General features: G+C 38.0%; 16 protein-coding genes and 4 long non-coding RNA genes across 23 annotated transcripts; 9 read left to right on the forward strand and 11 right to left on the reverse strand.

Annotated features, from left to right (window-relative positions):
- The first annotated feature begins 5,021 nt into the window (after positions 1–5,021).
- LOC139430851 (uncharacterized) lies at positions 5,022–5,961 on the forward strand. The gene is made up of 4 exons (XR_011641224.1): positions 5,022–5,434; positions 5,496–5,617; positions 5,673–5,763; positions 5,821–5,961. It is a non-coding gene; the product is annotated as an uncharacterized lncRNA (long non-coding RNA).
- Positions 5,962–15,442: 9,481 nt separating this feature from the next.
- Positions 15,443–15,978, reverse strand: LOC139430848 (histone H2B-like). The gene has a single exon (XM_071198253.1). It carries the CDS (start codon positions 15,898–15,900, stop codon positions 15,529–15,531), a length of 372 nt encoding a protein of 123 aa, XP_071054354.1. The 5' UTR covers positions 15,901–15,978; the 3' UTR covers positions 15,443–15,528.
- Positions 15,979–21,619: 5,641 nt separating this feature from the next.
- LOC139430846 (histone H2A-like) lies at positions 21,620–23,254 on the reverse strand. The gene has a single exon (XM_071198251.1). The coding sequence runs from the start codon at positions 23,169–23,171 to the stop codon at positions 22,797–22,799; it is 375 nt and encodes a 124-aa protein (XP_071054352.1). The 5' UTR covers positions 23,172–23,254; the 3' UTR covers positions 21,620–22,796.
- Positions 23,255–23,434: 180 nt separating this feature from the next.
- LOC139430847 (histone H2B) lies at positions 23,435–23,962 on the forward strand. The gene has a single exon (XM_071198252.1). It carries the CDS (start codon positions 23,506–23,508, stop codon positions 23,875–23,877), a length of 372 nt encoding a protein of 123 aa, XP_071054353.1. The 5' UTR covers positions 23,435–23,505; the 3' UTR covers positions 23,878–23,962.
- Positions 23,963–30,708: 6,746 nt separating this feature from the next.
- LOC139430849 (histone H4) lies at positions 30,709–33,341 on the reverse strand. Its single transcript, XM_071198254.1, has one exon. The coding sequence runs from the start codon at positions 31,920–31,922 to the stop codon at positions 31,611–31,613; it is 312 nt and encodes a 103-aa protein (XP_071054355.1). The 5' UTR covers positions 31,923–33,341; the 3' UTR covers positions 30,709–31,610.
- A 227-nt stretch (positions 33,342–33,568) lies between these two features.
- LOC139430845 (histone H3) lies at positions 33,569–34,238 on the forward strand. Its single transcript, XM_071198250.1, has one exon. It carries the CDS (start codon positions 33,627–33,629, stop codon positions 34,035–34,037), a length of 411 nt encoding a protein of 136 aa, XP_071054351.1. The 5' UTR covers positions 33,569–33,626; the 3' UTR covers positions 34,038–34,238.
- Positions 34,239–49,299: 15,061 nt separating this feature from the next.
- LOC111420995 (uncharacterized) lies at positions 49,300–55,811 on the forward strand. 4 transcript variants are annotated; one of them, XR_011641104.1, is made up of 7 exons: positions 49,301–49,700; positions 49,761–49,883; positions 49,939–50,067; positions 50,126–50,278; positions 50,766–54,678; positions 54,732–54,889; positions 54,947–55,811. It is a non-coding gene; the product is annotated as an uncharacterized lncRNA (long non-coding RNA). The 4 variants fall into 4 exon arrangements; XR_011641103.1 differs by having other exon boundaries at positions 49,300–49,700; positions 50,126–54,678; positions 54,732–54,916; positions 54,984–55,811; XR_011641102.1 differs by having other exon boundaries at positions 49,300–49,700; positions 50,126–54,678.
- Positions 55,812–57,507: 1,696 nt separating this feature from the next.
- LOC139428886 (histone H1-like) lies at positions 57,508–58,628 on the reverse strand. The gene has a single exon (XM_071197931.1). It carries the CDS (start codon positions 58,556–58,558, stop codon positions 57,776–57,778), a length of 783 nt encoding a protein of 260 aa, XP_071054032.1. The 5' UTR covers positions 58,559–58,628; the 3' UTR covers positions 57,508–57,775.
- A 4,276-nt stretch (positions 58,629–62,904) lies between these two features.
- Positions 62,905–63,457, reverse strand: LOC111429302 (histone H3). Its single transcript, XM_023065171.2, has one exon. The coding sequence runs from the start codon at positions 63,377–63,379 to the stop codon at positions 62,969–62,971; it is 411 nt and encodes a 136-aa protein (XP_022920939.1). The 5' UTR covers positions 63,380–63,457; the 3' UTR covers positions 62,905–62,968.
- Positions 63,458–63,631: 174 nt separating this feature from the next.
- On the forward strand, positions 63,632–64,069 carry LOC111429303 (histone H4). Its single transcript, XM_071197909.1, has one exon. The coding sequence runs from the start codon at positions 63,675–63,677 to the stop codon at positions 63,984–63,986; it is 312 nt and encodes a 103-aa protein (XP_071054010.1). The 5' UTR covers positions 63,632–63,674; the 3' UTR covers positions 63,987–64,069.
- Positions 64,070–68,336: 4,267 nt separating this feature from the next.
- On the reverse strand, positions 68,337–68,970 carry LOC139430728 (histone H2A-like). Its single transcript, XM_071197945.1, has one exon. It carries the CDS (start codon positions 68,885–68,887, stop codon positions 68,513–68,515), a length of 375 nt encoding a protein of 124 aa, XP_071054046.1. The 5' UTR covers positions 68,888–68,970; the 3' UTR covers positions 68,337–68,512.
- A 180-nt stretch (positions 68,971–69,150) lies between these two features.
- LOC139430729 (histone H2B) lies at positions 69,151–69,648 on the forward strand. The gene has a single exon (XM_071197946.1). It carries the CDS (start codon positions 69,222–69,224, stop codon positions 69,591–69,593), a length of 372 nt encoding a protein of 123 aa, XP_071054047.1. The 5' UTR covers positions 69,151–69,221; the 3' UTR covers positions 69,594–69,648.
- An 8,405-nt stretch (positions 69,649–78,053) lies between these two features.
- Positions 78,054–86,450, reverse strand: LOC139430346 (uncharacterized). The gene is made up of 3 exons (XR_011640831.1): positions 86,196–86,450; positions 85,970–86,135; positions 78,054–78,298 (listed from the first exon to the last, which is right to left on the reverse strand). It is a non-coding gene; the product is annotated as an uncharacterized lncRNA (long non-coding RNA).
- Positions 86,451–95,108: 8,658 nt separating this feature from the next.
- LOC139430470 (uncharacterized) lies at positions 95,109–95,543 on the reverse strand. The gene has a single exon (XM_071197522.1). The coding sequence runs from the start codon at positions 95,541–95,543 to the stop codon at positions 95,109–95,111; it is 435 nt and encodes a 144-aa protein (XP_071053623.1).
- A 3,050-nt stretch (positions 95,544–98,593) lies between these two features.
- LOC139430715 (histone H1-like) lies at positions 98,594–99,947 on the reverse strand. Its single transcript, XM_071197930.1, has one exon. The coding sequence runs from the start codon at positions 99,873–99,875 to the stop codon at positions 99,090–99,092; it is 786 nt and encodes a 261-aa protein (XP_071054031.1). The 5' UTR covers positions 99,876–99,947; the 3' UTR covers positions 98,594–99,089.
- Positions 99,948–114,806: 14,859 nt separating this feature from the next.
- On the reverse strand, positions 114,807–115,608 carry LOC139430716 (histone H3). The gene has a single exon (XM_071197934.1). The coding sequence runs from the start codon at positions 115,521–115,523 to the stop codon at positions 115,113–115,115; it is 411 nt and encodes a 136-aa protein (XP_071054035.1). The 5' UTR covers positions 115,524–115,608; the 3' UTR covers positions 114,807–115,112.
- Positions 115,609–120,739: 5,131 nt separating this feature from the next.
- LOC139430721 (histone H4) lies at positions 120,740–121,206 on the forward strand. Its single transcript, XM_071197940.1, has one exon. It carries the CDS (start codon positions 120,810–120,812, stop codon positions 121,119–121,121), a length of 312 nt encoding a protein of 103 aa, XP_071054041.1. The 5' UTR covers positions 120,740–120,809; the 3' UTR covers positions 121,122–121,206.
- A 1,362-nt stretch (positions 121,207–122,568) lies between these two features.
- LOC111413935 (histone H2A) lies at positions 122,569–123,656 on the reverse strand. The gene has a single exon (XM_023045083.2). It carries the CDS (start codon positions 123,574–123,576, stop codon positions 123,202–123,204), a length of 375 nt encoding a protein of 124 aa, XP_022900851.2. The 5' UTR covers positions 123,577–123,656; the 3' UTR covers positions 122,569–123,201.
- Positions 123,657–123,813: 157 nt separating this feature from the next.
- LOC139430719 (histone H2B) lies at positions 123,814–124,368 on the forward strand. Its single transcript, XM_071197937.1, has one exon. The coding sequence runs from the start codon at positions 123,911–123,913 to the stop codon at positions 124,280–124,282; it is 372 nt and encodes a 123-aa protein (XP_071054038.1). The 5' UTR covers positions 123,814–123,910; the 3' UTR covers positions 124,283–124,368.
- A 13,135-nt stretch (positions 124,369–137,503) lies between these two features.
- LOC139430722 (uncharacterized) lies at positions 137,504–138,245 on the forward strand. Its single transcript, XR_011641106.1, has 4 exons — positions 137,504–137,718; positions 137,780–137,901; positions 137,957–138,047; positions 138,105–138,245. It is a non-coding gene; the product is annotated as an uncharacterized lncRNA (long non-coding RNA).
- The last annotated feature ends 5,934 nt before the right edge of the window (positions 138,246–144,179 follow it).

Here is a 144,179-nt window from a genome sequence, read left to right on the forward strand (position 1 = left end):
CCAGAACAAGTTGATGAGGGAGATATACAGTATTGTTCTTTGAACGGTATCCTTGATCAGCCAGATCAACGAGCCCTTTCAAATGGTCTGTTCTTTGATCATGATTTTTATATGTCCGCAGCTTTCCAAACTGATTTTATCTTAGGACAATATTCATATAATGGACAAACGATTTCATTAAGTAGCTCTGACTTTAGAACGTTAATATCAACCGAAAACATGGGTTGCAATAATCTGCAACCCATGAACCCATGGGTTGCAGATTATTGCATAGATTCTCTGGCATTTACTTTTTTTAAAGACCGCGAAGACATTTATTACATCGACACAATATCCGTCCAAATTTTGCTTTCAGATCAGATAAAGAATCTGTCTAAATTTTTACCTCTTACAAAATCACTTAAAGGAGTCCGTTTTATTCTGTTGCCCCACAATTGTAACAACAATCACTGGATATTAATTATATTAGATTTGACTACTAACTCTATTTGTATTTTGAATCCTGGTAAATATTATCTTATATCACACGAGGAAATTGTAAAAAAGGTTAAAAGACTATTTTCCACTAGAGACCGTCTATACCTACACGAAGACAAACTAAATGCTAGGAAGTGGAAACTAACAACAATAGCATATCCTACCCAAGAGACTGAAGATTCAATCAATTGTGGAGTGTATGTTATATGGTATATGATGGTTTTGCAAAAAAATGAAACACTGCAATATTTGTCAACATCATTATTACAAAGTAATTTTACTACTGTCATCTGACGTTATGTATGATAAATGTTTTAAATGTGGTATAGGATCACAGGAAAACTATGTAGGCTGCAACTTATGTAACAGATGGTTACATATAGATCGTTGCTCGAACATATCTAATCTAATTTCTATAGATACCATTAAACTTCGCAACTTTGTTTATAGTTGCCCATTATGTCAACACTATAAACCAGGTTTATTCAACACATCAAGTACAATTAAAAATGTTGCGTTGGATAATATGTCTCTAAAATATTTTGTGATTCATTACAAAAACGAGTTACAAGAAATATACAATACGAGGGACACAAACGATTTTTGTGAGCGGTACCGTTCTGTTAATAAAGAGTACCATTTGAAATGGGATATGTCAACTCCGTTTATATCATTTAGTGCGGCAGCCTATATATGTAGAAAGATAATGTCAACAACCAATATACCAGACAAGGCATTTGTGAAATATGTTCTTCTGGGATTTCTGAATTTAAAAATTATACGTAAATATTACGGAATGAACGATGAAGCAAGCTTCTTTGAGCAATATAAAACGCTTTATGATATTACGGATAGGGATCATGTTTATCCAGATCACTACACATTAGACCAAATTCAGTTTTAAGTACAATAATTATTTATATATACAATTATTATTATACACCCTTTATCAACATAATTTCCGCGCGTCTCATAGATAATATATGTTATTGGAATTCGATCTCTGGGCTGAGTTTGGTGGTGTCACAAAATTTGTCAAGAAAGTTATGAATTTTTTACGTATTTCGGGGGTGATTTCGACCCCTTATCCCCTGAATTTCCGCGAATCTCGCGGATATGTTATTCGAAACCTTATTTTCGATCTTTGGACTGAGTTTGGTGGTGTCACAAAATTTTTCAAGAAAGTTATGAATTTTTTACGTATTTCGGGGGTGATTTCGACCCCTTATCCCCTGAATTTCCGCGAATCTCGCGGATATGTTATTCGAAACCTTATTTTCGATCTTTGGACTGAGTTTGGTGGTGTCACAAAATTTTTCAAGAAAGTTATGAATTTTTTACGTATTTCGGGGGTGATTTCGACCCCTTATCCCCTGAATTTCCGCGAATCTCGCGGATATGTTATTCGAAACCTTATTTTCGATCTTTGGACTGAGTTTGGTGGTGTCACAAAATTTTTCAAGAAAGTTATGAATTTTTTACGTATTTCGGGGGTGATTTCGACCCCTTATCCCCTGAATTTCCGCGAATCTCGTGCATATGTTTTTCGAAACCTTATTTTCGATCTTTGGACTGAGTTTGGTGGTGTCACAAAATTTGTCAAGAAAGTTATGAATTTTTTACGTATTTCGGGGGTGATTTCGACCCCTTATCCCCTGAATTTCCGCGAATCTCGCGGATATGTTATTCGAAACCTTATTTTCGATCTTTGGACTGAGTTTGGTGGTGTCACAAAATTTTTCAAGAAAGTTATGAATTTTTTACGTATTTCGGGGGTGATTTCAACCCCTTATCCCCTGAATTTCCGCGAATCTCGCGGATATGTTATTCGAAACCTTATTTTCGATCTTTGGACTGAGTTTGGTGGTGTCACAAAATTTTTCAAAAAAGTTATGAATTTTTTACGTATTTCGGGGGTGATTTCGACCCCTTATCCCCTGAATTTCCGCGAATCTCGTGGATATGTTTTTCGAAACCTTATTTTCGATCTTTGGACTGAGTTTGGTGGTGTCACAAAATTTGTCAAGAAAGTTATGAATTTTTTACGTATTTCGGGGGTGATTTCGACCCCTTATCCCCTGAATTTCCGCGAATCTCGCGGATATGTTATTCGAAACCTTATTTTCGATCTTTGGACTGAGTTTGGTGGTGTCACAAAATTTTTCAAGAAAGTTATGAATTTTTTACGTATTTCGGGGGTGATTTCAACCCCTTATCCCCTGAATTTCCGCGAATCTCGCGGATATGTTATTCGAAACCTTATTTTCGATCTTTGGACTGAGTTTGGTGGTGTCACAAAATTTTTCAAAAAAGTTATGAATTTTTTACGTATTTCGGGGGTGATTTCGACCCCTTATCCCTTGAATTTCCGCGAATCTCGTGGATATGTTTTTCGAAACCTTATTTTCGATCTTTGGACTGAGTTTGGTGGTGTCACAAAATTTTTCAAGAAAGTTATGAATTTTTTACGTATTTCGGGGGTGATTTCGACCCCTTATCCCCTGAATTTCCGCGAATCTCGCGGATATGTTATTCGAAACCTTATTTTCGATCTTTGGACTGAGTTTGGTGGTGTCACAAAATTTTTCAAGAAAGTTATGAATTTTTTACGTATTTCGGGGGTGATTTCGACCCCTTATCCCCTGAATTTCCGCGAATCTCGCGGATATGTTATTCGAAACCTTATTTTCGATCTTTGGACTGAGTTTGGTGGTGTCACAAAATTTTTCAAGAAAGTTATGAATTTTTTACGTATTTCGGGGGCGATTTCGACCCCTTATCCCCTGAATTTCCGCGAATCTCGCAGATATGTTATTCGAAACCTTATTTTCGATCTTTGGACAGAGTTTGGTGGTGTCACAAAATTTGTCAAGAAAGTTATGAATTTTTTACGTATTTCGGGGGTGATTTCGACTCCTTATCCCCTGAATTTCGGCGAATCTCGCGGATATGTTATTCGAAACCTTATTTTCGATCTTTGGACTGAGTTTGGTGGTGTCACAAAATTTGTCAAGAAAGTTATGAATTTTTTACGTATTTCGGGGGTGATTTCGACCCCTTATCCCCTGAATTTCCGCGAATCTCGCGGATATGTTATTCGAAACCTTATTTTCGATCTTTGGACAGAGTTTGGTGGTGTCACAAAATTTGTCAAGAAAGTTATGAATTTTTTACGTATTTCGGGGGTGATTTCGACTCCTTATCCCCTGAATTTCGGCGAATCTCGCGGATATGTTATTCGAAACCTTATTTTCGATCTTTGGACTGAGTTTGGTGGTGTCACAAAATTTGTCAAGAAAGTTATGAATTTTTTACGTATTTCGGGGGTGATTTCGACCCCTTATCCCCTGAATTTCCGCGAATCTCGCGGATATGTTATTCGAAACCTTATTTTCGATCTTTGGACTGAGTTTGGTGGTGTCACAAAATTTTTCAAGAAAGTTATGAATTTTTTACGTATTTCGGGGGCGATTTCGACCCCTTATCCCCTGAATTTCCGCGAATCTCGCAGATATGTTATTCGAAACCTTATTTTCGATCTTTGGACAGAGTTTGGTGGTGTCACAAAATTTGTCAAGAAAGTTATGAATTTTTTACGTATTTCGGGGGTGATTTCGACTCCTTATCCCCTGAATTTCGGCGAATCTCGCGGATATGTTATTCGAAACCTTATTTTCGATCTTTGGACTGAGTTTGGTGGTGTCACAAAATTTGTCAAGAAAGTTATGAATTTTTTACGTATTTCGGGGGTGATTTCGACCCCTTATCCCCTGAATTTCCGCGAATCTCGCGGATATGTTATTCGAAACCTTATTTTCGATCTTTGGACTAAGTTTGGTGGTGTCACAAAATTTGTCAAGAAAGTTATGAATTTTTTACGTATTTCGGGGGTGATTTCGACCCTTTATCCCCTGAATTTCCGGGTGGTGCTTAGATATGTTATTCGAAATAGTGATTTTGATATTTGGGGTTGACTTAATGGATCATCAAGCTTTTTCAATGCAAATTGGAGTTTTTCACATAATGAAAGGGTGATTTTTATGTAATAATAATGAATTTTACTTGAAAGTTTTAGAGGGGTTATCTATTTTACTCTCTTTAATGCTAATTTTGATGTTTTTTGGTTATTATCACTAATAAATACGAAATTATAGATAGAGTACACTATTTGTTTGGTCCGCTGTAAAAATGTGAATTTCGTTTCTGAATCCGTTGCTAACTTCAACGACATTTTAACAGGAACGGTTGTGGTTGGAAATGGTTTTATATTTATAAAGCGTAAATAGTTTGCGTAAATGGTTTATTTTGTTTGAATAATTTTATTTCAATAATAATATTTATTAAAGTAAATAAAGAAAAAAATATAGTTGATATAGAGCACAAGAAAATATAAATGGATGTAAATTGAAATGAATCAAAACTAATGAAAAAAGTAATGTTTTTCTTTTAAGAAAAAAAGATAATGAAAATACAAGGTTCTAAGACGATAACAAAGAAAAATAAAGTAAAATAATGTCGGGTGGCGAACAAGTGACTCACACAACAGACAAGTTTGAAATCCTTCGGAGATTTCGTGTATTTTAAATTTAAACGAAAATGGGAAGCTCGCCATTTGAAGAATTTTCGTTAGATTTGATTTTTACTAGAATTATTGCTCCACAATTAAGCGAGTATGACAGCAAGTAGGTATGATTGAAGAATTCTGTTGAGATTGGTAATTTTATTTATTTACGGTTGGTATCATTGGTTTGATTTGTGTTGTCGCAAATGGATGACAGTTTTCTTTGTACAGGCTGTTCTACATAATTCAATTTTTCAAACATTTTTTTTTAATCCTTTATTTTTTATTTAGAACCTCCAAGAGTATTTATAACTCCAAACACCGGAGAGGGAGGAATTCATTTTCTTTAAACCGCGTTTATTATTGTTTAATAAAATGGATCCAAATTGTGTTGAGGTGAGTACGCTTCTTACTGCGTAATTAATTACGTTGGATTTTATTACGTTTATTTAAAAAGAATTGGCCACTTCCATAATTGAGACGAGTGAATATGAATTGGACGAGAAAGCAGCTACTGCTGAAATGATACAGTTCTTTGCTGATGTACATACATATAATGTATGATAAAGAAATGTTGAGGTAATAATTTGTTTCTTTTAAATTATAACTCCATCTAATTATTTATTTTTAAAAGGATTCTGGTTATTTATTGATTAAGATGGATCTAGAAGGTGACCTCAACTCTCAAATATTTTCAAGCGATCATTATCCAACTCAACTGGAGAGTAAGATTGCCATATTCCAAGTTTTTATCATAAAGGTTTAATATAAATATATTTTAGGAATGTTTTTGTTGTTTTAGTAGAGTACATTATCAAGGGATGAAACCGTATTATAAGTTATATGCAACAACTGTATGTATTTTTTATGTATTTCTGGAGATGATGCAATGAAGAAAGGATTTTTATCCAGTTTTGCTTATTGTTAAGTATTTAATTATCAAGCGGTATGTATTAAATATATTTTTTTTTTAATTTTTATTTTTCAGTATTCAATTTCTATAATGTTCTTATCTAGAATTTTCGATCAAGTAATTTTTTTATATCAATCCATGATTTAAATCAAAAGAAATGAAAATCAAAATCAGGCAACTAAAAACTAAGATAAACAAAAACAATACATACCTATTATAACAAAAACAAAAAAAAACAATGCATAGGAATTGCAAAGTTTATATAAAAATTCTAATTTGCTGGCTTTTTTCATTTCCAATTTGTTGCTACTGAAGCTAAGCAGTACACAGCACATAAAAATTGTTTTAAAGTTGGGAGAAGTTTCTCCCTATCAGGCCATTGCAAAGTAGTAACATTGGATATAACTTCCTCAGAAAGCAAGATGATTCTCTTCTATCGTCAATTTATATTTTGTTATATGCTAAATTTATAAATGATGAATGTCTTTCTTCAAGTACACTTCCTAATTCCTTTCACATTTTTACAGCATCAGATAGGGAAGCACTTTTTTGCAATTTGTCAAGTCCCATGGATTTTGGCTTTAATAGTAGGTATTTTTTGGTAGGTATATCGTAGGATAAATTTCGTTTTTATTTTCTTCACTTACTTTGAACATAAATAATGCGTCGGATATGTTCAAACTACTAAATCGCATGAATTTTATACTCTAACTATAAAAGTTAACTAATTATTTCAATTTTTATGTAAAAATTGGGCTTTTTTCTAAATTGAAAATTTTTCTAGTTCAATTTATGATATGTAACCATAGAAACCATAAAAGTTACAACTTATATTGGTGTGATTAAGTCTTTTCATGCGATGTTAACCGTGAAAGAGAGAATTTATTTAGTACTGTGCTATGGTACTAGTGAATCATGTTTTCGTGTAGTTATACAAAAATGCCAGCAAAAATATCCGGACACAAAAATATCTCATGTTGAGGCTCGCAAACTTATGAAAAAATTTTTGGAAACGGGTTCTGTATTATCCATAAAGAAGCAGACAAAGAGACTAAATGAGGAAGACGCTGCTTTTCAGATAGCTTTTCAACAAATGACATTGTTTCTTCCCAGCATTGTCGTTATTGGAGCGACGTAAATCCAATTATCCTTAAATTTTATACGGTCAATGTACTTTCAGCAAGACAGTTGCCCAGCTTACCATTCACACATTGTGCCAAATGGTTAAATTTACAATTTAGTCAAAAATGGATTGAACGAAATGGTCCTATTTGATGACCAGCACGTAGTCCTGATCTTACAATTATGGATTTTTATTTTTGGGGACGATTTAAACAAATTGTTTACAGTGAACCATTACAAGATGATGTAGAACTATTAAAACTAAGAATAATTAAAGCGATAGAATCTCTACCACTGGCGGAAATTCGTACTTCTTATAAAGAATTTAGAACTCGTCTTCAAATGTGTGTCGAATTGGGAAGGAATTTGTTTGAATGAGGATTTGTTCACTTACAAATAAATAATATTTATTACTTACATAGTGTGTTATTACATTAATTTACATTTAAAATATTTTATTCAATTAGCCATATTTTAATTTGATTTGTCCGTATATTTTTCACTAACATAAGTTGTAACTTTTATTTTATTTTATTGGTTTCTATGGTTGCATATCGTAAATTGAACTTGAAAAATTTTTAATTTAGTAAAACTATAATTTTTACATAAAAATGGGAATAATTAGTTAACTTCTATAGTTAGAATATAAAGTTCGTGCGATTTAGTGGTTTGAACATATCCGACGCATTATGTATGCTGAGATAAGTTTGAAAAATCAGTAACAAATTTTTTTTTCCTCTTTGTAACTCGATCCGGGGACATACTGTATAATATGTATTTGCAGGCAATCCAGTATACTGTTAATTTTGATTAAAGAAAGGAAATTATAATTTTTTCTCGCCCTGGTTTAAAGTAACATTTAAGGTGATCCAGAATGCGTTTAAACACTTTCTGATAATAATTTTAGAATTTCATAGAAACGTCTAGGTAACTACGGAAAAGTTTTGTCTGGAGATTTTTTGACATCTGAGATCATTTCTGAGGTAAGAATTTCTTAATAATTCTTAAAAATATCTGGATATTCGAGGAAAAGCATTGATAAGTTAGTTTTCGGAGACTTCCTGACATCTATTAGTGTCGTCTGGGAATCGCTTAAAAGTATCTTCTCAGAAATCGTTTAGACACTTTTTGGCATATTTGGGTGCCTGAAAATCTACGTTAAATTCACGAAAAGTCCTTTTAATGTGACGTTTTAACGATGGGCAATGATGACGAACATTGCGTCAAATCTGGCGGTGCGGCGTCAGACTTTTGTTTTTGGGGCTTTTTGAAATCTTTTCTCGCAATAAACCTTGTCTTTCTCAAGGCCTACAACTTTTATCATTTTCATCGAGTCGCGCCGAGAACATTTTGGAGGACTATGAGGTCTCTCGGAGCGATTGACTCTCCGTCTGTCCAGATGGATCTTGATTGTGAGTCGATGGCAAACTTTTTTTGCAGAGCCTCCCCTGATCATCGATGACGTAACTAAGGCGGCAACAATTAATGAAATTTTTACCTCTCTTAAATCTTGCTCCTTATCTCTTACGCTTGTGACCGCTTATTCGAAGTCCTCTTGCGTGGGTTCTGATGGTATCGGTCCCAACCTTCTTCTTCCTATCCTGGATATAGTGCTTCCTCCCTTAACTCATATCTTCAACTTTTCTCTTGAGCGACCTTTATTTCCCTCTGTCTGGAAGGTTGCTCATGTCGTTCCCATACCCAAATCCAAGTCCTCTTTATGTAACACTGATTTCCGTCCGATTTAAATTTTATCCGTACTATCAACAGCTCTTGAGCGCTTAGTTTATTTACAGGTTCAAGGATTTCTAGAGAGGTTTAACTTACACAATGAGTTGCAATCGGGTTTTCGCAGTGGGCATAGTACAACTACTGCCCTCATTAAAGTTACTGATGATATTAGATATGTCTGCGACAACAGATGTGTTACTGTGCTGGTACTGCTCGATTTCAGCAAGGCTTTTGATTATGTCGACCACAGCCTTCTTTTGGCGTCTCTTTCTGCCTACGGATTCACTCCCTCCTGTGTTTCTTGGTTTCAATCTTACCTTTCCCATCGCTCCTTGTGCGTACGCGCTAACTCTTCAATTTCTTCTGCTTGTGCAATCAAATGTGGTGTTCCTCAGGGCAGTGTATTGGGTCCGTTACTTTTTTCTTTGTTCGTTAATAGTGTTACTAGTTATATCTCGTGTAATTATCATTTGTATGCTGACGACCTCCAGATATATACTACTACAACTGTTGCTGAATTTCCGGAAGCTATTGTGCGACTTAATAACGATCTATCTAAGGTCTTGAACTGGTCTCGGAGATACGGACTTAAGTTGAACTCAGTTAAAACGCAATCTATTGTGTTTGGAACTCGTCAATTACTTGGTAAGATTAATCTGTCTACCTGCAGTGATCTGATGCTGGATGGAAATGTCATACGGTTTTCTGACACAGTTAAAAATCTTGCAGTCCTTATGGATTCTGCATTGTCTTGGAAACCGCAAATTCAAAAATGTTATGCTTGCTCTTACTCTTTAAAAAGACTGGTCGGTTTATCCCGACCTCTCAGTGATTCTTCTGAGTAAATTCATATCCGGTTCATATTTGACCTAAATAGATTTGAGCATGTAACGCCGTATCGCAATCACATTCAGATGTTAACCTGTGAGGGACGTAGATCCTTTCGTTTATTAATCATTTTATTTAAAATCCTTCATAACTGCACCCCAAAGTACTTATCAGATAGGTTCCAGCAATTATCAACTCATGAGCTTGCTACTCGTTCACGTTCTGATACTATTCTTACATTTCCTGTTCATAGCACTGAAATTTATCACAGACCATGCCTTCTGAAATTCGTAATATTTCTAACATTGCTAATTTTAGACATGTTTTAAAGAGCCACTTGCTTGCCCTTCAACTGGCTGTTTCCTGATTCTTTGTTCTTTGGCAACTTGTTGGCAACTGATATCCGGCAGATTCTTTTGGCCTCTTTTGCCGCTCTCTCCCTCTTTTCGTGTCTTTTCTTTGTTTTTCTCTTTTTCTTGCTTAATCTTATTTGGTGATAAATGTTAATAATATCTAATTATCACTACTTGCCATATTCAGTAAATATTATTTTTGTTTGTTCTGTTGGGTCATTTGGCAAAGATCGCTTGTGCGATAAAATGATCCGTTTGCTGATACGGCTCATACTGCTTATACTGTTTAAGTTTATCCATTGCTCGACTAACCATCGACAATGGGATTTTATGTATATTTTTGTTCTTATTATTTTTTCTTCTTGTGTACCTTATGTAATTTTATATTCTTATTTGTGGCAATAAATGGTAAATAATAATAATAAAATAACATTAGGTACATATTATTAACGTTATCATTAACAAAGATGTTAAAAGATGAACGAAATACATTTAACGAAGTTGATAGTTCCGAGATAATCTTAAGATAGGGGCAAGTGCATTGAGACCTTTATGTGCAGCTACGGAACGGTAATTTTAATTTTATTTTTTTACTAACAAATCAATTTTAATTGTTTTCATAGATACTATTTCCTATTCTTTCGTTTAGAACTCGGATCCAAATTATTTCTCATAATGTACTAGGTATAACAAGAATGGTGTTCTTGCTAAAGAAGCGGGGAGATTTTTTATACTTTCCCAGAGAAAAATCAACGTTCATGTTGAAGGAATATTAATTGATATGGTAAATTATCGCATTTATTTACCATTGGTAAATGTTTAACTAATTAGTTAATTCAAGATTATTTCAAATGTTGTTTTGCCGATGCGATTATCAGTAAAATGACTGTAACATCATTAAAACCAAGAGTTGATTCCAAAGAAATCACTTATAACCCGGAAGCGGTCGTTGAAATCCTTGATGAAATGGCAGTAGCCTTCTTTACGGAGATGTGGATATATGTGAAGGTTTTGTTAGTAAAGCTAATAAAACCTAGAGAAAAGTTGGGAAAATTGGTTGGAAATTGGTTGGAAAAAGGACAAAATAATAATGTCGCGAGATGTTTTATGCGATGAAACATGTATATAACATAAAGATAATGTCGATCAACAGAAATAACGGACAAAATTGAAAGTGATAAAAATGAAGTGAAAGAGAATAAAAAATTACATGAACAGAGTGAAGAACAGATGAAAAACAGTGAAGACGAGGAACGAGAAGAACAATATAAAAACATACAAGATCTGGAACAACAAATAAACCAACTTATCAACTCACGAAGAACAAGAAACATGGACAATAGTAAATATACCGAGCGAGACCAAAGCAATAGATACAAGATGGATATTTACTACAAAGAAAGACGGTACAAAAAAGGCACGGCTAGTTGGCAATTAGGTTTTCAACTCAAAAATGAGGAATGGAATTCAATATACGCCCCAGTATCCAGGATAAGATCAACGATAAGAATGTTTATGGTTCATGCGATTAATAATAATTGGCTAATAAAACAATTAGAGCATTTTTAAATGGTAAACTAACTGACAATGTATTTATAAAGATACCAGAAGGAATAAACAAGGAAAAATGAAATGTATTGAACAAGGGTATTATATGGACTTAAAGAGGCACCAAAGTGTTGGGATGAACAATTTGATCAATGGATTCAAAAGATCAAAGTATGATTTGTGTCTATACACAAAGAAAGATGTGTACACAAAAAACAATAGAAAGGTTAAAACACGAATTTAAGGCAAAACATGTAGGAGAATTCAATAAGTTTTTGGGAATGGAAATAATAAGGGAAGAAAATACTTTGAGAAGAATATATTGATAAAATTTTGAAGAGATTTAATACAACAGACCGCAAGGTTAAGAAAACGCCAATGGAAGTAAGATATCAATTTGAGTAAGATATCACTCCACTCGTCCCAAAATATATGAAAACAAATCAAATGTTAAACCGATCATCTGCGACCTCTCATAAGGAATAGGAAAAGTAAAAGGAGTAGGAATCTCGAATTTATTCAACAGTTCATATATATATATTTATATATATATGAACATATTTTTAATTCAAATAGAAGCTGTTCTAACGTGTACCGTTTTTGATTAGTAGCGTCTACTAATTACGATGTTTTAACTCCAGGTCATTTTCTACTTGTAACTTTTACGAAGAATGGTTGAAGATTTCTGGAAAAATTGTCAGAAATTTTAAACGATTGTTCCCTTCTGCAAGTGACTGCTCTTGTTGGTTTCTTTTGTTTTATTTATGGTAATTTTGTATTTATTTTGTTCCTCCCATCTATAGATGCCGTTACCCCATTTACTTATTTTTTATTAATTAATTTAATTTTTCGTGTCGATTCAAATTTTAATGTTTAATCATAATTTTTTCTCTTCTTCAATCTTTAGTTTTGTAAAGTAAATTTATTAGAAAATAATTTAGGGAAATTGTATTAAACTATGTCATCCACGAAATTTTTTTTTAGTACCGGTTTTGGAAAGATTTTAGCGAGAGGTCTTCCTCTTTATCACCAGACTTCGTAAAGAGAAGAAGTGTGAGTGAATTTTTGCTAAGTTATTAGTTCGACATTTTGGAATTTTTGGGTTGGCTATTTTAGGATATCTATGCGACTACGATTCGTAGTGAAATTTTTTTTGTTAAGTTAAATTTAAGAAAAACACTTCTTCAGAAACATGGCATCTGAAACCTCAAACATGTTACCATGGTTACCACCCCTTCCAACACTGCGAATGGTCGGGCGCACCCCATTGGTGGGCATTCATGGAGCTGAGATAAAAAGGAAGGTCGTTCGACTCAGAGGACATTAGATGACAAATATCGTTGCTATATTAATCTTGTGTAAAAAAATATTGTAAACAAAAAACCAAGTTAAGTTATGGGACCATATAATGCTACCACTACTGGTAACCGCCACATACTGGTTATCACAGACTTGTTCAGCCGCTGGGTGGAGGCGTTCCCCATTCAAAGGACGGACACCGCAGACGTCATCCGTGTAATGGACATAGAAGTATTCCCACGATTCGGATACCCCAGGGCTATCCTTTCCGACAACGGCCTACAATTCATATCCATCGAATGGGATGCTGCACTCCGACGGTGGGGATGTCTTCAATGGACTACGCCGATATACCACCCCCAAGCCAACCCGACAAAACGACGAAAACAGGACTTAAAAAAATGCCTACGTCATATACGTAATAATTGGGGCAAACCGCTCTATTCAACATCCGTTCTCGAAGGAATGCCGCAACGAAACAAACACCGGCTCTTATGCTATTGGGTTACGAGCTCCGTAAACCTGGAGAATGGTTCGCCGAAGATACCGCACCCAACCAAGCCCCTAACGGAGAAGATAGAAGACAAGAACGAATAGCCCATATGAACGAGCATAGATACCGGCAACGGTACGCAGGAGAGGTTCCTCCACGAATTCAATTCACACCCGGTGATAAAGTCATGGAACGCAGCCATAAAATACCTCTTAAGCCCTTCTCACCACGTTGGAACGGACCTCACATCATTATCAGTACCGCCGAAACCAACACTTATTGGGTTAGATGGTTCAACACCGCGGAAGCCACCAAGGTCCACGTGAACGATGTTCGTTCGGCACCTCCCACGCCGACAACGAGTCCGACTACCCGGCGCGGCCTCTTGAGGGTAAGCGGTGAACGGTGAACATGACGGGCCTCTTGAGGTACCTGGAATTTCTTCCCTGACCCTCTTCATCGGACCTAAAACAAACGGAAAATATATTACAAAATTTTCACTAATTAATAGTGACATCGGAAGTGGAATTGGGAAGGACAGTCGGACTCCTGGATCGTCAGACGAGAAGCAGCCTTGGCCGTTTGTGGCGAAGGTGTTCAACGTCGTAATCCGTTAATCCCGCTAGGAGGGGATAGGAGGGGATTGGTGTGGTTTTCGAGCCGTGTAAACTCGGTACTGGCCTTGTCACGAATGAACTCCTCGATGGTCACCATCTGGGAATCATTGTGCAGTGTCGCATTACTGACAAACCAAGGTGCATCAAATGCCATCCTTAGGACCTTGTTCTGAACAACTTGGAGTTTTTGCACGTGCGAGTGCGCGGCGTAACCCCAGACTGAAGAAGCGTATGTCATCGCAGGTCTGATAACTGCTTTATAGAGTCGAATCTTCCGGAGAGGATCCAACTTACTTCGGCGATTTATCAGAGCGTGCAGATTGACCAGAGCTACCTTCGCCCGGTTCGCCATGGCCTCGATGTGACTTTTCCAAGTTAGTTTAGAGTCCAGAATGACACCCAAATACCTGGTTTCGGAATGCCAGGGAAGCTCGTTCCCTCGCAGTACCAACGCATCGGGGGGTCTCTGTCTACGCCGAGTAAAGAGTACTGCGGTACTTTTATCAGCGTTGATTTTGACCCGCCACTTTGCGAAGTAGTCTTGCAGCTGATCCGATGCTGTCTGCAGTCTACGAGCGGCGATCTCGGGGGACCAAGATCTGCTGTAGATGCACACATCGTCGGCGTACATCGCTAACTGAGTGCCCTCGCACCGGGGTAGGTCGCTAACAAAGCGCAATTTCAATGCGCGCCTTCCTACCGCCAAGATAGGACGCGATCAATTGAACCAACGCCAGGGGCACGCCCGCTTCTAGCATTTTGAACAAAAGTCCTTCATGCCATACTTTGTCGAACGCCTTGGCAACATCGAAAAGCGCCGCACAAGTGCTTTGCTTTCGATTGAAGCCTTCGGTTATGTATTCGACAAGTCGCAGTACCTGGTGTACGGTCGAATGTTTGGGTCGGAAACCAAACTGTTCATCCTGAATGAGGTTAGGATCTTGAACGGATCTTTGTAGCCTCGTCTGGACGACCCTCTCACATACCTTGCCGAGACAAGAAAGCAAACTGATGGGCTCTTGAGGGTTGTCGGGGGTTGTTGAGGGGATGGTTACCGTCCCTTCGAACACTGGGAAGACCGCGCCGAATGGTCGGACGCACCCCATTGGTTGGAATTCATCAAGCTGGGATAAACAGGAAGGCCGTTCGACTCAGAGGATATTATATTACAAATATCGTTACTACTAATCTTGTGAAAAAATATTCTAAATAAAAAACCCTGTTAAGTGTTGTTGAGAGTTTGACTCCATCACGTGTTTCCTGTCCCTCCCATCTCCGGTAACGAACATCTCTTCAAAAGACGCTCGGCTTTACCCGAAAGGTTCTAGTTCTAGTTTAATTAACACCGGCCGTGAAAGTCTTCGTACTTATATTATCAACCTTTATGAGGAGGATATTATCAAACAAATTAACGATCTCGACAACTTATGTATACACAACTTACAAGGATCGCACTTACATATATTACCTACTATTAACTTAAAAATATTGTAAATTGCGACAATATTCTTTATTCAGATACTAATTTTTGGTTCTGAAAAGAACCGGTCGTAGTTTGGTAGGGAGGGGGATGTTTATATCGCCATTTATTTGGAACTTGTGTACTTAGTAACGGCCTTGGTGCCTTCGCTTACAGCGTGCTTTGCCAATTCTCCAGGTAACAGAAGTCTGACGGCAGTCTGGATTTCTCGACTGGTGATCGTTGATCTTTTGTTGTAATGAGCCAAACGGGATGTTTCAGCGGCTATCCTCTCGAAGATATCGTTCACAAAACTGTTCATTATACTCATAGCTTTGCTCGAAATACCGGTATCGGGATGAACTTGTTTCAATACCTTGTAAATGTAAATAGCGTAGCTTTCCTTTCTCTTGCGTTTCTTCTTCTTATCGGTTTTCGATATATTTTTCTGCGCTTTACCCGCCTTTTTGGCTGCTTTCCCACTAGTTTTCGGTGGCATTGTTGTTGTTCGTTGATTAGTTAATAAAATTTATCGGTGATAAGACTATCGACAGTAACGACAGTACACTACAGTAAGTATGCAGTGTTATAAAAATGAACGGTGAACTTGACGGGCCTCTTGAGGTTCCTGGAATCTTCCTTAACCCTCTTCATCGGATCTAAAACAGACGGAAAATATATTAGTTAATATTCGCTAAATTAGCGATATCGGAAGTGGATTTGGAAAGGACAGTCGGGTTCCCGGATCGTCAGACGAGAAGCAGCCTTGGCCGTTTATGGCGAAGGTGTTCAACGTCGTAATCCGTTAATCCCGCTAGGAGGGGATTTGGGTGGTCTTCGAGCCGCGTAAACTCGGTACTGGCTTTGTTCCGAATGAATTCCTCGATGGTCACCATCTGGGAATCATTGTGCAGTGTCGCATTACTGACAAACCAAGGAGCATCGAATGCCATCCTTAGGACCTTGTTCTGAACCACTTGGAGTTTTTGCACGTGCGAGTGCGCGGCGTAACCCCAGACTGAAGAAGCGTATGTCATCGCAGGTCTGATAACCGCTTTGTAGAGTCGAATCTTCCGCAGAGGATCCAACTTACTTCGGCGATTTATCAGAGCGTACAGATTGACCAGAGCTACCTTCGCCCGGTTCGCCATGGCCTCGATGTGACTTTTCCAAGTTAGTTTAGAGTCCAGAATGACACCCAAATACCTGGTTTCGGAATGCCAGGGAAGCTCGTTCCCTCGCAGTACCAACGCATCGGGGGGTCTCTGTCTACGCCGAGTAAAGAGTACTGCGGTACTTTTATCAGCGTTGATTTTGACCCGCCACTTTGCGAAGTAGTCTTGCAGCTGATCCGATGCTGTCTGCAGTCTACGAGCGGCGATCTCGGGGGACCAAGATCTGCTGTAGATGCATACATCGTCGGCGTACATCGCTAACTGAGTGCCCTCGCACCGGGGTAGGTCGCTAACAAAGATACAAAAGAGTATCGGTGAAAGCAACGACCCCTGAGGGACGCCAGCAGTTAGGATTCGCTCTGTCGAACGCGTACCGTTCAATTTGATGCGCGCCTTCCTACCGCCAAGATAGGACGCGATCAATTGAACCAACGCCAGGGGCACGCCCGCTTCTAGCATTTTGAACAAAAGTCCTTCATGCCATACTTTGTCGAACGCCTTGGCAACATCGAAAAGCGCCGCACAAGTGCTTTGCTTTCGATTGAAGCCTTCGGTTATGTATTCGACAAGTCGCAGTACCTGGTGTACGGTCGAATGTTTGGGTCGGAAACCAAACTGTTCGTCCTGAATGAGCTTAAGATCTTGAACTGATCTTTGTAGCCTCGTCTGGACGATCCTCTCGCATACCTTGCCGAGACAAGAAAGCAAACTGATGGGCCTGTAGCTTTGCGGGAACGTTAGGTTCGCCCCGGGTTTCGGTAACACGACGACGTCCGCGCATTTCCACTTGGTAGGGAAATGCCGCAGCCGGAACGCCGCATTGATGATTCCCGTCAGCGAAACGACCGCTTTTAAAGGCATGGCCTTTAAAGCAGCGTTTCCTATCCCGTCCGGTCCCGATGCCTTCTTCGACTTACATCTCGCGATTGCCTCTTTCACCTCGGTCGGAGAAGCGTGCTCGATATGCCGAGGATCTTCTACGGCCAGCCGCCTACTCACTACGCGTTCGACTCGATCGATGAAATCTTCATCTTCGTCATCGTCGCATAGCGGGCTGCACTGGTTTTCGAAGTTATCGGCATGAGCCTCTGCTTTCTCTTCGAGAGTGAAAGCCATTCCGGTTTCACCGTGAATGGGCGGCATGCGCGTCGTGTTCCCCTTCAGCACCTTGACCATCTTCCAACAGGAGTGATCGTCTTCGGTGTTCAGGGCGTCGAGTTTGGCGTCGAAAGACGCGTATCGGAACTCCGCGAGCTCCCTTCTCACATCACCGCGCAGACGGTTATAGCGACGCTTGAGATCGGGATCCCAATTGCGCTGATAAGTCCGCCTGACGCGATCACGCTCCCGCATAAGTTCCCTGATGTGCGCCGGAAGCACCCATCGATGGTCCTTTACGGGAATCGTGTTGGTCGCGTATCGAAGAGAATCCTCGATTGCGACCGTGAGTCGTTCAACAGCCTCATCCAGTTCCTGAGCGTTGTGGATCGGTCGTATTTGTCCCATATTGTGGTGCAAGTGGTCGCTAAAAGCCGGCCACGATACAGTGGAACGTTCAACCGGGACGCGAACGTCCGGGACGTCTCCTAGCTGCAGCAGCACAGGGAGATGATCGGAACTAAGTTCGTTGAGCGTGGTAACTCTATGAACTAGTCGGACATCTTTAATTACAACCACGTCCAAAACGTCAGATCGTTGTCCTTCGTTCGACGGGTAATACGTGTGGTCGGCGGGGGCATCGGTGACAATGCCCGTCTCGTCGGTAAAACTCCGCAGTATTTTACCGTTCGCGTTTGCGATCCGACTGTTCCACGATGGGTGCTTAGCGTTTAGGTCGCCGGCGATAACCACGCCTTTGTCCGTATCCAAGACACCCGTTAGATCGTCTTCCAACAACCGCCGATTCGGCGGATTGTAGGCGGCGACCAAGCGGACGCACCCCGATAGTGTTCGTACCACAATCGTAGTAGCTTCGAGATGTTGAAGAGGGGGAGTCAGATCTTCGTAATGATCCAAACTGGTCCTTACAAAGATGGCTGTCCCGCCGCCTCTTGCTCCAACTCTATCGTTTCGATAGAAGCGATAATTGGGCAGCCGTGGCCTGTCGCCCGCTCGCAGATGGGTTTCGCAAATGAGTATCGCGTCAAGGTCGTACCTTTCGGCGAACTCGCGAAGTTCATTCTGTTTACAGACAAGGCCGTTGGCGTTCCAATAAGCCAACTCAAGCGATTGCGGTACTCTCGGTCTTCGATGAGTCATCATAAGAGTTTCATCATCTCGGACATGATTTGGACGCACAACTTAACTCGTGCGTCCCTATCGGATTTGTCGATTTGGATGACCTCGCTCATCATCGCCAGTATGTTGACGAGGGGGTCGGTTGGGGGTTCAACCGCCGCCTGTGCCGCAACATTGACCGGGAATGGTGTTTCAGCCACCGCGATCGACCCGCTTTTACGAAGCCTCCTATTGTGACGCCTCCTCTGCGACCTCGACAGCTTCGGGGGGTCGTCGGTCGCCTTTTGCTTCGGCTCGTTGAGCTTAGCTTTGGGCGCCGCGACCTCTTTCCGAACTACCTTGGTAGCTGGAGCGTTCGCTTTGGGGGCAACGTTAGCGTTGCCTTTCGGCTTTTTCGCCTGACTACTAACCGCTTTCACGGGTTTCGCCGCGACTACTGGAGCCTTTTTGTCCCCCTTTTGCGCTTGAATAGCTGCTTTCGGGGGAACGGTCGCTTTGACCTTTGGGGCTGCCGCCGGCGCCCTCGTTTCCGCCGCCTTCGGGTGTTTTGGGCACCCTTTGTAGTTGGCGGTATGAGGACCACCGCAAAGGACGCACTTGGCGGGCGCATCCTTTGCTTTGGCACAGGAAGCCGTCGGATGGTCACCAGCGCACTTCACGCAACGAGGTGCACCGTTGCACATTCGTTGGGAGTGGCCGTAACGCTGACAGCGATGACACTGGCCGACTTCCGTCTTCTTCTTGGCGCTCTCGACAGTTATGGTTAAAGCCATGACCGTCTTGAGGTCAAAGATCCGTTTGGCGTCCGCGGTCTTTTTCAAGACGCACAGGACTAACGAGATCGGCCTCCTTTCAGAGCCCTGGCGCATACGTTTTACCGTATCGGGCCAGAATCCCTGTTTTCTCAGGTCGGCAGCAATGCTGTCCTCCCCGATACTGGTAGGGACGCCTCGAAAAACCACCTTTAACGGCTTTTCCTCCGGTAGAGAGAATGTGTGGTACTGGTGTTTACCAGCCATCAACATCTTCACCAGGGCGCGATAGGCTTCCGCGGTGGGGAGCTCAATCTTGATTCCTTGCGGAACCGCTCTGGCTTTCGAAAAGGCGATCCGAAGTCTCGCCATCTCCGCCGAAATGGAATCCCAGTTTTCCTTCGCATGAAGGATTACCGGGGGGACCCGCTTGGAAACGTGTTCCAATCGAGGACGCACGGCCTCCGAGTACTCGTCCTCCAGGTCGCTACTGGCCTTTCTTTTCCCGTTGGATGGACCGACTGCCACGTCGACATCCATTTTACCCGCCGGGATGGAAGCCAACGCCTCGGCGAATGACCTCGGAGTGGAGGTGGTCGCCGCCTCCTCGAGGGAGGCGGTGCGCCCTGCCGCGCTGGTCGTCGCATCCGCGAGGGAAGCAGTACGGCCTGATGGTGCTATGGCTTTCGCCTCCACTGGGGAGGCAGTGCTGCCAAGGACGGGGGTTGTTTCGGTTGTCGCCTTCTCGGGGATGGCGGTACTAACCTTACGTGTGCATTTGGTCGCCACCTGCTCAGGGGAGGCGGTGCGGCCTGCCGCGCTGGTCGTCGCATCCTCTAAGGAAGCAGTACGGCCTGATATACCTGCCTTGGCTGCCGCCTCCGCTGGGGAGGCAGTTCTGCCAATAACTGGTTTCTTGGTCGCCGCCTTCACGAGGGAGGCGGTGCGGCCTGATGATTTGGCTGCCGCCGCCACAGGGGAGGCAGTCTTGCCAAGAACGCTGTCACGTACACTGAACACGCAAAAAGGAAAACCGTCACTGCTATGGACGTCGTTTACGCCCTTAAGCGGCAAGGTCGTACTCTCTACGGCTTTGGGGGTTAAGAAATTTAAATTATGTACCTATTTTAATTTTGAGGACGACTGTTCTATATTCAACATGACCACCCGGTTCTTTTCAGAACCACTATATTTATGAAAGATAAAGAATATTTTCACATACAATCCGGACAATTACGTACATACATATGTATGTGTGTATGTACATGTATTAGGTTCGTTTCAACCACACTTCAAACTACCAATTGACGGCCGCAATCCTGCTCAGTTGAAAGGTGCTGCCACGGTCCGACTGAACCGTGGACTGGTCCGCGACGTTTTGTCGCGTTCCAACCACAGAATATTATGTTATTCTGATTTATATTCCAACGACCGTCAGACAAGTTCATGTATAGTCGTCCACACCAAGATCCGGAATTACGATACGGCTGTAAAAGACCCTTAACAATAGAAAGGGCAATAGTTTTATGATGGTGCACATAAACAAGTCATAAATAAAGAGGTATCTTTTGGGTTCACACAAATCGTGCACGGCATATGCATAATTTAGAAGAATCAGATATTGATTCTGACTTAGTTCGGCCTTTAGGCTTACGTTTTCGATGTTATTAATATTATTATTATATAGTTTACTGACCAATACAGTTAAGTATAATGAACTCAAAGAAATTCATTGACTTTCCTGACTTTCTAAACTATGCAGGGTTCTCGGTCTCGTCTTAGGTAGAAATGGTTAAATACCCTTAACCGCAGAGAAGCGAAGGTATACAATTTATGGTGGTTGTAATTTCGGATCTTTTCCATTTGTGCAGCCTGTCTGTTAGTATCTGTTATGGTTATGTTTACTATGAAAGCGTATATTTGGATTATTTTCTATTCTTTTACATGTTTCGGGTATTTTGTTTAACAAATTTTTAACAACTTTTATTTCATATTATGCATGTTTTATGATAACTTTTATAGATAAATTAATCAATAAATATGTAAACACATAATAATAATAATATCTTTATTTCGCTAAAATACAAAAAAAAATACATAAAATTCTGTATTGCAAAAACGTCCAGAAAAAAAAAATATAATAAGTTTGAGTTTAAAACAGTTTATGTAGGGAGGAAGAAAAAAAAAGAAAAATAATTGCAAATAATTGTAAACACATGCATATCTTTATTTCATTTTTCTACTATTACCGCTATTACGTTTTTTTAGTTCATTATTGTTAAAAAAATAAGTAAATGAATTTCGTTTAAAATGGTAAACTGTGCTTGCAGCGCCAATTCTCGGCAGGGTTCCGTTCCAACGAACATGCGCAAAAGAAAGTCGTGAATTAGTCGTGTACGCGTACAGGAACGGGGCAAATTTGTACGGTTGTTCGGTTGGAACGAACTTATCTTAACTATTATAACTTATGAAAAAACACCATGTTGTTTGTTATATTCAAAACTCGAAGAATCTATGAGTAGGGTGTTCGTTCGTTCTTATACGTAACACGTTAACAATATATGACAGAATTAACAATTTGTTTTTGTTACAACGTATATTTTCGGGTGAAATACGCACAACGACTAGAATGTCATTATTTACCATCTACCTGAAAATGTCGGGTTGGATGGTCCGTTGAAAAAAAAAACTTTAACATGCAGATCCACACGAACAAGCAGGTAGACGGTAAATAAAGACGATTTAGTCATTGTACGTCGAAAACCCGAAAATATGCGTCATAGTATATATCAACAAGTTTCATTTTTACTTATTGGTGTTGTGTGCGTGGATGTGGAAAAAATAATTAATACGACCAGTGTTAACACATCTTGCGCGGATTTCACATCTTTAGCGCTAAGCGACTAAACTCGTTTTGCATGGTATTGATGCCCGCTACACGGTAACACTTTGGCGGCAAAGTGCCCGCGCAAGATGTGTTAACCGTGGTGCTGTGAAAATACGTCGTCAGTGTTGTTGATGACGTCACATCGAAACTTTAAAAATCGAAAGTTATTTTTCGGTAAGTTTATCACTTAAGAGTTATTTAGAATTAACAATACTGTTACATTCAAAAACTTGATACAATTACACCACCGCAGCAGGCATCGATAGTTCATTATTCGACTATATTTTTTGTGGCCCTGAGAAGGGCCGTTTTGTTAATATGGTGTGGCCAAGTTGTAACTAAATTAAGGTTTTTTCTCGGTCTTCTTAGGTAACAAAACAGCTTGAATGTTCGGAAGTACACCTCCTTGAGCAATCGTCACTCCCGATAGTAATTTATTCAATTCTTCGTCGTTACGTATGGCCAGTTGTAAATGTCTAGGGATGATACGGGTCTTTTTGTTGTCTCTCGCAGCGTTACCGGCCAACTCGAGAACTTCGGCTGCCAAATACTCCATTACGGCCGCTAAATATACGGGAGCTCCGGCCCCTACGCGTTCCGCGTAATTGCCCTTCCTCAACAATCGATGAATACGACCAACAGGAAATTGTAATCCTGCACGACTGGATCTGGACTTTGCTTTCCCTTTAACTTTTCCACCTTTTCCTCGACCCGACATGGCTTACAATTAGTTGACTTGGTAGCGTGCCGAAATCTTCAACAAAATGTTTCAATGTAAACGATATCGTTGTCGACAACGTTTCAATACAGAGCTGAGCGGAATACAGGTTTTTCAAATATATATACCCAACTGCGCCGACGATTCGACCAATAGCGGCCGTCAGCCAAGCGGTAGCAACGGGAGGCGTCACCTACTGATACGACGCTACCACTTTATAAACGGCAAAAACAGGCCATTTTTATAACACTGCATACTTACTGTAGTGTACTGTCGTTACTGTCAATAGTCTTATCGCCGATAAATTTTATTAACTAATCAACGAACAACAACAATGCCACCGAAAACTAGTGGGAAAGCAGCCAAAAAGGCGGGTAAAGCGCAGAAAAATATATCGAAAACCGATAAGAAGAAGAAACGCAAGAGAAAGGAAAGCTACGCTATTTACATTTACAAGGTATTGAAACAAGTTCATCCCGATACCGGTATTTCGAGCAAAGCTATGAGTATAATGAACAGTTTTGTGAACGATATCTTCGAGAGGATAGCCGCTGAAGCATCCCGTTTGGCTCATTACAACAAAAGATCAACGATCACCAGTCGAGAAATCCAGACTGCCGTCAGACTTCTGTTACCTGGAGAATTGGCAAAGCACGCTGTAAGCGAAGGCACCAAGGCTGTTACTAAGTACACAAGTTCCAAATAAATGGCGATATAAACATCCCCCTCCCTACCAAACAACAACCGGTTCTTTTCAGAACCAAAAATGAGTATCTGAATAAAGAATATTATTGCAATTTACAATATTTTTAAGTTAATAGTAGGTAATATATGTAAGTGCGATCCTTGTAAGTTGTACATAAGTTGTCGAGATCGTTAATTTGTTTGATAATATCCTCCTCATAAAGGTTGATAATATAAGTACGAAGGCTTTCGGGTAAAGCTATGCGTCTTTTGAAAAAATGTTTGACGTTTCGGATGCCATGTTTCTGAAGAAGTGTTTTTCTTAAATTCAACTTAACAAAAGTCGTATTCCAAAATGTCGAACTAATAACTTTCACTCACGCTTCTTCTCTTTACGAAGTCTGGTGATAAAGAGGAAGACGTCTCTTTACTAAAATTTCTCTAAATTATTTCCTAATAAATTTACAAAATTAAAGATTGAAGAAGAAAAAAAATAATAATTAACTTTTAAAATTTGAATCAACACGAAAAATTAATAAAAATAAGTAAATGGGGTAACGACATCCATAGATGGGAGGAACATAATACATACAAAATTACCCTAAATAAAACAAAAGAAACCTACAAGATCAGTCGCTTGCAGAAAGGAACAATTGTTTAAAATTTCTGCCAATTTTTCCAGAAATTTTCAACCATTCTTCGTAAAAGTTATAATTAGAAAATGACCTGGAGTTCAAACATCGTAATTAGTAGACCCTACTAATCAGAAACGGTACCTTAAGAACAGCTTCTATTTGAACTAAAACCTTTGTAAACTCTCCTTAAAATGAGTTTTTACAGATCGGACTCCAACCTCCCATTTACCACCGAAATGAATTTTTTTTTAGTCGATAGGAAATGACCTGAATACGCCGTTAGAGTAACGTTAAAAAAGTGCGCAAAAGTGAAAAACTTACGGAAAATTTAATTAAAAGTTTCGATATGACGTCACACTCACAACACCAACCAATCCGATGAGTAAAAATAAAATAATTTTCTCAAAATTGATGAAAGAATTAACAACTTGTCGATATTACAACGCATATTTTCGGGTGAAATACCCTTTCTTTGGTATTCGACGCACAACGACTAAAACGACTTTGTTTACCATTTACCTGCGTACCCCTACCTCATTCTCTTCATTCTACAAAAAATCTTATAGAGTTCAAACCGGCAATAACGTCTTAGAGTAAAGTGAATTAATGATTTATAGATTTGCTTCCTTTCATACTATTTACTTATCTACTATGGTTAGTAACGAATTTTGATGGAATCTTTCCATTGTTATTAGCTTTATTTGTTCTTACTTCTATTAAAAGTTAACCTAACTTTTATTCTAAAAGATACATTTTAGTACAAAAAAACATTAAAGAAACATTTCATTTCAAAAACCTTCACTATGATATTGTCTTCTTTTAAAATAAATAAAATATTATTGTTTTTAAACATATTTTGTAACATTGAACCGAAACGAAAATCTAATATCTACTATAAATTAAATTAAAAACAACACAACATTCTGTTACGTCTTTTTTAATCATCTTAATTTTACTAAATAATTTTAATTCAAATTTAATTATTTATATTCTTTTATTGTTTTGTATGTTTCTAGCAACGGAATTCGAGATTCCTACTCCTTTCACTTTTCCTATTCCTTATGAGAGGTCGCGGATGATCGGTTTAACTTTTGATTTTTTTTGATATATTTTGGGAAAAGTTTTGGAAACTCGCTCTCTTTAATTTCGTTCGCTCGTGGAGTGAAGACATCACGAGGGTAGTTTTGGTAAATATTACGACATTTTGGGAGTTTTTAAAGTTTTTGTGTCGGTTGTTGAAATGGTTGCTATATACTAAATAAACTTCCAATAAGTTCTCTATAAGGTTGTCCTTCCTTGTTTCCTCAAATTGATATTTTACTTCCATTGGCGTTTTCTTAACCTTGCGGTTTGTCGTATTAAATTTCTTCAAAATTTTGTCAATATATTCTTTTCTAAATTTTCCTCCTACATGTTTTGCCTTAAATTCGTGTTTTAACCTTTCTATTGTTTTTTGTGTACACATCTTTCTTTGCGTATAGACTCAAATCATACATTGATTTTTTGAATCCATTGATCAAATTGTTCATCCCAACACTTTGGTGCCTCTTTAAGTCCATATTATGCCCTTGTTCAACACATTTCCTTTTTCCTGGTTTATTCCTTCTGGTATCTTTATAAATACATTGTTAGTTAGTTTACCATTTAAAAATGCTCTAATTGTTTTATTGGCCAATTATTATTAATCGCATGTACCATAAACATTCTTATCGTTGATGTTATCCTGGATACTGGGGCGTATATTGAATTCCATTCCTCATTTTTGAGTTGAAAACCTTGTTGCCAACTAGCCGTGCCTTTTTTGTACCATCTTTCTTTGTAGTAAATATCCATGTTGTATCTATTGCTTTGGCTTCGCTCGGTATATTTACTATTGTCCATGTTCTTGTTCTTTGTGAGTTGATAAGTTGGTTTCTTTCTGAACGTCCAGATCTTGTATGTTTTTATGTTGTTCTTCTCGTTCCTCGTCTTCACTGTTTTTCATCTATTCTTCAATCTGTTCATTTGATTTTTCGTTCACTTTCACTTCATTTTTATCACTTTCAATTTTGTCCGTTATTTCTGTTGATCGACATTATCTTTATGTTATATACATGTTTCATCGCATAAAACATCTCGCGACATTATTATTTTGTCCTTTTTCGGGTCCCATATTCTATAGCCAGCTGCACTATCCAACCAATCTTCCCAACTTTTCTCTAGGTTACAATTTATTTGTTCTAGGGATAACCGCGTACCATACCTTACTTCCAAATACTCTTAATTTATTCAAATCATTTTCACCATACCAAATTTTTGCAGAAGGAATTCTATCGTTGCGCGCAGTTGGTTATCGATTCAGTTCATATATCGATGCTCTTACCAATTCTCCCCAAACATTTTTAGACAAACCTGTCTTAACAAATATTGTCCTGAATATATCCAGTATAGTCCTATGTGTACTCTCTTTCAATTCCTTTTCTTTCACATTATAATTTAAATCTTGAACTGAGAATTTCACCTCCATTATCTATTCTAACTTTCTTAGTTCTTTTTCTCTGTCCTTCAATAAGAATATCATTCCAAAATGAGAATAATCATCTGAAATTATTTGAAAATATTTACACCCGTCTTTAGTAATTGGGTTTATTGATCCATATATAGCAGGATGTCACACAAAAAACGCCCCAAGCTGTAATTCATGACGCTGTAACGTCATTTACGTTCCGATTTTAAGGTATCAAATGAAATAGTTTGATGAATACTATGATTCATGCTACTAAGCGATGATCAACTTTTGTTTGTTTTTCAAATTGCTCCGTATGCTTTTGCGTTGGAAAAAATTCATGAAAATTTTCACTCATGAAAATCGGAATGTAAATGACAGAGTTACAGCTTGGATTCAGAATAATGTATTCTTCAACCGTATAATGCTCTGAATGATCCGAAAGAATACGGGACACCTGTACATCAGAATGAATTAATTCACCAATTTCTTTTGTTGTTTTATTTTCTTTAATAAATGGTAATCAGGTTCCTTTACTCTGAATACACACACAGCAACGATTATGACTCACAGGCAATTTCAAAATTTGCAATCCCTTTTTATTTACGTGCCAAGCCCAAGCCTTTTATGCCAAATATCGTTTTGAATTGCACTCAGAACCATTTTGTCTGTTTCAAATTCTAAATTAATCATAAATAATCATCCTTTTTTGTTTCCCAATACCGTACAATCTCAACTTTTTATTTGTACTTCATTTTCATTAAAAATTACCTTAAATTTCTTTCCCACTAATTTATTGTACTCCAATACATCAACATAAGCAATTTTAATTTCTATTTTTCTGTTCAATTCTAGTTCTACAATATTTGCATCTACCTTTTCTGCAATATTTGTAAACTATGCTATATTGTGGCACGAGCTGTGTGACATGTTGCGCCGGCGCCGTCTTGTTGAAACCACAGCTCCTGCACATCATGGTTCAGTCAGTAATCATGGCTCTATAGCGGTCACCATTGACTGTAACGTTCTGACCAGCATCGTTTTTAAAGAAGACCAATGATTCCACCAGTCCATAAAGCACACCAGTCAGTTTTTCTGGATGTAAGTTTTGGTAAATTAACGTTTGAAGACAGGGTAAATTTATAACCTTTATTTAAAAAATTAATTTCTTCCTCACTGAAGGAAACATTGGAGAGATTTTTGAATTGCTGGATATTACCTTTTTGATTTGATGTATTAGGTTAATAATAACTATAAAAAAATAAATTTCAACCCCCTAGATAAAATAGTTAAAAATACTAGAAATCTTATCAATCTATGTAAGGAGACACTGATGAAGTACACACCTTTTCTGAAAGGAAAAAATATTTTTGCAGTTCATATTTTATTTCAATGAATCCTACAGTACCGAGATTGTATTCCCTCCCCAAACTCCATAAGAAAGACATTCCCATTCGTCCGATAACAGCTTTTAATTCTTCACCTACTGCTAAAATTTCGAAATTTTTATTAAATATTTTTAAATTAATTGATTTTAAACCAATTTTTACAGTAAAAAACTCTTCAGAATTTATAAATAAAACTAAAATTCTTAATTTTCATAACAAAATTTTAATTTCCTTTGATATTACTAATCTTTATTCTAATGTTTCAATAGATTTAACTCTAGAATTAACCTCAAAAATTTGTAAGGATTTTTTTAATAATGACATAACAATAGAACATTGTAATATAATACAGAAACATGTTATTACACAAAATTTCTGTACTTTTAATAATGAATTTTTAGTTAGGTCTTCTTGCTGACATTTTCTTGGATCATATAGAAAATAATTATATTATTAATAATGTCAATCCTTTTAAGAACAATATCCATTCTTGGACTCGTTATGTAGATGATGTATGTTATGTTTAGGATGGGGATGAATGAATTTTTAACTTTTTTAAATAATATACATCCTAAACTTAACTTTACAACAGAATTTGAAAGTAATAATTCTTTAAATTTCTTATACCTAACTTTAACTCGTTCATTTGATAAATTAGATTATAACATTTACAGAAAACTTACTGTTATTCCTACAATTATCCCGTTTGATTCAACACATCCCATGTCACAAAAACTTTCTAATTTTAGATTTTTAATTAATCGTATGTTTAATTATCGTTTAACTGAAAATAACAGAAAAAATGAAATTAACTATATATATTCTTTGGCTTTAGATAATAACTTTCCTACTAAATTAATTAATAACCTTTGATTATATATAATATGGATTGAGCTAACTGAATATATCTACTAACAAAAATGTGGCTCAAGGTGAATAGACGCAGATGGAAAGCGATAATGTGAAAGTGTAACAAAGATAGACATAAAACGGTAATAAACAGACGGGCGCATGCGCACAAAAGTGTCAAACCTCTTCCATTTGACGTTTATCGTTTTGTTGTGTCACAGCCAGTCACACCATTATGTTTAAAAATGTATTGTTTCGTGTGCAAAGTTTGCGATAATACAGTTTCACATCACCTGTAAGTATTATAAACAATAAGGAAATTTTATTTTATTTTATTTTTTTTTTTCTTTTTTCATTTATTAATTTTGTTTTAAATTTACCGCCAAAATTAACGCACGCCTATTATATGTCAGTACGCTTCTATGTCTATCTCGGTTCGATCACCTTGCGCAAGCTATCTCTCTCGTTGGCTCAATCCATATTATCCTTGTTTATAGATATACAGCGTGTCCCGTATCTTCCGCATCAGAGCATTATACGGTTGTAGGATACATTATTCTGAAGCGATCTTTCTAATAAAATTTTTTCGAAATGTTTATAATAACCGCACGGGAACTGTTTAAACGAACTGTTTTTCGTCCAATCAGCAGATCGCAATCAGACTCAGGTAATCGGTGCCACCCTCGGCCGGTCCGCTACGCCGATGATAACTCGTTTCCTACGTGTACTCACCAATGGATTCGTCACGCGAAGAGAAATAAACTTTTTCGGTGAATCAAACTCGTCCGCTATTGGACAAAAGCGGATAACTTTAAATTGTTCCCGTGCGGTTATTATAAACATTTCGAAAAAATTTTATTAGAAAGATCGCATCAGAATAATGTATCCTACAACCGTATAATGCTCTGATGCGGAAGATACGGGACACCCTGTATACTATGACGCATATTTTCGGGTTTTCGAAGTACAATGACTAAAGCGCCTTTATTTACCATATACCTGCTTGTTCCTGTCGATCTGAATGTTAAAGTTTTTTTTTTCGACGGACGATCCAACCCGACATTTTCAGGTAGATGGTAAATAATGACATTCTAGTCGTTGTGCGTATTTCACCAGAAAATATACGTTGTAACAAAAACAAATTGTTAATTCTGTCATATTGTTAACGTGTTACGTATAAGAACGAACGAACACCCTACTCATAGCTTCTTCGAGTTTTGAATATAACAAACAACATTGTGTTTTTTCATAAGTTATAATAGTTAAGAAAAGTTCGTTAAAACCGAACAACCGTACAAATTTGCCCCGTTCCTGTACGCGTACACGACCTATTCACGACTTTCTTTTGCGCATGTTCGTTGGAACGGAACCTTGCCGAGAATTGGCGCTGCAAGCACAGTTTATCATTTTAAACGAAATTCATTTACTAATTTTTTTAACAGTAATGAACTAAAAAAACCTAATAGCGGTAATAGTAGAAAAATGAAATAAAGATATGCATGTGTTTACATATTTATTGATTAATTTGTCTATAAAAGTTATCATAAAACATGCATAATATGAAATAAAATTTGTTAAACAAAATACCCGAAACATGTAAAAGAATAGAAAATAATCCAAATATACGCTTTCATAGTAAACATAACAGATACTAACAGACAGGCTGTACAATTGGAAAAGATCCGGAATTACAACCCCCATAAATTGTAGACCCCCGCTTCTCTGCGGTTAAGGGTACTTAACCATTTCTACCTAAGACGAGACCGAGAACCCTGCATAGTTTAGAAAGTCAGGGACGTACCAATGAATTTCTTTCAGTTCATTACACTTAATTGTATTGGTCAGTAAACTATATAATAATAATATTAATAACAGCGAAAACGTAAGCCTAAAGGCCGAACTTAGTCAGAATCACTATCTGATTCTTCTAAATTATACTTATGCCATGCCCGATTTGTGTGAACCCAAAAGATACCTCTTTATGCCCCTTCTATTGTTAAGGGTCTTTTACAGCCGTATCGTAATTCCGGATCTTGGTGTGGACGACTATACATGAACTTGTCTAACGGTCGTTGGAACATAAATCAGAATAACATAATATTCTGTGATTGGAACGCTTGACAAAACGTCGCGGACCAGTCCACGGTTCAGTCGGACCGTGGCAGCACCTTTCAACTGAGCAGGATTGCGGCCGTCAATTGGTAGTTTGAAGTGTGGTTGAAACGAACCTAACACATGTACATACACACATACATATGCATGTACGTAATTGTCCGGATTGTATGTGAAAATATTCTTTATCTTTCATAAATATAGTGGTTCTGAAAAGAACCGGGTGGTCATGTTGAATATAGAACAGTCGTCCTCAAAATTAAAATAGGTACATAATTTAAATTTCTTAACCCCCAAAGCCGTAGAGAGTACGACCTTGCCGCTTAAGGGCGTAAACGACGTCCATAGCAGTGACGGTTTTCCTTTTTGCGTGTTCAGTGTACGTGACAGCGTCGCGAATAACGTTCTCAAGGAAAACCTTTAAAACTCCTCGAGTTTCTTCGTAAATTAATCCTGAGATACGCTTCACACCGCCACGACGGGCAAGACGTCTGATGGCTGGTTTGGTGATGCCCTGGATGTTGTCACGGAGTACTTTGCGATGACGTTTGGCGCCTCCTTTCCCAAGACCTTTTCCTCCCTTTCCACGACCAGTCATTTTTCTTGGATAATTCGATTTTCTTTTTATGTAAGTACAACGACAAACTTACAAGCATCGACTAGGGACTACCGTTTCCGGTGAACGGTGAACGGTGAACTTGACGGGCCTCTTGAGGTTCCTGGAATCTTCCTTAACCCTCTTCATCGGATCTAAAACAGACGGAAAATATATTAGTTAATATTCGCTAAATTAGCGATATCGGAAGTGGATTTGGAAAGGACAGTCGGGTTCCCGGATCGTCAGACGAGAAGCAGCCTTGGCCGTTTATGGCGAAGGTGTTCAACGTCGTAATCCGTTAATCCCGCTAGGAGGGGATTTGGGTGGTCTTCGAGCCGCGTAAACTCGGTACTGGCTTTGTTCCGAATGAATTCCTCGATGGTCACCATCTGGGAATCATTGTGCAGTGTCGCATTACTGACAAACCAAGGAGCATCGAATGCCATCCTTAGGACCTTGTTTTGAACCACTTGGAGTTTTTGCACGTGCGAGTGCGCGGCGTAACCCCAGACTGAAGAAGCGTATGTCATCGCAGGTCTGATAACCGCTTTGTAGAGTCGAATCTTCCGGAGAGGATCCAACTTACTTCGGCGATTTATCAGAGCGTACAGATTGACCAGAGCTACCTTCGCCCGGTTCGCCATGGCCTCGATGTGACTTTTCCAAGTTAGTTTAGAGTCCAGAATGACACCCAAATACCTGGTTTCGGAATGCCAGGGAAGCTCGTTCCCTCGCAGTACCAACGCATCGGGGGGTCTCTGTCTACGCCGAGTAAAGAGTACTGCGGTACTTTTATCAGCGTTGATTTTGACCCGCCACTTTGCGAAGTAGTCTTGCAGCTGATCCGATGCTGTCTGCAGTCTACGAGCGGCGATCTCGGGGGACCAAGATCTGCTGTAGATGCATACATCGTCGGCGTACATCGCTAACTGAGTGCCCTCGCACCGGGGTAGGTCGCTAACAAAGATACAAAAGAGTATCGGTGAAAGCAACGACCCCTGAGGGACGCCAGCAGTTAGGATTCGCTCTGTCGAACGCGTACCGTTCAATTTGATGCGCGCCTTCCTACCGCCAAGATAGGACGCGATCAATTGAACCAACGCCAGGGGCACGCCCGCTTCTAGCATTTTGAACAAAAGTCCTTCATGCCATACTTTGTCGAATGCCTTGGCAACATCGAAAAGCGCCGCACAAGTGCTTTGCTTTCGATTGAAGCCTTCGGTTATGTATTCGACAAGTCGCAGTACCTGGTGTACGGTCGAATGTTTGGGTCGGAAACCAAACTGTTCGTCCTGAATGAGCTTAAGATCTTGAACTGATCTTTGTAGTCTCGTCTGGACGATCCTCTCGCATACCTTGCCGAGACAAGAAAGCAAACTGATGGGCCTGTAGCTTTGCGGGAACGTTAGGTTCGCCCCGGGTTTCGATTTTCCTTTTATGTAAGTACAACGACAAACTTACAAGCATCGACTAGGGACTACCGTTTCCGGGACTTTTCGCGCCCTTATATAGAAGCGCAATGGACACGCCTACCGATTCTACGACTCGACCAATCCGATACAGTCACGAACACGTTATAAAGCAGCCTTCAACCGAGCGATCTCTCAGTTTACTTTGACAAACTATACCGTTCGATTTACATTGTACGTATCTCTCTGACCTCTTTCTTTATCGTTGTACGTATCCCGTTAATAATAAAGTAAAATGGCTCGTACGAAACAAACTGCTCGGAAATCTACCGGAGGTAAAGCGCCACGTAAACAACTCGCAACTAAAGCGGCAAGGAAAAGCGCCCCCGCCACTGGTGGTGTCAAGAAACCGCATCGTTACAGACCTGGAACCGTAGCTCTTCGAGAAATTCGTCGTTACCAGAAAAGTACCGAACTTCTGATTAGAAAGTTGCCCTTCCAACGTTTGGTTAGAGAAATTGCCCAAGATTTCAAAACCGACTTGCGATTTCAAAGCAGCGCCGTTATGGCTTTGCAAGAGGCGAGCGAAGCTTACTTAGTCGGACTTTTCGAAGATACGAACTTGTGTGCAATTCATGCAAAACGAGTAACCATCATGCCGAAAGACATTCAGCTTGCTAGGCGCATTCGCGGCGAAAGAGCCTAATTTGCATCATCTACAATCAATCGACCAAACCTTCCCAACACGACCGGTTCTTTTCAGAACCAATCACTTGTTTTATGAAAAAGAATTTTCGTTTTGCTCTCTTAAGTCTGTGAATTTTATGAAAGCAAAAATGATGTTTCAGTATGGACTTCAGATAATGTAAATTTTCTAGTTTCTAAACGTAATAGCGTGTAATATTTTTATGGTGGCCGTTAAATAAGAATTCAACGTGAACTTAAGATGTGATTTAATCAAGAAAAATTAATTTCTTTTTTAATTTATATGAAATAAATTCAAATAAATAATTTAAACTTAATTTGCTTCCATATGCATTCAAATATTAATGATCACAACGAAGGTTGTAATGTTAGATATGTACATATCTGATTCGCAATTCGATTACAGTAGTACAGTTGGAAACCGACGAATTCCGAACCGAATTATCCCATAAGAATTAATGGAAAATGAAGTACATCGGAAATAGCTGACGGCAGTAGTTTCCTCTACGCAGAGTTTAAAGTTCTTCTCATGAACTCGGCCCAAGCCTTATTCTTCAGTAGAACAGCTTGATTATAGTAGCTTTTCCAGAAATCCTTTAATATTATAATCAAAATAATATACACATATCACAGAGTGTTCCGTGACTCGACCGACAAACTTATACCATACACTCCGTGGGTTATTACGATCAAAAAATGGTATATCACATATACATATGTAGGTGAATTCCTCTCTGTTTCGAAGATATCGAAATAAAAATAAAAAACATAAAAGAAAATTTATTCATTTATTTATTTATGAATGGGTAGCTAATTAACACAAAATTACAGTAGCTGTTCAAAATGAGAACCGCCATTTTCTAAACATCCTTCGCAGCTATCCTTCGTGTCATAGAATGTTGCCAGTTAATTATGACCATTTCATTCTTTAGCGAATTAGTAGCTTCAACTATTCTGACAATCAACTCTTCGCGTGTATCTGGTTTACGATTACAACTATACACACGAGATTTGAGGCAACCCTACAGAGAAAAATTTAGAGGGGACAAGTCAGGTGACCGAGTTGGCTAATGTACAGGACCACCTCGTCCTATCCATCTTTCCGGAAAATTTTCATTACGAAATACCGTCATTGATGTGGCTTATCTCCCAAAATGTAGTGGTGCCCCATCTTTCTGGAACCACATGCCACGACGAGCTTCTAGAGGAATATATTCCATGTGATTCGGAAATTCTTCTTCCAAAAAGTGAAGGTAAGGGTCTGCACTAAGACGTCCTTCAAAAAAACTGAAACGAAGAAATCCTCCTCACCTGCGAAGGCAAAAACAACGCCGGTGTCCGGTTCCCCTGTTGTTGAAAGCAAAAAGAGGGCTGCAGCAAAAGCCAAAAAGTCGCCAACGGTCGGAGAAAAGAAAGTAACCAGCTCTACTACTGCCGCAGTCAAAAAAACCACCACGGTTACAAAAGCACCATCAAAAGCTAAAAAAGTTACCAAGGGACCGACGAAAAAGCCGAAAGTGCCGAAACCCAAAACCGCCAAGAAAGTCGCTGGTGGTGCTGCACAATTGAAATCGTCGTCCACGAAAAAGAGAAGCTTACCAAAGAGAAAATGAGCTCTGCAATTTGTTAGAATTAAGGGCTTTCTCACAAGCCGCCACACAATGGCCCTTCTCAGGGCCAATAATGGTATAACGAAAAAGAATTCTAACATAATTTTAATCTATACATAATGTACTCCGGCAGTATGCATCTTAGTTCCATTCGCAGTAGTTACCACTTGTGCGGTGGTAATTGAAAATTTAAAAAATTTTATTTACCCGAAATAAAGTAGTACCAGTTCTTTTTTAATTGCCATTTTTCTCGAAGACAGCTGAATATCGTGTAACATGAAAAATACTCTGACTTTTACGTAGAATCCATAAATGCAACAAAAAAATGATGGGGTTCCTATTTAAAAATGTCAACTTAGGCATGGTATCTCAATTTTGGGATACCTGTACATTTCAATTTTATCTCAAAAAATGCGCGTTCAAAAATATAACATAGTAATTTTTATTATAATTTACATTATAATTTTTATCGAATTGAAGTAATATTGTATTTCATTTTTGGGCCTATTGCAGACTAAGCTTTTTCGGTACGATCTTTTCTAGAGTATTCTAATAAAGTATGATTGTATAAACATTGGGAATTTTCAATTAATTGAACAAATTTCACCATTAGATCACTTTTATGATCCATTTTTACTATTATTACTATTTATACGGCGCGGCGTTCCCTCTACGCCAAGCAACCGACACTGTGTTGCACTGCCTACGCCACGCCGCGGGCGAAATGCAGCTCACATGTTTAGACGAAGTTGCGACGCTGCGTCGCCATATGCAGATTTTCATTTAAAAACACGTGAGATAAAATAATTAAAAAAGTTGAGCGAACAGGTGAACAAGAAAATAAACTTTTAATAATTATGATTCTATACAAAAATATTCAAACCTTATCTGGAAATCCTGTTCCTTCTTTTTCCATTTAATTCGACTGCACGTGTTGATTAAAGCGCAACCTGGAAAGCCGGAACAAAATCTGATCACGGTAATAACAATTGACCAGAATAGTGGTGTAGAACAGATCCGAACGATTCGAGAAAAAGATCTCCAAAACCAATCACGAGAATCTTCAGTAAAAATTTCTACAACCACGCGGTTATTAATTAACACGCAAAAATTAAACAAGTGTACTACACTAAAGCTCGATAGCAAAAGAGGAAGAGGTGGGAACAGAAAACGTGGTACGGACGCAAGGTTTATATATTAAAGGTTGTCTAAGTTCCTACGCTGCAATACTTTGATTTTAGTTTGTGGGCGAGGGGCAAGAGCAGGAGTGTTTCGTGACGTAAGCGATCACGGATTGCGCACGCAACCTCATGGCCATGTGGTGCTCCATGCCTTTGTTTAATTTGAATTGCTTGGCGGTATTATTTTCCACATGTGACGTAATGCGCAGTATGGTTGTGTACGAACCTAGACAACCTCTTATATATAAACCTTGGTACGGACGAACGATATCCTCCTCCCCACCCCTAACATTAATAGATCTTAAAAATATCGATAAATTCACCAACGAACGCTCAATGACCTTTAATAATAAAAAAAAATATACCCCACGAGTGTATTAATAAAAATTGGATATCCATTAAAATCATAATAAACCAATTAAGGAAAGAAAATCAAATGAAAGTAATTACATATGAAATCACATACAGTATGTCCGTAAGTAGCGGATATAGGCGATAAAATCATTATAAACGGTTTATGGAAAAATCCTTGAAACGGGAGTTATGCAGCTGCATCCCGATAGCATACATAGAGACTCGAAATGAAACGGTATACCGAGAATTTAATGATAAACGAAAAAGTATAAAGGGACAAGAGCAGCCGATTTCCAGCCAATTCTTAGTCCATCGATCACATTTTCAGGACAGCAAGAAAAGCACGAAAAAAGAAGAACAAATGAACCTCATACAGTGAGTAATTTTAAGATTAACGTGTTAAACCTTTTCCAAAAATTATTTTAAACCATACAAACTTTGTAAACTCCGATTTATCAATTATTGGCACTTGGACAGAATTGATGGCAGTCAAAATTCAAATTAACCCGACGATCAGAATATGTTCCATTCAAGAGGTCAACTCAACTTACTAAATCATTTTTAGACACTTAGGACATTGTTTAAAATAATTGATTACCATAGTAAGTCATGGCTACCGCTATTTTTATTATGTTATCAAATTTGTAGAAGTTAAACTTTAAAGTAGATTTCGTAAGAGTACGTCATGATGAATCATATCGAATGCCTTAGAAAAATCAGTGTATACGACATCCACCTGACCGCCCCTATCCAAAGAGTCACAAATCACCACAGTAACCACCCCGAGATTGGTAATCGTTGAACGACGCTTGATATATTGATATGGTGACACAAATGATTGAATCTGCAGAGAAATCAGATCATCATGTAAATAATCCGTTGAAGTACCTTAGCGAAATTGGACAATAACGATATCGATCGATAATCAGTAATGTTGGTACGTTCGCCATGTTTGAATATAGAAACAATGCGCGAGCGCTTCCAAAGTTTAAGAAATGAGCAACTGCTTAAGGGTAGGTTAATTATTAAATGAAGCGGAACTGCAAAAACTGTACAGCAATCACGAATGAAAAATGCAGGAAGATCATCATCACCACCATATAATCACCATCAGTAAGTTTATCAGGTAACCTTTCTAGGAAATGAAGAACTTGTGCTTCGGTGACATCAGCAATAAATACTGGAGCATACGTAGAGTGTACATCAACCATGTTGTCAGCAGACACCAGTATATACTTTAGAAAATTGATCTGTAAAAGCATTAACTATTTTATCAGGATCAGTGTAGGTGGACTTATCATACATCATTTTGCCAGGAAGTCCGGAGGTCGTTGCTTTCTCTCTTATATAACTCCAAAAGTTACGAGGATTAGAACTAAGCGATTTTTCAGCATTAATAGTAAAGGAACTATACGCATCAGAGATTTTCTGTTTAGTCAAACATCTCAGTCTTTTATATTCCGCTGGTAAATAGGGTATGAGGATCTACGACACAATCTCTTAGGAACAACTAAATCCAAAATCTCATACAACTTTGTATAGAAAGCTGACAAAGGCATTAACCTGCACATTTAGAAAAGACCAATCCGTATAATGTAGTTCATCATACAAACCAGGAAAGTTGGCTCTTCGCAAATTATAGCGACCACTCAAAGACGGAAACTTCGGCAAACCATCATTTGCCATCAGTAAGTTCATTGTAATATCTAAGGCGGGATGGTACTGACCCTCGTAAACGAAGGGACAATCATCATGAACAAGATCAAACCGATGATCAGTATTTGTCAGAACCAAATCCAATAGACGATTGTCACAGTTTAATGCATGATTGAGTTGACAAAGGTCCAGAAAGTCACAAAAATTACGAAATAACTCCATTTTTTCACATATGATTGATATGCCAGGTGCCTTAATATATTCAAGCAAATTAAAATCACCAAGGCTAAGGACAAGAAAATTTAAATCTTTATGTTCTAGGGCGTCCAAGAAACATAGCAACTCAGGTTGTGGATTATCAGGAGGTATCTACAACCAGGATATATAAGATCACTGACCATAAAGAACACTTGCAAATCAACACATCGACAAGTGGTACTAAAGACTGAATATCTGTAGATTCAACCGATTCAACATCATGATGACTAGATACAGCAAGCAGAAGTCCTCCACCTCTATTATGTCCAACCAAATCAAGCTTACGATCAGCTCCCACGACGCTGTACTTATCCAAGAATAATTCATTGGATCCAAAATCCGAATTTAAATTAGTTTTTACCAAACCCTTTTCGCCAGACTCAGTTCTTGTTTTTAATTCAGTCGAGAGACATTGAGACAGAAATGTTCTTAAATTTATTATGGGATTTCAAATTCCTATTACGAAATATTACGAAAAACAGTCTTAAAAGAATTATAATCCGACAATTTTACTCGTATAGGCCTACATCTCGCGCTATTAGAAGCGTAAAATTTACCATAGCGAAAACGCTGAATAATAGGTTCAGTAACCCCAAGTGCGTAAATAGTTTGCCCAGAAAGGCAAAATGCTCATCACCTTGTTCCTTACGTGATAAGCCGTCGGATTCAGGAATATTATAAATCATCAGTTTATTCTTCCTACGCGCGCGTCCCATCACTTCGTGTATAATTTTTTCGGAATCAAAATCGTTTAAAGAATGTGAAGATGGCGAAGTAACATTTGATTTCAGAGCAGCAATATCCATCTGAAGAGAGATTATAGTGGCTTTCAGACTATTTAAGTCAAATTATAATCCACTATAATCTCTCTATAATCCCCTTACTAATTACGGCAACGCGAAGCTCCAACATAGACTCACACTTCGGTAACAAATATATATTAGAATAACTAGAATATGACACATGTCACAGAAGTGACTTAATGTTACTTTCTATTTTTAGGAACAAGAAAGAATTTTTTAATAACAAGATGTAGAAATTAGAAACATGAAACAGACATATCTGTTTGGATTGGATCTAATTAACAACAGCATCGGGTTAGAAGTTAAATTACGACAACCAGAAGACGTCGAAATCGCAGAAGCATATGCATTAGAAATTGCAAATTACAACACACAAAAGCAACGATTTCTTCAAAACATCCGACAGCCAATAACAAAAAATAGTTTCAGTCCTACTCCTATAGTAGCGCAAAAGCAGATTTCAACAGAAAGAAGACCAGTGATGTCGTCATATCAGACTCGTTTGATTACGCAAGTCAAGGTAGCTTTAGAATGTTAGATCTATTGCGTGGTGTGCGGGTCTGAACATTATTAACCTCATATGAACTTCATCACGAACCGTAACTGTCATTAAACGGTGTAGGCGTTGTAATAAACTCATCATTCAGTACTTGAACCTGACGTGAAGTACATTTCGTTAAAACACACGCTCGCGATTCAAATGGCTAATTTATCGTACGTCTACCTTTCAAAAGTTACCTCTAAGCCGCGGAGCGGGGCGTCATTCAAACTCATTCAAAAAAATTGCATTATAGAAGCAGTTGTAAACACTAAAACTTCAAATCAATGCAACACGCTGTTTTTTTTCTAACAACCTTGTCGAAACCGAGAACGAAAACAGACCGGACCACCGGCCGATTATCGCCCAGCACTCCCGAATATTGAATATTAATTTAGGTTTTAAAATTCATTATAAAGAGTAGTGAGAGTTTTTTTTTGCACCCTCATAAAACACCGTCATAAAACTAAATAAAGGAGGTGGGCGCATTTGCGTTTAAGCTTGAAATGAAATTTGCAAGCTCTTTGGATACGTCACTGGTTAAAATTTAAACAATTGACTAAGGTCAATTTTGTTTCATGACTTCTTTCAGTCGAATGGAACAAAGATTCACTAAAAATGAAAAACGTTCCTTATCATATCTCGATTTTATGCGCGAAGACGAGTCTCCCAACGCTCTATAATAGGATTACAGTTATACGGGCGTACGTAATTAATAAATATTTTGAATATTAAAGGTAAATGAACGCAATCGATGAGATGTAGGATATAATCACAAAAAGAAATTGCAGAAGACTTGCTCCTCGCGTACATAAATCAATAAAAAAGACGTGAACTGTAAAAATACTAACTTACCGTAAATAAAAACTGTCAGCAAAAGATAACACATAAACTAAAAAAATATATTTCAAGAATTAAAAAAAACCCTGTTTAAAAACACAAATACGGTCTCAAATAAGTTCACTCGGTAACTTCTGTTTAAACAACACAACACAGTTGCTAGAATAAGAATGAATATTTTAGCCTTCTCAACGGTCCAGGAAACATCTCTGCTAGGATGGAGTAGGGGTATTTACCCAACTCACATTTCTCCAAAACCGACCTCTTCTGTAAATTTTTTACATCTGTTTTAGGGTTTTACGAGTTGACCTATCCAAAACAATGATATTTTTCTTAATCTTTGTATCAATATCCTTTTTCACAACTGCTCTATTTAATGCTTCCTCTGACCGAAAATAAGAATCCCATTTAACACACAAATTTAATGGATTTGAAAAAGGGTATTTAACACTTTGCCGTCCGCACGTTTCGCAAAAATTTATTCGCTCGGCGCCGGCAGAATATTCAGATTACTTATCCGTGCAAAAAGGCAAGTCCCCTCACTTTAGAGATCGATATCTTCGCAACCGATCGATGAAAAAAATTGCGACAAAGTTTGTTGTAATCACTGAACATTCCTACGTAACCTATATTAATTTGAAAATTTTCAGATCCGCGGTTTTCTTTTTATCGCGAGTTAAATGAAAAAAGTACCCGATTTTTGAGTGTGCCGGCAACTTTGTCAACTTTGCGATTTTTTTTCTCGAAAACTATTTGACGAAAAAATTTGAAATTTGAACTGGTGGTAAACCGATGTGTTCTTAATGTGGTGCATATCTTATTTTTTCGATATTCCATATAGTTTCGCAGAAAATCGCGGTTTAGTAGGATGCGGTTATTTCGGAAACGACCTGGCGGATTTCAACGCGGTTTTTACCAAAATATGTTAAATCATGTCGGTTGTCGAATTCCGTTATCAGTTTTTCAAAATTAGGGCTCCCTAATTTTTTAAGGGCGATTTAATGGAATTACAAATTAAAGAGAAACAGAAATATGCCCTGGGGGTTCCGGCCAATCGGAACAGAGTTGAAGAGATATTGCTGGCGTGCGCTTCGGACGGGCCGTGGAGAATCATATTTAAAATTTTAGATAAAATTATTTCATTTCAAATTCAATAAGTATGTTTCATTTTTGTATATAAGACATGAATAATGCATATAAATTTAAACAAAATAGCGTGGCACCATTTTCTTCAAAATTTTTTATTTTGTTTTTCAACATATATCAAGAATATTAATAATTATTATTATTATTTTATTTTTATTATGTTATATTAATCTTATTGCTAGTTCTCCTGATTTTCAATCCTGTCTAGCTATTTTCACGAAATTTCGAATAAATGTAAATAAATGTAAAATTTGTATGTTTTATATAATAATAATAATAATGTACTTTTATTGATACCACAAAATAAATACAACAAAACAATAGTAAGAATAACAATAAACAATAAACTAATACGTAAACCACACAACAAATAAATACGTATTTTGGCATATATGTTTCTTGATTTATATTTTCTTTGGTACCTACTTAGTATTTCTCTTTTTGATGATATGAAGCAAAACGATCCCCGAGATGTAACGCAACTCCACAAGACTTGCACATTAAATTCGTTGTCTTTCTTTTTTTGTTTTTGGAACAAACACGGCATCTTCTTCGTTTACGAAGTTTAATTTTTCTGGAAATCCTCTATGTTGTCGCATCGTTCCACAGACTCGAATTTTCTTTGTAAGTAAATTCTCCGCAAGTTCTACACAATTGTAGTAATTGTCCATGTATAAGTGATATATTATGTAAAAACAAAATAAAAAATTTTGAAGAAAATAGTGCCCAAGCTATTGTTTAAATTTATATCCATTATTCATGTCTTGTATACAAAAATGAAACATACTTATTGAATTTGAAATAAAATACGGTGAACGGTGAACTTGACGGGCCTCTTGAGGTTCCTGGAATCTTCCTTAACCCTCTTCATCGGATCTAAAACAGACGGAAAATATATTAGTTAATATTCGCTAAATTAGCGATATCGGAAGTGGATTTGGAAAGGACAGTCGGGTTCCCGGATCGTCAGACGAGAAGCAGCCTTGGCCGTTTATGGCGAAGGTGTTCAACGTCGTAATCCGTTAATCCCGCTAGGAGGGGATTTGGGTGGTCTTCGAGCCGCGTAAACTCGGTACTGGCTTTGTTCCGAATGAATTCCTCGATGGTCACCATCTGGGAATCATTGTGCAGTGTCGCATTACTGACAAACCAAGGAGCATCGAATGCCATCCTTAGGACCTTGTTCTGAACCACTTGGAGTTTTTGCACGTGCGAGTGCGCGGCGTAACCCCAGACTGAAGAAGCGTATGTCATCGCAGGTCTGATAACCGCTTTGTAGAGTCGAATCTTCCGGAGAGGATCCAACTTACTTCGGCGATTTATCAGAGCGTACAGATTGACCAGAGCTACCTTCGCCCGGTTCGCCATGGCCTCGATGTGACTTTTCCAAGTTAGTTTAGAGTCCAGAATGACACCCAAATACCTGGTTTCGGAATGCCAGGGAAGCTCGTTCCCTCGCAGTACCAACGCATCGGGGGGTCTCTGTCTACGCCGAGTAAAGAGTACTGCGGTACTTTTATCAGCGTTGATTTTGACCCGCCACTTTGCGAAGTAGTCTTGCAGCTGATCCGATGCTGTCTGCAGTCTACGAGCGGCGATCTCGGGGGACCAAGATCTGCTGTAGATGCACACATCGTCGGCGTACATCGCTAACTGAGTGCCCTCGCACCGGGGTAGGTCGCTAACAAAGATACAAAAGAGTATCGGTGAAAGCAACGACCCCTGAGGGACGCCAGCAGTTAGGATTCGCTCTGTCGAACGCGTACCGTTCAATTTGATGCGCGCCTTCCTACCGCCAAGATAGGACGCGATCAATTGAACCAACGCCAGGGGCACGCCCGCTTCTAGCATTTTGAACAAAAGTCCTTCATGCCATACTTTGTCGAACGCCTTGGCAACATCGAAAAGCGCCGCACAAGTGCTTTGCTTTCGATTGAAGCCTTCGGTTATGTATTCGACAAGTCGCAGTACCTGGTGTACGGTCGAATGTTTGGGTCGGAAACCAAACTGTTCGTCCTGAATGAGCTTAAGATCTTGAACTGATCTTTGTAGCCTCGTCTGGACGATCCTCTCGCATACCTTGCCGAGACAAGAAAGCAAACTGATGGGCCTGTAGCTTTGCGGGAACGTTAGGTTCGCCCCGGGTTTCGGTAACACGACGACGTCCGCGCATTTCCACTTGGTAGGGAAATGCCGCAGCCGGAACGCCGCATTGATGATTCCCGTCAGCGAAACGACCGCTTTTAAAGGCATGGCTTTTAAAGCAGCGTTTCCTATCCCGTCCGGTCCCGATGCCTTCTTCGACTTACATCTCGCGATTGCCTCTTTCACCTCGGTCGGAGAAGCGTGCTCGATATGCCGACGATCTTCTACGGCCAGCCGCCTACTCACTACGCGTTCGACTCGATCGATGAAATCTTCATCTTCGTCATCGTCGCATAGCGGGCTGCACTGGTTTTCGAAGTTATCGGCATGAGCTTCTGCTTTCTCTTCGAGAGTGAAAGCCATTCCGGTTTCACCGTGAATGGGCGGCATGCGCGTCGTGTTCCCCTTCAGCACCTTGACCATCTTCCAACAGGCGTGATCGTCTTCGGTGTTCAGGGCGTCGAGTTTGGCGTCGAAAGACGCGTATCGGAACTCCGCGAGCTCCCTTCTCACATCACCGCGCAGACGGTTATAGCGACGCTTGAGATCGGGATCCCAATTGCGCTGATAAGTCCGCCTGACGCGATCACGCTCCCGCATAAGTTCCCTGATGTGCTCCGGAAGCACCCATCGATGGTCCTTTACGGGAATCGTGTTGGTCGCGTATCGAAGAGAATCCTCGATTGCGACCGTGAGTCGTTCAACAGCCTCATCCAGTTCCTGAGCGTTGTGGATCGGTCGTATTTGTCCCATATTGTGGTGCAAGTGGTCGCTAAAAGCCGGCCACGATACAGTGGAACGTTCAACCGGGACGCGAACGTCCGGGACGTCTCCTAGCTGCAGCAGCACAGGGAGATGATCGGAACTAAGTTCGTTGAGCGTGGTAACTCTGTGAACTAGTCGGACATCTTTAATTACAACCACGTCCAAAACGTCAGATCGTTGCCCTTCGTTCGACGGGTAATACGTGTGGTCGGCGGGGGCATCGGTGACAATGCCCGTCTCGTCGGTAAAACTCCGCAGTATTTTACCGTTCGCGTTTGCGATCCGACTGTTCCACGATGGGTGCTTAGCGTTTAGGTCGCCGGCGATAACCACGCCTTTGTCCGTATCCAAGACACCCGTTAGATCGTCTTCCAACAACCGCCGATTCGGCGGATTGTAGGCGGCGACCAAGCGGACGCACCCCGATAGTGTTCGTACCACAATCGTAGTAGCTTCGAGATGTTGAAGAGGGGGAGTCAGATCTTCGTAATGATCCAAACTGGTTCTTATAAAGATGGCTGTCCCGCCGCCTCTTGCTCCAACTCTATCGTTTCGATAGAAGCGATAATTGGGCAGCCGTGGCCTGTCGCCCGCTCGCAGATGGGTTTCGCAAATGAGTATCGCGTCAAGGTCGTACCTTTCGGCGAACTCGCGAAGTTCATTCTGTTTACAGACAAGGCCGTTGGCGTTCCAATAAGCCAACTCAAGCGATTGCGGTACTCTCGGTCTTCGATGAGTCATCATAAGAGTTTCATCATCTCGGACATGATTTGGACGCACAACTTAACTCGTGCGTCCCTATCGGATTTGTCGATTTGGATGACCTCGCTCATCATCGCCAGTATGTTGACGAGGGGGTCGGTTGGGGGTTCAACCGCCGCCTGTGCCGCAACATTGACCGGGAATGGTGTTTCAGCCACCGCGATCGACCCGCTTTTACGAAGCCTCCTATTGCGACGCCTCCTCTGCGACCTCGACAGCTTCGGGGGGTCGTCGGTCGCCTTTTGCTTCGGCTCGTTGAGCTTAGCTTTGGGCGCCGCGACCTCTTTCCGAACTACCTTGGTAGCTGGAGCGTTCGCTTTGGGGGCAACGTTAGCGTTGCCTTTCGGCTTTTTCGCCTGACTACTAACCGCTTTCACGGGTTTCGCCGCGACTACTGGAGCCTTTTTGTCCCCCTTTTGCGCCTGAATAGGTGCTTTCGGGGGAACGGTCGCTTTGACCTTTGGGGCTGCCGCCGGTGCCCTCGTTTCCGCCGCCTTCGGGTGTTTTGGGCACCCTTTGTAGTTGGCGGTATGAGGACCACCGCAAAGGACGCACTTGGCGGGCGCATCCTTTGCTTTGGCACAGGAAGCCGTCGGATGGTCACCAGCGCACTTCACGCAACGAGGTGCACCGTTGCACATTCGTTGGGAGTGGCCGTAACGCTGACAGCGATGACACTGGCCGACTTCCGTCTTCTTCTTGTCGCTCTCGACAGTTATGGTTAAAGCCATGACCGTCTTGAGGTCAAAGATCCGTTTGGCGTCCGCGGTCTTTTTCAAGACGCACAGGACTAGCGGGATCGGCCTCCTTTCAGAGCCCTGGCGCATACGTTTTACCGTATCGGGCCAGAATCCCTGTTTTCTCAGGTCGGCAGCAATGCTGTCCTCCCCGATACTGGTAGGGACGCCTCGAAAAACCACCTTTAACGGCTTTTCCTCCGGTAGAGAGAATGTGTGGTACTGGTGTTTACCAGCCATCAACATCTTCACCAGGGCGCGATAGGCTTCCGCGGTGGGGAGCTCAATCTTGATTCCTTGCGGAACCGCTCTGGCTTTCGAAAAGGCGATCCGAAGTCTCGCCATCTCCGCCGAAATGGAATCCCAGTTTTCCTTCGCATGAAGGATTACCGGGGGGACCCGCTTGGAAACGTGTTCCAATCGAGGACGCACGGCCTCCGAGTACTCGTCCTCCAGGTCGCTACTGGCCTTCCTTTTCCCGTTGGATGGACCGACTGCCACGTCGACATCCATTTTACCCGCCGGGATGGAAGCCAACGCCTCGGCGAATGACCTCGGAGTGGAGGTGGTCGCCGCCTCCTCGAGGGAGGCGGTGCGCCCTGCCGCGCTGGTCGTCGCATCCGCGAGGGAAGCAGTACGGCCTGATGGTGCTATGGCTTTCGCCTCCACTGGGGAGGCAGTGCTGCCAAGGACGGGGGTACTAACCTTACGTGTGCGTGTGGTCGCCACCTGCTCGAGGGAGGCGGTGCGGCCTGCCGCGCTGGTCGTCGCATCCTCTAAGGAAGCAGTACGGCCTGGTATACCAGCCTTGGCTGCCGCCTCCGCTGGGGAGGCAGTTCTGCCAATGACTGGTTTCTTGGTCGCCGCCTTCACGAGGGAGGCGGTGCGGCCTGATGATTTGGCTGCCGCCGCCACAGGGGAGGCAGTCTTGCCAAGAACGGGGGTAGCGTTGGTTGCCGCCTTCACGGGGATGGCGGGTCTGACCTTACGCGCAGATTTAGTCGCCGCTTTCAACGGGGAAGGCGGACGGCTTGGTGGAACGGGTGTCAATGTCCCGTTCTTATCGATAATGTGTGTGTCGACCACGCTTGCAAACAAGCGAAAGTCTACACACGATGCGGATAAAGTTTTCTTCTCCATTTTAAGAGGCATTTCTGCCACCTCAAAACGGTTTGGAAAACCCAACCCAACCCTAAAAAGGGCGCTCTTAGTTTCGAAAGAAACTTATCTGCTCCTTACGCCTTGACGAGGTCACCCAGGAAGAAAATGAACCTTCCCCCTTCCTTCGCTCACGCAGCGGGTCGGACGAATTCTTCAACTTCTCTCCAGGCGATGTTGCTCTCTTCAAGGCTCGAATCGGACTAGCTTCAGACATCGTTGAAATAAAATAATTTTATCTAAAATTTTAAATATTATTCGCCACGGCCCGTCCGAAGCGCAAGCCAGCAACATCTCTTCAACTCTGTTCCGATTGGCCGGAACCCCACCCCTCCCCGCATGGCTTACTTCTGTTTCTCTTTAATTTGTAATTCCATTAAATCATCCTTAACAAAATAGGGGGCCCTGATTTTGAAAAACTGATAACGGAATTCGACAACCGACATGATTTGACATATTTTGGTAAAAACGACGTTGAAATCCGCCAGGTCGTTTCCGAAATAACCGCATCCTACTAAACCGCGATTTTCCGCGAAACTATATGGAATATTGAAAAAATAAAATATGCCCCACATTAAGAACACATCGGTTTACCACCAGTTCAAATTTGAAATTTTTTCGTCAAATAGTTTTCGAGAAAATAAATCGCAAAGTTGACAAAGTTGCCGGCAAACTCAAAAATCGGGTACTTTTTTCATTTAACTCGCGATAAAAAAAAAACCGCGGATCCGAACATTTTCAAATTAACATATGTTACGTAGAAATGTTCAGTGATTACAACAAACTTTGTCGCAATTTTTTTCATCGATCGGTTGCGAAGATATCGATCTCTAAAGTGAGGGGCCTTGACTTTTTGCACGGATAGTAGATCCATACGTAAGCGGGCGACACCAATGTGGTGACGCCGGCCGTTGAGTGATATTTTTCGCGCGACACCACTGTGGTGTCGCCGGACGGCATAGTGTTAACAGGAACGGTTATGGTTGGAAATGGTTTTATATTTATAAAGCGTAAATAGTTTGCGTAAATGGTTTATTTTGCTTGAATAATTTTATTTCAATAATAATATTTATTAAAGTAAATAAAGAAAAAAATATAGTTGATATAGAGCACAAAAAAATATAAATGGATGTAAATTGAAATGAATCAAAACTAATGATAATAATATTGCATAAGTAAAGTAAAAAAGTAATGTTTTTCTTTTAAGAAAAAGAGATAATGGAAATACAAGGTTCTAAGAAGATAACAAAAAAAATAAAGTAAAATAATATCGGGTGGCGAACAAGTGACTCACACAACAGACAAGTTTGAAATCCTTCGGAGATTTCGTGTATTTTAAATTTAAACGAAAATGGGAAGCTCGCCATTTGAAGAATTTTCGTTAGATTTGATTTTTACTAGAATTATTGCTCCACAATTAATCGAGTATGACAGCAAATAGGTATGATTGAAGAATTCTGCTGAGGTTGGTAATTTTATTTATTTACGGTTGGTATCATTGCTTTGATTTGTGTTGTCGCAAATGGATGACAGTTTTCTTTGTACAGGCTGTTCTACATAATTCAATTTTTCAAACATTTTTTTTAATCCTTTATTTTTCATTTAGAACCTCAAAGAGTATTTATAACTCCAAACACCGGAGAGGGAGGAATTCATTTTCTTTAAACCGCGTTTATTATTGTTTAATAAAATGGATCCAAATTGTGTTGAGGTGAGTACGCTTCTTACTGCGTAATTAATTACGTTAGATTTTATTACGTTTATTTAAAAGGAATTGGCCACTTCCATAATTGAGACGAGTGAATATGGATTGGACGAGAAAGCAGCTACTGCTGAAATGATACAGTTCTTTGCTGATGTACATACATATAATGTATGATAAAGAAATGTTGAGGTAATAATTTGTTTCTTTTAAATTATAACTCCATCTAATTATTTATGTTTAAAAGGATTCTGGTTATTTATTGATTAAGATGGATCTAGAAGATGACCTCAACTTTTACATAAATCCGAACAAAAAGGAAGAAAAAAGGATTTAAAAATATCTTCAAGCGATCATTATCCAACGCAACTTGAGAGTAAGATTGCAATATTCCAAGTTTCTATCATAAAGGTTTAATTATACATATATTTTAGGAATGTTTTTGTTGTTTTAGTAGCTTGCATTATCAAGGGATGAAACCGTATTATAAGTTATATGCAACAAGTGTATGTATTTCTGGAGATAATGCAGTGAAGAAAGGATTTTTATCCAGTTTTGCTTATTGTCAAGTATTTAATTATCAAGTGGTATGTATTAAATATAATTTTTCTTTTAATTTTTAATTTTCAGTATGCAATTTCTATAATGTTCTTATCTAGAATTTTCGATCAAGTAATTTTTTTATATCAATCCATAATTTAAATCAAAAGAAAAATGAAAATCAAAATCAGGCTACTAAAAACTAAGACAAACAAAAACAATACATACTTAAACAAAAACAAGCAATGCATAGGAATTGCAAAGTTTATATAAAAATTCGAATTTGCTCCCTTTTTTCATTTCCAATTTGTTGCTACTGAAGCTAAGCAGTACACAGCACATAAAAATTGTTTTAAAGTTGGGAGAAGGTTCTCCCTATCAGGCCATTGCAAAGTAGTAACATTGGATATAACTTCCTCAGAAAGCAAGATGATTCTCTTCTATCGTCAATTTATATTTTGTTATATGCTAAATTTTTAAATGATGAATGCGTTTCTTCAAGTACACTTCCTAATTCCTTTCACATTTTTATAGCATCAGATAGGGAAGCATTTTTTTACAATTAGTCAAGTCCCATGGATTTTGGCTTTAATATTAGGTATTTTTTGGTGGGTATATTGTAGGATAAATTTCCTTTTTATTTTCTTCACTTACTTTTAACAGTTTTTCCCATTAACTTACATACAGTATGTCCCCGGATCGAGTTACAAAGAGGAAAAAAATGTTTGTTACTGATTTTTCAAACTTGTCTCAGCATAAATAATGCGTCGGATATGTTCAAACTACTAAATCGCATGAATCTTATACTCTAACTATAAAAGTTAACTAATTATTTCAATTTTTATGTAAAAATTGGACTTTTTTCTATTTATGATATGTAACCATAGAAACCATAAAAGTTACAACTTATGTTGGTGAGATTAAGTCTTTTCATGTGATGTTAACCATGAAAGAGAGAATTTATTTAGTACTGTGCTATGGTACTAGTGAATCATGTTTTCGTGTAGTTATACAAAAATTCCAGCAAAAATATCCGGACACAAAAATATCTCATGTTGGGGCTCGCAAACTTATCAAAAAATTTTTGGAAACGGGTTCTGTATTATCCATAAAGAGGCAGACAAAGAGACTAAATGAGGAAGACGCTGCTTTTCAGATAGCTTTTCAACAAATAACATTGTTTCTTCCCAGCATTGTAGTTATTGGAGCGATGTAAATCCAATTATCCTTAAATTTTATACGGTCACCAGCACATAGTCCTGATCTTACAATTATGGATTTTTATTTTTGGGGACGATTGAAACAAATTGTTTACAGTGAACCATTACAAGATGATGCAGAACTATTAAAACTAAGAATAATTAAAGCGATAGAAACTCTACCACTGGCGGAAATTCGTACTTCTTATAAAGAATTTAGAACTCGTCTTCAAATGTGTGCCAAATTGGGAGGGAATTTGTTTGAATGAGGATTTGTTCACTTACAAATAAATAATATTACTTACTATTTTATTCAATTAGCCATATTTTAATTTGATTTGTCCGTATATTTTTCACTAACATAAGTTGTAACTTTTATTTTATTTTATTGGTTTCTATTATTTTTACATAAAAATGGGAATAATTAGTTAACTTCTATAGTTAGAATATAAAGTTCGTGCGATTTAGTGGTTTGAACATATCCGACGCATTATGTATGCTGAGATAAGTTTGAAAAATCAGTAATAAATTTTTTTTTCCTCTTTGTAACTCGATCCGGGGACATACTGTATAATATGTATTTGCAGGCAATCCAGTATACTGTTAATTTTGATTAAAGAAAGGAAATTATAATTTTTTCTCGCCCTGGTTTAAAGTAACATTTAAGGTGATCCAGAATGCGTTTAAACACTTTCTGATAATTTTAGAATTTCATAGAAACGTCTAGGTAACTACGGAAAAGTTTTGTCTGGAGATTTTTTGACATCTGAGATCATTTCTGAGTATTAAGAAATTCTTAAAAATATCTGGATATTCGAGGAAAAGCATTGATAAGTTAGTTTTCGGAGACTTGTTGACATCTATTAGTGTCGTCTGGGAATCGCTAAAAGTACCTTCTCAGAAATCGTTTAGACACTTTTTGGCATATTTGGGTGCCTGAAAATCTACGTCAAATTCACGAAAAGTCCTTTTAATGTGACGTTTTAACGATGGGCAATGATGACGAACATTGCGTCAAATCTGGCGGTGCGGCGTCAGACTTTTGTTTTTGGGGCTTTTTGAAATCTTTTCCCGCAATAAACCTCGTCTTTCTCAAGGCCTACAACTTTTATCATTTTCATATAGAATTGCTGCGGATCAGTTATTAATTAAATTTCAATTTATTATTCATTCTTACATATTTCCAACAGTCTCAAAAAGTTGTACCTACTTAAAAATATTAAATTAAAGAACAAGGCTGCATGAACCACGTTGTACCACTTTTAGTTTTTTGTTTTAGTCCTTTTTGCATGAACTCTTTAAATCCCGCTCTTTACTCCCACCTCCCAACATCTCTTGACTAATAATCTTTCTTTAGTTTAATTCATTTTTTCTTTAGACCGATAAAATGTTTGTGCTCATTTTGATGATCTCTCTCCTACTTACATTTGAATCCAATATCTTTGATGTCATCAGGGTTAGCGAAACGTGGCTCAAGTCGACCTTACCTTCTACTTTATACCCTCTTCCTAATTACTATTTGTTAAGAAATGATCGTATATTCTCACGTGGTGGGGGAGTGGCTTTGTTTATTCGAAACACTTTGCATGCTACCATCGTAGAAACCTCCCATGGAACGTTGCCGAATGTGGAGTTTTTGCTTGTAGGGCTGAAAACTGATTATAATAAAGTATTACTCGGTGTTTTTACTGCCCTTCTTCTATGAATTCTTCTATTTTGATCAGTTGGGGGAGATTTTGGAAAGGCATTCACTTATCTATGGGACTATCCTGTTAATGGGGGATTTTAATACCTGTCTGTTGAGAAATGATACTCGCGGTGAGAAACTTCAGTTCGTTACTTCTTCCTTAAACTTATCTATCTTACCCTCTCTGCCTACTCATCATCTTCCTACCTCACATTCTCTTCTTGTTCTTATTATTACATCCTGTCCAGACGGCATACTTACACATGGTCAGCTACCTGCCTTCCAATTTTCCATCCATGATTGATGACTAATCTATTGTGCTCTATGGGTGCAGCATCTGAGTCGTTCTCGGCGTGTTGGGACTTACCGTGATCTAGGGCGAGTTGAAACTAATTTGCTCTTGTCAGATGCACTGATGATTGATTGGCTTCCACTGTATCGTTTAGCAGATATTGATGCTAAAGTGGACTACTTTAATTCTAAAATCATTAATCTCTATGATAAACATGCCCCACTTAGGCAACGCAGGATGAGACACCCGCCTGCACCTTGGCTGAGTGATGAGATAAGATCTCTTATGCGACTGCCTAACCGTGCAAAGTCGGTATTTAAACGTACACCCTCTAGTACTAATCGGGAAAATTATCGAATTTTACGCAACCGCTGCGCTGTAATCATAAATGCAAGTATGCTAAGAGATCTTATTTCTACCAGAGGCTGTCTGGAGTCGCGCCGAGAACATTTTGGAGGACTATGAGATCTCTCGGAGCGATTGACTCTTCGTCTGTCCAAATGTATCTTGATTGTGAGTCGATGGCAAACTTTTTTGCAGAGCCTCTCCTGAGCATCGATGACGTAACTACGGCGGCTACAATTAATGAAATTCTTACCTCTCTTAAATCTTGCTCCTTATCTCTTACGCTTGTGACCGCGACCGAAGTAGGTGATGCTTAGACTTATTCGAAGGCAGTGTATTGGGTCCGGTACTTTTTTCTTTGTTCGTTAATAGTGTTACTAATAATATCTCGTGTAATTATCATTGGTATGCTGACGACCTCCAGATATATACTACTACAACTGTTGCTGAATTTCCGGAAGCTATTGTGCGACTTAGTAACGATCTACAGTGTATGATAAATGTTAATAATATCTAATTATCACTACTTGCCATATTCAGTAAATATTATTCTTGATTGTTCTGTTGGGTCATTTGGCATTTGTGCGATAAAATGATCCGTTTGCTGATACTGCTCATACTGCTTATACTGTTTAAGTTTATCCATTGTTCGACTAACAATCGACCATGGGATTTTATGTATATATATTTGTTCTTATTTTTTTTTCTCATTGTTTTTTCTTGTTGTGTACCTTATGTAATTTTATATTCTTATTTGTGGCAATAAATGGTAAATAATAATAATAAAATAACATTAGGTATTAACGTTATCATTAACAAAGATGTTAAAAGATGAACGAAATACATATAATGAAGTTGATAGTTCCGAGATAATCTTAAGATAGGGGCAAGTGCACTGAGAGCTTTAAGTGCAGTTACGGAACGGTAATTTTAATTTTATTTCTTTACTAACAAATCAATTTTAATTGTTTTCGTAGATACCATTTCCTATTCTTTCGTTTAGAACTCGGATCCAAATTATTTCTCATAATGTACTAGGTATAACAAGAATTGGGTTCTTGCTAAAGAAGCGATGATTTTTTATGCTTTCCCAGAGAAAAATCAACGTTCATGTTAGGGAATATTAATTGATATGGTAAATTATCTCATTTATTTACCATTGGTAAATGTTTAAGTAATTAGTTAATTCAAGATTATTTCAAATGTTCTTTTGCCGATGCGATTATCAGTAAAATGACTGGAACATCATTAAAACCAAGAGTTGATTCCAAAGAAATCACTTATAACCCGGAAGCGGTCGTTGAAATCCTTGATGAAATGGCAGTAGCCTTCTTTACGGAGTTGTGGATATAATAAACATCATAATAAACAAGGAAAAAGGAAATGTATTGAACAAGGGTATTATATGGACTTAAAGAGGCACCAAAGTGTTGGGATGAACAATTTGATCAATGGATTCAAAAGATCAAAGTATGATTTGTGTCTATACCCAAAGAAAGACGTGTACACAAGAAACAATAGAAAGGTTAAAACACGAATTTAAGGCAAAACATGTAGGAGAATTAAATAAGTTTTTGGGAATGGAAATAATAAGGGAAGAAAATACTTTGAGAAGAATATATTGATAAAATTTTGAAGAGATTTAATACGACAGACCGCAATGTTAAGAAAACGCCAATGGAAGTAGTAGCAACCATTTCAACAACCGACACAAAAACTTTAAAAACTCCCAAAATGTCGTAATATTTACCAAAATTACCCTCATGATGTTTTCACTCCACTCGTCCTAAAATATATTAAAAAAAATCAAATGTTAAACCGATCATCTGCAACCTCTCGTAAGGAATAGGAAAAGTAAAAAGAGTAGGAATCTCGAATTCCGTTACTGAATTAAAATTATTTAGTAGATATTAAAGTGATTAAAAAAAAGTAATAGAATGTTCTTTTGTTTTTAATTTAGTTTATAGTAGATATTAGATTTTCGTTTATGTTCAATGTTACAAAATATGTATGTTTGAAAACAACAATATTTTATTTTAAAAGACGACAATATCAGAGTGAAAGGTTTTGAAATGAAATGTTTCTTTAATGTTGTTTTGTATTAAAATGTATCTTTTAGAGTAAAAGTTAGGTTAACTTTTATTAGAAGTAAGAACAAATAAAGCTAAGAGCAATGGGGAGGTTCCATCAAAACTCGTTACTAACCATAGTAGATAAGTAAATAGTATGAAAGGGAGCAAATCTCTAAATCATTAATTCACTTTACTCTAAAGGTGCATACACATCAAACGAACGAATGCCGAACACCGAAAGCGAATTCGACCAATGTGTAATAGTTAATAGTAATAGTTAATACACAGGCGAATCAAACGTTTGGTTCGCCTTCGCATGCGTTCGCTCCGAGAGCGGTACGGTCATTGAGGTCTTATATATAATTTATATATAATAATAATTTATATAATTATATATAAAACCTCAATGGGTACGGTACATCAAAGAAAATCGGTTTTTGGTGTGGCCGGATTTGTTATTCGTGTGCTTAGTGTGTACAAACTTCCAAATGTTGAACAAACGAACAACAAACGTTCGTTGTTCGGAGTTCGCTATTCGTTCGCTTGATATGTATGCACCTTAAACATGCGAGCTGCATTTCGCCCGCGGCATGGCGTAGGCAGTGCAACGCAGTGTCGGTTGCTTGGCGTAGAGCGTAGAGGGAACGCCGCGCCGTATCTATAGTAATAATAGTAAAAATGGATGATAAAAGTGATCTAATGGTGTAATTTGTTCAATTAATTGAAAATTACCTATGTTTATGCAATCATACTTTACTAGAATACTCTATCGATCGTAGCGAAAAAGCTTAGTCTGCAATAGGCCCAAAAATGAAATATATTACTTCAATTCGATAAAAATTCCGGGGATATTCTTCCAAAAAAAAGGCTTGGACATCATCTGTGTTATATTTTTGAACGCGCATTTTTTGAGATAAAATTGATATGTACAGGTGTCCCAAAATTGAGATACCATGCCTAAGTTGACATTTTTAAATAGGAACCCCATCATTTTTTGTTGCATTTATGGCTTCTACGTAAAATTCTGAGTAATTTTCATGTTACACGATGATGTGTGTAATGTGCCATCTTTTTGCTCATGAAATTGTGTAAAACGCATGCAAATTATCGATATAATAGTTTCATATTTTCGGACTCGTATAGGCGTTAAAAAAATCTTAAATTTTTGAGTCATCATTCTAAATGTATATTCTGTAGGTTTTCTGTGTTAACTATGTCTGTAATTGACAATTCGCCTTTTATTATTAATATTTATTTCGAAGTATGGTCTCACAATGTTTTGTCGTTTGGAAGTTCTGTTGGAGGTGGCAATGTATTATCGCTTACCAACCAGCAATCAAATGTGGAAACCAGAAAGAAGCCTCCATCACTATTTCGTCCAGCATATCCGCATTCTATTGTTGTGAACAGACCATAAACATCACAACAGCCAAACAAAATAACTGAATGATAGTTTTTATAATTAAAAAATATAATTAACGTTGGTAAAATAAATTTATAAAATTTTATATAAATTCGTTTGCAGAACTTTAGGCGTATAAGAAGCATCATGCACCGACGCGATGTTTCCATGTGCAGAAAGCCTAAGTAAATTTAATATTTTTTTAATCTATACGTATAACCCAATATAGACTTCAATTAACTGATTAGTAATTGAATTATGTAGTTACTTTGAACAATAAATAGTTTCTATTATATTTTCTAAATTTATTTTCGTTATGGCCCCTATTCTGGGTTATTCCAGAAATAAAATTATTTGAAATTTTCAATTACCACCGCACAAGTGGTAACTACTGCGAATAGAACTAATTGTAAGATGCATACTGTCGGAGTACATTATGTATAGATTAAAATTATGTTCGAATTCTTTTTCGTTATACCATTATTGGCCCTGAAAAGGGCCCTTGTGTGGCGGCTTGCGAGAAAGCCCTTAATTGTAACTGCAGAGCTCATTTTCTCTTTGGTAAGCTTCTCTTTTTCGTGGACGACGATTTCAATTGTGCAGCACCACCAGCGACTTTCTTGGCGGTTTTAGGTTTCGGCGCTTTCGGCTTTTTCGTCGGTCCCTTGGTAACTTTTTTAGCTTTTGATTGTGCTTTTCTAACCGTGGTGGTTTTTTTGACTGCGGCAGTAGTAGAGTTGGTTACTTTCTTTTCTCCGACCGTTGGCGACTTTTTGGCTTTTACCGCAGCCTTCTTTTTGCTTTCAACAACAGGGGAACCGGATACCAGCGTTGTTTTTGCCTTCGCAGCTGAGGAGGATTTCTTCGTAGAGATAGCTCGAGCTTTGACCGTTTTAGATACGGCGGCGGCAGGTTTCTTTTTAAGGGAGGAAGTCTTTGCTCTGCCTGACTTTTTTGCAGAGGCCGATGCCACTTTAAACGATCCTGACGCACCTTTACCTTTAGTTTGGACAATAGCGCCTGCAGCGATGGCGGTCTTCAGGAATTTCTTAATAAACGGAGCCATCTTCTCAGCGTCAACTTTGTAATTAGAAACCATGTACTTTTTAATAGCTTGAAGCGACGAACCGTTGCGTTCCTGAAGGGTCTTAATCGCATTATTCACCATTTCGGATGTAGGTGGATGGGTGGCTTTTGATCGCTGGCTTTTCTTTTTCTTCGTCGACGAATCGGAGGAGGAACCACCGCCGGCAGCTTCGTTTTTTACGGGTGTAGTGTTTTCCGTTTCGGAAGATACGCGGATCTGTTCCGTTTGTTGTACATCCGTCATTGTAGCGACAGTTTGTAGCAAAAATATTTCTTACAAAAGCTCACATGCACGAACGTCAACTTCGTACAAATTATTCACAGTTTCCTCAGAAAATTGAACCCAACGTTGAATGTACATACCGAAGCCGAAAACCATCAAAAGTCGATTTTCCCCCGTTCGCACCGCTGGCATCACAACGGCTGTCTCGTGTTTGCAACTTTCTAGAAAAAGAGCCCGCTTGTGTTGGCGTCGCGACGTAAATATTCCCGTTAGGTATTTCAGTATAGTGGAAGAAGTTAATTCAACGTCTACGTAAAAATTTTACTTGTGGTGGTACGATTTCGTAGTGTAGCGACGGTTGAAAGTATAAGATGTCATTGACGTGACCGTCGTCGTAAACTTTAGCGTCGCCGAATTTCGCGCTTATGTAAGAACGAACTGAATTTTCAAGGAGAATAGCTTTCTTAAACGTTTTAAAACCACCGGGCGTGTAAATTTTATCAATATGTCTAAGCTTTTATCCTTAAAACGAAGACGATGCGATCGGCAATTCCACATGGGTCACGAGTTTTCTCGTTGTTTCGAACATTATTGCCGACGTCGAGAACGCGAGAAAAGTGGTATGTTGCGTCCCTAATTTAGGGATTACGTGTTCGCCTAAACTTGGTATCATGCAAATACCTTCACGTGAGTGAAAAGTGAAATATTCGAGTGTTATTTCCACACCGCCAATATCGGTCCTTACGCATTTATTCAAGTCATTCGTTCATTGCAATTAGTTCTTAGGTTAATATGGTCAATATGATACTAATTATGAATATCAAATCTAATTTCTATTATTCTATACATAATAGTAGTAGATCACTATGATTCATATGCATATATTTTTCCTTTTACACGCTTTATCATATCTAAGTGTTGAAAACATATTTAGTAGTCCTGGTTAATGTTATTAAGTGTTGTGTTTTATATTGATTATGTTTCAGTTTATTGACGAAACTTGTTTTGACCGTTATTAAATAATATCATTTTAATTCAATGGATTATTTGGAGTTTCTCATTAGACAAGAATGTCAGAAAAGATGACGCAAATACTGCGACATGAGATTTGTCTCGCAAAAATGTGTTGAATACGTTTTAAAATCAATTAGGTAACAATATCGATTAAACATGAAGGCGACTTATCTTCATCGTTCTTCTTCATTGCGACTGGCTACTAGAATATCGTCTAGATAGAAAACTACGTTGAAATGAACGACCGTTATTACAGTCGTTACAATGTAGAAGCTTTCGGAAATAACTAGGAAATAACTTTCCACCCAACTACCGAATCCACTATCAAGGCTACATAATCGAACACAGCTCCTGCCGCCAACCAGTTCCAATCATTCATATGGAATTATGGCTGTCATCCATAATCCTATTCAACTCTCCTTTACATTCCGTCTCTCTCTTCTCCTCCCATTCGGACACTCTTGCTGCAGGGTGTTCTCACTCACCAGCTATCCATCCGTCTGTCCTTCATAAACCTATAGACCGCACTACCCTCCTATAACACCTCCCTTGACCCTTACCACCTTACCCGCTCTCCTCAATCCTGCATCATCTCGAAACTCTCATCCCATTTCCACTATCCCACCCATTTTCTTCGCCCTCTTAAATACGTTCACAACGCCATTCAACTCTACACTTCTTCTCTTACTCATTATCAACCACTCTACCGTTGTCATATTGCCGTTACACACCATTAAAGGGCAAAACCACGGAGTCGTTAACGAAAAAGGCGAAGATTCAGAAATCGAAACCACCAACTCATCCATCGACATCAGAAATGGTTAACGGCGATATTAAGAATCTTGGTGAGTGCGGCGGCTCATCATTGCAAGCAATCAAAAAGTACATAAAAGATTCTTGAAAGCCGCCACCGTTTCGGGTGCTCTTATCCAGACCAAGGGCAAGGGAGCGTGGGCGAAATCCTCCACTACAGACAACAAAGAAAAGAGGACAACAACCAAGGCGAAAAGGTCCCCGATTGACGAAAGAAACGAGATTGGTACGTCACCCAAAGCAACATCAAAAGCGAAAAAGACCCCCAAAGGTCCGACGAAAAAGCCAAAAAAAAATCCTAGGGCATTTAAACTTTTCAATGTGTGCAAAGGCAGTTTACCAGTGATGTGGCGCTCTAACGCTAAAACATGAGTAACTCGCGACGTGTTGTTGTTCTCGATAATGCACCGGCACATTCACCAGATTTAGGAGCAGAATTTGGGTGGATTGCGGTGACATAAGACTGTCACCTAAGATCACCTCCCTTATACAACCCACGGATCAATTGATGATAGCCAATTTCAAGAAAGTATATGAAACACATTTATCGAAACAATTTCAAAATTCGAACGAATTCGACCGCATCGTCAGTATTCGGTCGATATTCTAATGAATACATTATATTTTTATACACAGGTGTCCCGTGACTCGACCGACAAACATATACCATATATTCCGGAGGTTATTACGATCAAAAAATTATATATCAACTATAGGTGAATCCCTCTTTATTTCGAAGATATCGACGGTATTAAAAAAATTGACTGTTAGTCTTGACGATTTACCGTTTGACAAATTAATGATTTTTGTGCTGTCTTATTAATTTAAGCCATTATGTCGCATTTTGCTAATGCAGAATATACTGATACAGTTTTCGTATATGGTTTTTGCAATGGAAATGGACATGCTGCAGCTGCGGAGCACCTCAGGTGATACCCCGATCGCATTGTGCCTCACCACACAACATTTTCAAACGTTTTTCCTTGCTTGAGAGAGACGGGATTATTCCCACGTCGTTGTATAGAAAGAGATGGAGATTGGCACGCTGAAGCAGTTTTAAATGCAGTTGAACGAAGTCCTACCAGTATTCCTAGAATATCTCATACAACGGGAATTCCTCAAACCAGCGTATGAAGAATTCTGCACTGTGATCGACTTTATCTCAATCGAGTACGGTATTGCCAGTGGTTACAAAATAATTTAGAGGTTATTTCACACGTACTTTTTACGGATGAGGCCCAGTTACAAGGAATGGTATTAACAACACATGTAATCTTCTTAATCAATCGTTGCGGCTTGTTAAATAATCATGTTATTGGGCCGCAGTTTTTTTGAAGGACGTCTTAGTGCAGACCCTTACCTTCACTTTTTGGAAGAAGAATTTCCGAATCACATGGAAGATATTCCTCTAGAAGCTCGTCGTGGCATGTGGTTCCAGGAAAATGGGGCACCACTACATTTTGGGAGATAAGCCGCACCAGTGACGGTATTTCGTAATGAAAATTTTCCGGAAAGGTAGATAGGACGAGGTGGTCCTGTACATTGGCCAACTCGGTCACCTGACTTGTCCCCTCTAAATTTTTCTCTGTAGGGTTGCCTCAAATCTCGTGTGTATAGTTGTAATCGTAAACCAGATACACGCGAAGATTTGATTGTCAGAATAGTTGAAGCTACTAATTCGCTAAAGAATGAAATGGTCATAATTAACTGGCAACATTCTATGACACGAAGGATAGCTGCGAAGGATGTTTAGAAAATGGCGGTTCTCATTTTGAACAGCTACTGTAATTTTGTGTTAATTAGCTACCCATTCATAAATAAATAAATGAATAAATTTTCTTTTATCATTTTTATTTTTATTTCGATATCTCCGAAACAAAGAGAAATTCACCTACATATATGTGATATGCCATTTTTTGATCGTAATGACCCACGGAGTGTATGGTATAAGTTTGTCGGTCGAGTCACGGAACACTCTGTGATATGTGTATATTATTTTGATTATAATATTAAAGGACTTCTGGAAAAGCTACTATAATCAAGCTGTTCTTCTGAAGAATAAGGCTTGGGCCGAGTTCACGAGAAGAACTGTAAACTCTGCGTAGAGGAAACTACTGCCGTCAGCTATTTCCGATGTATTTCATTTTCCATTAATTCTTATGGGATAATTCGGTTCGGAGTTCGTCTGTTTCCAACTGTACCACCGTAATCGTATTGCAAATCAGATACATATCTAACATTACAACCTTCGTTGTGATCATTAATATTTGAATGCATATGGAAGCAAATTAAGTTTAAATTATTTAATTAAATTTATTTCATATAAATTAAAAAAGAAATTAATTTTTCTTGGTTAAATCACATCTGAAGTTCACATTGAATTCTTATTTAAAGGCCACCATAAAAATATTACACGCTATTACGTTTAGAAACTAGAAAATGTACATTATCCGAAGTCCATACTAAAACAGCATTTTTGCTTTCATAAAATTCACAGACTTAAGAGAGCAAAACGAAAATTCTTTTTCATAAAACAAGTGATTGGTTCTGAAAAGAACCGGTCGTGTTGGGAAGGTTTGGTTGATTGATTGTAGATGATGCAAATTAGGCTCTTTCGCCGCGAATGCGCCTAGCAAGCTGAATGTCTTTCGGCATGATGGTTACTCGTTTTGCATGAATTGCACACAAGTTCGTATCTTCGAAGAGTCCGACCAAGTAAGCTTCGCTCGCCTCTTGCAAAGCCATAACGGCGCTGCTTTGAAATCGCAAGTCGGTTTTGAAATCTTGGGCAATTTCTCTAACCAAACGTTGGAAGGGCAACTTTCTAATCAGAAGTTCGGTACTTTTCTGGTAACGACGAATTTCTCGAAGAGCTACGGTTCCAGGTCTGTAACGATGCGGTTTCTTGACACCACCAGTAGCGGGGGCGCTTTTCCTTGCCGCTTTAGTTGCGAGTTGTTTACGTGGCGCTTTACCTCCGGTAGATTTCCGAGCAGTTTGTTTCGTACGAGCCATTTTACTTTATTATTAACGGGATACGTACGACGATAAAGAAAGAGGTCAGAGAGATACGTACAATGTAAATCGAACGGTATAGTTTGTCAAAGTAAACTGAGAGTTCGCTCGGTTGAAGGCTGCTTTATAACGTGTTCGTGACTGTATCGGATTGGTCGAGTCGTAGAATCGGTAGGCGTGTCCATTGCGCTTCTATATAAGGGCGCGAAAAGTCCCGGAAACGGTAGTCCCTAGTCGATGCTTGTAAGTTTGTCGTTGTACTTACATAAAAGGAAAATCGAATTATCCAAGAAAAATGACTGGTCGTGGAAAGGGAGGAAAAGGTCTTGGGAAAGGAGGCGCCAAACGTCATCGCAAAGTACTCCGTGACAACATCCAGGGCATCACCAAACCAGCCATCAGACGTCTTGCCCGTCGTGGCGGTGTGAAGCGTATCTCAGGATTAATTTACGAAGAAACTCGAGGAGTTTTAAAGGTTTTCCTTGAGAACGTTATTCGCGATGCTGTCACGTATACTGAACACGCAAAAAGGAAAACCGTCACTGCTATGGACGTCGTTTACGCCCTTAAGCGGCAAGGTCGTACTCTCTACGGCTTTGGGGGTTAAGAAATTTAAATTATGTACCTTTTAATTTTGACGACGATTGTTCTATATACAACATGACCACCCGGTTCTTTTCAGAACCACTATATTTATGAAAGATAAAGAATATTTTCACATACAATCCGGACAATTACGTACATACATATGTATGTGTGTATGTACATGTGTTAGGTTCGTTTCAACCACACTTCAAACTACCAATTGACGGCCGCAATCCTGCGCAGTTGAAATGTGCTGCCACGGTCCGACTGAACCGTGGACTGGTCCGCGACGTTTTCTCAAGCGTTCCAACCACAGAATATTATGTTATTCTGATTTATGTTCCAACGACCGTCAGACAAGTTCATGTATAGTCGTCCACACCAAGATCCGGAATTACGATACGGCTGTAAAAGACCCTTAACAATAGAAGGGGCAATAGTTTTATGATGGTGCACATAAACAAGTCATAAATAAAGAGGTATCTTTTGAATTCACACAAATCGGGCATGGCATAAGCATAATTTAGAAGAATCAGATAGTGATTCTGACTAAGTTCGGCCTTTAGGCTTACGTTTTCGATGTTATTAATATTATTATTATATAGTTTACTGACCAATACAGTTAAGTGTAATGAACTGAAAGAAATTCATTGGTACGTCCCTGACTTTCTAAACTATGCAGGGTTCTCGGTCTCGTCTTAGGTAGAAATGGTTAAGTACCCTTAACCGCAGAGAAGCGGGGGTCTACAATTTATGGGGTTGTAATTCCGGATCTTTTCCAATTGTACAGCCTGTCTGTTAGTATCTGTTATGTTTACTATGAAAGCGTATATTTGGATTATTTTCTATTCTTTTACATGTTTCGGGTATTTTGTTTAACAAATTTTATTTCATATTAAGCATGTTTTATGATAACTTTTATAGACAAATTAATCAATAAATATGTAAACACATGCATATCTTTATTTCATTTTTCTACTATTACCGCTATTACGTTTTTTTAGTTCATTATTGTTAAAAAAATAAGTAAATGAATTTCGTTTAAAATGGTAGGTCGTGTACGCGTACAGGAACGGGGCAAATTTGTACGGTTGTTCGGTTGGAACGAACTTATTTTAACTATTATAACTTATGAAAAAACACAATGTTGTTTGTTATATTCTAAACTCGAAGAATCTATGAGTAGGGTGTTCGTTCGTTCTTATACGTAACACGTTAACAATATATGACAGAATTAACAATTTGTTTTTGTTACAACGTATATTTTCGGGTGAAATACGCACAACGACTAGAATGTCATTATTTACCATCTACCTGAAAATGTCGGGTTGAATGGTCCGACGAAAAAAAAAACTTTAACATTCAGATCGACAGGAACAAGCAGGTAGATGGTAAATAAAGGCGCTTTAGTCATTGTACTTCGAAAACCCGAAAATATGCGTCATAGTATATATCAACAAGTTTAATTTTTACTTATTGGTGTTGTGTGCGTGGATGTGGAAAAAATAATCGGGAAGTTAGCCCCCCATTTTTTGAATTGTAAATTTTTTATTGTTGTTCTAGATTGTTCTAGAGTTGTTCTACATTGTTCCAAAGCGGCAAATTGAAAAAATATAAACTCCACGAGAAAACCGAAAAACAGGGTTCTTGACTAGCCCCCCATTTTTGGAAAAATGAAATTTTCTTTGTTGTTCTGGGTTGTTCTAGTTGTTCTAGTTATTGTTCTAGAAAATCAAAATTGTGGGATACAGCATTACGAAGTTATAACTAAAAATAGGTTTGGCCGCCGAAATGTCTAGTTGATTGCTGTGACCATAGTTTTTCTATTATCAATTCCATATTACAAATATATACTTATTATAGCTAACGCAATCTGGAACAGCTATTATTTTCACTAGAACAACTTTCTAAAGGGTACTTTACTGTTTGAAAATTAAAGTTTTTGGAAGTTTCAGTCAGTAATTATTGTGTCAGCGGTTTTATATTACACAATAAGATTTAAAAAACATAGAACAATCTAAAATAACTCAATCTTTGCCGATTCAAATTGTTCTAGATGTGTTTCTCTTTAAAATTATAATAATAAAACATAAGTTGCGATGTAAAGTGTATTTTATTTTGCAAAACTAAGTAATAAATTAATAAATAAACTAAACTAACAAAAATAGGTTGGGCTGCCAAAATGTCTAGTTGATTGCTGTGACCATAGTTTTTCTATTTTTAGTTCCATATCACAAATATATACTTATTACACCTAAGCAATCTGGAACAGCTAATGTTTTCACTAGAACAACTCTATAAAGAACACTTTACTCTTTGAAAATTAAAATTTTTGGAAGTTTCAGTTAGTAATTCTTTCATAAGTTCATAAGTAAGTTTCATTAATATCTATTTCAATAAAAAATAAAAAATATATTGTTCAAAATACTTGCGGATTCGACAGCATATTTCATAGTTTAGCATTTGCCCGTACACACAATTCATTTAGAAATCATGTTGAGAATGTTTGCACAGATTGCTTTAGTTTCCTAAAATTATTTTTAAAAACCGGTTCTAATAAAGCAACATATAACAAAAGAACTGAACTATTAACAGGAATAAATTATTTTGGAAGCCAGAAAATTGCCGGCGTAATAATAATGAATGCTATTTCAAATATTGCGTTTCTTTGCACACAACTGTTTAAAGAACAATTTAGTTATTGTAGGACTAAAAACTGCAATAATAGTTTAAACGTTGCTTTCCATAAAAACATAATTTTACCAATCGATATTGACATCGTAACAATATTTTGCTATGCACAGCTAAAACAAGTAATAGAAAACTACATGCAAACTCTAAGTAACAATTGCAAAAAAATGTGGTCTGTTTATAGAAACAACGAATGGAGAGAACAATAAAACAAAATTGAGTGATTACGCACGCAATTTGTTACTCCACAACAAATTCTATACCCCTGCAGGTATCATCAGTTACGAAGGTTCTCAATCTTTGAATGATGTAGGACAGTACCCAGCATTTGTGCCCAACAATGCCAATTGGATATTATTTAATGACTTACGAAAAAAATCCATACAAGCTGAAGAAGCTACTGAAATAAATGCACATAAATGTTTATAAACTTGTGATTTTTAGAAAATTAGGATGGTCAGATTATTCCATATTTTTTTAGTTTTTTAAAACTATTATTATATTAACGGTTGGGTTCACTGATTCAACAAAACCTGTCCGATATCACAACAACTCAAATTTAAGGTTTTTCCAGTGAAAATAACAGCTGTTCTGAATTGTTTTAATTGTTGTAAGTACTAATTTTTAACATGAAACTTTAAAAGAACTAAAGCCGCAGTGATTAAATAAACATTTTAAGTACATAGAACAACAAGAACAATTTAGAGCAACAAAAAATATGTGATTTTGCAAAATTAATGTCTATGTTAAACGTAAAACACATCTAGAACAATTTGAATCGGCAAAGATTGAGTTATTTTAGATTGTTCTATGTTTTTTAATTCTTATTGTGTAATATAAAACCGCTGACACAATAATTACTGACTGAAACTTCCAAAAACTTTAATTTTCAAAGAGTAAAGTGCCCTTTAGAAAGTTGTTCTAGTGAAAATAATAGCTGTTCCAGATTGCGTTAGCTATAATAAGTAAATATTTGTAATATGGAATTGATAATAGAAAAACTATCGTCACAGCAATCAACTAGACATTTCGGCGGCCAAACCAATTTTTAGTTATAACTTCGTAATGCTGTATCCCATAATTTTGATTTTCTAGAACAATAACTAGAACAACCCAGAACAACAAAGAAAATTTGATTTTTCTAAAAATGGGGGGCTAGTCAAAAAACCTGTTTTTTCGGTTTTCTCGCGAAATTTTTATTTTTTCGATTTGCCGCTTTGGAACAATGTAGAACAACTCTAGAACAATCTAGAACAACAATAAAAAATTTAAAAATCAAAAAATGGGGGGCTAACTTCCCGCACTCTGAAAATGTCGGGTTGGATGGTCCGTCGAAAAAAAAACTAACATTCAGATCGACAGGAACAAGCAGGTAGATGGCAAATAAAGGCGCTTTAGTCATTGTACTTCGAAAACCCGAAAATATGCGTCATAGTATATATCAACAAGTTTCATTTTTACTTATTGGTGTTGTGTGCGTGGATGTGGAAAAAATAATTAATACGACCAGTGTTAACACATCTTGCGCGACTAAACTCGTTTTGCACGGTATTGATGCCCGCTACACGGTAACACTTTGGCGGCAAAGTGCCCGCGCAATATGTGTTAACCGTGGTACTGTGAAAATACGTCGTCAGCGTTGTTGATGACGTTACATCGAAACTTTAAAAATCGAAAGTTATTTTTCGGTAAGTTTATCACTTAAGAGTTATTTAGAATTAACAATACTGTTACATTCAAAAACTTGATACAATTACACCACCGCAGCAGACATCGATAGTTCATTATTCGACTATATTTTTTGTGGCCCTGAGAAGGGCCGTTTTGTTAATATGGTGTGGCCAAGTTGTAATTAAATTAAGGTTTTTTCTCGGTCTTCTTAGGTAACAAAACAGCTTGAATGTTCGGAAGTACACCTCCTTGAGCAATCGTCACTCCCGATAGTAATTTATTCAATTCTTCGTCGTTACGTATGGCCAGTTGTAAATGTCTAGGGATGATACGGGTCTTTTTGTTGTCTCTCGCAGCGTTACCGGCCAACTCGAGAACTTCGGCTGCCAAATACTCCATTACGGCCGCTAAATATACAGGAGCTCCAGCTCCTACGCGTTCCGCGTAATTGCCCTTCCTCAACAATCGATGAATACGACCAACAGGAAATTGTAATCCTGCACGACTGGATCTGGACTTTGCTTTCCCTTTAACTTTTCCACCTTTTCCTCGACCCGACATGGCTTACAATTAGTTGACTTGGTAGCGTGCCGAAATCTTCAACAAAATGTTTCAATGTAAACGATATCGTTGTCGACAACGTTTCAATACAGAGCTGAGCGGAATACAGGTTTTTCAAATATATATACCCAACTGCGCCGACGATTCGACCAATAGCGGCCGTCAGCCAAGCGGTAGCAACGGGAGGCGTCACCTACTGATACGACGCTACCACTTTATAAACGGCAAAAACAGGCCATTTTTATAACACTGCATACTTACTGTAGTGTACTGTCGTTACTGTCAATAGTCTTATCGCCGATAAATTTTATTAACTAATCAACGAACAACAACAATGCCACCGAAAACTAGTGGGAAAGCAGCCAAAAAGGCGGGTAAAGCGCAGAAAAATATATCGAAAACCGATAAGAAGAAGAAACGCAAGAGAAAGGAAAGCTACGCTATTTACATTTACAAGGTATTGAAACAAGTTCATCCCGATACCGGTATTTCGAGCAAAGCTATGAGTATAATGAACAGTTTTGTGAACGATATCTTCGAGAGGATAGCCGCTGAAGCATCCCGTTTGGCTCATTACAACAAAAGATCAACGATCACCAGTCGAGAAATCCAGACTGCCGTCAGACTTCTGTTACCTGGAGAATTGGCAAAGCACGCTGTAAGCGAAGGCACCAAGGCTGTTACTAAGTACACAAGTTCCAAATAAATGGCGATATAAACATCCCTCGCCCTACCAAACAACGACCGGTTCTTTTCAGAACCAAAAATTAGTATCTGAATAAAGAATATTATCGCAATTTACAATATTTTTAAGGGTAGGCACACACGGTCGATTTTTAATCTGCCGATAGTTTAGTCGATGGACATAAATGTATTAATTTTAATATAGGTGCACACACAACACAACTGCAGATCAACTCGATTTTTTAATCAAAAGGAGTCGATGTGCACTTATGATTAAAAAGTTGTGCAACTATCGTACAACTCATCGAGATATACTATGTTTACTGGAGTGCGTGCTTTGAGCTAGAAAACGAGCCGGCCTCCCACCCCATAACGGCAAAAAACTTCAACGTAACATATTTTTCATCATTATTGAATAACATTATTTGAATCGGTGAACTTGACGGGCCTCTTGAGGTTCCTGGAATCTTCCTTAACCCTCTTCATCGGATCTAAAACAGACGGAAAATATATTAGTTAATATTCGCTAAATTAGCGATATCGGAAGTGGATTTGGAAAGGACAGTCGGGTTCCCGGATCGTCAGACGAGAAGCAGCCTTGGCCGTTTATGGCGAAGGTGTTCAACGTCGTAATCCGTTAATCCCGCTAGGAGGGGATTTGGGTGGTCTTCGAGCCGCGTAAACTCGGTACTGGCTTTGTTCCGAATGAATTCCTCGATGGTCACCATCTGGGAATCATTGTGCAGTGTCGCATTACTGACAAACCAAGGAGCATCGAATGCCATCCTTAGGACCTTGTTCTGAACCACTTGGAGTTTTTGCACGTGCGAGTGCGCGGCGTAACCCCAGACTGAAGAAGCGTATGTCATCGCAGGTCTGATAACCGCTTTGTAGAGTCGAATCTTCCGGAGAGGATCCAACTTACTTCGGCGATTTATCAGAGCGTACAGATTGACCAGAGCTACCTTCGCCCGGTTCGCCATGGCCTCGATGTGACTTTTCCAAGTTAGTTTAGAGTCCAGAATGACACCCAAATACCTGGTTTCGGAATGCCAGGGAAGCTCGTTCCCTCGCAGTACCAACGCATCGGGGGGTCTCTGTCTACGCCGAGTAAAGAGTACTGCGGTACTTTTATCAGCGTTGATTTTGACCCGCCACTTTGCGAAGTAGTCTTGCAGCTGATCCGATGCTGTCTGCAGTCTACGAGCGGCGATCTCGGGGGACCAAGATCTGCTGTAGATGCATACATCGTCGGCGTACATCGCTAACTGAGTGCCCTCGCACCGGGGTAGGTCGCTAACAAAGATACAAAAGAGTATCGGTGAAAGCAACGACCCCTGAGGGACGCCAGCAGTTAGGATTCGCTCTGTCGAACGCGTACCGTTCAATTTGATGCGCGCCTTCCTACCGCCAAGATAGGACGCGATCAATTGAACCAACGCCAGGGGCACGCCCGCTTCTAGCATTTTGAACAAAAGTCCTTCATGCCATACTTTGTCGAATGCCTTGGCAACATCGAAAAGCGCCGCACAAGTGCTTTGCTTTCGATTGAAGCCTTCGGTTATGTATTCGACAAGTCGCAGTACCTGGTGTACGGTCGAATGTTTGGGTCGGAAACCAAACTGTTCGTCCTGAATGAGCTTAAGATCTTGAACTGATCTTTGTAGTCTCGTCTGGACGATCCTCTCGCATACCTTGCCGAGACAAGAAAGCAAACTGATGGGCCTGTAGCTTTGCGGGAACGTTAGGTTCGCCCCGGGTTTCGGTAACACGACGACGTCCGCGCATTTCCACTTGGTAGGGAAATGCCGCAGCCGGAACGCCGCATTGATGATTCCCGTCAGCGAAACGACCGCTTTTAAAGGCATGGCCTTTAAAGCAGCGTTTCCTATCCCGTCCGGTCCCGATGCCTTCTTCGACTTACATCTCGCGATTGCCTCTTTCACCTCGGTCGGAGAAGCGTGCTCGATATGCCGACGATCTTCTACGGCCAGCCGCCTACTCACTACGCGTTCGACTCGATCGATGAAATCTTCATCTTCGTCATCGTCGCATAGCGGGCTGCACTGGTTTTCGAAGTTATCGGCATGAGCCTCTGCTTTCTCTTCGAGAGTGAAAGCCATTCCGGTTTCACCGTGAATGGGCGGCATGCGCGTCGTGTTCCCCTTCAGCACCTTGACCATCTTCCAACAGGAGTGATCGTCTTCGGTGTTCAGGGCGTCGAGTTTGGCGTCGAAAGACGCGTATCGGAACTCCGCGAGCTCCCTTCTCACATCACCGTGCAGACGGTTATAGCGACGCTTGAGATCGGGATCCCAATTGCGCTGATAAGTCCGCCTGACGCGATCACGCTGCCGCATAAGTTCCCTGATGTGCGCCGGAAGCACCCATCGATGGTCCTTTACGGGAATCGTGTTGGTCGCGTATCGAAGAGAATTCTCGATTGCGACCGTGAGTCGTTCAACAGCCTCATCCAGTTCCTGAGCGTTGTGGATCGGTCGTATTTGTCCCATATTGTGGTGCAAGTGGTCGCTAAAAGCCGGCCACGATACAGTGGAACGTTCAACCAGGACGCGAACGTCCGGGACGTCTCCTAGCTGCAGCAGCACAGGGAGATGATCGGAACTAAGTTCGTTGAGCGTGGTAACTCTATGAACTAGTCGGACATCTTTGATTACAACCACGTCCAAAACGTCAGATCGTTGCCCTTGGTTCGACGGGTAATACGTGTGGTCGGCGGGGGCATCGGTGACAATGCCCGTCTCGTCGGTAAAACTCCGCAGTATTTTACCGTTCGCGTTTGCGATCCGACTGTTCCACGATGGGTGCTTAGCGTTTAGGTCGCCGGCGATAACCACGCCTTTGTCCGTATCCAAGACACCCGTTAGATCGTCTTCCAACAACCGCCGATTCGGCGGATTGTAGGCGGCGACCAAGCGGACGCACCCCGATAGTGTTCGTACCACAATCGTAGTAGCTTCGAGATGTTGAAGAGGGGGAGTCAGATCTTCGTAATGATCCAAACTGGTCCTTACAAAGATGGCTGTCCCGCCGCCTCTTGCTCCAACTCTATCGTTTCGATAGAAGCGATAATTGGGCAGCCGTGGCCTGTCGCCCGCTCGCAGATGGGTTTCGCAAATGAGTATCGCGTCAAGGTCGTACCTTTCGGCGAACTCGCGAAGTTCATTCTGTTTACAGACAAGGCCGTTGGCGTTCCAATAAGCCAACTCAAGCGATTGCGGTACTCTCGGTCTTCGATGAGTCATCATAAGAGTTTCATCATCTCGGACATGATTTGGACGCACAACTTAACTCGTGCGTCCCTATCGGATTTGTCGATTTGGATGACCTCGCTCATCATCGCCAGTATGTTGACGAGGGGGTCGGTTGGGGGTTCAACCGCCGCCTGTGCCGCAACATTGACCGGGAATGGTGTTTCAGCCACCGCGATCGACCCGCTTTTACGAAGCCTCCTATTGCGACGCCTCCTCTGCGACCTCGACAGCTTCGGGGGGTCGTCGGTCGCCTTTTGCTTCGGCTCGTTGAGCTTAGCTTTGGGCGCCGCGACCTCTTTCCGAACTACCTTGGTAGCTGGAGCGTTCGCTTTGGGGGCAACGTTAGCGTTGCCTTTCGGCTTTTTCGCCTGACTACTAACCGCTTTCACGGGTTTCGCCGCGACTACTGGAGCCTTTTTGTCCCCCTTTTGCGCCTGAATAGCTGCTTTCGGGGGAACGGTCGCTTTGACCTTTGGGGCTGCCGCCGGCGCCCTCGTTTCCGCCGCCTTCGGGTGTTTTGGGCACCCTTTGTAGTTGGCGGTATGAGGACCACCGCAAAGGACGCACTTGGCGGGCGCATCCTTTGCTTTGGCACAGGAAGCCGTCGGATGGTCACCAGCGCACTTCACGCAACGAGGTGCACCGTTGCACATTCGTTGGGAGTGGCCGTAACGCTGACAGCGATGACACTGGCCGACTTCCGTCTTCTTCTTGGCGCTCTCGACAGTTATGGTTAAAGCCATGACCGTCTTGAGGTCAAAGATCCGTTTGGCGTCCGCGGTCTTTTTCAAGACGCACAGGACTAACGGGATCGGCCTCCTTTCAGAACCCTGGCGCATACGTTTTACCGTATCGGGCCAGAATCCCTGTTTTCTCAGGTCGGCAGCAATGCTGTCCTCCCCGATACTGGTAGGAACGCCTCGAAAAACCACCTTTAACGGCTTTTCCTCCGGTAGAGAGAATGTATGGTACTGGTGTTTACCAGCCATCAACATCTTCACCAGGGCGCGATAGGCTTCCGCGGTGGGGAGCTCAATCTTGATTCCTTGCGGAACCGCTCTGGCTTTCGAAAAGGCGATCCGAAGTCTCGCCATCTCCGCCGAAATGGAATCCCAGTTTTCCTTCGCATGAAGGATTACCGGGGGGACCCACTTGGAAACGTGTTCCAATCGAGGACGCACGGCCTCCGATGGGTCAGTTCAGGGGGCTGAATTTATGCTTGAAAAGTTCCTACAACAAGTTATTACTTGGCGTTTTTTACTGTCCTCGTAAGTCTACGAGTGCGGGAGCTGATGGAGTTGGTCTCAAACTTCTTCCTATACTGGATATTGTTCTTACTCCTATTACCCACATTTTTAACTTCTCCTTTGAACGATCCTCATTCCCTTCAATCTGGAAGGTTGCTCATGTTGTCCCCATACCTAAATCCAAGAGTCCCTCAAGTTTAAATGATTTTCGCCCAATCTCCATTTTATCTGTTCTATCCAAAGCTCTCGAGCACCTTGTTTATCTACAAGTTCAAGAGTATTTACAAGAATTTAACTTGCACAACGAGTTTCAATCGGGTTTTCGTAAGGGTCATAGCACGACAACAGCGCTTATTAAGATTACAGATGACATTAGGTATGCTTGCGACAAACGTTGTGTTACAATCCTTGTACTACTTGATTTCAGCAAGGCGTTCGATTCGGTTGATCACGATCTTTTGTTAGCGTCACTAGCTGCCCTTGGATTTACCTCTTCATGTTTATCTTGGTTTCAATCTTACCTTTCCTGTCGTTCCTTGTGTGCGTGCTGATTCTGCGCTCTAGTCTGCTTGTGATATTAAATGTGGTGTACCCCAGGGTAGTGTGTTGGGTCCGTTGCTCTTTTCGATTTTTATTAATGCCGCCACCCACTACATTTCTTGTAATTATCATGTGTATGCTATTGACCTCCAAATTTACACTACGACAACTATTGATGATTTTCCTGAAGCAATTGCACGTCTTAATCATGATCATTCCAATATTTTGGATTGGTCTAAACGTTATAACCTTAAATTACATACTGCTAAAACTAAAGCAATTGCGTTTGGCAGTCGACCTTTACTGGCAAAGCTTAATGATTTTTCATCCATTCACTTAATGCTTGACGGAGACATTATTCAGCTGTCAGACACGGTTAGACACCTTGAGGTGGTTATGGATTCTACAATGTCCTGGAAACCTCAAATTCAATCGGTCTGCAGAAAGGTCTATCATTGTTTCCACTCACTGAAAAGTCTCCGTTGCTTCCTTCCTCCCATGATCCGTCGTAATCTTTGTTTTTCCCTGATTTTCCCCCATATAGATTATGCTGACACGGCATATCCTGATCTTTCGGTAACACTACGAAACAAACTGCAAAGACTTCAAAACAACTGCATACGGTATATCTTTGATCTCGAGAGATCTCAACACATAACTCCATACCGTAATTATTTGCAGATATTAAAAAACTATTTAACAATTCGTGAAATAAAGTTTACAATCTGCCAATCATAATATTATTCTCTTATTTCTAATAGTTTCTAACAGTTTCTGCTTAAATGCTGAAATAGTTGTTTGGCTTCTAATTTCGTTATCTAAATTATTAAACAAAATAAACCCCATAAAAAATAAACAATCCTGCGAGTATGAATGACTAACCTGTCTAATATACAAACTGTTGCGAGATCTTGTATTATAGGTATGTATGTCGGATACTTTTGACACTTGCAAATATCGAGGTAACAAATTATTAACCAATTTATATACAAAACACATATTTAACATATACAATCTCTCTTTCACAGAATAAAAACATAATGCGTCTAACATATCATTAATTCTAGTAAACATATTACAACCCAAAATCGCTCGCATGGCCCTATTTTGTATGATGTGTAAACTTTGCATTTCCGATTCCCCAGCATAATAAACAATTGTAGAATAACACTCAAAAATTGGGCTAATTAATGACTTATATACCACAATTCGAACGTTTACAGATAACAACCTACAAATTCTACAAAAGTAATTCACTTTATCTTTAACATTATCAATAACATTTGCGATATGGTATTTAAATTTGAGATCTTTATCAATAAATACTCCTAGGTATTTTATAATATTTACATACTCAATCACATCACTATTTAAAGAAACCTTATTAAAACAATTAATTCCGCACTGACCGAGAACCATAGCTTTAGTTTTACCCGTATTCACAATTACTTTATTAATTATTAGTCATTTTTCCAAGTTACGCAAGATCACATTCATTTTATCTGTAGCTGAATTGATGCTGCTGTCTTCAACTGCTATAAGTGTGTCGTCAGCAAAAAGATTAGGGCCTCACCATTACAGACGGATACAATGTCTTTGATGTATATGATAAACAGTAACGGACCCAGTACCGTTCCTTGTGGAACTCCAGAAGTTGTTCCTATTTCTGTAGCTAGTACATCCCCAAATTTTACCTGTTGAACTCGATCGTTAAGGTGGCTTGTAAACCACATAATTGTCCTACTTCCAACTCCAATACATCGTAGCTTATGTAGCAAACGTTCTCTATCTACCCTTTCGAAGGCTCGTTTGAAATCTAAAAAGACAGCCAATACAATCTTGTTTCGTGTATCCAATACATATTTCCATTTGGATATAATCAGTTGTAATGCAGTCTCACAAGAATGGCCGTCTCGGAACCCCGACTGATAGTCAGAGAGCACTTCATTGCGAGAAATAAAATCCTTCAACTATTTATAGACCACTTTTTCCATAATTTTAGCTGATAACAAAATTGTATTGACAGGTCTTTGATTTTCGCATTTTCTCGACTGGAATTATTGTAGTCTTCTTCCAGATCTTAGGAAAAACACAGTCTCTTATAGAAGAGTTCACGATCAGTAAAAGTTGATTTATTATCAAAACACCGATTGCTTACTTATGTCATCTTAAGAATTGCCACCCTGTTCTTCACAATCAAACACTAAGGTATCTGTATTGTATATTTCAACGCTTGCCGTCGCATGGTTTACCCACTAGATCTCAGTTAGATTCTGTACTTATGTTCCCGACCCATAGTACCGAGATTTACCATAAATCGTTTGCTGTGCAGGCGATAACCCTTCGGAATAGTCTGCCTACCGAGATCCGTAATATTCCTCACCTTGTGACATTTAAAAACCATCTAAAACGTCATTTATTTGCTCTCCAAGTATCTTCCTGAAAACTTTTTCTTCTCCCTCTTCTTCATTTTCTTCTGTTCTTCTACTTTTACTTTTCTTCTCTTCTCTTCTTCTTTTATTCCAGCAACTATCATTATGCACCGTTTTTAGTGACCATAAGTTTAGCACAGCAGCTTGCCATTTATTTATTGTTTTTCTTATATAACTTAGTATATGGCTGATTGATTGGGTTGTTTGGAAGATATCGCTTACGCGATAAATCGACCCTTTTGCCTGTATTTATGCATTAAGTTAAATGTATACATTTTCTTTAATTTGTATTTTTTGTTTCTTATTATGACAATAAATTTATTTATTATTATTATACTTTGATCTTTTGAATCCATTGATCAAATTGTTCATCCCAACACTTTGGTGCCTCTTTAAGTCCAAATAATGCCTTTGTTCAATACATTTCCTTTTTCCTGGTTTATTCTTTCTGGTATCTTTATAAATACATTGTTAGTTAGTTTACCATTTAGAAATGCTCTAATTGTTTTATTGGCTAATTATTATTAATCGCATGAACCATAAACATTCTTATCGTTGATCTTATCATGGATACTGGTGCGTATATTGAATTCCATTCCTCATTTTTGAGTTGAAAACCTAGGTGCCAACTAGTCGTCCCTGTTTCATCGCATAAAACATCTCGCGACATTATTATTTTGTAGTTTATCGGGTCCCATATTCTATAGCCAGCTGTACAATATCCAACCAATCTTCCCAACTTTTCTCTATGTTTTAGTACATTTACTAACAAAACCTTCACATATATCCAACCATTACCACTTCTTCCCTTCTATATTCCAGTCTTCCTAGCCTCCAATACATCAACATTAGCAATTTTAATTTCTATTTTTCTGTTCAATTCTAGTTCTACATCCTTTAAATATCTTTCCATTCTTCCGTTTACCATGTGTTGCACCGTTGCTTACTGAATCAATAATAAATGTAGTTCTAAATTCTTCTAATTCACAATTATAAGCAATAAAACTGACCTCTTTTTCTGCAATATTTGCTTCAAATCATGTTCCACTATTTCCTCGCATTCTCGAAACTCTATTTCCATTTTACTTTTACAATCTACCTTCTTGTTATGTCCAATCACCGGCGCAATGTATCAGACCTTTCTAAAAGTTTTAAAGATTTGGATCTCTACTCGTACTGGAATAGATGGACACCTTTGGTTTTAGTAGTTGATTTCACACCTAGAGCATATCCCTAATAAAGAGATCAGAAGATGCACAAAGATCAGACAACAGATATGGTATGGACACGTCGTGTAAGCCTGGTGAAGACTTGGATGTAAGGAATAAGAAATGAAGGACAGGGCCACTGGAGATGAAAGAAGCCAAAGGCTTTCCAGTACTACTTATGATTTTCCCGTGTCTTCTTAAGATGTACACAAAATTTAAAACCCAACACTTAAATTAACAAAATATATTTGCAATTGTAAATTCATTTGTTTTATTGACGACATTCCCGACTCGTTTTCACTACTTTTCTAATGTTTATTAATTTTTTAACACAAAAAGTTAGCCTCGTATTACAACTCGTTAACAACCACTTCTCCCTTACACTCCTTCAACTGTGGAAGAGTGAAGATGTAAAGTGGACAACACTGAACGACACTACAGGTTAAAATGAAGAAAACACATAAGAATAAAACAAGTTTCACAGATATGTTAAAAACTAGAATTTTAAATATGAGTATAAAGGTTTAATGCTGTATAATGAGTAGAGTATAATGAGGTATCAAATGAAATGGTTTGATGAATACTATAATTCAATTTACAAATAAATTTTTTCCAAGAAAATGTCCAATTTGAAGCGATTATTAGCTTTTGTTTTTCAAATTGCTCCATATATTTTTCTTCACATCATTGGATAGAGATTGTTTTTCTGAATCCATTAATGTACAATACATCCATTTTGAATGTAATTTTAGCAGCGAAAAGACACTCTGTATATACAGGTTGTCACACATGAATGCCCCAAGCTGTAACTCTGTCATTTACTTTTCGATTTTTATGAGCGAGGTATCAAATGAAATGGTTTGATGAATACTATGATTCATGCTACAAATAAACTTTTTCCAATGCCATCTTCAATTTCAAGCAATTATCAACTTTTGATTTTCAAATTCCTCGGTATGTTTTTCTTCACGTTATTGGATAGAGATTTTTTTATGAACCCATTGCTGTACAATACATTAACATTAATTGTAATTTTAGCAGAGAAAAACAATTAAAGCATTTTCCGAACATTGTCTTAGTCACTTCTGTAATACTGTAGTGTGCCATAGAAAAAAATAACGCGTAAAACTGATAACAGTCATTAAATGATATTTCAATGCCTGAAGCAGTTGTAAATGATTATTTTTTCCCATGGCATACTACAGTGTAATACAAATGACATTAAGAGAATGTTCGGAAACTATTTTTTTTGTTTTTTTCTACTACAATTACAATTAATGATGATGTATTATACATTAATGGATTCAGAAAAAAAAATCTCTATCCAACAACGTGATGAAAAACATACCGAGCAATTTGAAAATGAAAAGTTTATAATCGCCTGAAATTGAAGATGTCGTTGGAAAAGGTTTCTTTGTAGCATCTTTGTAATCACAGTATTCTTCAGACCTTTTCATTTGATACCTCGCTCATGAAAATCGGAATGTAAATGACAGAGTTAGAGCTTGCGGCATTCTTTTGTGACAACCTGTATATACAGGTGTCTTTTTTCTGCTAATATTACATTTAAAATGGATGTATTGTACATGAATGGATTCCGCAAAACAAACTCTATCCAATGACCCGAAGAAAAATATACGCAGCAATTTGAAAAACGATTATCAAAAGTTGATAATCGCCTGAAATTGAAGATGGCATTGGAAAAAAATTATTTCTAGCATAAATCATAGTATTCATCAAACCTTTTCATTTGATACTTCGCCCATGAAAATCGGAATGTAAATGACAGAGTTATAGCTCGGGGCGTTTTTTATCTGACACCCTGTATATCAAAATTTAGGTCTAGGTCGTTTCTATTTATAGTTAAGTCAAGAAAATTGATTTTTCTATCTTTTTTAATTTCTAAAGTGAATTTCAACTTCTCATGAATATTGTTTATATATTTTAACATTGCTATAAGATCTTCGTTGGTACCTTCCCATAGACAAAGAACATCATCCACATATCTAATCCATTTTTTGATGTTGTTAGAATAAGGATTAAGTTTGTTTATAATATAATTATTCTCCATATAATCTAGATACATATCGGCGATAAATCCAGATATAGATAGACCCATAGGTAAACCAATTTCAAGTTTATAAAATTTTTCGTTAAATTTGACAAGTGATGTGATATCAGAAGCTACATATATTTGTGTCTTTATAATGTTCCTCAAATAATTTATAAATAATATTAATAGTAAAATCAGTATCAACATTTGTGTAAAGATTAGTTACATCAAATGAGATCATAATATTATTGGTGGCGCGGAAGCAATTTGGGTTCAACTGCTGGTCTGCAAGCTTTCAACCCAGATTCCTTTAGTCTTAGGCGAATTGTCCGCGCACTCACATTTGTACCTCGGATCTGTGGACGTTCATTTTTCGTCTGTACTGACGTTAAATGACGATTCCGCAAAGCTATAACACGTATAAATCTGTCATCAACAGCATTGGTATTTCGTTTTCTACCGCTTCCTGCCCTTCTGTTATTTCTTCCAGTTTGTGTAAAATGTTCTACCACTCTTTTAATAGTGGAGCGATGAGCATGAAGAATTCTTGCAACATATTCATAATTACGCCCATCTTCAACAAGAGCAACAGCTTTAACGCAATTTTCAGCACTTAAAATCATGGTACTAATCTTCTGTACAAAAAATCACTGTCCAACTGTCATTACTGTCATTAGAATAACAATGAGCAAAGCCACCTTATTAAAAAGTAACGTATCTTAAGTAAATTGTTAGTGACAAATTCATTTCGCTCTTAAAAATGAACGAATGCACTTAGACACATGAAACCAAAAAAACAAAATGTAGGGAATGTGAGGGTTCTTAACAAAAATTTTGATTTTGAAACCATTTATACACTAAATTATTCCACAGAGTGTTTTAAAATTAGGATCCTAGAACGACGTTTCAATTAACCATGTATACCGACTATATGACCAGCATTTAAGAAAAGGCTGGATATTGAACATGATATTAGACATTTTTATCTACAGTTTGATGACAAATTTCAAACTTTACCAAATATTAGCTTGTTGCGTTTTTTTTGCACCTGAGTGTATTTTCAAGTTTTTGTTTTATAGATTTTATAGTCTTTATTTGTACTGAAGGATGTTTAGGATAATTATTATTTAGTTTTTCACTCTTTTTTAAAATAGGAATTATTTCATTTTTGATATCATTATAATAAGGTAATTTATTGATAATACAATCTATTTCTATGGCGTTTAGATGTAAATTCGTTAATGGTTTTAAGGCAAATTTATGACCTTTGTTTAGTAAGTTATATCCCGTTATTATTGAAATGTATATTGGTTAAATTAGTAATATATTTTAATTTTAATTCATTATCTCCATCTATCGAATTGAAATTATGATTATCAGGGTTATCCTGTCTTTTGAAAATATTATTAGAACGTTATTAGTATTAACTAACCCAAATCATAAATTCTCCGTTTTCCAATCGTACATCTACAGAATGCTAAGATATTCTATTAACCCATTAACGGCCAAAGGTGCGTAGACGCACCTTTTCGTATTTATTTTTTTTTTTTTTCAATCTAAATTAAAACAAATTTTTGCTATTTATTGCATTAAACCATTAGTATTAAGTCTAAAGAATCTTGTAAAATTGTTAGTGTTAACAAAATGCCAAGAAAGTTTCTGATTGAGAGGATGGTTTGAACTGAACACTGTGGTTGCTATGGTTAATCGTGTCAGATCCATCTCTGATGTCCGCTTTCTTGACTCTAACCTAAAAAAGCTCCGGGATATATTCGTCAACAACGGGTATCCGATAGGTCTAGTTAATAGAATTCTTTATCATAATGGTACTTACCATCGTTATATTAGTCAACCTTCTGAAGGTGACGACCAACACGACATATCTAGCCTCCCTGGCCCCCGGACCCAGTTTGTTAAGATTCCCTTCGTCCCCAGGTTGACTGATAAACTTGTTTCAGTTCTGAGGTTTGACACGGTTAGGTTTGCTAAATGTAACTCTTTGCCTTTATCCACCTGTTTTTCAAGGACTAAGGATCTGGTTCCTAAAGGTTTACAATCTAATGTTATTTATAAGATTCCTTGCAATAATTGCGAAAAAACCTACATAGGCACTACCAGTCAGTATTTTGATGCTAGGATCAAGCAACATAAACGTGATTGTCAATCTAGAGATGAAAACAAGAGTGCGTTGGTTCATCACCATATCCTCAGTGGTCACCATTTTAATTTTGAGAATTCTCAGATTGTTGATAAGGAATCAATTTATTCAAAGAGATTATTCTTAGAGATGTTTTACATCAATAAAGAGGTTAATTCCTTAAACTTCAGAACTGACACCCAGAACCTTAGTTCTATTTACAGTTACCTTGTTATGAAGGACTGGGGTAGAAGGGATCAAACATCGATGGAGAGTGATTCTCTGGTTTTCTAGTTCTTTTTCGGTTTTTGTTTCCTTTTTCATATTTTCAATTTTATTCCCCCTCTCAACGCCACCTAGTGGTTATTTTTAGTGTATTCGTGTTCTTATTGTAAGTAATACTTATTTTAATAGTTTCATAATTAACTTTGTAATGATTTTTAGTATTGTTTGATCTTTAATTACTCACCTTTAGTGAATTATGAGAAGTATAGTTTTAATAAGAGATGTCTAGTGCTCAAAGTTTGCGACCTCATGTTTAGCTTTGGTTCAGTTCCTTTATGCAATCCATTTTTGTAAGTTGTTCATATGCTTTTTTGTTAACTATTGTAACTTTTGTTGTCTCAATTTTGTAGTTACCTCTGAAGAAGGAAAAATAAAATTTCCGAAAGCTCGGTAAAGATAAAAGGAAGCCTCTTTTCAATTATCTAGCCTTTGTCGTGTTGGTCGTGTATCCCAATAAATTACTTTAGTTATTAATTGTTATGTTTTTACATTTCAAAACACTTATTCCAGATGAGTAAACACATTTTTTAGTAATTTTTAGCAGTCGTAGATAAAATGCTGTATATCACACGTGGGCTAGAGCATAATTACAGTACTCGTGTGATTACACGACTCGGTCTACGACCTCGTCGTGCAATTCTCCACACTCATACTGTAATTATGTTTCTAACCCACTTGTAATAGTATAAATAACTATTATTTTATCGTAAACGAAACAATTGTAGTAATGTTATAAACATTGAGGGTGCGTATACGCACCTTTGGCTGAAAACAAATATTATTGAAATAAAGTGAACTAATAGTTGTAGTTTTAGTTTTTCTGTGAACCTTAAAATTAATTTTCAATCAAGACTGCAACAATGAGGTAAATGGCATAAAATAAATTAACTAAATTTTACAGTTTAGCAATTTATACGCGTCACAGATGAATGTTATGGACGAAATAAATCTAAAGAGATTTATTGGTATTTGTATTCTGTCTGGATATCACACGTTGCCACATGCGGATATGTACTGGTCAAAAGATAATGAAGTAAATAAGAAATAAATTTAGAACAATAAAACAAAATATTCATTTATTGGACAATACAAAATTGAATAAAAATGATAAATTTTCCAAGTTAAGAAATATATTTGACATCATGAATTGAAAATTTATGAAGTTTGGAGTTTTTGATCATAATCTGTCAATAGATGAAGAAATGGTTCCGTATTTTGGAAGACATTCCTCTAAAATGTTCATCAGTGGTAAGCCCGTTAGATTTGGTTTCAAGTTGTGGTGCCTATATTCTTACGATGAGTATCTATATCAATTTATTCCATATGGTGGGAAAGAACAAGAAAAACTTGACAAATACCTTTCTTTGGGAACGAGAGTTGTTTTAAAATTACTATCGGTGGTATAAACTCCACATCATAGAACATTCTTCGACAACTTCTTTTCGTCATACTCTCTTTTCGGTATTTTGAAAGAAAAAGGTTTTTTTTTGTAACGGGAACAGTACGAGATAATCGGGTGGCAAACTGTCCAATCGAAACAAAAAAAGTTATGAAGAAAAAACAACGAGGTTCATATATTTGTGTATTTGATTCCAATTTGGATGTATTGATGGTACAGTGGAACGACAACTCGGTCGTCACAGTAATTACCAATGGTTGTAAAGTACTCCTGCAGTTACAGAATCAAAATAAGAGGGAAAAAATGGTAGTGGCCATTGTTTGTCAACATGATAGATAGCGCAGTAGTCAACAGCTAGTAAATTTTTAAAATGGCAAACATCTAAAATGTCGCAATTACATTTTCGCTCCTCATTGGCTATAAGTTTGATAAAATTCGAAGGCCAATCTGAATTAACAAATGTTAACTCTTCTTCTTTTCACGGTAGATCATCAAGGCAAAGTTTACCGCAAGAGATAACATAGGGCATATAATAAAAAAATCGGAAGCCAATTCGAGAAAAAAGTGTAAAGTCTGCAAAAGCCATACAATATACTTTTGCAAAAAATGTAAAGTACACCTGCGCGCTGATTGTTTTGAATATTTTCATATTAATGTATAATTTTAGTTATTAAATTGCTCTGATTTTCCAAAGTTTGAATAAATTATTTTTTTCTAAATGACACGGTTATTTGTCAAAGGTGCGTATACGCCCCCCATTTATTTGAAGCATAATTGATTTTTTTTTAGAACATACTTCAATATTATCTTATTGAAGATAGTTTATGTAATATTCAATCAATTTTTAAAAATAAAAACGGATTTTTGTGGTCGTGGCTATAAATGGGTTAATACAACTTCTATACAAAACGAATTTAATTTCATAAATAAACTTGCTATAGAAAATAACTATCCCCCAAATATAATTAACAAAATACTATATATAGTATTTTATAATAAAATCAGACCCATTGTTCACTATGGATACTAATAAACACACCACATATCTATATAATGACATAAATTATAAAATTAAACGTATTCTAAAACAAATTAAAATCAATATTGGTTTTAAAAATAACTACAAACTTATAGATATATTTTCTAACTTCAAAAGCAAAGAACATAATATATGTTAAATAAAAATGGTGTATATTCTATTAAATGTAAAGAATGTGATGCTTTATACATCAGTCAAACAGGTAGAAAACTCGCAAAAAGAATTAAGGAACATAAAAATACTTCTTCATCAAATGTTTACCAGCATAAAATGGAATTTAATCATAACATCGATAACTGTAAGAAGGGTAAAAAATTAGACTTATTAGAACAACTTGGGATAGATAAACACAAACATAAAAAACAAAAATTAATGAACGATTAGCTTTGCTCCATTTATAAACCTTTATACTCATATTTAAAATTCTAGTTTTTAACATATCTGTGAAACTTGTTTTATTCTTATGTGATTGCTCCATTTTAACCTGTGGTGTCGTTCAGTGTCCTCCACATTACATCTTTATTTTCCGTTGTTATATTTTTTAAATCATTTTATATTGTGACTTATTATTTATTTGACTGTAAGTTTATTTATTTTATTTCATTCTATATAGTTTTAACTATAATTTCGCTTGTAGATTTAGCTGATGATGATAAGTAATTATCGAAACCAGTACTAAGTACATTTATTAAAAACAAACTGAGAAAGAGCTCATTTAATTTTTACCTTATTTTAAATCATACACCTCAGTGATTATGGATTTATTAAAAGATAAATAATTACCTCATAATTTGCTGGAATGCTTAATATGCTTATAATTTCTTCATCTTTATAGGTAGGTAGGTACTTTGTATTTCAGCCACATCAGCAAAGAACTGTATAGTGTCAGCGTAGCTGCTTCTTCGTCCAATTTATATTCACTCATCTCAATTATGGAAGTAGCCAATTCCTTTTAAATAAACGTAATAAAATCTAACGTAATTAATTACGCAGTAAGAAGCGTACTCACCTCCCTCAACACAATTTGGATCCATTTTATTAAATAATAATAAACGCGGTTTAATGAAATTGAATACCTCCCTCTCCGGTGTTTGAAGTTCTAAATACTCTTTGAAGTTCTAAATGAAAAAATAAAAGATTAAAAAAAATTGTTTGAAAAATTGAATTATGTAGAACAGCCTGTACAAAGAAAACTGTCATCCATTTGCGACAACACAAATCAAAGCAATGATACCAACCGTAAATAAATAAAATCACCAACCTCAACAGAATTCTTCAATCATACTTGCTGTCATACTCGCTTAATTGTAAAGCAATAATTCTAGTAAAAATCAAATCTAACGAAAATTCTTCAAATAGCGAGCTTCCCATTTTCGTTTAAATTTAAAATACTCGAAATATCCGAAGGATTTCAAACTTGTTTGTTGTGTGAGTCACTTGTTCGCCATCCGACATTATTTTACTCTATTTTTCTTTGTTATCGTCGTAGAACCTTGCATTTCTATTATCTTTTTTTCTTAAAAGAAAATCATTACTTTTTTACTTTACTTATTCAATATTATTATCATTAATTTTGATTTTTTTGTAAGATCATCGGTTGCTCGACCACACCATTCGTCCATGAAAATTTATTTCAATTTACATCCATTTATATTTTTTTGTGCTCTACATCAACTATCATCATCAACTATATTTTTTTCTTTATTTACGTTTTATTTTTTCGTCACACCAACTGCTGCAGTTGACAATAAACATTATTATTGAAATAAAATTATTCAAGCAAAATAAACCATTTACGCAAACTATTTACGCTATAGACACGTAAAATCATTTCTCACATTTCTCCATAACCATTCCTATTCCATTACATTTGTGTGTTAAGGTCGCCGTTCAATCACGTGATGTTCGCAAAAGTGCAAAAAAAATTTGTATAGTTCCGCTGTTGGTTAAAAGAGGTCGTCCTGAGCTCAATTCAGTTATTCATAGCGACGCTTTTTTATATCAGCTTACAATTAGTCATCCTACTGTTGAATGATTTTATTCGTTGGAGAATATTCCGGTGTAGTCTTACGTGATTCCTATTCTCGATATTATTTGGTGTTTTTTTCGTGTTTTTTTGGTGTTCGAATGCCTTTTGGTTTGCGAAATGCCGCACAAATATTTGAGAGATTTATCAATGAAGTTCTTACTGGCCTAACTTTCCACCAGCGGCTTTGTTCTCTAAAAAGATGACCAATGGTCAAATGAAATATTCCACATTCGATAGAGAACTGCTAGCTATATATCTAGCAGTTAAACATTCTACCTCTAATAAACGCATTGTTTTCAAACATTGAAAAAACCCCAAAACAAACTCGATATATCAACTATATAGTTGAAATTACCTCCGAGATATTATATATCAAAGGCAAATTCAACACAGTCCCGGATGCAGAGTTGACATCAATACCTTAACTTCTGACTATCCCTAGGCACCTAGAACCCCCCTGACAATAATAGGAAACGCACAAAATTTAGATAAAGAACTAAAATTTCTACGTCAAAAACAAAATCTAAATTTAAACAAAACTTTCCATTTATCTAAGATTAGATCATAGATCATTAGATCACCTCTAACTTAGATCTTTGGTACGAGAATTCTTTTACACGTCCTAGATTATATACCTATGAAATTCCGAAATATCATTTTCGACAAATTTCATTTTCTAACACATTTAGGTTTCAAAACCAGCCTAAATAATATCAAAAATCGTTTCTTTTGGCCACATTTAACCAAGCAAGTAAAATCATGGTGTAAAACTTGCATACCTTGCCAGAAAACTAAAATCCAAGATACACCAAATTTTGAGGTTTGAAGGCCCTTTTAAAGTTATTAAACGCTTTCAAAAAAACTTTATTATTGTAACTAGTCTACAAAAAAAAACATAAAATGTACATTTGACGCCACTGTATTTTTCTTATGTAGTTTGGTTCCCTAAACCCAAAAATCACATTTAAAATTTTTTCTATGGATACGTTTTGGAGATATGATTTTTTTTAGGGGTAATTTGATTATTTGCAGCAAATCTCGAGTTAGAGATGACCGAGCTGGTCGTGCTATTCATCAAACTAAAGAGTATTGTATAGCCAATAAATGGAATTAATACTTATTCCAATCGGTTTGGTAGTTTTAAAACAATGTGAAAAGGGATTTTTTTAGATGAAATGTGAACCAAAAATTCATTCGATATCCTTGAAGACTCCGTAAAGTTTGCTCTTTTAATAAGACAACAAGGTACGCAGGATGATGGACTATGGAGAAATTACTAAAAATTATGATCTTCTATATGTAAGAGCACAGCTTTTTCCTGTACAGGGTGTCCCAATTTCGTTGTACGCATAGGCTATCTCCAAAACTAAAAGAGATAGAAAAAAAGTAGCTTACATGTCGTGATCTCGTTTTTCGAGAAAATGCTAATGCCGAAAACTAGAGATGCACCGGGTACCCGGTTAGTACCCGGTTCGCCGGGTTTTTGGGGAATTTTTAGTGACCGGGTATCAGTTACCGGGTACAGGATTTTAGTTGCCGGGTACCGGGTATTAAAATGTATACTTAAGGAAAGATAAGGAAATATATATAAATAAACAAGAGTAGGATCAGTAATACAACTGGATATTTACTTAAAAAATTAAAATAATATTCATATCTACAACGAATAAAATATACACATCAAAATTACACATTTTGCGTGTAATGCACTATCACTCACCAAAGAGAAAAAATCCCACACCTTACTTTTCTTACAAGACATGATGCTTGTAAGTTGCAACTACCCACGACATAAATAGGTTAAAGTAAGGTTATGTTATGTATGACCGGGTACCCGGTTTGTACCCGGTACCCGGCAATGTCAAGAATTGGTACCCGGTGCATCTCTACCGAAAACTGCGAACAGCTATCGTCTTTTGTTTTCGCCCTACCGGCAAAAATTAAAAATTTTGCAAAAACGACAATCACGAATATCTCACTTATTATCAAAGATGGAGTATTATAAATAAAACATTATATGGGCAACTTTTTACGAAGAATTCAGTGAACTTTCTTTTTGTAAATGGAAACCATAGTTGGGTATGAGCTAAAATAAATTGTCATTTTCCTCTGATAACAAATATATATAGTTTGTTGGGTATATTTCTTATAGCTATTGAATAATTAACAAAAATTCTTTTTGTTCTATCTGAAACTAATGTATGTATTTAAAAGTTAATGTTGCTATAGTGATAACCATACATACTATGATGGAAAATAATGTATCAGATAATTACCAAAGTTTGTATTTAAAAATTCGCTAACAAATCTGGTATTATGTGCTGGAATGTATAACAAAACTGAATAAAACTTTATAATGAATTTCGAAAATTATGAAAAATGTAACATAATGGAATGCTATATGTTATCAGATAAGAATGCGACGTTAGCTGCGGAATTATATTTCTCAAGGTATCCGAGCTGTGCTCTCACATATACAGTGCTAGCGTAAAGTAACCCCCCCCCCCTGTTTAACTTCTGAACAGATTGAGATATCAATATGAACAAAAAAACGTCAGTTTCTATATTTTATCAGCACAAATATTTTCTTATGGAAAATTTTGGTATCACTTTTAGTTTTTCCGGAAAATGGAACAGCTTTGTTTTTTTAAATGGAACACCCAGTATATTATGGTATCTTTCGAAAGAATAAAACAATACGAATTCAACGATACCTCACAATCAAATATCGGTTTATTAGTTTTTTACATAAAAATTAAACAAAATGCGGAATTTCGCCGGAAAAACCAACGTATCTTCGTTGACTACCTGTCGAGATACAATGGGCCAGATAAATGGTGGACGGTCAGTTAAAGGTCGGTCTACCCTCGGAGTAAGCAGGGTTAAAATCAGCAATTCTTTTAGAATGTTTTTATGAAACAATCAATACAAGAAAAGGATAAAAAGAAAGTTCTTTTTAAAACTTCTAAGAAAAAATTGTCATAACAACAATTTTAAAGTTTGTAGGTACTTTGAAATTTTGTATTTAAGGCAGCATGCAAATATTTTCCTTCATTTCTATCTTTGTATTCTACCCGACCAAGTATAACCAAAGAAAGGCGAGATCAAAATGGCTAGAAGGAGTTTAGAGCACAATATCGAAGCAATTTTAATATTCGCTCGTGCTGACAGAAATCTACATGAAACAGGGCGACAATTTAAGGAACGATTTCCTGAACATCCAATTAGTCGAAAATATTTAAGAGAGCTTGTGAATAAGTTTTTGGAAACTGGAAGCGTCGAAGACCGCAAAAGGACTGGTCGTCAGATATTAACAGAAGTATTTAATGTGCCCATGATGTCGTCTGCTGCTATCGCATCAACGTGTGATGTGTTAAATATTTCCGCGTCGTTGTTGGAAGACGTGGAAATACTTAAAGAAGAATAAATATCATCCATTTTAAATAAAAATGCTTCATGAATTAACAGAAGATGACCCTGATATAGAAGAACAGAATTATGTGAGCTAATGACAAATATGGTTGAACGAAATCGATTATACTTGAAACATATTTGTTTCAGTGATGAATGTACTTTCTTTTTGGGTGGAAAATTGCATCGGCGTGATGTTAATCCACACGAATATCGTGACGTTATCACTCAATTTCATTAGAAAGTAAATGTTTTTTTTTCAAGACTTTTGCAAATTGTACAACAGAATTCTGACGATTTTGAAATGGAACTAGTGTTTCATCAAGACGGAGCACCTCCACATTATGCGCCAATGGTACGAAATTATCTTGATAAAAATTTTAATGGACAACAAGATCACCAGATCTGACACCTTTAGATTTCTTTTTATGGGGTTATTTAAAATCCAAGGTATATGAAATTCCGTTGGGTAGTATTGAGGATTTAAAACAAAAAATTATTGACGTCTGCCAAAATCATCAGATCACATGTTAAGCAGTGTGAGAGAGGAAACACTACAAAGATGGTACCACTGCCTAGAAGTTCAAGGTAATCATATCGAACAATTTACTTAATATTTGATTCTTAATAAATAAAAAATTCTTTTATTATTCAATAACAACACTAAGCAAATTTTTCAACCGTTACCTATACTAGCAAAATCTTTAATAAGAAAATTTCATTTCTTATATTGACTTTTTTTCTTTATAAATATTTTTTGATAAAATATGATTAATTCATAAATTTAATATACTTCCAAACAACTTTTATTTCATTTCTAAAAAAAATAAGTAATGGAAGTTGCAATTTTAAATCCGTCTTAGGTCGAGCGTATACCGACCGTTAACCTACCGTCCACCATTTACCTGGCCGATTGCAGTTCGACAGCTAGTCGACGAAGTTACGTTGGTCTTTCCGGCAAAATTCCGCATTTTGTTTAATTTTTATGCAAAAAACTAATAAACCGATATTTGATTGTGAGGTACCGTTGGATTCGTATTGTTTTCATCTTTCGGAAGATACCATAATATACTGGGTGTTCCATTTAAAAAAACAAAGTTGATCTATTTTCCGGAAAAACTAAAAGTGATGGCAAAATTTTCCATAAGAAAATATTTGTGCTGATAAAATATAGAAACTGACGTTTTTTTGTTCATAGTGATATCTCAATTTGTTCGGAAGTTAAACAGGGGGGGGTTACTTTACGCTAGCACTGTATAAGATCATAATTTTTGGTAATTTTTCCATCGATTCTCATCCTGCGTATCTTGTTGTCTTCTAAAAAGAGCAAACTTTACGTAGAAGGTGAAAAAGAATTTTTCTGCGACTCCCCACGGATATTGAATGAATTTTTGGTTCACATTTTGTCCAAAAAATATCCCTTTTTCACATATTATGGGCCATTGTTTTAAAACTACCGAACTGATTGAAATAAGTATTAATACCATTTATTGGCTACACAATAGTCTTTAATTTGATGAATAGCACAACCTGATCTGTTATATCTAACTCGAGATATCCTGCAAATAGTTAACTAACCCCTAAAAAAATCATAGCTCCAAAACGTATCCATAGAAAAAATTTTAAATGTGATTTTTGGGTTTAGGGGACCAAACTACATAAGAAAAATACAGTGGCGTCAAATGTATATTTTATGAATTTTTTCTTGTAGACTAGTGTTATCAGTTAATATTGATCGATTACCACTAGCATTTATAGCTAACGATAAACTTGAAATTGCTTCTAATCAAAATTCAATTCCAAATAAATCTTTAAGAATACGTTTTCAAAATTGAAATATTTATAACTACTTGATTTACATTTCATTGTTAACCTTATTCCTTCTTGGAAGGGGGAGTATTTGTAGTGTCATATCTACAAAATCCATTTCCTAAATCCAAGATGCCACCATATATTTTTCCTTCGTCAAACAAAAAGATTTAGGGACCTTGTTTTTTTAAAAATATATCTTGGCAACAAAAATTTGTTATTATATAAAATTATTCGTTCCTTTCAATAAACTCATAGAAGACACACGTGTATAAAACTGCTTGACTAATTTAATAAATTTAATTTAATAAAATCTATTAACAATCCCACAACATTCAATACATCACGAAACTGTTCAAAGTTAAAATAATAAAGCAATATTTTATTCTTTATATATCGCCATCTATAAGACGGTTGCCAAAATACCAAAGTTAGGTTGTTCAGTAGATTCCCTTACATATTTCAATAATTACGTGAAAATTGCACATTTTTAGATAAAACACAATCCTGAGATAACAACAAATCTATTATACTTGTACTGTCACGGAATCTCTTCTTATATTACACATCTAGTGACTGAAGCATTGTCACCTCGTTTAAGTGCTGAATTTGTCATAAAAGTCAGTTTTTATTACACCCTTTTTATGACAAAGTTTAGTAATTTATTATTGTTAATATAACAACTATTTTATAAAATAAATTATGTCATTCACTACTACAATATGTGTACTTCAATCCTGTGTATTTACTTTTCTGTAATAATTTGGCAGAAAGTCATAAATGTGTTAGAAAGTAACCTCTATCGGCCTATATGGGCCCATATAAAAATGGCCATTGAACGGTGACCTTAAATGGAATTCTTATTTTCGGTCAGAAGAAGTATTAAATAGAGAAGTTGTGAAAAAGGATATTGATACAGAGATTAAGAAAAATATTGTTTTGGATAGGTCAAGTCGTAAAACCCTAAAACAGATGTAAAAAACTTACAGAAGAGGTCGGTTTTGGAGAAATGTGAGTTGGGTAAATACCCCTACTCCATCCTAACAGAGATCTTTCCTGGATCGTTGAGAAGGCTAAAGTATTCATTCTTATTCTAGCAACTGTGTTGTGTTGTTTAAACCACTCGGTAACGTATTTGAGACCGTATTTGTGTTTTTAAACAGTGTTTTACTTTTTTTTTTTGAATTCTTGAAATATATTTTCCTAGTTTAAAGTGTTGTCTTTTGCTGTCAGTTTTTGTTTACGGTAAGTTTGTATTTTTACAGTTCATGTCTTTTTTATTGATTTATGTACGCGAGGAGCAAGTCTTCTGTAATTTCTTTTTATGATTATATCCTACATCTCATCGATTGAGTCGAAGAAAAAGATGCCAAAGGTTCACTTACCTTTAATATTCAAAATATTTATTAATTACGTACGCACGTATAACTGTAATCCTATTATTGAGCGTTGGGAGACTCGTATTCGTGCATAAAATCGTGATATGATAAGGAACGTTTTTCATTTTTAGTGAATCTTTGTTCCATTCGACTGAAAGAAGTCGTGAAACAAAATTGACCTTGGCCAATTGTTTAAATTTTAACCAGTGACGTATCCAAAGAGCTTGCAAATTTCATTTCAAGCTTAAACGCAAATGCGCTCACCTCCTTTCTTTAGTTTTATGACGGTGTTTTATGAGGGTGCAAAAAAAAACCCCAACGACTGTTTATATACAGGTGTCCCGTTAATTGTACGGAGCGGCTGTATCTCGACAACGGTAAGGCCTATAGGTTTGGGAAAAAGATCCTTATGAGCAAAGTGGGCAAGAGAAATAGCTGGAAATTATTTTGAAGTTCGTAATTCGACCGCTAGGGGGCGTAACTACCATAGAGAAACTAAAGTCCCTAGACTTACAAAGTACCGCGGCAAGGTTTATATATTAAAGGTTGTCTAGGTACCTATGCTGCAATACTTTGATTTAGTTTGTGGGCGAGGGGCAAGAGCAGGTGTGTTTCGTGACGTAAGCGATCACGGATTACGCACGCAACCTCATGGCCATGTGGTGCTCCGTGCATTTGTTTAATTTGAATTGCTTGGCGGTATTATTTTCCACATGTGACGTAATGCGCAGTGTGATTGCGTACGAATCTAGACAACCTCTTATACCGATTGGTAACTTTAATTTTAGGAGATACACCCAACACGGACGTACGTATAAGTATACTTGTGTGTGTGCATATGCGCACGGAGTATGTTTGTGGGAGGGGAATCGCAAGAGTAGTGGATCGGAGAGCAGTCAGTCGTTTGACATCGTTCAATGATAAGAAATATTATAAAAATAATAACTAATATAATAAATGAAATTCAAATAAGACAAAGCTAATTCTTAATTCTAAAAATAAAAACAATTCGTAAGTAACTGAAATAAACTTTGTAAAACAACAAATAAAACAAGAAACTATAAAAATAAAATATTTTTTATATTAGGTGTTCAAATAAACCACCATTCTGTGCTAGACAATAGCCCAATCTATCGCAAAAAGTTCGCCTTACATTCGCTAGTATATCGGGACTAATATCCTGTACACAATTGCGAATTTTTGTTTGTAAGTCATCCAGATTGGTTGTCCTTTCTTCATCAAAACCATAAATTTTCGATTTTAAATATCCCCATAGAAAAAAATCATTGGAGGCTCAATCTGGCGATCTAAGCGGCCAAGTTAACGTTCCGCAAATAGATATTACACGATTTGGAAATTGTGCGTTAAGATACTCTTTAACTTGCCGGCTGTTGTGAGCCGGGCAACCATCTTGTTGGAACCAGATACTTCCAAATTGAACATTGTCTAATTGTTGAAGCGATGGGATTACGTCATTTTGCAAAATGTTTAAATACTTATGACCATTTAAATTTCCTTCTATGAAAAAAGGAACGATAATATGGTCACCTACTAAGCCAGCCCAAACATTTAATTTTTGGGGATATTGTGTACGAGCCGCATAAACTTTGTGTTCATTGTCACGACTCCAATATCGAGCAACGCTCGGATTATGCCGACCATGCAAAGGAAATGTAGATTCATCGGTAAATAAAATGTTTTTTATAAAATCAACATTTCCGTTGGCCATTTCCATCATAGTAAAGCAAAATACTTTTTTGTTCCTTGTACGACCTGTACCCGTGTTTCTTTAATGTTTTTAGGACGGCAACATGGCTGATAGCAAACGTCTTCGCAACTTGTCTGCTTGACTGATTTTTATTGCGTTCAAGATCACCACATATCATCGTATCACGTAACTCATCTCTTTTACCCCTTCGTAATTTGTGTTTCTGTGGAGACACACATCCATGTCGCTCAAAGTTTTTAATAATATTTGAAATTGTTCCGCGACTAGGAATTGATCTGTTTTCATAGGCCACAGGAAACAAATGAATTATTTGGGCTACAGAATTGCCACCATAAAACCATTTTATAATCTGTACCTTTTCCGCTACAGTAAACAACATCTTAGTTTTTTTTTGCTAGGGTTAACTGCAAAGCGATGCGACCAACTTCGCCTCTCAACAATCTATGAACGATTCAATTTGTGCATTACCCCTACGCTTGTTTATCCCCCACTTAACGACACCGAATATACACACACACGTATACTTATACGTACGTCTGTGTTGGGTGTATCTCCTAAAATTAAAGTTACCAATCGGTATATAAACCTTGGTACCGCGGTTTGACGCCATTTTGGCTCGAAAGTCAAGCGGGAAATTTAAAACTATGTCGTTCTATTGATAACATTACGCCAAATTTCCTTTCTTTTTTTCTCGTGGTACTCTGAAGAGTCGAAAGTCCTTCTTACTGCCATTTTTGCAACTCCAAAGGCAACAGGACGGCAATATTTTTGTAAATAAGTGGTGAGATGCAGTGACAAGCGGTCAAACCGCCACTTTGGCTCGAAAACAGGCTTCATGAACCGCGGTACTGTAAATCTAGGGACTTTAAGAGAAACATAAAATTCCCCCTATCTCAGAAAGTTAGACGATCAGCTATAACTTTGACAACATCATTTAGTAGCTTGGATAATACCGCATCGCTTTTGTTTTGCGATATTTCTCATATTTGTCATAATAAGGGAGGGGGAGGCCAAGGCGTTTTCAAATGTTTACATTTTAATATCTCGTGGACCATTCAACCGATTTGAATATTGCCAATAATTGATCAATCGGAGTTTACAAAGTTTGTATGGTTTAATATAATTTTTGAAAAAGGTTTAACACGTTAATCTTAAAATTACTCACTGTATGAGGTTCATTTGTTCTTCTTTTCTTCGTGCTTTTCTTGTTGTCCTGAAAATGTGATCGATGGACTAGGAATTGGCTGGAAATCGATTGCTCTTGTCCCTTTATACTTTTTCGTTTATCATTAAATTCTCAGTATACCGTTTCATTCCGAGTCTCACGGTTCTTCATCTTATCATATTAGTTTCTTAAATGCTATCGGGATGCAGCTGCATAACTCCCGTTTCAGGGATTTTTCCATAAACCGTATATAATGATTTTATCGCCTATATCCGTTACTTACGAACACACTGTATGTGATTTCATATGTAATTACTTTCATTTGATTTTCTTTCCTTAATCGGTTTAATTATAATTTTAATAGATATCTAATTTTTATTAATCTCTCGTTGGTGAATTTATCGATATTTTTAAGATCTAATAATGTTAGGGGTGGGGATGCGGATATCGTTCGTCCGTACCGCTTTTCCTCTTCCTCTTTCGCTATCGAGCCTTGGTGTAGTACGCTTGTTAAATTTTTGCGTGTTAATTAATAACCGCGCGTGATTGTAGAAATTTTTATTGAAGGTTCTCATGATTGGTTTTGGAGATCTTTTTCTCGAATCGTTCGGATCTGTTCTACACCACTATTCTGGTCAATTGTTATTGCCGTGATCAGATTTTGTTCCGGCTTATTAAATTAACAAAAAAAATTAAATGAAAAAAAAAGGAACAGGATTTCCAGATAAGGTTTGAATATTTTTGTATAGAATCATAATTATTAAGTTTATTTTCTTTTTCATCTGTTTGCTCGAGTTTTTTAATTATTTTATTTTTTTGAGACTAAATGTTTGTGTTAATGTTTTTCTCTTTTCAGGTTATAATTTTGTTTAAATTCATTTTTTGATGAGAATCTTTTTGGAGATTTGTTATAGTAATTTTTTTTTGTTTGTTACTATAGATAGTGATTAATTTAGGAGCTGCTCGTCATTATACACGATTGTAAGAAGACGTACGCTTCAGTGCATCTCACGTGTTTTTAAATGATAATCTGCATATGACGACGCAGCGTCGCGACTTCGTCTAAACATGTGAGCTGCATTTCGCCCGTGGCGTGGCGTAGGCAGTGCAACGCAGTGTCGGTTGCTTGGCGTAGAGGGAACGCCGCGCCGTATAAATAATAATAATAGTAAAAATGGATATTTTACTAGAATACTCTAGAAAACATCGTAGCGAAAAAGCTTAGTCTGCAATAGACCCAAAAATGAAATACAATATTACTTCAATTCGATAAAAATTCGGGGGATATTCTTCCAGAAAAAAGGCTTGGACATTATCTGTGTTATATTTTTGAACGCGCATTTTTTGTGATAAAATTGATTTGTACAGGTGTCCCAAAATTGAGATACCTTGCCTAAGTTGACATTTTTAAATAGGAACGCCATCATTTTTTGTTGCATTTATGGCTTTTACGTAAAATTCTGAGTATTTTTCATGTTACACGATAATGTGTGTAATGTGCCATCTTTTTGTTTATGAAATTGTGTAAAACGCATGCAAATTATCAATATAATAATTTCATATTTTCGGACTCGTATAGGCCGATTAAAAAAATCTTAAATTTTTGAGTCATCATTCTAAACGTATATTAGTAGGTTTTCTGTGTTGACTATGTCTGTAATTGAAAATTCGCATTTTATTATTAATATTTCTTTCGGGGTATGGTCTCACAATATTTTGTCGTTTGGAAGTTCTGTTGGAGGTGGCAAAGTATTATTGCTTACCAACCAACAACCAAATGTGGAAACCAGAAAGAAGCCTCCATCACTATTTCGTTCAGCATATCCGCATTCTATTGTTGTGAACAGATCATAAGCATCACAACAGCAAAACAAAATAACTGAATGAAAGTTTTTATAATTAAAAAATATAATTAAAGTTGTTAAAATAAATTAATAAAATTTTATATAAATTTTATATATATATTCATTTGCAGAACTTTAGCCGTATAAGAAACGTCATGCACCGACACGTCTATGATGAGTGTCCCCGTGTGCAAAAGGCCTAAGTAAATTTAATAATTTTTTAATCTATACGTATAATCCAATATAGACTTCAATCAACTGTTTAGTAATTGTATTATGTAGTTACTTTGTATTATATTTTCTAAATTTATTTTCGTTCTGGGTTATTCCAGAAATAAAATTGTTTGAAATTTTCAATTACCACCGCACAAGTGGTAACTACTGCGAATGGAACTAATTGTAAGATGCATACTGTCGGAGTACATTATGTATAGATTAAAATTATGTTCGAATTCTTTTTCGTTATACCATTATTGGCCCTGAAAAGGGCCTTTGTGTGGCAGCTTGTGTGAAAGCCCTTAATTGTAACTGCAGAGCTCATTTTCTCTTTGGTAAACTTCTCTTTTTCGTGGACGACGATTTCAATTGTGCAGCACCACCAGCGACTTTCTTGGCGATTTTAGGTTTCGGCGCTTTCGGCTTTTTCGTCGGTCCCTTGGTAACTTTTTTAGCTTTTGATGCTGCTTTTCTAACCGTGGTGGTTTTTTTGACTGCGGCAGTAGTAGAGTTGGTTACTTTCTTTTCTCCGACCGTTGGCGACTTTTTGGCTTTTACCGCAGCCTTCTTTTTGCTTTCAACAACAGGGGAACCGGATACCAGCGTTGTTTTTGCCTTCGCAGGTGAGGAGGATTTCTTCGTAGAGATAGCTCGAGCTTTGGCCGTTTTAGATACGGCGGCGGCAGGTTTCTTTTTAAGGGAGGAAGTCCTTGCTCTGCTAGACTTTTTTGCAGAGACCGATGGCAGTTTAAACGATCCTGACGCACCTTTACCTTTAGTTTGGACAATAGCGCCTGCAGCGATGGCGGTCTTCAGGAATTTCTTAATAAACGGAGCCATCTTCTCAGCGTCAACTTTGTAATTAGAAGCCATGTACTTTTTAATAGCTTGAAGCGACGAACCGTTGCGTTCTTGAAGAGTCTTAATCGCATTATTCACCATTTCGGATGTAGGTGGATGGGTGGCTTTTGATCGCTGGCTTTTCTTTTTCTTCGTCGACGAATCGGAGGAGGAACCACCGCCGACAGCTTCGTTTTTTACGGGTGTAGTGTTTTCCGTTTCGGAAGATACACGGGTGTGCTGTTCCGTTTGTTGCACGTCCGTCATTGTAGCGACAGTTTGTAGCAAAAATATTTCTTACAAAAGCTCACGTGCACGAACGTCAACTTCGTACAAGTTATTCACAAACATTTTCCTCAGAAAATTGAACCCAACGTTGAATGTACATACCGAAGCCGAAAACCATCGAAGGTCGATTTTCCTCCGTTCGCACCGCTGGCATCACAACGGCTGTCTCGTGTTCACAACGTTCTAGAAAATGAGCCCGCTTGTGTTGGCGTCGCGACGTACATATTCCCGTTAGGTATTTCAGTATAGTGGAAGAAGTTAACTCAACGTCTACGTAAAAATTTTACTTGTGGCGGTACGATTTCGTTGTGTAGCTGCGGTTGAAAGTATGAGATGTCATTGACGTGACCGTCGTCGTAAACTTTAGTGTCGTCGAATTTCGCGTGTATGTAAAAACGGACTGTATTTTCAAGGAGAATAGCTTTCTTAAACGTTTTAAAACCACGGGGCGTGTAAATTTTATCAATATGTCTAAGCTTTTATCCTTAAAACAAGAACGATGCGATCGGCAATTCCACATGGGTCGCGAGTTTTCTCTTTGTTTCGAACATTATTGCCGAGACGACGTCGAGAACGCGAGAAAAGTGGTGTGTTGTGTCCCTAATTTAGGGATTAATTTTAATTTAACAACATTTTAACATAACATTTTAATTTAATTTAGTTCTCCTAAGTTTCATATCATGCAAATACCTTCACGTGAGTGAAAAGTGAAATATTCGAGTGTTATGTCCACTGTTAGATACCAATGTAACAGGAAGCTTTATTCCTAATCAATTCTAACCCTCATTACCCTAACGAAGTATTTTCGACCACGAAAATACGATAAGAACTGGAGAGCGAACAACAGGATGTGTGTGCGACTAGATTATTTTTGCCCCTAGTTCATTTGCGCGGGTTGACCACCGAAAATGCGATAAGGTCGTATATATAAACTCTCGATTCCAAAAGCTCCCTCTCTTATTCTCTTATTTTCTTCGACTTCAACACAGTTAACAACTATCTTTTACTCGTCGCACATCTCCTGAATTCGTTCTTCAATCATCAAATTACCAAAGTGTAAGAAGACAATAAAGTAAGAATTAAGCTTTACCGATTGTTGTGTTTTACCATCTACATCCTGACAAAAACTTCGTGTTGCCAAACACGTAGAAAAAACTGGCTGGTGTCACGACATAAAATTTGGTGTCAGAAGTGGGATACTTCGACTACAACAGCGAAGACAACACCTTGCAAGGTTCCTTCCAGTTGGTGGATTTCAATCCTTTGAGCGAGAGCCCGTCACCCAAGGCACAACTGTTCGAGCGTAATTGAGCAAGGTAAGCGATATTTCTTTCCTTTCGTCTTTTTGCATTTCTTTTGGTACAAAAACGCCATTCCTAATTCAAACACTTCTTCTATATCAAAACCTTAAAAAAGCATATTAAAATGACGAACGACAACATTCCCACTACACAAAAAACGAACGACAACATTCCCACTAATTCCACTACAAACGATCAACCAGAGTTCCAATTAACGTTTCTCTGTTCACTCATTCCCAGATCTTTTGATGGCAAAAGAGCAGAATTTCATGAATTTCTCACGAATTGTAATAACGCGGTTGAATTAGCAACTAACACTCAAAAAAGACCCCTCTTAGTGTACATTATTTCAAAATTGACCGGTAGTGTTAGGTCCCAATTACAAGGTAAATGTTATGATGATTGGGATGACTTAAAAGAAATCCTCTGTACCTTTTACCAAGATAAAAAACATTATATTCAACTAATGGAAGAATTAAACACCTTGAAACAAGGAAATTCCGAATCTGTTGCCTCATTCCACGAACGAATAGATAAGTTAACTTCAAGACTCCTTGGTTCAGTTTCTTATAAAAACCTTAATGAACAAATCGGTAAATTTGAAACTATTAAAGAATTGGCTATGAGTAGATTTATCCATCATTCAAAACCCGACATTTCCCGATTCCTTAGAGGACAAAATTTAGATGACATCTCCGATGCCTTACTAAAAGCACTTGAAGAAGAAAGAGCAATCAATATCTCCCACAACGAATTTCGACCAAAATCCAGTAATAAATATTGCAGCTTCTGTAAAAAGAATAATCATAACACAAAAGATTGTTTTAGAAAACCTAAATCCCTAAACCAACCAATTAACTTCAATTCATCTAATCCTTCTAATTCAAATTCATCTAACTTCTCTAATTCTAATTATAATTCAAATCAAAAGTTAAATAAAACAAATGCAAACCCTAATCCAAACGCTAAATTTTGTAACTATTGTAAAAACAATGGACATATAATAAGCGAGTGTCGCAAACGCGAATATAATAACAAACGAAAACAACAAAATAATAATTCTAATCATAATAATTCCGCACAAGTTCATTTAAACTCCAATCCATCCCAAGTGAACGCCTCACTTGTGGAACAAGACATTCGAATGGCGTAAGTGATTCAAATTCCAACATAAAATCAAATTCTAACTCTTCATCGAAATTAAAAAAAAATTCTAAATCTAATTCGTCATTCGAATCAAAACTTAATTCTAATTCTAAATCTAATTCTTCATTTGAATCAAATCTTAAAAATTCTAAATCTAATTCGTCATTCGAATCAAAACTTAATTCTAATTCTAAATCTAATTCTTCATTCGAATTAAATCTTAAAAATTCTAAATCTAATTCGTCATTCGAATCAAAACTCAATTCTAATTCTAAATCTAATCCTTCATTCGAATCAAATCTTAAAAATTCTAAATCTAATTCTTCATTCGAATTAAATCTTAAAAATTCTAAATCTAATTCGTCATTCGAATCAAAACTTAATTCTAATTCTAAATCTAATCCTTCATTCGAATCGAATCTTCAAAACCCTAAAGCGAATTCTAACAATTACTTCAAAGCGAACTCTACACCTTTTCCTATATCAAATCCAAACACCTCCAAAACTACCTCCAAATGCCAACAAATTAATCAAAATCCTTCTAATATTTCCAAAGCTGTTGACATATTCATCGTCAATAAGGGCATGGTTTATATAAAAACAACTTACCAAAGTATTGAATTCATGTTTTTAATAGACACTGGAGCCAGCGTCTCCTTGATAAAACTAGATAAATTAAAACAAACTAAATCTAAATACAACCCTTCAGAAACAATGTCACTAAACGGACTAAGTCCAAATTCATTGGTGCCTACAATTGGTAGCATAGTACTTCCCTTAGAAATATATAACAAAACTTTTGATGTAAAATTTCACATCGTAAAGGCTGAATCTAATCTACCCTTTGATGGACTAATAGGAAACGATTTCCTTAAACCACAAAAGGCTAGTATTTGTTATAATAGAAACATTCTAAAAATTGAATGCCTTCCATTCCCGATACCTCTCTATTCAAATTCTAATCCTTCTAAATCTAATTCATATTTTCTAAACCCTCGTTCAGAAACTATAATCGAGATCGATATATTAAACAAAAATATCGAACAAGGTATCAGTCCCGAAATTTCCGTGTGTCCCGGAGTATTTCTTGCTAAATCTCTCGTTAAGGTCCGTCCAAATAACAAAGCATTCACTACTATCCTTAATACAACCAATCGTCAAGTCAAAATCGATAACATCTCATTGTTTCTAGACACATTTGAAGAAAATCAATCTTTCATATTCAATCTCACCCCATCATCTTCCAATTCACATTTAAAAGACCGAATTAAACTTCTAAAAGAAAATCTTCGATTAGATCATCTGAACTTCGAAGAAAAATCTTCTATCTTAGAGACTTGCACAGAATTTAATGACATATTTTATTTACCCAATGACGAATTAAGTTCCACGCAAGCCGTGAAACACGAAATTGTTGTAACCGATCAAACGCCGATTCATTCCAAAGTTTATCGATTTCCTGAGGTTCATAAGACAGAAGTTGATTAACAAATCAAAAAGATGCTGAAACAAGGCATCATCCAACCATCCGTCTCTCCTTATTGTAGTCCCTTGTGGATCGTGCCGAAAAAACTCGACGCTTCTGGCGAGAAAAAATGGCGGATCGTCATAGATTACAGGAAACTAAACGATGTCACGGTAGGAGATTCATATCCTCTTCCTAATATCGAGGACATCCTCGATCAATTGGGTCATTCCGTGTACTTCACCACCCTTGATCTTGCTAGCGGTTTCCACCAGATAAAAATGCACCCAAGAGACATCTCAAAGACAGCATTCTCTACGCCATACGGTCACTATGAATTCACCAGAATGCCATTTGGTTTAAAAAACTCACCTAGCACCTTCCAAAGATTAATGAATACCGTTCTTTCTGGTTTACAAGGATTACAATGTTTTGTTTACTTGGACGACATAGTTATTTACGCATCTAATCTCCAAGAGCATACAGACAAGATAAAAGCCGTTTTCAGTCGACTTAGAAACAATAACCTCTTGTTACAGCCAGACAAATGTGAATTCTTAAGAAAAGAAGTAGCATATCTAGGTCACGTGATTAGTGACAAAGGTGTAGCTCCAAATCCCGAGAAAATAAAAGCCGTTTCCACCTATCCTATTCCTAAAAATCCCAAACAAATAAAACAATTCCTAGGTTTGATAGGGTACTATCGTCGATTTATTAAAGATTTCTCATCTATTGCCAAACCTCTTACGTCATTGTTAAAGAAAGATATACCTTTCGATTGGTCCCCTAAAGTACAGGAATCATTCGACATTTTTAAAAATATCCTTACAACTCAACCCATTTTACAATATCCAAATTTCAAAGAAAAATTCTTGCTAACCACGGACGCATCTGATTATGCTATCGGAGCCGTCTTATCACAGGGAGAAATCGGAAAAGACCTGCCAGTGGCTTATGCTTCTCGAACGCTTAATAAAGCGGAAGGTAATTACAGTACCACCGAAAAGGAAGCACTTGCCATAATCTGGGCTGTAAATCATTTCCGACCATATTTATACGGCAGACAATTTAAACTGATCACTGATCATCGTCCCTTAGTGTGGTTATTCAATTGTAAAAACCCATCCAGTAAACTTCTTCGTTGGAGACTTAAATTGGAGGAATACGATTATGAAATACAATACAAACCTGGTAAAATAAATTCCAACGCTGATGCCTTGTCTAGAAATCCCATATTAACCATCACAAATGATCAAACATACTCCGATTTCATTAAATACCACTATACCAATTCCCAAATCCCAGAGATTGAAATCATAAAGGATAACATCTTTTCAAACTTTCCTAACGTCCTATTTTATTCTAAAGATCTGGACCAAGAAAACCCATGCTATGATAATCTTAAAGAACTTCAAGATCTCACTTCAATACCAGACGAGATAAACCTCTATGACTCTTTAACACTAAAAAATTCGAAAAACCAAACCACTTTTATTTCTATTACTAAGCTGAATCATTTTGACAAGTTAGATTATAAAAATCTATTCCATTCATTACAAAAGTTAAAACAAATTTTAATAAAACAAAAAATTTCTAAAATCTACCTGAAAAATCCGATTGAAGAATGCCATCATTTAAAACAGGAAATGTTTAATGAATTGATCCATTTTGTATTTAAAAAGATACAAGTAATTCTCGTTAACAAACCAAAAATTTGCCCAAAAGATCGAGAAGAGATCAAACAAATTTTAGAATCTAACCATAATTCATCCATATCCGGTCACTCAGGTTATATAAGAACGTACAAGAAAATCAAAGAAAACTACAAATGGTACAATATGAAAAAAGATATTAAAAGGCACATTAAAAACTGTCATTCTTGTCAGATCAACAAAACTAACCATAAACCAACTAAAGCTCCTATGGAAATCACAACTACCAGTGAAAAACCATTCCAAAGGCTAGCTTTAGACGTCGTAGGTCCCCTCACTCTAACCGAAAATGGAAACAGATTTATTCTTACCATGCAAGACGATCTAACAAAGTATTCTTACGCGAAGTCACTCCCAAATCACGAAGCCACAACCGTTGCAAACACCCTGCTCCAATTCATCACTGTATTCGGTATTCCAGAATGCATTTTAACCGATCAAGGATCAGACTTCTGTTCAAATATTTTAAAAGAATTAAATCGTTTATTTAAAATAAAACACGTATTTTCTAGCCCATATCACCCTCAAACTAATGGTGCTCTAGAAAGGAGTCATCACACTCTAAAGCAATATTTAAAACATTATATCAATTCGAACCAAACTGATTGGGATGAATATGTAGAATTAGCTATGTTCACATATAACACCCATATTCATAAATCCACAAACCTAACTCCCTTCGAACTCGTCTTTGGACATAAAGCTACAATCCCTAGAATATTAACAGAATCTCCAGAATTCCGCTACTCTTACGACGATTACTACTCTAATTTAAAATTCAAATTAAATAAAACTCACGAAATTGCCCGTCAGAACTTATTACAATCCAAAGAAACATCGAAAAAATACTACGATAAAAATGCTAGAGAGATAACATTTAAAGTTGATGACCTTGTCTACATACTAAACAAAAATATTAAATCAGGCCTCAGTAAAAAATTAAGTCCCAATTACAAAGGTCCGTTCCGCATAAAACAAGTGAATGACAATAATACCGTAAAAATACTAATAAAACCTAATAAAGAAGTTACATACCATACTAATATGTTGAAAATCTTCATTCCAAATGACGACAACTAAAACCTATGTATCATCCCCTCTACTCCTCTTCTTCTGCATAATAACACTCGCCGATTCTACAAGTTTCCAAACAACTGAGATACCAAACAACTCTGGTATATTCTATCAAAACATTGGAAACGCCAAAATATCTAGCGATCAATTTACTTTGATATCTTTTTCTAACATATCATTCATTCAGCGAAAAGTAAAATTTGTCGAAAATATAGAAGCAAACTTAATTCAATTATGTGCTAAAATTCCAGACGCGATGTCTTGTCAAGAACCTCTCAAACTAATGAAAATCCAAATTCCCCAGATCAAATCAAAATTCGAGACCGTTACACATTTAGTCGGTCACCAAAATTCGAATCAAAATCGAAAACGCCGCGGATTGTTTAACGGAGTATCTTATGCATTCAACTGGCTTTTCGGTACACCCGATGCTTCCGATGCGAAATATTATTCCGACTCTATTAAAGGGTTAACTAAACAAAATCACGATATTCAGTCGTTAATGAGACAACAAATTCATATCCTTTCAGATGCCATTAGCAGTTATAATAACTCAGCCCAATTGTTACAAACCAATGAAGACGTAATCAATTCCAATATAAAGAAAATTAATAAAATCAACGATAAAACCAATAATATGATCGAAACCTTATCAAAGAAACAAATAATTTTAAAACACATGTCTCTTTTAACCGAAATGATTTCTGAGCTCAACGAAGAGACAGATGTTCAAATCTCCACAATATTATTTGCTAGACAAAACGTCATTCACCCTTCAATTATCACTCCTATTAATCTCCGTAAGGAACTTTTAAAAATTAAACTCAGAAGTAATACAGAATTCCCTATTCCTTTGAACGACATACAAAACGTTTATAGGTACTTTTCTATTTGCGAATTAACCGTTTTTTACGACAACGAAATTCTTATCTATGCCATTAAAATACCTCTAGTTAACGATCAATTATTCAATTTATATCATTTAATCCCCTTTCCTGCACACTACACAAATACTACTGTTTATTCCTACATCGATCCCCTCTATCCATTCTTATTGTTGAGTACCACTAGGATGCAATATAGTCGATTGAAAGATTTATCAGCTTGTAAGAAGATCTCCGATGAAGACTATTTATGCTCGAAGGCAACTACATTTTCAACCGCAGAACGACCCGTCTGCGAAACAAAATTAAAGATCAATCCTAAAGGCATAATACCAGATGATTGTCCAACAAGAACACTGAGTGCAGAAATGGAAATTTGGCATTCGTTATCACCAAATTCTTGGTTATACGTAATTTCGACGAAAACCAGCGTAACGATAAGTTGCGACACGTACAACTCTAAAATCACCGACATTGACCTACATGGTTCTGGTATTTTCCAACTCAACGCAGGATGTAAGGCTTACACCTTCTCTGCAATATTATATTCAACGACAAACCAATCTTCAAATTATACCAATTATATACCATCCTTGGATATCACCACGGATGATTGCTGCGTTAAAACCCAAGAATTCCTTAAAACCGAAAAATTGGAGTTAGAACCGCTAAAACTGCACAACTTAAATTTAAACGAACTACGTCACTCCCAACACAAATTGGACCAGTTCGATAGAATTCTAAAGGAAAATATGGAAAGTTCTTATTTCAATCAGACGATATCTTGGATGTCTACCACCGTTGCAACAATGTTATTAATAATTTGTGCAATAATCCTACTGTGTTGCTGTTGCAAGTGCTCGTGGTTACCCATAATAGGGCGTTTCTTTCCTAAACATCCCCAGTACTGTGGATTACCGAACGTGTGCATCACTAATCACAACGAACGTTTTGAGTTAACCGATCGTCAACTTGCAGAATTTAACTCTTTAAGACTAAGACATTTAGAAGAAGAAGACGACGAAAACCTTCGTCGAGCAAGAGTAGAAGTTCCACGATTACACCCCAATGCATCTTCACCCATGATCCGCCCTAGGAAATCATTGGAGGGCCGATTTAAAATTTAAATAACCTTAATAAACCTTAAACTGATCATTTCCAATTTTATTTCAATTAGCTCATCTTATATAGATTATTCTTGTGAAATTATATTGTTATTAGTCAATAAGTTGTTTTTGTTAGATTAAGTGACCTAATTTTGATGAAGACAAATAATAAAATCATCAAAATTCTTAAAGGGGGAGGTGTTAGATACCAATGTAACAGGAAGCTTTATTCCTAATCAATTCTAACCCTCATTACCCTAACGAAGTATTTTCGACCACGAAAATACGATAAGAACTGGAGAGCGAACAACAGGATGTGTGTGCGACTAGATTATTTTTGCCCCTAGTTCATTTGCGCGGGTTGACCACCGAAAATGCGATAAGGTCGTATATATAAACTCTCGATTCCAAAAGCTCCCTCTCTTATTCTCTTATTTTCTTCGACTTCAACACAGTTAACAACTATCTTTTACTCGTCGCACATCTCCTGAATTCGTTCTTCAATCATCAAATTACCAAAGTGTAAGAAGACAATAAAGTAAGAATTAAGCTTTACCGATTGTTGTGTTTTACCATCTACATCCTGACAAAAACTTCGTGTTGCCAAACACGTAGAAAAAACTGGCTGGTGTCACGACACCACACCGCCAATGTCGATCGTTACGCATTTACTCGTCATTCGTTCATTGCGATTAGTTCTTAGGTTAATATGGTCAATATGATACCAATTATGTATATCAAATCTAATTTCTATTATTCTATACTAATAGTAGTAGATCACTATGGTTCATATGCATATATTTTTCCTTTCACTCGCTTTATCATATCTAAGTGGTGAAAACATATTTAGTCCTGGTTAATGTCATTAAGTGTTGTGTTTTATATTGATTATGTTTTAGCTTATTGACGAAACTTGTTTTGACCGTTATTAATATCATTTTAATTCAATGGATTATTTGGAGTTGCTTGCTTAGAGAAGAATGTCAGAAAAGATGAAGCAGATACTGCGATTTGTCCCGCAAAAATGTTTTAAAGACGTTTTAAAATCAACGTATTTAGGTTAATTGGGTGACAATATCGATTAAACATGAAGGCGAGTTATCATCTCAAATAATTGTTGTAAATGAAGATAATGTTCTTCTTCATTGCGACTGGCTACTAGAATATCGTCTAGATATACAAAAAGGAAATTTAAGCCAGAAAGAACTTCGAATTGCATATCATTTCGGTGGTAAATGAGAGGCTGAAGTCCGATTGAAAACTACGTAAAAAGGAACGACCGTTATCACAGTCGTTACAATGTAGAAGCTTTCGGAAATAATTATATAATAATATTCCTTTATTACCCAACAGGCATAGCCCAAAAAAGGATAACAATATATATTCAATAATGTATAATACAATAATATGTATCTGTATGTGAGAAAAAAAAACAAAAATTCAGGAAATTAACAATTGACCAAATTATAAAGAAAATAAAAACCAAATAAGTGAATTTACATGCAGGTGATCACTGACTGTCTGGAATCCTGTTGCCCACTTTACAGAGAGTGTATGTTGGCGCCCGTCTCATAATGTTTGTCTTGACATAAGGAATGACGAATACGCAGCTATTTCTTGAGTTACTCCTTGGAACAACAAACCCTAGTCGGTCAAGAATGAAAGAGCAATCGATGTTATATTCGATAAGCTTTTGTAGAAACTTTTCATAAAACGCATTTCTTCTGTCCGTCAAGGAAACCATATTGTGTCGCGCAAGCAAATCATTTTGTGGTATACCTCGCTCAGGGTAAATTCCATCAGATTTGTAAGAAAGAAATTTTAAGAATCTACGATGGACTCGATCAAGGTTTAAGAACTCATACGCATATAAGGGACTCCAAGTCAGGCATGCGTATTCTAACTAATTCAGAACGTAAGCACAATACAAGGTCTTTAATAAGCTGACACTTGTGAAATATTTAGACATACGCATCGCAAAACCTAGGGACCTAAAGGCCTCCGAACACACTATTGATATGTGTTTTAAAATTAAGACTTGCATCAAAGAGGACCCCCAAATCCGTGTACTTCTCAATACGACTTAATGTGCTGGCAGCACTTAGTGTTTAAGTTGTGCTGCAGCTTATCTGCATCTGCCTCCGATGAGACTTAGGCAAAGATCTTGATATCATCAGCATACCCGTTTTATTACCCCATTTATGAAAAGAACAAATAATAGAGGGCCCAAATTTGATCCCTGTGGATCCCTGAGGTAAGAGTGAACGAAAGAGCTCAATTTATGCAAGAGAATTCTATGGTCAATCAGATCAAAGGCTATGGATAGATCAGTGTATACAACATCCACTTGCCCACGTCTATCCAAGGTGCTACAGATAAACTCGGAAATCGTATCCAAGTTGGTAATTGTAGAGCGATCGGAAACAAAACCATGCTGGGAAGCTGACACAAAGGGGCGTGTGCCGGTGTACATAAAAGAATATAATAACTTTTCAAATAGTTTAGCAAAATTAGAAATTATCGAAATTGGTCTATAGTTTGAGAGGGACGTACGATCATCCTTTTTATAAACAGGCACAAGTCTTGATCGTTTCCATCGTGCAGGAAATTTACAGGAGGTAATGGACAAGTTAATAATAAATTTAAGAGGGCAAGCAAATATATAACGGCAGTCTCTGACCATAAAACTGGACAACAAATCATCTCCAGCAGTATGCTGATAACCTCCTTAGTCGCTTAAATTCGTTAAATACAAATTTTTTTGTTTTGATCAATTTTTTGTGATAAAATTTTTTAATATTAATATGTCTCTTTATTTCCGGCGAAAACCACGGTGGGTAAGAATTATTAGATTTGGTTTTAATAGTGACATGTGTATTACTTACGGAGTAAATGGCATCATAGAAGGCATCCAAAGCCTCATTGACATCGGTATGGGAAAGCAAAAAACCAATCATACTTAAAGAAGTGATCATATAATGCAGAGTAATTTTTTAGTTTTCCCTGCATATTCCTACTGCAGGGAAAACAATTTAAAAAGTCAGGGTTAAGCCTGGCAAGTTGGTCTCCCGGCATTAACACAACAAACTAACAAAATTCATGTTAAAGTTATTGAAATTGAATTAATGAAAAATAAAATTACACCGCAACAACTAAACAATACAATTCGGCAAAGACCACGTGAAAAGTTAAAAAAAATTCTATCTTACAAATATATCAAACCCTCCTAAAACTTCAGAGAAAATTTAAGTACAATGGGAATAATCTGTTGGTTTTGCAAAGAACCGGTCTTATTGAGGAGGAGGTTGTCCATGCAACGTCACCATGCATTAAGTATGATGACGACAGACCTGCGTTTCCTCCTCCACCCAACTACTGAATCCACTTCCAAGGCAACCCACCAAAAACTAGGGCTACATAATCGAACACAGCTCCTGCCGCCAACCAGTACAAATCATTCATATGGAATTATGGCTGTCATCCATAATCCTATTCAACTCTCCTTTACCTTCTGTCTCTCTCTTCTCCTCCCATTCGAACACTCTTGCAAGGTATGCTGCAGGCTGTCCTCACTGACCTCACACACCACCCATCCATCCGTCTGTCCTTCATAAACCTATAGACCACTCTACCCTCCTATCTCACGTCCCTTGACCCTTACCACCTTACCCGCTCTCCTCATCCCTACATCATCTCGAAACTCTCATCCCAATTCCACTATCCTACCCATTTTCTTCGCCCTCTTAAATACTTTCATAACGCCATTCAACTCTACACTTCTTCTCTTACTCATTATCAACGACTCTACCGTTGTCATATTGTCGTTACACACCATTAAAGGGTAAAGCCATGGAGTCGTTAACGAAAAAGGCGCAGATTCAGAAGTCGAAACCACCAACTCATCCACCGACATCAGAAATGGTTAACGGCGATATTAAGAATCTAGGTGAGCGCGGCGGTTCATCATTGTAAGCAATCAAAAAGTACATAAAAAAATTCTTGAAAGCCGCCACCGTTTCGAGTGTTCTTATCCAGACCAAGGGCAAGGGAGCGTGGGAGCACTACAGATATCAAAGAAAAGGGGACAACAAAAGCAACATCAAAAGCGATAGACACCCCCAAAGGTCCGACGAAAAAGCAAAAAAAAATCCTAGGGCATTTAAGCTTTTCAATGTGTGCAAAGACAGTTTACCAGTGATGTGGCGCTCTAACGCTAAAGCATGGATAACTCGCGATGTGTTGTCATTCTCGATCATGCACCGGCACATTCACCAGATTTAGGAGCAGAATTGGAAGCAGAATTTGGGTGGATTACGGTGACATAAGACTGTCACCTAAGACCTTCCTTGTACAACCCACGGATCAATTGGTAATAGCCAATTTCAAGAAAGTCTATATGAAACACATTTACCGAAACACTTTCAAAATTCGAACGAATTCGACCGTATCGTTGGTCGATATACTAATGAATACATTATATTTTTATATACAGGTGTCCCGTGACTCGACCGACAAACTTATACCATATATTCCGGGTGTTATTACGATCAAAATAATATATGATATATCAACTATAGGTGAATCCGTCTTTATTTCGAAGATATCGACGGTATTAAAAAAATTGACTGTTAGTCTTGACGATTTACCGTTTGACAAATTAATGATTTTTGTGGTGTCTTATTAATTTAAGCCATTATGTCGCATTTTGCTAATGCAGAATATGCTGATACGGTTTTCGTATATGGTTTTTGCAATGGAAGTGGACATGCTGCAGCTGCGAAGCACCTTAGGCGATACCCCGATCTCATTGTGCCTCACCACACAAAATTTTCAAACGTTTTTCGTTACTTGAGAGAGACGGGATTATTCCCACGTTGTCGTATAGAAAGAGATGGAGATTGGCACGCTGAAGCAGTTTTAAATGCAGTTGAACGAAGTCCTACTACCAGTATTCCTGGAATATCTCATACAACGGGAATTGCTCAGACCAACGTATGGAGAATTCTACACTATGATGGACTTTATCCCAATCGAGTACGGTATTGCCAGTGGTTACAAAATAATTTAGAGGTTATATCACACGTACTTTTTACGGATGAGGCCCAGTTACAAGGAATAGTATTAACAACAGATGTAATTCTTACATCTGGACTTATTAAAACCCACACGAAATAGTCGTTGTTAACTATGAATATCGTTTTTCCGTCAACGTGTGGTGCGGGTTGTTAAATAATCATCTTATTGGGCCTCATTTTTTTTTGAAGGACGTCTTAGTGACACTTACCTGCACTTTTTTGAAGAAGAATTGCCGAATTACATGGAAGATATTCCTCTAGAAGCTCGTCGTGGCATGTGGTTCTAGGAAGATGGGGTACCACCACATTTTGGGAGACAAGTCGCACAAGTGAAGGTATTTCTTAATAAAAATTTTCCGAAATAGTGGATAGGACGAGGTGGTCCTGTACATTGGCCAGCTCGGTCACCGGACTTGTCGCCTCTACATTTTTTCTGCCTCAAATCTCGTGTGTATAGTCTAATCGTAAGCTAGATACACGCGAAAAGTTGATTGTCAGAATAGTTGAAGCTACTAATTCGCTAAAGAAGAATTGACGATAATTAACTGGCAACATTCTATGACACGAAGGATAGCTGCATGTTTAGAAAATGGCGTTTCTCATTTTGAACAGCCGCTGTAATTTTGTGTTAATTAGCTACCCATTCATAAATAAATAAATGAATAAATTTGCTTTAATCATTTTTATTTTTTTTATTTATTTTTATTTCGATATCCCCGAAACAAGGAGGAATTCACCTACATATATGACCCACAGAGTGTATGGTATAAGTTTGTCGGTCGAGTCACGGAACACTCTGTGATATGTGTATATTATTTTAATTATAATATTAAAGGACTTCTGGATAAGCTACTATAATCAAGCTGTTCTACTGAAGAATAAGGCTTGGGCCGAGTTCACGGGAAGAACTCTAAACTCTGCGTAGACGAAACTACTGCCGTCAGTTATGTCCGATGTACTTCATTTTCCATTAATTCTTATGGGATAATTCGGTTCGGAGTTCGTCGGTTTCTAAGGAACGGATTACCGACGAACTCCGAAGCACCACTGTAACTGTAATCGTATTGCGAATCAGATACATACATATCTAACATTACAACCTTCGTTGTGATCATCAATATTTGAATGCATATGGAAGCAAATTAAGTTTAAATTATTTAATTGAATTTATTTCATATAAATTAAAAAAGAAATTAATTTTTCTCGATTACATCTTAAGTTCACATTGAATTCTTATTTAAAGGCCACCATAAAAATATTACACGCTATTACGTTTAGAAACTAGAAAATTTACATTATCTGAAGTCCATACTGAAACATCATTTTTGCTTTCATAAAATTCACAGACTTAAGAGAGCAAAACGAAAATTCTTTTTCATAAAACAAGTGATTGGTTCTGAAAAGAACCGGTCGTGTTGGGAAGGTATGGTCGATTGATTGTAGATGATGCAAATTAGGCTCTTTCGCCGCGAATGCGCCTAGCAAGCTGAATGTCTTTCGGCATGATGGTTACTCGTTTTGCATGAATTGCACACAAGTTCGTATCTTCGAAGAGTCCGACCAAGTAAGCTTCGCTCGCCTCTTGCAAAGCCATAACGGCGCTGCTTTGAAATCGCAAGTCGGTTTTGAAATCTTGGGCAATTTCTCTAACCAAACGTTGGAAGGGCAACTTTCTAATCAGAAGTTCGGTACTTTTCTGGTAACGACGAATTTCTCGAAGAGCTACGGTTCCAGGTCTGTAACGATGCGGTTTCTTGACACCACCAGTAGCGGGGGCGCTTTTCCTTGCCGCTTTAGTTGCGAGTTGTTTACGTGGCGCTTTACCTCCGGTAGATTTTCGAGCAGTTTGTTTCGTACGAGCCATTTTACTTTATTATTTAACGGGATACGTACGACGATAAAGAAAGATCAGAGAGATATGTATGTAAATCGAACGGTATAGTTTGTCAAAGTAAACTGAGAGATCGCTCGGTTGAAGGCTGCTTTATAACGTGTTCGTGACTGCTTCGGATTGGTCGAGTCGTAGAATCGGTAGGCGTGTCCATTGCGCCACTATATAAGGGCGGGAAAAGTCCCGGAAACGGTAAAACGGAAGAGAGCAACATCGCCTGGAGAGAAGTTGAAGAATTCGTCCGACCTGTTGCGTGAGCGAAGGAAGGGTGAAGGTTCATTTTCGACCTCGTCAAAGGCGTAATCCAGAGCAGATAAGTTTCTTTTGAAATTAAGAGCGCCCTTTTTAGGGTTGGGTTGGGTTTTCCAAACCGTTTTGAGGTGGCAGAAATGCCTCTTAAAATGGAGAAGAAAACTTTATCCGCATCGTGTGTAGACTTTCGCTTGTTTGCAAGCGTGGTCGACACACACATTATCGATAAGAACGGGACATTGACACCCGTTCCACCAAGCCGTCCGCCTTCCCCGTTGAAAGCGGCGACTAAATCTGCGCGTAAGGTCAGACCCGCCATCCCCGTGAAGGCGGCAACCAACGCTACCCCCGTTCTTGGCAAGACTGCCTCCCCTGTGGCGGCGGCAGCCAAATCATCAGGCCGCACCGCCTCCCTCGTGAAGGCGGCGACCAAGAAACCAGTTATTGGCAGAACTGCCTCCCCAGCGGAGGCGGCAGCCAAGGCAGGTATATCAGGCCGTACTGCTTCCTTAGAGGATGCGACGACCAGCGCGGCAGGCCGCACCGCCTCCCCTGAGCAGGTGGCGACCAAATGCACACGTAAGGTTAGTACCGCCATCCCCGAGAAGGCGACAACCGAAACAACCCCCGTCCTTGGCAGCACTGCCTCCCCAGTGGAGGCGAAAGCCATAGCACCATCAGGCCGTACTGCTTCCCTCGCGGATGCGACGACCAGCGCGGCAGGGCGCACCGCCTCCCTCGAGGAGGCGGCGACCACCTCCACTCCGAGGTCATTCGCCGAGGCGTTGGCTTCCATCCCGGCGGGTAAAATGGATGTCGACGTGGCAGTCGGTCCATCCAACGGGAAAAGAAAGGCCAGTAGCGACCTGGAGGACGAGTACTCGGAGGCCGTGCGTCCTCGATTGGAACACGTTTCCAAGCGGGTCCCCCCGGTAATCCTTCATGCGAAGGAAAACTGGGATTCCATTTCGGCGGAGATGGCGAGACTTCGGATCGCCTTTTCGAAAGCCAGAGCGGTTCCGCAAGGAATCAAGATTGAGCTCCCCACCGCGGAAGCCTATCGCGCCCTGGTGAAGATGTTGATGGCTGGTAAACACCAGTACCACACATTCTCTCTACCGGAGGAAAAGCCGTTAAAGGTGGTTTTTCGAGGCGTCCCTACCAGTATCGGGGAGGACAGCATTGCTGCCGACCTGAGAAAACAGGGATTCTGGCCCGATACGGTAAAACGTATGCGCCAGGGCTCTGAAAGGAGGCCGATCCCGTTAGTCCTGTGCGTCTTGAAAAAGACCGCGGACGCCAAACGGATCTTTGACCTCAAGACGGTCATGGCTTTAACCATAACTGTCGAGAGCGCCAAGAAGAAGACGGAAGTCGGCCAGTGTCATCGCTGTCAGCGTTACGGCCACTCCCAACGAATGTGCAACGGTGCACCTCGTTGCGTGAAGTGCGCTGGTGACCATCCGACGGCTTCCTGTGCCAAAGCAAAGGATGCGCCCGCCAAGTGCGTCCTTTGCGGTGGCCCTCATACCGCCAACTACAAAGGGTGCCCAAAACACCCGAAGGCGGCGGAAAAGAGGGCACCGGCGGCAGCCCCAAAGGTCAAAGCGACCGTTCCCCCGAAAGCACCTATTCAGGCGCAAAAGGGGGACAAAAAGGCTCCAGTAGTCGCGGCGAAACCCGTGAAAGCGGTTAGTAGTCAGGCGAAAAAGCCGAAAGGCAACGCTAACGTTGCCCCCAAAGCGAACGCTCCAGCTACCAAGGTAGTTCGGAAAGAGGTCGCGGCGCCCAAAGCTAAGCTCAACGAGCCGAAGCAAAAGGCGACCGACGACCCCCCGAAGCTGTCGAGGTCGCAGAGGAGGCGTCGCAATAGGAGGCTTCGTAAAAGCGGGTCGATCGCGGTGGCTGAAACACCATTCCCGGTCAATGTTGCGGCACAGGCGGCGGTTGAACCCCCAACCGACCCCCTCGTCAACATACTGGCGATGATGAGCGAGGTCATCCAAATCGACAAATCCGATAGGGACGCACGAGTTAAGTTGTGCGTCCAAATCATGTCCGAGATGATGAAACTCTTATGATGACTCATCGAAGACCGAGAGTACCGCAATCGCTTGAGTTGGCTTATTGGAACGCCAACGGCCTTGTCTGTAAACAGAATGAACTTCGCGAGTTCGCCGAAAGGTACGACCTTGACGCGATACTCATTTGCGAAACCCATCTGCGAGCGGGCGACAGGCCACGGCTGCCCAATTACCGCTTCTATCGAAACGATAGAGTTGGAGCAAGAGGCGGCGGGACAGCCATCTTTGTAAGGACCAGTTTGGATCATTACGAAGATCTGACTCCCCCTCTTCAACATCTCGAAGCTACTACGATTGTGGTACGAACACTATCGGGGTGCGTCCGCTTGGTCGCCGCCTACAATCCGCCGAATCGGCGGTTGTTGGAAGACGATCTAACGGGTGTCTTGGATACGGACAAAGGCGTGGTTATCGCCGGCGACCTAAACGCTAAGCACCCATCGTGGAACAGTCGGATCGCAAACGCGAACGGTAAAATACTGCGGAGTTTTACCGACGAGACGGGCATTGTCACCGATGCCCCCGCCGACCACACGTATTACCCGTCGAACGAAGGACAACGATCTGACGTTTTGGACGTGGTTGTAATTAAAGATGTCCGACTAGTTCATAGAGTTACCACGCTCAACGAACTTAGTTCCGATCATCTCCCTGTGCTGCTGCAGCTAGGAGACGTCCCGGACGTTCGCGTCCCGGTTGAACGTTCCACTGTATCGTGGCCGGCTTTTAGCGACCACTTGCACCACAATATGGGACAAATACGACCGATCCACAACGCTCAGGAACTGGATGAGGCTGTTGAACGACTCACGGTCGCAATCGAGGATTCTCTTCGATTCGCGACCAACACGATTCCCGTAAAGGACCATCGATGGGTGCTTCCGGCGCACATCAGGGAACTTATGCGGGAGCGTGATCGCGTCAGGCGGACTTATCAGCGCAATTGGGATCCCGATCTCAAGCGTCGCTATAACCGTCTGCGCGGTGATGTGAGAAGGGAGCTCGCGGAGTTCCGATACGCGTCTTTCGACGCCAAACTCGACGCCCTGAACACCGAAGACGATCACTCCTGTTGGAAGATGGTCAAGGTGCTGAAGGGGAACACGACGCGCATGCCGCCCATTCACGGTGAAACCGGAATGGCTTTCACTCTCGAAGAGAAAGCAGAGGCTCATGCCGATAACTTCGAAAACCAGTGCAGCCCGCTATGCGACGATGACGAAGATGAAGATTTCATCGATCGAGTCGAACGCGTAGTGAGTAGGCGGCTGGCCGTAGAAGATCGTCGGCATATCGAGCACGCTTCTCCGACCGAGGTGAAAGAGGCAATCGCGAGATGTAAGTCGAAGAAGGCATCGGGACCGGACGGGATAGGAAACGCTGCTTTAAAGGCCATGCCTTTAAAAGCGGTCGTTTCGCTGACGGGAATCATCAATGCGGCGTTCCGGCTGCGGCATTTCCCTACCAAGTGGAAATGCGCGGACGTCGTCGTGTTACCGAAACCCGGGGCGAACCTAACGTTCCCGCAAAGCTACAGGCCCATCAGTTTGCTTTCTTGTCTCGGCAAGGTATGCGAGAGGATCGTCCAGACGAGGCTACAAAGATCAGTTCAAGATCTTAAGCTCATTCAGGACGAACAGTTTGGTTTCCGACCCAAACATTCGACCGTACACCAGGTACTGCGACTTGTCGAATACATAACCGAAGGCTTCAATCGAAAGCAAAGCACTTGTGCGGCGCTTTTCGATGTTGCCAAGGCGTTCGACAAAGTATGGCATGAAGGACTTTTGTTCAAAATGCTAGAAGCGGGCGTGCCCCTGGCGTTGGTTCAATTGATCGCGTCCTATCTTGGCGGTAGGAAGGCGCGCATCAAATTGAACGGTACGCGTTCGACAGAGCGAATCCTAACTGCTGGCGTCCCTCAGGGGTCGTTGCTTTCACCGATACTCTTTTGTATCTTTGTTAGCGACCTACCCCGGTGCGAGGGCACTCAGTTAGCGATGTACGCCGACGATGTATGCATCTACAGCAGATCTTGGTCCCCCGAGATCGCCGCTCGTAGACTGCAGACAGCATCGGATCAGCTGCAAGACTACTTCGCAAAGTGGCGGGTCAAAATCAACGCTGATAAAAGTACCGCAGTACTCTTTACTCGGCGTAGACAGAGACCCCCCGATGCGTTGGTACTGCGAGGGAACGAGCTTCCCTGGCATTCCGAAACCAGGTATTTGGGTGTCATTCTGGACTCTAAACTAACTTGGAAAAGTCACATCGAGGCCATGGCGAACCGGGCGAAGGTAGCTCTGGTCAATCTGTACGCTCTGATAAATCGCCGAAGTAAGTTGGATCCTCTCCGGAAGATTCGACTCTACAAAGCGGTTATCAGACCTGCGATGACATACGCTTCTTCAGTCTGGGGTTACGCCGCGCACTCGCACGTGCAAAAACTCCAAGTGGTTCAGAACAAGGTCCTAAGGATGGCATTCGATGCTCCTTGGTTTGTCAGTAATGCGACACTGCACAATGATTCCCAGATGGTGACCATCGAGGAATTCATTCGGAACAAAGCCAGTACCGAGTTTACGCGGCTCGAAGACCACCCAAATCCCCTCCTAGCGGGATTAACGGATTACGACGTTGAACACCTTCGCCATAAACGGCCAAGGCTGCTTCTCGTCTGACGATCCGGGAACCCGACTGTCCTTTCCAAATCCACTTCCGATATCGCTAATTTAGCGAATATTAACTAATATATTTTCCGTCTGTTTTAGATCCGATGAAGAGGGTTAAGGAAGATTCCAGGAACCTCAAGAGGCCCGTCAAGTTCACCGTTCACCGTTCACCGGAAACGGTAGTCCCTAGTCGGTGCTTGTTAGTTTGTCGTTATACTTACATAAAAAGAAAATCGAATTATCAAAGAAAAATGACTGGTCGTGGAAAGGGAGGAAAAGGTCTTGGGAAAGGAGGCGCCAAACGTCATCGCAAAGTACTCCGTGACAACATCCAGGGCATCACCAAACCAGCCATCAGACGTCTTGCCCGTCGTGGCGGTGTAAAGCGTATCTCAGGATTAATTTACGAAGAAACTCGAGGAGTTTTAAAGGTTTTCCTTGAGAACGTTATTCGCGACGCTGTCACGTACACTGAACACGCAAAAAGGAAAACCGTCACTGCTATGGACGTCGTTTACGCCCTTAAGCGGCAAGGTCGTACTCTCTACGGTTTTGGGGGTTAAGAAATTTAAATTATGTACCTATTTTAATTTTGAGGACGACTGTTCTGTATTCAACATGACCACCCGGTTCTTTTCAGAACCACTATATTTATGAAAGTTAAAGAATGTTTTCACATACAATCCGGACAATTACGTACATATGTACATGTGTTAGGTTCGTTCCAACCATACTTCAGACTACCAGTTGACGGCCGCAATCCTACGCAGTTGAAAAGTGCTGCCACGGTCCGACTGAACCGTGGACTGGTCCGCGACGTTTTGTCAAGCATTCCAACCACAGAATATTATGTTATTCTCTGGTTCCAAGAGCCGTCAGACAAGTTCATGTATAGTCGTCCACACCAAGATCCGGAATTACGATACGGCTGTAAAAGACCCTTAACAATAGAAAGGGCAATAGTTTTATGATGGTGCACATAAACAAGTCATAAATAAAGAGGTATCTTTTGGGTTCACACAAATCGTGCACGGCATATGCATAATTTAGAAGAATCAGATATTGATTCTGACTTAGTTCGGCCTTTAGGCTTACGTTTTCGATGTTATTAATATTATTATTATATAGTTTACTGACCAATACAGTTAAGTATAATGAACTCAAAGAAATTCATTGACTTTCCTGACTTTCTAAACTATGCAGGGTTCTCGGTCTCGTATTAGGTAGAAATGGTTAAGTACCCTTAACCGCAGAGAAGCGAGGGTATACAATTTATGGTGGTTGTAATTTCGGATCTTTTCCATTTGTGCAGCCTGTCTGTTAGTATTTGTTATGGTTATGTTTACTATGAAAGCGTATATTTGGATTATTTTCTATTCTTTTACATGTTTCGGGTATTTTGTTTAACAAATTTTTAACAACTTTTATTTCATATTATGCATGTTTTATGATAACTTTTATAGATAAATTAATCAATAAATATGTAAACACATAATAATAATAATATCTTTATTTCGCTAAAATACAAAAAAAAATACATAAAATTCTGTATTGCAAAAACGTCCAGAAAAAAAAAATATAATAAGTTTGAGTTTAAAACAGTTTATGTAGGGAGGAAGAAAAAAAAAGAAAAATAATTGCAAATAATTGTAAACACATGCATATCTTTATTTCATTTTTCTACTATTACCGCTATTACGTTTTTTTAGTTCATTATTGTTTAAAAAATAAGTAAATGAATTTCGTTTAAAATGGTAAACTGTGCTTGCAGCACCAATTCTCGGCAGGGTTCCGTTCCAAGGAACATGCGCAAAAGAAAGTCGTGAATTAGTCGTGTACGCGTACAGGAACGGGGCAAATTTGTACGGTTGTTCGGTTGGAACGAACTTATCTTAACTATTATAACTTATGAAAAAACACCATGTTGTTTGTTATATTCAAAACTCGAAGAATCTATGAGTAGAGTGTTCGTTCGTTCTTATACGTAACACGTTAACAATATATGACAGTATTAACAATTTGTTTTTGTTACAACGTATATTTTCGGGTGAAATACGCACAACGACTAGAATGTCATTATTTACCATCTACCTGAAAATGTCGGGTTGGATGGTCCGTTGAAAAAAAAACTTTAACATTCAGATCCACACGAACAAGCAGGTAGACGGTAAATAAAGACGATTTAGTCATTGTACGTCGAAAACCCGAAAATATGCGTCATAGTATATATCAACAAGTTTCATTTTTACTTATTGGTGTTGTGTGCGTGGATGTGGAAAAAATAATTAATACGACCAGTGTTAACACATCTTGCGCGACTAAACTCGTTTTGCATGGTATTGATGCCCGCTACACGGTAACACTTTGGCGGCAAAGTGCCCGCGCAAGATGTGTTAACCGTGGTAGTGAAAATACGTCGTCACTGTTGTTGATGACGTCACATCGAAACTTTAAAAATCGAAAGTTATTTTTCGGTAAGTTTATCACTTAAGAGTTATTTAGAATTAACAATACTGTTACATTCAAAAAATTGATACAATTACACCACCGCAGCAGGCATCGATAGTTCATTATTCGACTATATTTTTTGTGGCCCTGAGAAGGGCCGTTTTGTTAATATGGTGTGGCCAAGTTGTAATTAAATTAAGGTTTTTTCTCGGTCTTCTTAGGTAACAAAACAGCTTGAATGTTCGGAAGTACACCTCCTTGAGCAATCGTCACTCCCGATAGTAATTTATTCAATTCTTCGTCGTTACGTATGGCCAGTTGTAAATGTCTAGGGATGATACGGGTCTTTTTGTTGTCTCTCGCAGCGTTACCGGCCAACTCGAGAACTTCGGCTGCCAAATACTCCATTACGGCCGCTAAATATACAGGAGCTCCAGCTCCTACGCGTTCCGCGTAATTGCCCTTCCTCAACAATCGATGAATACGACCAACAGGAAATTGTAATCCTGCACGACTGGATCTGGACTTTGCTTTCCCTTTAACTTTTCCACCTTTTCCTCGACCCGACATGGCTTACAATTAGTTGACTTGGTAGCGTGCCGAAATGTTCAACAAAATGTTTCAACGTAAACGATATCGTTGTCGACAACGTTTCAATACAGAGCTGAGCGGAATACAGGTTTTTCAAATATATATACCCAACTGCGCCGACGGTTCGACCAATAGCGGCCGTCAGCCAAGCGGTAGCAACGGGAGGCGTCACCTACTGATACGACGCTACCACTTTATAAACGGCAAAAACAGGCCATTTTTATAACACTGCATACTTCCTGTAGTGTACTGTCGTTACTGTCGATAGTCTTATCACCGATAAATTTTATTAACTAATCAACGAACAACAACAATGCCACCGAAAACTAGTGGGAAAGCAGCCAAAAAGGCGGGTAAAGCGCAGAAAAATATATCGAAAACCGATAAGAAGAAGAAACGCAAGAGAAAGGAAAGCTACGCTATTTACATTTACAAGGTATTGAAACAAGTTCATCCCGATACAGGTATTTCGAGCAAAGCTATGAGTATAATGAACAGTTTTGTGAACGATATCTTCGAGAGGATAGCCGCTGAAGCATCCCGTTTGGCTCATTACAACAAAAGATCAACGATCACCAGTCGAGAAATCCAGACTGCCGTCAGACTTCTGTTACCTGGAGAATTGGCAAAGCACGCTGTAAGCGAAGGCACCAAGGCCGTTACTAAGTACACAAGTTCCAAATAAATGGCGATATAAACATCCCCCTCCCTACCAAACTACGACCGGTTCTTTTCAGAACCAAAAATTAGTATCTGAATAAAGAATATTGTCGCAATTTACAATATTTTTAAGTTAATAGTAGGTAATATATGTAAGTGCGATCCTTGTAAGTTGTATATACATAAGTTGTACATAAGTTGTCGAGATCGTTAATTTGTTTGATAATATCCTCCTCATAAAGGTTGATAATATAAGTACGAAGACTTTCACGGCCGGTGTTAATTAAACTAGAACTAGAACCTTTCGGGTAAAGCCGTGCGTCTTTTGAAGAGATGTTCGTTACCGGAGATGGGAGGGACAGGAAACACGTGATGGAGTCAAACTCTCAACAACACTTAACAGGGTTTTTTATTTAGAATATTTTTTCACAAGATTAGTAGTAACGATATTTGTAATATAATATCCTCTGAGTCGAACGGCCTTCCTGTTTATCCCAGCTTGATGAATTCCAACCAATGGGGTGCGTCCGACCATTCGGCGCGGTCTTCCCAGTGTTCGAAGGGACGGTAACCATCCCCTCAACAACCCCCGACAACCCTCAAGAGCCCATCAGTTTGCTTTCTTGTCTCGGCAAGGTATGTGAGAGGGTCGTCCAGACGAGGCTACAAAGATCCGTTCAAGATCCTAACCTCATTCAGGATGAACAGTTTGGTTTCCGACCCAAACATTCGACCGTACACCAGGTACTGCGACTTGTCGAATACATAACCGAAGGCTTCAATCGAAAGCAAAGCACTTGTGCGGCGCTTTTTGATGTTGCCAAGGCGTTCGACAAAGTATGGCATGAAGGACTTTTGTTCAAAATGCTAGAAGCGGGCGTGCCCCTGGCGTTGGTTCAATTGATCGCGTCCTATCTTGGCGGTAGGAAGGCGCGCATCAAATTGAACGGTACGCGTTCGACAGAGCGAATCCTAACTGCTGGCGTCCCTCAGGGGTCGTTGCTTTCACCGATACTCTTTTGTATCTTTGTTAGCGACCTACCCCGGTGCGAGGGCACTCAGTTAGCGATGTACGCCGACGATGTATGCATCTACAGCAGATCTTGGTCCCCCGAGATCGCCGCTCGTAGACTGCAGACAGCATCGGATCAGCTGCAAGACTACTTCGCAAAGTGGCGGGTCAAAATCAACGCTGATAAAAGTACCGCAGTACTCTTTACTCGGCGTAGACAGAGACCCCCCGATACGTTGGTACTGCGAGGGAACGAGCTTCCCTGGCATTCCGAAACCAGGTATTTGGGTGTCATTCTGGACTCTAAACTAACTTGGAAAAGTCACATCGAGGCCATGGCGAACCGGGCGAAGGTAGCTCTGGTTAATCTGTACGCTCTGATAAATCGCCGAAGTAAGTTGGATCCTCTCCGGAAGATTCGACTCTACAAAGCGGTTATCAGACCTGCGATGACATACGCTTCTTCAGTCTGGGGTTACGCCGCGCACTCGCACGTGCAAAAACTCCAAGTGGTTCAGAACAAGGTCCTAAGGATGGCATTCGATGCTCCTTGGTTTGTCAGTAATGCGACACTGCACAATGATTCCCAGATGGTGACCATCGAGGAATTCATTCGGAACAAAGCCAGTACCGAGTTTACGCGGCTCGAAGACCACCCAAATCCCCTCCTAGCGGGATTAACGGATTACGACGTTGAACACCTTCGCCATAAACGGCCAAGGCTGCTTCTCGTCTGACGATCCGGGAACCCGACTGTCCTTTCCAAATCCACTTCCGATATCGCTAATTTAGCGAATATTAACTAATATATTTTCCGTCTGTTTTAGATCCGATGAAGAGGGTTAAGGAAGATTCCAGGAACCTCAAGAGGCCCGTCAAGTTCACCGTTCACCGTTCACCGTTCACCGTTCACCATTTTGGGGAGGCGGTGCGGCAGGCCGCACCGCCTCCCCTGAGCAGGTGGCGACCAAATGCACACGTAAGGTTAGTACCGCCATCCCCGAGAAGGCGACAACCGAAACAACCCCCGTCCTTGGCAGCACTGCCTCCCCAGTGGAGGCGAAAGCCATAGCACCATCAGGCCGTACTGCTTCCCTCGCGGATGCGACGACCAGCGCGGCAGGGCGCACCGCCTCCCTCGAGGAGGCGGCGACCACCTCCACTCCGAGGTCATTCGCCGAGGCGTTGGCTTCCATCCCGGCGGGTAAAATGGATGTCGACGTGGCAGTCGGTCCATCCAACGGGAAAAGAAAGGCCAGTAGCGACCTGGAGGACGAGTACTCGGAGGCCGTGCGTCCTCGATTGGAACACGTTTCCAAGCGGGTCCCCCCGGTAATCCTTCATGCGAAGGAAAACTGGGATTCCATTTCGGCGGAGATGGCGAGACTTCGGAAAAAAGATCTCCAAAACCAATCACGAGAATCTTCAGTAAAAATTTCTACAACCACGCGGTTATTAATTAACACGCAAAAATTAAACAAGTGTACTACACTAAAGCTCGATAGCAAAAGAGGAAGAGGTGGGAACAGAAAACGTGGTACGGACGAACGATATCCTCATCCCCACCCCTAACATTAATAGATCTTAAAAATATCGATAAATTCACCAACGAACGCTCAATGACCTTTAATAATAAAAAAAATATACCCCACGAGGGTATTAATAAAAATTGGATATCCATTAAAATCATAATAAACCAATTAAGGAAAGAAAATCAAATGAAAGTAATTACATATGAAATCACATACAGTATGTCCGTAAGTAGCGGATATAGGCGATAAAATCATTATAAACGGTTTATGGAAAAATCCCTGAAACGGGAGTTATGCAGCTGCATCCCGATAGCATACATAGAGACTCGGAATGAAACGGTATACCGAGCATTTAATGATAAACGAAAAAGTATAAAGGGACAAGAGCAGCCGACTTCCAGCCAATTCCTAGTCCATCGATCACATTTTCAGGACAGCAAAAAAAGCACGAAAAACAGAAGAACAAATGAACCTCATACAGTGAGTAATTTTAAGATTAACGTGTTAAACCTTTTCCAAAAATTATTTTAAACCATACAAACTTTGTAAACTCCGATTTATCAATTATTGGCACTTGGACAGAATTGATGGCAGTCAAAATTCAAATCAACCCGGTGATCAGAATATGTTCCATTCAAGAGGTCAACTCAACTTACTAAATCATTTTTAGACACTTAGGAAATTGTTTAAAATAATTGATTACCATAGTAAGTCATGGCTACCGCTATTTTTATTATGTCATCAAATTTGTAGTAGTTAAACTTTAAAGTAGATTTCGTAAGAGTACGTCATGATGAATCATATCGAATGCCTTAGAAAAATCAGTGTATACGACATCCACCTGACCGCCCCTATCCAAAGATTCACAAATCACCCCAGTAACCAGCGCGAGATTGGTAATCGTTGAACGACGCGCGACGCTTGATATGTTGATATGGTGACACAGATGATTGAACCTGCAAATAAATCAGATCATCATGTAAATAATCCGTTGAAGTACCTTCGTTGAAGCGAAATTGGACAATAACGATATCGATCGATAATCAGTAATGTTGGTACGTTCGCCACGTTTGAATATAGAAACAATGCGCGAGCGCTTCCAAAGTTTAAGAAATGAGCAAGTGCTTAAGGGTAGGTTAATTATTAAATGAAGCGGAACTGCAAAAACTGTACAGCAATCACGAATGAAAAATGCACTAAGATCATCATCACCACCATGTAATCACCATCAGTAAGTTTATCAGGTAACCTTTTTAGGAAATGAAGAACTTGTGCTTCGGTGACATCAGCAACAAATACTGGAGCATACGTAGAGTGTACATCAACCATGTTGTCAGCAGACACCAGTATATGTTTAATGTTTATTTATATGTCAAAAAAAAAGTTTTTGGACAGACGTCATACAAAATATATATGTATATTTCAACAATGAGTATCTAAAACAGTAACTTAACTAATACAGTTCGGTCATACGGTGGACATTACTTAGGAATTCTTCTACCGAGTAAAAGGCCTCAGACACCAAAAAATGTTTAACACGATTTTTAAAACGCGCGGTGTTCATGTTCTTTATGCAATCCGGTAGTTTGTTATAAAGTTTTGTACCCTGGTAGTCCACACCTTGCTGGGTCACCTTAAGACGGTGATACGGAACCCTTATAGAGTCTTTTTGTCGCGTATTATATTCGTGATGTACGGAGTTTATGTCATTGAGTTGTGTATTATTATGCACATGGTTAACACAGGTAAGTATGTACATGCAGGGCACGGTAAGTATATCAATTTTTTTAAAATGTTCTTTACATGATTCTAAATTTTTTACATTACACAAAGCGCGGATACAACTCTTTTGTAGCTTAAACACCCTGTTGATTCCCGGACCCGAACCCCAAATGGAGATGCCATATGAGGCCACTGCATGAAAACAAGAGAAATATGCTGTTCTTACTACTTCAGGTTCGGTACACTTCACCAATCTTCGCACCATAAAAACTGCACTCGCGAGTCTTCTACGAAGGGCACTCACATGGTCATCCCAGGTGAGACGATTGTTCAACTTCAAGCCAAGAAAGTTCACCACGTTATAGTTTCCTTTCGTGAGAAAGTTAATTTTTTGATTCTTTTGTTCATTGAGGATGAGCTTGTTCGCTCGCAACCAATCAGACGCGTCTTCTAAGACATCGTTAGTTCTCAATTGTGTTTCTTCTCTCGTTTTCCCTTTTACTACGAACGACGTATCATCCGCATATAGATACGTTTCTGAGTTTTTTATGTTTCGAGGAAGATCGTTCATATACAGTATAAATAAGATCGGTCCCAGGATTGATCCTTGGGGTACACCGTATCTATTGTTTTTCACATCGGATATTGAACCATTCCAAGCGACATATTGTGTTCTGTTACTCAGATACGATTTAATTAGACTTAGTGTTGATCCCCGTACGCCGTAAAAGGCGAGCTTATCCAGTAATAGATTATGGTCCACCGTATCAAAAGCTTTGGTGAGGTCGCAACAGGTCATTTCCACGCTTTCTCGATTGTCATGAGCTTCCGTGACATCGCGTATCATTCGGGTAACAGCTGTGATCGTCGATCTTCCGGTCCTGTAACCATGTTGGCTGTCGTCAAATATTTTATTTTTTTGTAAGTAGCTGATTAGTCGGCGTTTTATTACTTCTTCGAAGATTTTCGAAAACACTGGAAGGAGGGCAATCGGTTTGTAATTTGAGCAATCGTTGTCATCTGCTTTTTTGTAAATTGGAACGATCCTGGCCTGTTTCATCCTTTCGGGAAAAACTCCCTCTTCAATACATTTGTTTAAAACCATACAAAGCGGTTCAGAGATTTCATTCGCAACTTTCTTTACAACAGCTGTTGAATGTCCATAGACATCTTCGCTCTTTTTGGTTTTTAAATGATTAATTATATTTGTTATCTCGTCTTGGTACAGGGACTAAAGTAAAGACTTTTTGAAAAAATTCTTGCTGTATTCTTTACGTAAACGTTGGAACTCGTCGTTGTCGGATTCAAACCCTTTACCAGTTTTTCAACTTCTTCAGCGTAGTAGTTACTAAAGTTTTGTGCAGTTAAATTCGTTCCTATTTCTTTTTGTGCATGATGATAGGATCGTTCCTTATTAATAACCTCCCACAACTTTTTTTGTTTATTATCGGCCGTTAAAATGTTTCTCGTGTAATGTTTTTTCTTTTCGCTCTCTAAGAGATCAAAGTACTTTTGTTTACATTGAGCATATTTGTCGTAGGGTTCTCTGGACCTAGTTACAGAGGCCAGCCACCCCAAAAGATCTAGTGTGTCCCTTTGATTTCTAGTCTCCTTAGACATATAAATTGTTTTAAATTTAGTATTCCGTTTTTTCTTATAGGCAAACGGGAAACAATCATCGAAGACTGCACAGAATATGTTATGAAAAACATCATACAACTCACCTGCGTTCTCGGATTTTTGGAGAGGCTGCCAATCCACTGTGGAAAGAGCGATTTTAAAAAAGTGAGTGTTCTTATCGTTATAAATTCTGTTTTTAATTTTTTGCGTTTTTTCCTTTTTTAGATCTTTGTTGGTTATCATCAGTATTTGTCCGTAGTGGTCACCGATGTGAAGCTGCATCGTGGTGTTTCTTAGACAATTGTTATTTAGGTTACAAAATATATTATCAATACAACTACTAGTTTTTCTATTCACTCTAGAGGGTGAGTCAAACGTTTGTTGCAGTCCAAATTCCCTCATCAATTCTAATAGGTCGGCTTTATTGACACTTTCATGCAGAAAATCGATATTGAAGTCTCCTGATACTATAAGTTTATAGTTTGGATAATTTTCATCAATGTGAGTTAGGATCTCGTTTAAGGCACTTAGATAGGTATTTATGTCGCCGTCAGGAGACCTATAGATGGACAGGATTATCATCTTCCTGCCTGTTAATTCAACTGCTGACGCCTCAATGTGCTGTTCAATACTTTTATCTTTAACATACCTCAGTTCCTTGTATTTTATACCGGTTCTCATATACTGTTACGGTTCAATTTTTTTTTTTACTTTAGTTAATTTGAATTTTGTTTGGAATTTATGTTATTTGTTATCTTTTCTTTATGTTGGTGGGAAATTTGTGTTGCATATATGCGGGTATTGAAATATATGTGTTTATTTAGATTTAACTTTATTAATTTTTGTTTAATTTGATTTTTTGTTTATTTCAGCAACGATCTCGATTCCGAAACTCCCTAAATCCCTTTTATCCATTCAGATAAATTTTCTTTCCTTTTCTTGATTTTTCTTCGTTTTTCGTTCTTTGTGGATGTGTTGATTGAGCGCGCAGGTGTAATTTTTTTTTGCCCTTTAATTTTATTTAAAAGCATAGCCACAATGCTTTACATACGTCTCGGGGGTCTCGGGTCTCTTCTTGAGTAACCAGTTACGATACATTGTGGTGCTTGGTGTTTGAGGCATTTTTGGGTTTTCGCCATTTTTGGATTTTGGAAATTTTGCCGTTTCGTGAATTTTCGGATTCATCGCCGCTGCATTTCTCTTGAAATCGTGTTTGTACGTTTCAAGTCATCGGATTCTTTCGGATTTTTGGTGTATTTACATTAAAATTCATCTTTCTGGTTTTAAACCTCGAACATCAGAGGTAAGCGTACATTTTTCTAACGTTTCCTATTTCTTTTAACCTTTCATGTTGCAACGACCTTATTCTGGTTCGGTCCTAGGAAAAGGGGTCTTGGTGCCCTGTTATGTGTTCGGGATGTTAACGGTCTCGGGCGCCACCTTATGTTTAGAGAGTTAAGGAACTCTTTCGCCTCCAGATAACTTTTGGGGGTTACAGTCGGAGATCCAGGGATTCGGTATGGGAAAGAAGAAAACAAGAAAAATTCGGAAAACAAATAACTATCAACTTTATTAAAAATAAACAAATAGGAGGGCAGTTTATTGCTTTGTGACCACGGTCGGAGAATGGGGACGGTAGGAATAAATTGACAAGACTTTGACTTTATAATAAATGAATTTAAATTAAACAAATAAAAAAAATGAGGCGGAGGTATGGGATACACCTGGAAACCTTCCTAAGGTGCAAAGGAACGGAATACTCGAAGAACCTTCCAAGAGTATTAAGGTTGGGACAAAATGTACAACAATCAATGAAAATTAACAGCAAAATAAAATCAAAGTCTATCAAAATAAATTGGACTTACGGTAAACTGAAATACGGATATTTCGGAAATTAACTATTGACGAAGACTGTTGTAGTACTTGTTGAAGACGGTCGTAGTACCGATGAAGAACTGTTGTAGATCTGATGAAGAACTGTTCAAAGTCAGAATTTTGGCCGGCTATTTATACCATTTTGGGGCGAAAACTGGATTTTTCCGCGTGGGGGATCGTATCAGTACAAGTTATCAACGACTAATTTACAATGCGCGGCGCTAATTAACAAAAATAGCAAAATTCTGACGGCGCTATCGGATGCGGGACATAAAATTACATAATTATAGTTTTTGAACGGGTAAAACCGGTTAAAGAACGGCGGAGTAATTAACAATTAATCAACAATAATTAACGGAAAAATTTATAATACAAATCAAAAGATACCCTTACTTATACAGAAAATCACAAAAATATTTTTAACAAAATCGGCCACTGTTTACGGCACTTATATTCACAGATGTTTTCCCGACCACGTGTTTCACGTCAACACCAATTAATCGGTATTAATTTACGCGCACCTTAACACAAAACAATTCCAGCAGTTGGGTGATGTTCGGGGCAATCCTACATGGACAATATTTTCAACGGATGACCATCAGGAATGGAGTAATTTAATTAATTATGATGCGGGATGATTTTCGGTGAATTATTGTATTAATAATAAGCGGATCATCTTTAGAATCGTTCAACGGTTATTTCATGATATTTGTAAATGTTTGAAATCGGTTTGGTCGGTCTACGATTTCTAATTCCGCATCATAAAAAATAGTCGCTATACGGTAGCTCGACGGTAGCTCGCTGGCTGCTGAAACTTCCTCGGGACGGTCGGCTGGACTGATAGAAACATGTGGCTTGTCATATCTTGTTTGGAAATTAGTTAGTTTCGGCATTATTTAATTATTTGATAATAATATTTTATATTTTATATTTTATATTTTAGTATATAGATAATATATATATCTATATACTAAACTAATTTCCTACTTAATCTATTTTTGAATCCTAAAACTTTTGTTTTTCTTTTCCTAATTTTTTCTTTTTGTTATTTTCATGCAGGTTTTAGTAAGAGCCAATTTTTTCTTTTGGTAATTTTTCTAAGAGCGAAATTTCGTTCAATCAAACGTTTTTATATATAATTTTGCTGATTGTTTATTTTTTTTGTTTTGGTTAATTCTTTTTTTTAATTTTCTATTTCGCTAACATTAATATTTTGGAGTTCATTATTTGTTATTGTTTGATTTTACGTCATTTTGAATGTTTGGAAAGAAACAAAACTTTTTTTTATTTTGCCTGTACTTATTATTTTTTTAATAAAAGTTATTATTTTTATATGCAACTCAAATTTCATCTTCCTGTCTGTTATCTGTGTGTTCGTTTACAATTTTCATATTTTGCTTAACATCACGTCACAGTTCGTCGGCCGTACGGGAATAACTGTGTGGCGCCTTAGAAATGAAACCCTCCCCATCTTCACTGAGCTAGGCGAGGACCCGTACTTGCGCCGTGGAATTTTGTAATTGGTTTGTGTTGTGAATAGTTTTATTTGTATTTTTTTTGCCGGTAAGGCGTCACAATACTCTAAAAAATTGATCTGTAAAAGCATTAACTATTTTATCAGGATCAGTGTAGGTGGACTTATCATACATCATTTTGCCAGGAAGTCGGGAGGTCGTTGCTTTCTGTATTATATAACTCCAAAAGTTACGAGGATTAGAACTAAGCGATTGTTCAGCATTAATAGTAAAGGAACTATACGCATCAGAGATTTTCTGTTTAGTCAAACATCTCAGTCTTTTATATTCCGCTGGTAAATAGGGTATGAGGATCTACGACACAATCTCTTAGGAACAACTAAATCCAAAATCTCATACAACTTTGTATAGAAAGCTGACAAAGGATCATCCGCATTAACCTGCACATTTAGAAAAGAGCAATCCGTATAATGTAGTTCATCATACAAACCAGGAAAGTTGGCTCTTAGCAAATTAGAGCGACCACCCAAAGACGGAAACTTCGGCAAACCATCATGAACAAGATCAAACCGGTGATCAGTATTTGTCAGAACCAAATCCAATAGACGATTGTCACAGTTTAATGCATGATTGAGTTGACAAAGGTCCAGAAAGTCACAAAAATTACGAAATAACTCCATTTTCTCACATATGATTGATATGCCAGGTGCCTTAATATATTCAAGCAAATTAAAATCACCAAGGCTAAGGACAAGAAAATTTAAATCTTTATGTTCTAGGGCGTCCAAGAAACATAGCAACTCAGGTTGTGGATTATCAGAAGATATGTACAACCAGGATATATAAGATCACTCACCATAAATAACACTTACAAGTCAACACATCGACAAGTGGTACTAAAGACTGAATATCTGTAGATTCAACCGATTCAACATCATGATGACTAGATACAGCAAGCAGAAGTTACAAAAATCAGTTTTCCGAAGCCTTGACAATTGAGGGACTGCCACGGATGTACTCTAGTACCAAACCCTTTTCGCCAGACTCAGTTCTTGTTTTTAATTCAGTCGAGAGACATTAAGACAGAAATGTTCTTAAATTTATTATGGGATTTCAAATTGCTATTACGAAATATTACGAAAAACAGGCTTAAAAGAATTATGATCCAACAATTTTACTCGTATAGGCCTACATCTCGCGCTATTAGAAGAGCAAAATTTACCACAGCGAAAAGGCTGAATAATAGGTTCAGTAACCCCAAGTGCGTAAATAGTTTGCCCAGAAAGGCAAAATGCTCATCACCTTGTTCCTTTCGTGATAAGCCGTCGGATTCAGGAATATTATAAATCATTAGTTTATTCTTCCTACGCGCGCGTTCCATCACTTCGTGTATAATTTTTTCGGAATCAAAATCGTTTAAAGAATGTGAAGATGGCGAAGTAACATTTGATTTCAGAGCAGCAATATCCATCTGAAGAGAGATTATAGTGGCTTTCACACTATTTAAGTCAAATTAACTCAATGAAGTCAAGCATTTACCTTTATAATCCACTTACTAATTACGGCAACGCGAAGCTCCAACATAGACTCACACTTCGGTAACAAATATACCTTAGAATAACTAGAATATGACACATATCACAGAAGTGACTTAATGCTACTTTCTATTTTTATGAACAAGAAAGAATTTTTTAATAACAAGATGTAGAAATTGGAAACATGAAACAGACATATCTGTTTGGATTGGATCTAATTAACACCAGCATCGGGTTAGAAGTTAAATTACGACAACCAAAAGACGTCGAAATCGCAGAAGCATATGCATTAGAAATTGCAAATTACAACACACAAAAGCAACGATTTCTTCAAAACATCCGACAGCCAATAAGAAAAAATAATTTCAGTCCTACTCCTACAGTAGCGCAAAAGCAGATTTCAACAGAAAAAAGACCAGTGATGTCGTCATATCAGACTCCGGTATCGAGTAGATTCATTGAAAATTCAAAATTAAAGACTTCGAATCGAATTAAATCGTTTAATTTAATTGATTTACGCAAGTCAAGGTAGCTTTAGAATCGCTTAGATGTCCCGTCTTGGATGGGTGCCTTCGACGTTATCACAATTCATGAACTTTCTTTCGGCTCGCGGTTTGACGTTAGAAGCTATCGAGAAGCTTTTTGAAAAGGGAAGTACGAATGTTAGATCTATTGCGCGGTGTGCGGGTCTGAACATTATTAACCTCATATGAACTTCATCACGAACCGTACCTGTCATTAAACGGTGTAGGCTTTGTAATAAACTCATCATTCGGTACTTGAACCTGACGTGAAGTACATTTCGTTAAAACACACGCTCGCGATTCAGATGGCTAATTTATCGTGCGTCTATCTTTCAAAAGATCTCTAATTTCTAACCCGCGGAGCGGAGCGTCATTCAAACTCGTAATGATCAAAAAAATTGCATTATATAGAAGCAGTTGTAAACACTAAAACTTCAAATCAAGGCAACACGCTGTCTTTTTTTCTAACAACCTTGTAGAAACCGAGAACGAAAACAGACCGGATCACCGGCCGATTATCGCCCAGCACTCCCGAATATTGAATATTAATTTAGGTTTTAAAATTCATTATAAAGAGTAGTGAGAGTTTTTTTTTGCACCCTCATAAAACACCGTCATAAAACTAAATAAAGGAGGTGGGCGCATTTGCGTTTAAGCTTGAAATGAAATTTGAAAGCTCTTTGGATACGTCACTGGTTAAAATTTAAACAATTGACTAAGGTCAATTTTGTTTCATGACTTCTTTCAGTCGAATGGAACAAAGATTCACTAAAAATGAAAAACGTTCCTTATCATATTTCGATTTTATGCGCGAAGACGAGTCTCCCAACGCTCTATAATAGGATTACAGTTATACGGGCGTACGTAATTAATAAATATTTTGAATATTAAAGGTAAATGAACGCAATCGATGAGATGTAGGATATAATCACAAAAAGAAATTGCAGAAGACTTGCTCCTCGCGTACATAAATCAATAAAAAAGACGTGAACTGTAAAAATACTAACTTACCGTAAATAAAAACTGTCAGCAAAAGATAACACATAAACTAAAAAAATATATTTCAAGAATTAAAAAAAAACCCTGTTTAAAAACACAAATACGGTCTCAAATAAGTTCACTCGGTAACTTCTGTTTAAACAACACAACACAGTTGCTAGAATAAGAATGAATATTTTAGCCTTCTCAACGGTCCAGGAAACATCTCTGCTAGGATGGAGTAGGGGTATTTACCCAACTCACATTTCTCCAAAACCGACCTCTTCTGTAAATTTTTTACATCTGTTTTAGGGTTTTACGACTTGACCTATCCAAAACAATGATATTTTTCTTAATCTCTGTATCCATATTCTTTTTCACAACTGCTCTATTTAATGCTTCCTCTGACCGAAAATAAGAATCCCATTTAACACACAAATTTAATGGATTTGAAAAAGGGTATTTAACAGGAACGGTTGTGGTTGGAAATGGTTTTATATTTATAAAGCGTAAATAGTTTGCGTAAATGGTTTATTTTGTTTGAATAATTTTATTTCAATAATAATATTTATTAAAGTAAATAAAGAAAAAAATATAGTTGATATAGAGCACAAGAAAATATAAATGGATGTAAATTGAAATGAATCAAAACTAATGAAAAAAGTAATGTTTTTCTTTTAAGAAAAAAAGATAATGAAAATACAAGGTTCTAAGACGATAACAAAGAAAAATAAAGTAAAATAATGTCGGGTGGCGAACAAGTGACTCACACAACAGACAAGTTTGAAATCCTTCGGAGATTTCGTGTATTTTAAATTTAAACGAAAATGGGAAGCTCGCCATTTGAAGAATTTTCGTTAGATTTGATTTTTACTAGAATTATTGCTCCACAATTAAGCGAGTATGTCAGCAAGTAGGTATGATTGAAGAATTCTGTTGAGATTGGTAATTTTATTTATTTACGGTTGGTATCATTGGTTTGATTTGTGTTGTCGCAAATGGATGACAGTTTTCTTTGTACAGGCTGTTCTACATAATTCAATTTTTCAAACATTTTTTTTTAATCCTTTATTTTTTATTTAGAACCTCCAAGAGTATTTATAACTCCAAACACCGGAGAGGGAGGAATTCATTTTCTTTAAACCGCGTTTATTATTGTTTAATAAAATGGATCCAAATTGTGTTGAGGTGAGTACGCTTCTTACTGCGTAATTAATTACGTTGGATTTTATTACGTTTATTTAAAAAGAATTGGCCACTTCCATAATTGAGACGAGTGAATATGAATTGGACGAGAAAGCAGCTACTGCTGAAATGATACAGTTCTTTGCTGATGTACATACATATAATGTATGATAAAGAAATGTTGAGGTAATAATTTGTTTCTTTTAAATTATAACTCCATCTAATTATTTATTTTTAAAAGGATTCTGGTTATTTATTGATTAAGATGGATCTAGAAGGTGACCTCAACTCTCAAATATTTTCAAGCGATCATTATCCAACTCAACTGGAGAGTAAGATTGCCATATTCCAAGTTTTTATCATAAAGGTTTAATATAAATATATTTTAGGAATGTTTTTGTTGTTTTAGTAGAGTACATTATCAAGGGATGAAACCGTATTATAAGTTATATGCAACAACTGTATGTATTTTTTATGTATTTCTGGAGATGATGCAATGAAGAAAGGATTTTTATCCAGTTTTGCTTATTGTTAAGTATTTAATTATCAAGCGGTATGTATTAAATATATTTTTTTTTTAATTTTTATTTTTCAGTATTCAATTTCTATAATGTTCTTATCTAGAATTTTCGATCAAGTAATTTTTTTATATCAATCCATGATTTAAATCAAAAGAAATGAAAATCAAAATCAGGCAACTAAAAACTAAGATAAACAAAAACAATACATACCTATTATAACAAAAACAAAAAAAAAAACAATGCATAGGAATTGCAAAGTTTATATAAAAATTCTAATTTGCTGGCTTTTTTCATTTCCAATTTGTTGCTACTGAAGCTAAGCAGTACACAGCACATAAAAATTGTTTTAAAGTTGGGAGAAGTTTCTCCCTATCAGGCCATTGCAAAGTAGTAACATTGGATATAACTTCCTCAGAAAGCAAGATGATTCTCTTCTATCGTCAATTTATATTTTGTTATATGCTAAATTTATAAATGATGAATGTGTTTCTTCAAGTACACTTCCTAATTCCTTTCACATTTTTACAGCATCAGATAGGGAAGCACTTTTTTGCAATTTGTCAAGTCCCATGGATTTTGGCTTTAATAGTAGGTATTTTTTGGTAGGTATATCGTAGGATAAATTTCGTTTTTATTTTCTTCACTTACTTTGAACATAAATAATGCGTCGGATATGTTCAAACTACTAAATCGCATGAATTTTATACTCTAACTATAAAAGTTAACTAATTATTTCAATTTTTATGTAAAAATTGGGCTTTTTTCTAAATTGAAAATTTTTCTAGTTCAATTTATGATATGTAACCATAGAAACCATAAAAGTTACAACTTATATTGGTGTGATTAAGTCTTTTCATGCGATGTTAACCGTGAAAGAGAGAATTTATTTAGTACTGTGCTATGGTACTAGTGAATCATGTTTTCGTGTAGTTATACAAAAATGCCAGCAAAAATATCCGGACACAAAAATATCTCATGTTGAGGCTCGCAAACTTATGAAAAAATTTTTGGAAACGGGTTCTGTATTATCCATAAAGAAGCAGACAAAGAGACTAAATGAGGAAGACGCTGCTTTTCAGATAGCTTTTCAACAAATGACATTGTTTCTTCCCAGCATTGTCGTTATTGGAGCGACGTAAATCCAATTATCCTTAAATTTTATACGGTCAATGTACTTTCAGCAAGACAGTTGCCCAGCTTACCATTCACACATTGTGCCAAATGGTTAAATTTACAATTTAGTGAAAAATGGATTGAACGAAATGGTCCTATTTGATGACCAGCACGTAGTCCTGATCTTACAATTATGGATTTTTATTTTTGGGGACGATTTAAACAAATTGTTTACAGTGAACCATTACAAGATGATGTAGAACTATTAAAACTAAGAATAATTAAAGCGATAGAATCTCTACCACTGGCGGAAATTCGTACTTCTTATAAAGAATTTAGAACTCGTCTTCAAATGTGTGTCGAATTGGGAAGGAATTTGTTTGAATGAGGATTTGTTCACTTACAAATAAATAATATTTATTACTTACATAGTGTGTTATTACATTAATTTACATTTAAAATATTTTATTCAATTAGCCATATTTTAATTTGATTTGTCCGTATATTTTTCACTAACATAAGTTGTAACTTTTATTTTATTTTATTGGTTTCTATGGTTGCATATCGTAAATTGAACTTGAAAAATTTTTAATTTAGTAAAACTATAATTTTTACATAAAAATGGGAATAATTAGTTAACTTCTATAGTTAGAATATAAAGTTCGTGCGATTTAGTGGTTTGAACATATCCGACGCATTATGTATGCTGAGATAAGTTTGAAAAATCAGTAATAAATTTTTTTTTCCTCTTTGTAACTCGATCCGGGGACATACTGTATAATATGTATTTGCAGGCAATCCAGTATACTGTTAATTTTGATTAAAGAAAGGAAATTATAATTTTTTCTCGCCCTGGTTTAAAGTAACATTTAAGGTGATCCAGAATGCGTTTAAACACTTTCTGATAATAATTTTAGAATTTCATAGAAACGTCTAGGTAACTACGGAAAAGTTTTGTCTGGAGATTTTTTGACATCTGAGATCATTTCTGAGTATTAAGAAATTCTTAAAAATATCTGGATATTCGAGGAAAAGCATTGATAAGTTAGTTTTCGGAGACTTCCTGACATCTATTAGTGTCGTCTGGGAATCGCTTAAAAGTATCTTCTCAGAAATCGTTTAGACACTTTTTGGCATATTTGGGTGCCTGAAAATCTACGTTAAATTCACGAAAAGTCCTTTTAATGTGACGTTTTAACGATGGGCAATGATGACGAACATTGCGTCAAATCTGGCGGTGCGGCGTCAGACTTTTGTTTTTGGGGCTTTTTGAAATCTTTTCTCGCAATAAACCTTGTCTTTCTCAAGGCCTACAACTTTTATCATTTTCATATAGAATTGCTGCGGATGAGTTATTAATTAAATTTCAATTTATTATTCATTCTTACATATTTCCAACAGTCTCAAAAAGTTGTACCTACTTAAAAATATTAAACTAAAGAACAAGGCTGCGTGAACCACGTTGTACCACTTTTAGTTTTTTGTTTTAGTCCTTTTAGCATGAACTCTTTAAATCCCGCTCTTTACTCCCACATCCCAACATCTCTTGACTAATAATCTTTCTTTAGTTTAATTCATTTTTTCTTTAGACCGATAAAATGGTTGTGCTCATTTTGATGATCTCTCCTACTTACATTTGAATTGAATATCTTTGATGTCATCATGGTTAGCGAAACGTGGCTCAAGTCGACCTTACCTTCTACTTTATACACTCTTCCTAATTACTATTTGTTAAGAAATGATCGTATGTTCTCACGTGGTGGGGGAGTGGCCTTGTTTATTCGAAACACTTTGCATGCTACCATCGTAGAAACCTTCGATGGAACGTTGCCGAATGCGGAGTTTTTGCTTGTACGGCTGAAAACTGATTATAATAAAGTATTACTCGGTGTTTTTTACTGCCCTCCTTCTATGAACTATTTTGATCAGTTGGAGGAGATTTTGGAAAGGCATTCACTTATCTATGGGACTATCCTGTTAATGGGGGATTTTAATACCTGTCTGTTGAGAAATGATACTCGCGGTGAGAAACTTCAGTTCGTTACTTCTTCCTTAAACTTATCTATCTTACCCTCTCTGCCTACTCATCATCTTCCTACCTCACATTCTCTTCTTGTTCTTATTATTACATCCTGTCCAGACGGCATACTTACACATGGTCAGCTACCTGCCTTCCAATTTTCCATCCATGATTGATGACTAATCTATTGTGCTCTATGGGTGCAGCATCTGAGTCGTTCTCGGCGTGTTGCGACTTACCGTGATCTAGGGCGAGTTGAAACTAATTTGCTCTTGTCAGATGCACTGATGATTGATTGGCTTCCACTGTATCGTTTAGCAGATATTGATGCTAAAGTGGACTACTTTAATTCTAAAATCATTAATCTCTATGATAAACATGCGCCACTTAGACAACGCAGGATGAGGCACCCGCCTGCACCTTGGCTGAGTGATGAGATAAGATCTCTTATGCGACTGCGTAACCGTGCAAAGTCGGTATTTAAACGTACACCCTCTAGTACTAATCGGGAAAATTATCGAATTTTACGCAACCGGTGCGCTGTAATCATAAATGCAAGTTTGCTAAGAGATCTTATTTCTACCAGAGGCTGTCTGGAGTCGCGCCGAGAACATTTTGGAGGACTATGAGGTCTCTCGGAGCGATTGACTCTCCGTCTGTCCAGATGGATCTTGATTGTGAGTCGATGGCAAACTTTTTTTGCAGAGCCTCCCCTGATCATCGATGACGTAACTAAGGCGGCAACAATTAATGAAATTTTTACCTCTCTTAAATCTTGCTCCTTATCTCTTACGCTTGTGACCGCTTATTCGAAGTCCTCTTGCGTGGGTTCTGATGGTATCGGTCCCAACCTTCTTCTTCCTATCCTGGATATAGTGCTTCCTCCCTTAACTCATATCTTCAACTTTTCTCTTGAGCGACCTTTATTTCCCTCTGTCTGGAAGGTTGCTCATGTCGTTCCCATACCCAAATCCAAGTCCTCTTTATGTAACACTGATTTCCGTCCGATTTAAATTTTATCCGTACTATCAACAGCTCTTGAGCGCTTAGTTTATTTACAGGTTCAAGGATTTCTAGAGAGGTTTAACTTACACAATGAGTTGCAATCGGGTTTTCGCAGTGGGCATAGTACAACTACTGCCCTCATTAAAGTTACTGATGATATTAGATATGTCTGCGACAACAGATGTGTTACTGTGCTGGTACTGCTCGATTTCAGCAAGGCTTTTGATTATGTCGACCACAGCCTTCTTTTGGCGTCTCTTTCTGCCTACGGATTCACTCCCTCCTGTGTTTCTTGGTTTCAATCTTACCTTTCCCATCGCTCCTTGTGCGTACGCGCTAACTCTTCAATTTCTTCTGCTTGTGCAATCAAATGTGGTGTTGCTCAGGGCAGTGTATTGGGTCCGTTACTTTTTTCTTTGTTCGTTAATAGTGTTACTAGTTATATCTCGTGTAATTATCATTTGTATGCTGACGACCTCCAGATATATACTACTACAACTGTTGCTGAATTTCCGGAAGCTATTGTGCGACTTAATAACGATCTATCTAAGGTCTTGAACTGGTCTCGGAGATACGGACTTAAGTTGAACTCAGTTAAAACGCAATCTATTGTGTTTGGAACTCGTCAATTACTTGGTAAGATTAATCTATCTACCTGCAGTGATCTGATGCTGGATGGAAATGTCATACGGTTTTCTGACACAGTTAAAAATCTTGCAGTCCTTATGGATTCTGCATTGTCTTGGAAACCGCAAATTCAAAAATTTTATGCTTGCTCTTACTCTTTAAAAAGACTGGTCGGTTTATCCCGACCTCTCAGTGATTCTTCTGAGTAAATTCATATCCGGTTCATATTTGACCTAAATAGATTTGAGCATGTAACGCCGTATCGCAATCACATTCAGATGTTAACCTGTGAGGGACGTAGATCCTTTCGTTTATTAATCATTTTATTTAAAATCCTTCATAACTGCACCCCAAAGTACTTATCAGATAGGTTCCAGCAATTATCAACTCATGAGCTTGCTACTCGTTCACGTTCTGATACTATTCTTACATTTCCTGTTCATAGCACTGAAATTTATCACAGACCATGCCTTCTGAAATTCGTAATATTTCTAACATTGCTAATTTTAGACATGTTTTAAAGAGCCACTTGCTTGCCCTTCAACTGGCTGTTTTCTGATTCTTTGTTCTTTGGCAACTTGTTGGCAACTGATATCCGGCAGATTCTTTTGGCCTCTTTTGCCGCTCTCTCCCTCTTTTCGTGTCTTTTCTTTGTTTTTCTCTTTTTCTTGCTTAATCTTATTTGGTGATAAATGTTAATAATATCTAATTATCACTACTTGCCATATTCAGTAAATATTATTTTTGTTTGTTCTGTTGGGTCATTTGGCAAAGATCGCTTGTGCGATAAAATGATCCGTTTGCTGATACGGCTCATACTGCTTATACTGTTTAAGTTTATCCATTGCTCGACTAACCATCGACAATGGGATTTTATGTATATTTTTGTTCTTATTATTTTTTCTTCTTGTGTACCTTATGTAATTTTATATTCTTATTTGTGGCAATAAATGGTAAATAATAATAATAAAATAACATTAGGTACATATTATTAACGTTATCATTAACAAAGATGTTAAAAGATGAACGAAATACATTTAACGAAGTTGATAGTTCCGAGATAATCTTAAGATAGGGGCAAGTGCATTGAGAACTTTATGTGCAGCTACGGAACGGTAATTTTAATTTTATTTTTTTACTAACAAATCAATTTTAATTGTTTTCATAGATACTATTTC

This window comes from Onthophagus taurus, chromosome 7 (assembly GCF_036711975.1).
Source record: "Onthophagus taurus isolate NC chromosome 7, IU_Otau_3.0, whole genome shotgun sequence".
Classification (NCBI taxonomy): domain Eukaryota; kingdom Metazoa; phylum Arthropoda; class Insecta; order Coleoptera; family Scarabaeidae; genus Onthophagus; species Onthophagus taurus.

Bases quoted from the DNA above. Each gene is read 5' to 3' on its own strand.
- LOC139430848 (XM_071198253.1), bottom strand. From the start codon at position 15,900: ATGCCACCGAAAACTAGTGGGAAAGCAGCCAAAAAGGCGGGTAAAGCG.
- LOC139430846 (XM_071198251.1), bottom strand. From the start codon at position 23,171: ATGTCGGGTCGAGGAAAAGGTGGAAAAGTTAAAGGGAAAGCAAAGTCC.
- LOC139430847 (XM_071198252.1), top strand. From the start codon at position 23,506: ATGCCACCGAAAACTAGTGGGAAAGCAGCCAAAAAGGCGGGTAAAGCG.
- LOC139430849 (XM_071198254.1), bottom strand. From the start codon at position 31,922: ATGACTGGTCGTGGAAAGGGAGGAAAAGGTCTTGGGAAAGGAGGCGCC.
- LOC139430845 (XM_071198250.1), top strand. From the start codon at position 33,627: ATGGCTCGTACGAAACAAACTGCTCGGAAATCTACCGGAGGTAAAGCG.
- LOC139428886 (XM_071197931.1), bottom strand. From the start codon at position 58,558: ATGACGGATGTACAACAAACGGAACAGATCCGCGTATCTTCCGAAACG.
- LOC111429302 (XM_023065171.2), bottom strand. From the start codon at position 63,379: ATGGCTCGTACGAAACAAACTGCTCGGAAATCTACCGGAGGTAAAGCG.
- LOC111429303 (XM_071197909.1), top strand. From the start codon at position 63,675: ATGACTGGTCGTGGAAAGGGAGGAAAAGGTCTTGGGAAAGGAGGCGCC.
- LOC139430728 (XM_071197945.1), bottom strand. From the start codon at position 68,887: ATGTCGGGTCGAGGAAAAGGTGGAAAAGTTAAAGGGAAAGCAAAGTCC.
- LOC139430729 (XM_071197946.1), top strand. From the start codon at position 69,222: ATGCCACCGAAAACTAGTGGGAAAGCAGCCAAAAAGGCGGGTAAAGCG.
- LOC139430470 (XM_071197522.1), bottom strand. From the start codon at position 95,543: ATGGCCAACGGAAATGTTGATTTTATAAAAAACATTTTATTTACCGAT.
- LOC139430715 (XM_071197930.1), bottom strand. From the start codon at position 99,875: ATGACGGACGTGCAACAAACGGAACAGCACACCCGTGTATCTTCCGAA.
- LOC139430716 (XM_071197934.1), bottom strand. From the start codon at position 115,523: ATGGCTCGTACGAAACAAACTGCTCGAAAATCTACCGGAGGTAAAGCG.
- LOC139430721 (XM_071197940.1), top strand. From the start codon at position 120,810: ATGACTGGTCGTGGAAAGGGAGGAAAAGGTCTTGGGAAAGGAGGCGCC.
- LOC111413935 (XM_023045083.2), bottom strand. From the start codon at position 123,576: ATGTCGGGTCGAGGAAAAGGTGGAAAAGTTAAAGGGAAAGCAAAGTCC.
- LOC139430719 (XM_071197937.1), top strand. From the start codon at position 123,911: ATGCCACCGAAAACTAGTGGGAAAGCAGCCAAAAAGGCGGGTAAAGCG.